Source organism: Gossypium raimondii, chromosome 12 (assembly GCF_025698545.1).
Source record: "Gossypium raimondii isolate GPD5lz chromosome 12, ASM2569854v1, whole genome shotgun sequence".
NCBI lineage: Eukaryota > Viridiplantae > Streptophyta > Magnoliopsida > Malvales > Malvaceae > Gossypium > Gossypium raimondii.
In genome coordinates, this window is record NC_068576.1 from 54,507,064 (window position 1) to 54,648,160 (window position 141,097).

The 141,097-nt window shown below is 32.3% G+C and overlaps 19 protein-coding genes and 1 long non-coding RNA gene across 25 annotated transcripts; 10 read left to right on the plus strand and 10 right to left on the minus strand.

Moving 5' to 3' along the window:
• Positions 1–488: 488 nt before the first annotated feature.
• On the plus strand, positions 489–2,434 carry LOC105765332 (dof zinc finger protein DOF4.6). Its single transcript, XM_012584361.2, has 2 exons — positions 489–752; positions 1,128–2,434. Exons 1-2 carry the CDS (start codon positions 729–731, stop codon positions 1,965–1,967), a joined length of 864 nt encoding a protein of 287 aa, XP_012439815.1. The 5' UTR covers positions 489–728; the 3' UTR covers positions 1,968–2,434.
• A 1,649-nt stretch (positions 2,435–4,083) lies between these two features.
• LOC105765333 (uncharacterized) lies at positions 4,084–7,243 on the minus strand. Its single transcript, XM_012584365.2, has 3 exons — positions 6,825–7,243; positions 5,199–5,347; positions 4,084–4,471 (listed from the first exon to the last, which is right to left on the minus strand). Exons 1-3 carry the CDS (start codon positions 6,999–7,001, stop codon positions 4,333–4,335), a joined length of 465 nt encoding a protein of 154 aa, XP_012439819.1. The 5' UTR covers positions 7,002–7,243; the 3' UTR covers positions 4,084–4,332.
• Positions 7,244–8,240: 997 nt separating this feature from the next.
• Positions 8,241–10,424, minus strand: LOC105765330 (BTB/POZ domain-containing protein At3g05675). Its single transcript, XM_012584355.2, has 2 exons — positions 10,260–10,424; positions 8,241–9,711 (listed from the first exon to the last, which is right to left on the minus strand). The coding sequence occupies exon 2, from the start codon at positions 9,663–9,665 to the stop codon at positions 8,370–8,372; it is 1,296 nt and encodes a 431-aa protein (XP_012439809.1). The 5' UTR covers positions 9,666–9,711; positions 10,260–10,424; the 3' UTR covers positions 8,241–8,369.
• Positions 10,425–11,403: 979 nt separating this feature from the next.
• LOC105765331 (uncharacterized) lies at positions 11,404–13,841 on the plus strand. The gene is made up of 5 exons (XM_012584360.2): positions 11,404–11,676; positions 11,776–11,848; positions 11,983–12,142; positions 12,296–12,337; positions 12,858–13,841. Exons 1-5 carry the CDS (start codon positions 11,597–11,599, stop codon positions 13,715–13,717), a joined length of 1,215 nt encoding a protein of 404 aa, XP_012439814.1. The 5' UTR covers positions 11,404–11,596; the 3' UTR covers positions 13,718–13,841.
• A 568-nt stretch (positions 13,842–14,409) lies between these two features.
• Positions 14,410–17,365, plus strand: LOC105765329 (plant UBX domain-containing protein 10). The gene is made up of 4 exons (XM_012584354.2): positions 14,410–15,387; positions 16,200–16,370; positions 16,604–16,807; positions 16,977–17,365. Exons 1-4 carry the CDS (start codon positions 14,611–14,613, stop codon positions 17,202–17,204), a joined length of 1,380 nt encoding a protein of 459 aa, XP_012439808.1. The 5' UTR covers positions 14,410–14,610; the 3' UTR covers positions 17,205–17,365.
• A 1,362-nt stretch (positions 17,366–18,727) lies between these two features.
• On the plus strand, positions 18,728–19,448 carry LOC128035309 (uncharacterized). The gene is made up of 2 exons (XR_008191674.1): positions 18,728–18,796; positions 19,266–19,448. It is a non-coding gene; the product is annotated as an uncharacterized LOC128035309 (long non-coding RNA).
• A 5,283-nt stretch (positions 19,449–24,731) lies between these two features.
• LOC105765334 (serine/threonine-protein kinase WNK8) lies at positions 24,732–28,658 on the plus strand. 2 transcript variants are annotated; one of them, XM_012584366.2, is made up of 7 exons: positions 24,732–25,576; positions 26,229–26,266; positions 26,367–26,594; positions 26,682–26,902; positions 27,023–27,180; positions 27,264–27,639; positions 27,734–28,658. In XM_012584366.2, exons 1-7 carry the CDS (start codon positions 25,517–25,519, stop codon positions 28,474–28,476), a joined length of 1,824 nt encoding a protein of 607 aa, XP_012439820.1. In that variant the 5' UTR covers positions 24,732–25,516; the 3' UTR covers positions 28,477–28,658. The 2 variants fall into 2 exon arrangements, with proteins under 2 accessions (XP_012439820.1, XP_012439821.1); XM_012584367.2 differs by lacking the exon at positions 26,229–26,266.
• Positions 28,659–29,861: 1,203 nt separating this feature from the next.
• Positions 29,862–31,522, minus strand: LOC105765335 (protein yippee-like At4g27745). 2 transcript variants are annotated; one of them, XM_012584368.2, is made up of 4 exons: positions 31,363–31,522; positions 30,710–30,771; positions 30,484–30,609; positions 29,862–30,281 (listed from the first exon to the last, which is right to left on the minus strand). In XM_012584368.2, exons 3-4 carry the CDS (start codon positions 30,574–30,576, stop codon positions 30,054–30,056), a joined length of 321 nt encoding a protein of 106 aa, XP_012439822.1. In that variant the 5' UTR covers positions 30,577–30,609; positions 30,710–30,771; positions 31,363–31,522; the 3' UTR covers positions 29,862–30,053. The 2 variants fall into 2 exon arrangements, with proteins under 2 accessions (XP_012439822.1, XP_012439823.1); XM_012584369.2 differs by lacking the exon at positions 31,363–31,522 and adding an exon at positions 31,093–31,309.
• A 4,264-nt stretch (positions 31,523–35,786) lies between these two features.
• LOC105765337 (N6-adenosine-methyltransferase MT-A70-like) lies at positions 35,787–39,279 on the plus strand. The gene is made up of 7 exons (XM_012584372.2): positions 35,787–36,864; positions 36,977–37,075; positions 37,362–37,445; positions 37,553–37,881; positions 38,003–38,219; positions 38,451–38,530; positions 38,776–39,279. Exons 1-7 carry the CDS (start codon positions 35,830–35,832, stop codon positions 39,035–39,037), a joined length of 2,106 nt encoding a protein of 701 aa, XP_012439826.1. The 5' UTR covers positions 35,787–35,829; the 3' UTR covers positions 39,038–39,279.
• A 1,198-nt stretch (positions 39,280–40,477) lies between these two features.
• LOC105765341 (uncharacterized) lies at positions 40,478–42,986 on the minus strand. Of its 2 annotated transcripts, XM_012584375.2 has the most exons (7): positions 42,693–42,983; positions 42,256–42,402; positions 41,991–42,089; positions 41,627–41,818; positions 41,346–41,465; positions 40,972–41,043; positions 40,478–40,819 (listed from the first exon to the last, which is right to left on the minus strand). In XM_012584375.2, exons 1-7 carry the CDS (start codon positions 42,951–42,953, stop codon positions 40,595–40,597), a joined length of 1,116 nt encoding a protein of 371 aa, XP_012439829.1. In that variant the 5' UTR covers positions 42,954–42,983; the 3' UTR covers positions 40,478–40,594. The 2 variants fall into 2 exon arrangements, with proteins under 2 accessions (XP_012439829.1, XP_012439830.1); XM_012584376.2 differs by lacking the exon at positions 40,972–41,043 and having other exon boundaries at positions 42,693–42,986.
• A 3,997-nt stretch (positions 42,987–46,983) lies between these two features.
• Positions 46,984–48,552, plus strand: LOC105765343 (uncharacterized). Its single transcript, XM_012584379.2, has 3 exons — positions 46,984–47,465; positions 47,585–47,963; positions 48,093–48,552. The coding sequence occupies exons 1-3, from the start codon at positions 47,085–47,087 to the stop codon at positions 48,293–48,295; spliced, it is 963 nt and encodes a 320-aa protein (XP_012439833.1). The 5' UTR covers positions 46,984–47,084; the 3' UTR covers positions 48,296–48,552.
• A 7-nt stretch (positions 48,553–48,559) lies between these two features.
• Positions 48,560–50,976, minus strand: LOC105765342 (uncharacterized). The gene is made up of 5 exons (XM_012584377.2): positions 50,705–50,976; positions 50,284–50,584; positions 50,036–50,194; positions 49,178–49,473; positions 48,560–48,965 (listed from the first exon to the last, which is right to left on the minus strand). The coding sequence occupies exons 1-5, from the start codon at positions 50,903–50,905 to the stop codon at positions 48,849–48,851; spliced, it is 1,074 nt and encodes a 357-aa protein (XP_012439831.1). The 5' UTR covers positions 50,906–50,976; the 3' UTR covers positions 48,560–48,848.
• Positions 50,977–51,249: 273 nt separating this feature from the next.
• LOC105765336 (serine/threonine-protein kinase BLUS1) lies at positions 51,250–59,170 on the minus strand. 2 transcript variants are annotated; one of them, XM_012584371.2, is made up of 21 exons: positions 58,786–59,169; positions 56,707–56,961; positions 56,497–56,621; positions 56,363–56,407; positions 55,794–55,875; positions 55,598–55,666; positions 55,274–55,444; positions 55,117–55,182; positions 54,890–54,958; positions 54,686–54,757; positions 54,200–54,537; positions 53,664–53,797; positions 53,464–53,558; positions 53,360–53,398; positions 53,209–53,268; positions 52,642–52,743; positions 52,497–52,548; positions 52,349–52,404; positions 52,200–52,264; positions 52,050–52,101; positions 51,250–51,799 (listed from the first exon to the last, which is right to left on the minus strand). In XM_012584371.2, exons 1-21 carry the CDS (start codon positions 58,945–58,947, stop codon positions 51,752–51,754), a joined length of 2,157 nt encoding a protein of 718 aa, XP_012439825.1. In that variant the 5' UTR covers positions 58,948–59,169; the 3' UTR covers positions 51,250–51,751. The 2 variants fall into 2 exon arrangements, 1 of the variants encoding a protein (XP_012439825.1); XR_008191960.1 differs by lacking the exons at positions 51,250–51,799; positions 52,050–52,101; positions 52,200–52,264; positions 52,349–52,404 and having other exon boundaries at positions 52,501–52,548; positions 53,356–53,398; positions 58,786–59,170.
• Positions 59,171–60,047: 877 nt separating this feature from the next.
• On the minus strand, positions 60,048–60,800 carry LOC105765344 (uncharacterized). Its single transcript, XM_012584380.2, has one exon. It carries the CDS (start codon positions 60,798–60,800, stop codon positions 60,048–60,050), a length of 753 nt encoding a protein of 250 aa, XP_012439834.1.
• A 1,034-nt stretch (positions 60,801–61,834) lies between these two features.
• LOC105765338 (rab GTPase-activating protein 22) lies at positions 61,835–66,192 on the minus strand. Its single transcript, XM_012584373.2, has 5 exons — positions 65,367–66,192; positions 64,357–64,492; positions 64,181–64,230; positions 63,555–63,608; positions 61,835–63,412 (listed from the first exon to the last, which is right to left on the minus strand). The coding sequence occupies exons 1-5, from the start codon at positions 65,576–65,578 to the stop codon at positions 62,149–62,151; spliced, it is 1,716 nt and encodes a 571-aa protein (XP_012439827.1). The 5' UTR covers positions 65,579–66,192; the 3' UTR covers positions 61,835–62,148.
• LOC105765346 (NADH dehydrogenase [ubiquinone] flavoprotein 2, mitochondrial) lies at positions 65,638–68,390 on the plus strand. Its single transcript, XM_052625315.1, is given in 6 exon segments — positions 65,638–65,645; positions 65,737–65,934; positions 67,619–67,707; positions 67,823–67,869; positions 67,986–68,084; positions 68,200–68,390. Coding segments are annotated over 6 exon segments (513 nt in total). The 3' UTR covers positions 68,272–68,390.
• A 14,294-nt stretch (positions 68,391–82,684) lies between these two features.
• On the plus strand, positions 82,685–85,149 carry LOC105765340 (methionine gamma-lyase). The gene is made up of 3 exons (XM_012584374.2): positions 82,685–83,163; positions 83,239–83,640; positions 84,484–85,149. The coding sequence occupies exons 1-3, from the start codon at positions 82,785–82,787 to the stop codon at positions 85,059–85,061; spliced, it is 1,359 nt and encodes a 452-aa protein (XP_012439828.1). The 5' UTR covers positions 82,685–82,784; the 3' UTR covers positions 85,062–85,149.
• Positions 85,150–105,876: 20,727 nt separating this feature from the next.
• LOC105765349 (cytochrome P450 78A3) lies at positions 105,877–108,057 on the minus strand. Its single transcript, XM_012584385.2, has 2 exons — positions 107,017–108,057; positions 105,877–106,774 (listed from the first exon to the last, which is right to left on the minus strand). The coding sequence occupies exons 1-2, from the start codon at positions 107,986–107,988 to the stop codon at positions 106,154–106,156; spliced, it is 1,593 nt and encodes a 530-aa protein (XP_012439839.1). The 5' UTR covers positions 107,989–108,057; the 3' UTR covers positions 105,877–106,153.
• Positions 108,058–124,333: 16,276 nt separating this feature from the next.
• LOC105765351 (mediator of RNA polymerase II transcription subunit 10b) lies at positions 124,334–126,558 on the plus strand. 2 transcript variants are annotated; one of them, XM_052625719.1, is made up of 6 exons: positions 124,334–124,431; positions 124,542–124,814; positions 124,920–125,000; positions 125,106–125,208; positions 125,303–125,392; positions 126,310–126,558. In XM_052625719.1, the coding sequence occupies exons 2-6, from the start codon at positions 124,588–124,590 to the stop codon at positions 126,379–126,381; spliced, it is 573 nt and encodes a 190-aa protein (XP_052481679.1). In that variant the 5' UTR covers positions 124,334–124,431; positions 124,542–124,587; the 3' UTR covers positions 126,382–126,558. The 2 variants fall into 2 exon arrangements, with proteins under 2 accessions (XP_052481679.1, XP_012439842.1); XM_012584388.2 differs by having other exon boundaries at positions 124,341–124,814.
• Positions 126,559–126,726: 168 nt separating this feature from the next.
• Positions 126,727–128,152, minus strand: LOC105765350 (homeobox-leucine zipper protein ATHB-12). Its single transcript, XM_012584386.2, has 2 exons — positions 127,298–128,152; positions 126,727–127,207 (listed from the first exon to the last, which is right to left on the minus strand). The coding sequence occupies exons 1-2, from the start codon at positions 127,931–127,933 to the stop codon at positions 126,866–126,868; spliced, it is 978 nt and encodes a 325-aa protein (XP_012439840.1). The 5' UTR covers positions 127,934–128,152; the 3' UTR covers positions 126,727–126,865.
• Between the last annotated feature and the right edge of the window lie 12,945 nt (positions 128,153–141,097).

Here is a 141,097-nt window from a genome sequence, read left to right on the forward strand (position 1 = left end):
CGTGACACGTGCCACATGCATCTTATATGGGGTATAAAAACTAATTTTTAATAGTAAAATAGATAAAATTTTTAATAAAACATCATTCACGTCCATTTTATAATATATTGATTATCTTTTAAATAACATCCAACTCCTCGTCATTTAGTCGGAATTTTCATTTTCCTATTTCTTCGCACAAAATCATTTCATTAAATATAGGCTTTTAAAGCTTTAACCTCAACCAGCAATAAATTCATCAACTTTTCTGTTTGTCATTTGCTTTCATTTTCTTTCTTCCCATTTAGTCAAGCCTAATTCAATGAGAGCAAAAATAAATAAAGAAACATAATAATGTTTTTAAGGATGAAATTATGTATATGATGATATGTAAAACATGCACACATAAGCCACTCGCCTTCTTTTTTTATATATATAAACTAATAATGAATGTATTTGCAGAAACAAATATTCCCACTTAGTATAGTTTATATTTTATATTTTATTATACAGAACGTCCCATCTCTTGTTTCTCTTCTCTCTTATACACGCACAAGCCATAAAGCAAGGTGATATACATTGTACATATACATAGAAACCCCCTCAAAAAACCACCCAACATTTCATTTTCTCTGCTTTTCAAACCAGTTTCGAGACCAAAAACAGAAGCTGTTTCACTATTTCTTTTTCCTCTTATATTGAAGATATAATACTGTTCATTTTTCTTTCCTTCTCTTTCAGTTTCATCCATGGATACTGCTCAATGGCCACAGGTAGAGAAAGATCTATCACCTGGCTAGCTTAGCTGATCTTCTTCTTCTCTTTATCAAACTTTTTGGGCTTTTTTTTTCTTGTTTTCTTTTCCTTTTTGTTTTCAAAGTTGCAAAAGATGGTTTTTCATGGCTATAGATAATCGTTGAAAGTCCCCACTCAAATTGGATTTAGTTTTTATCATTTTTTCTTCAGCAATTTGCACTTTATCTTTCTCTTTTGCTGATATCAATATGTAATAAAAAGTAAAGTACCCTTTTTTTTTTATAAGTTTATCTCTGGCTTTGTTATAATCTTGGAAAGTGTAAATCAGTTAACTCCTTTAGTTTTTTCCATTTGTCTGCTCATCTTCATCTTTGTTTCATTGATGTTTGTAGGAGATAGTGGTGAAACCAATAGAAGAGATAGTCACAAATACATGTCCAAAGCCAACAGGTTTAGAGAGGAAAATAAGACCCCAAAAAGAACAAGCTTTGAACTGTCCAAGGTGCAATTCAACAAACACTAAATTCTGCTATTACAACAATTACAGTCTCACTCAACCTAGGTACTTTTGCAAGACTTGTAGAAGGTATTGGACTGAAGGTGGTTCCCTTAGAAACATCCCTGTTGGTGGTGGTTCAAGGAAGAACAAGAGATCATCTACGTCATCTTCTTCTTCTATTTCTACTTCTTTAACATCATCCAAAAAGCTACCTGGTTTGGTTACACCACCTAGCTTATCCCAGTGTTCTACTCAAAACCCTAAGATCCATGATGGTCAAGATCTCAACCTAGCTTTCCCTACAGCTAGTCAAGGCTATAGGAGTCTCTCTGAATTGGTTCAAGTTCCCTTAGAAAACAATAATAAGAACCAAATCCCTAGCTCTTCTTCTTCATCACCTACTACTTCTCAACTTTCAGCTTTGGAGTTGCTAACTGGAATCACTTCCAGGGGGTTTAATTCTTTTATCCCCATGCCTGTTCCAGATCCAAACACAGTGTATACACCTGGTAATTTTCCCATGCAAGATTTTAAACCAACACTGAATTTCTCCTTGGATGGACTTGGAAATGGATATGGGAGTCTCCATGGTGTTCAAGAGACAACTGGGAGGCTTTTGTTTCCATTTGAAGATCTGAAACAAGTTTCCACCACAACTGATATTGATCAACATAAAGATCAAGGTGATTCAACTGGTTATTGGACTGGTATGTTAGGTGGTGGATCATGGTAATTAAACAAGATGGAAAAAAATTAATATGGCTTTTTCTTTTTCTCTTTTTTACTGTTTTTTTGTTAAGGTGGGGGTGACTTGTTTGGATTTCTTCATTACTAACAGAAGATGATATACATGGTTTTCCTTGATCTCTCTCTCTATATATATGATCCCTTCTTTTTTTTAATTAATTATGGTGGGAAATTTGAAGCTTATTTTAGGTTGGCTTCACTGAGGGCATACTAGAAGAAGATATCAAGCTAAGCCAAGATCCTTTTTTAGGGTAAAAAAAGTGTAATGGTTCAAAAAAGAAAAGCAGAAGGGCAACCTATGAATCCATTGGTTGGCTTGGTACAAGTACAAAAAAAATGTATAATTTTCAAAGTTTGTAAGGGATTCCTGGTTGGAGCAAAAAAAAGACTCTTAATTTGTTCATAAAGTTTTTTCTAATTTTGATTTTAGTAAACAAATTGTTGAGTCTCTCATATTTGATATTTGTTGCTGCAATGGTGATTTTAAATTCTCTCTCTCCCCCCATATCCCTTCTTTTATATCATATGTATGGTGTCGTCACCTAAGAGATTAATATAGGAGAGAAGCTTAGAAAGATGAATTGTATATATATGTATGCCAGGTAAGAAATCTGATCCTCCCCACATGCCATTGTAAATTTTCGTGTTACCCTGTAAAACTATATACATAGAAACTTGCTTCAATCCAAACAAAAGCTTACCTACTGATATTCTCGACGAAAAACCCACAAATTTTAGACCCATTTCCATCGTTGCTTCAATGCCACCCTCTTCCCCTTTCTTTTTCTTTTTTATTTTTTTTTTTGGAATTGAAAGATTGAGAAAGATCTGACAAAGCCTCCTTTCTTTCGGTCATGAAAATGGACCCACAAACATTCCTCTCGACAAGTGTGTCGAAGAATAATACACCCCCCACCTCCCCCACTAAGGTTTTCGATCAATCCAGATCTACACCACCCTTTTATTATTATATATATATGTGTATGTATGTAGGTTCGATTTTGTTGTTTGCTGTAATCCACCTTTAAGTTTGTGTATACTATCTGACAGATAGTGTGTTTTAGTTAAAGCCTGTATCAACCACCCTTTTGACTCTTAATTTTAGTTTCTCTTTGATTTCTCAAGTTAATGGCTTGTTCATCATGGGCTGTTTATGGAAACCATAATAATCATGTAGTCTTTTATTTTAACATTTTAGTCTAAACAACAAGAATGCCTGATGAAAAAACATTTTTGCTTAAACAAGAAATTGGGAGCTTTCAGATTCAAATGGTTTCTTTACACACGGAAGCTATTTGTGGAAAACATCATGTGGCAAAAAAATGTGCAAAAATGGTAAGATTATGAAAAAGGGTTTTGCAATTTAGACAAAACCCAGTTCTTTTTTATGTATTAAAAATGGATATTCGAGTTCATGTAGTATAGCATAAATCAAGTGATTAAAATATCTAAATATTTACGTGTATATTCTAAATCTAATGATCGACTTTAATTAAAGAACCATTAAAATGTTAAAGAGAAGTAGTACGATAATAGTGTTATTAAATTCGTGTATCATGTGTTGAACTTAACTTCATTGATCCATCCATGCTGTCTGAACTAAAAGAACTTTTTATTTTCGATTAAAAAAATGGGAAACTTTTTTTTTTCTGTAAATGTTTGCGTCTGGGAATGGGGAAAATTTAGAACATTAGGTGGGATGCGAACACATGGAAATTAACGTGTCGTGGAATTCGTTAAGTAATGGGGGTGGATTCCTTCAGACATGATCTACCAGAACCAGGAGTTTTTGCCTGTACTTATTTAGCTTGTGATTCAAGTTACTATGTGTTTCACTCAAAGGCCTTGGGTGGACTACGAAGTGACTGACCCACTGCCGACACGCGCATGTCTTTCAACTGTAAGCCTGACTCGAAATCTTTCCCTTTTTAAAAAATTTATTGTGAATGTTATGGTTTAAAGAATAATGAATCCGAAACTGGTATCAACAAAACAAAAGTTCTTTGTCACTCTACCTGTAGTTCACAAAAATGGCCATATCTTGGTTTCCAACAAAGTTGGAGGTTAATAAAAGAGACTTGTGGCTTAAGCTGGGAGCAATATAAGGCAAGAAGATTATCTATATAGCTTGCAAAGAGAGAAAGTAAATAGTATATATGAATGTATTTTTCCCTGGCTTAAAGGAAGGGAGGAAGGTATATTTTCTTAACCTGATTAAAGAGAAATGAGAATGCCCTTTTCAGTTTCATTATCCGTACAGGGATATTACAATTATATTTCGAAATTGGGATCACCCCAGAATAATGAAACTTTGTACTTGAAAAACCAGACATGAATTCCTTGGCAGTTGTTCAATGCTCACCGTTGATTCCGAATATACGGACCTTGTGCATGTTGGGGAACTTTGCAACCACCAGCACAAATACGGCCAACGTATTGAAGAAGAGCATCGGGTTTTGATAATCTGTTGTATGTGAGGCGATAAGGTACCTGGAAAATAAAATGTAGGGTAAATAAGGATGTGTTAACCAAGATAAAAGAAAATATTAGAGTTCTTGTATAATGTCTTGCGATGCATCACTTCGATATTACTCTTATCTAAGGTTTCAGAGTCCTAAAATGTTTCCGTTCAAGAGGCGATTAATAAATATGGCAGTAGGAAACAGCTAGTTTAATATGCAGAAAAGTACTGTCTAGTTTAATGAATTAACTGTTGAATGATATGGAAAAGAATCCATAAGCAATTAGTAACAAACAGAAATTAGTAACCTTTTTCCTTCCATATAAAGGTATGCATGTAGAAAAAGCACATAATGTCTGATCGGGTATAAGTGCGATACCCATGGAGATTCATCTTCTTCGCGGAAGGAAGTCATTGATAACGAGGAGGTGGATGACCAAATTGGAAGGGTAGAATACGGTTTAAATCAATTGCATGTGAGGAAACTATCTTTTATTAACTGATTCTTTGAATAACGTAAATTGACTACATCCATAGGTCGTAACAAGAGGCATTCATGAGCATGGCAAAGGTTGAATGCAACTCACTAAGTATCTAACAGAAGGCATGCACCTTAATCAAATAAAACATAAGGGAGACCCACCACATTGCATCTTATACGCTTTAGTTCAGTAAATCATCTATGAATTAAAAAGCCGCCATATTTTTATTTCCGATATTCAGTATAGGTTTATATAGAAGAAAGTGAATACTTACAGCACAACAGGTACAACAGTCAAAAACTTCCTGTTCCGTGTCAGTTGCTTGCCATTGTCTATTTGCTCCCACCAAGTCAAACCGTTGTAGATACCTTGGTCATCAGCAAACGGTGTTCCCTTCTTCCAGTGAAAGAAGTGATATGTGACCTGAGGCAAGAATATGCAAATCCATGCACAACATACTCATTAAGCATAGAATAAAGAGCTGAAATTTTGAATACTATACCATTTATTAGTGTTATAGTGAAGAGTAAATAATAGTCATTTCTTGACCCTGTCTTATGGTATAACAATAACAAGCAAATCTCTGACTGGATATCATAATTAGTAATCACCTGAAAATGTCTAACAAATTGTTTCACGTTGATAAACAGGAAATTGTTATTTAGACATCTAGTAATTAAACTCAAAGAAACAAACTCTGACCAACTGTATAGGTGAAATCTGAGCCTTTCTTCACTCAAGGAAAAGAAACAAATAGAACTATCAAAGGGGGCATGCCAAACATTAACAAAAGCAGTAACCACAAATATACTAGTTTTAGCTCATTCTATTTGCTACCAAGCAAGTGAGTACATCATTAAGACTTAAAATTTTAGATTTCCATTCATTCACGCGTATCAAACCATCAAGAAAGCTAGAAAAGTATTACAGCAGAATCATGAAAAGTGAAGACAGTTAGCAACAGCACCAGATGTTGTCTAATCAAATCTCGGAGGGATGCCTTACTCTAAATATGTAAAGGTCAATTAGCCCTTTACTACCAGCTAAAAAGGTTGACAAACAACCAATTTAGAATCAAGAATCCTAAGCATTCCAGTTTGAGAAAGTAGGCTATTATTCTCAACATTCTCACAACCACGTGGGTCTAGAATACCAAAGAAAAAACAGACAACAGTCCATCTGTTGTAGACATGCAATTTAGTATATGATATAGCATTTCAAGCCAATTTGATATAGTAGATACACTGAATTCCCAAAAGAAAATTCAGTTTATAAATTGAAAAGTGAGGGAAAAAGGAGCTTTAAAGAGTTCCAGACCAGCTTATTCGCTCATTCAGTTGTGGCTTGTGCTGAAAATTTTCACCTCCTTAACTAGGTTTAAACCTCCAAATCTTCAATAAGCTTAGAGATATAGCCTATATAGGCATCTCAAAGGCCAATAAACTGATGACAACAACGCATAATCAATTCACAAACACAAGAAACAGAAAGAATTAATACTATAAACATATTATTCGAGTAGTTGTAATCAAAGACATAGATTTCGACCAAGCACTAGCACCAACAAACTCATAATTCAAGCTTTCTACAATTCACCTATACAAGAAGCTATTGGGGAACCCGCCAAATCTCTCTAGTCAAGCAATATAGCAAAGCTGGTCCAGAATAATAATCCCCAAAAATTTTAACCAACGCAGGGGAAAAAAAACTAATTTCGTCGTTGCTATAGCTAAAGTCTCAAGAAATCATCAAGCCCTTAATTCAATCCAAAACCCCCCATCAACAAAAAAAAAATCACAAAAGCCGATCAAATTAAAACCCAGATAGGAAACGCAACAAAAACCAAGAAAAATATAACTTTTATGAATCAAAATCAAAAGGGGAAAAAAGGCGAGCTTACAAAGAAATGCGCGAGATGAACAATTGTCCAAGCGGTTCCAGCAGAGGTGCCAAAGAGAGATAAAACGAGGAGCCATGAAATGAAAACCATCAAGATATAAGTGGTCCAAACCCCTGGGTACGTGAACCACTCCGTATTCTTGTTCAGATCTGTCGTTGGCACCGCTCTCACGTACATATTTCACTTTTTTGCTCTTCTCTTCTTCTTCTTCTTGTTTCACAAGTTTTCCTTCTTTCTTAAACAAGCAGAGGTTGATTCAAGGGTATATTGTTACAACTTTGAATTTTCTTTGCTGTTGAACAAAGGAAGGCTTAATTTCAAGGTCAAGGATGATGATCGAGGGAGACGTAGGATGATGATTATGATGATGATGATATTGTCTTTATTGACGGTGCCGGTTTGGGTTTTTTTTTTCTTTTTTAACCTATTTATAAAGCTCCCTCGATCTGAACCATCCTTTGTATTTTCTATGGCCTAGCTTGGTTGCTTGTCGTTGTCGAATTATTTTGCTACATTACATATTTCGGAGGAATTTTCGGCAAATTTTCTTTTTGTAGATAATGTATAAATATACATTGTTGGTTTAATAAAATGTAGGCAAGGAATGTTCCATACATTTTTATTTTTTCCTATGAAAATATTAGTGCTCAGATGCAAGATTTAGTGTTGAAGATTGCGGGTGGTGATTGATGATACATTGTGATGTTGTAAGTTATGTATTTAAGAAGTTGGACAGAGTTTCGATATATATCTCAAAATTTACCGCTTTTTGGTAGTCGAACCGTAATAGAGAGACTTGATACAGGTCCTTTTTGCATAATTATCCACAAAAGTTGGGTTACTTTTAAAATTGAAAAAAAAAAAAAACTTCATCCAAAGTATGGATAAAAGTGACATGATATGACTTAAAAAATCGATTTTGAAATCGTGAGATGTGATATAATATGATTGTATCCATTCGAGGGTCAATCTTGTCCAAGACAAGCTCCTTCGACCGATATTGTAAATCAGTAAAAGAAACCCCCCTATGTTGTAATTTATGACCATAACAAGATGTTATGTGGTATGAAGTTCGATCATTTATGTGTTGAAAATTATTCTCGTTCTTCATACCAGAACGATCTACAATTAATATTAAACAAGTAAATGTCGGAACCACAGGCAAGGAAACACGATGAGTTGGATCATGCAGGTGGACGGTTGGTTGTTGGTGTTTGAACTTAGGAAGAAACAAGTTCTCTAAGCATAAAAAGATGTCATATGTCGGTTCATCTAACCTCAGACAACAAACGAGAACATGGCACTATTTTCTTTGTAGTCTGGTAGTTGCCAAACCAATACCAACCGTCGATGATCTGTTTACTTTGCCCTGCAATGGCGGCGCAAGCACCTCAAAACTACATGGATATGATCATGTGAAGGGGGCAAAAAAATCAGATGAAATTAAGGATCATATAGAGCTTTTGATGGTGTCTGAGTTACATGAAATGGGGATTGTCACCATCTATTCATTTTATAAGTTCAAATCATACAACTTGTAAGAAATCAAAGGCTAATAGTGGTATTGCCAACTCTATCCAAGCCTTCCATTAATCTTCTCTTTGCTGACTTGGTTCTGTAACACCATACCTCGAATGCCTCGCTCAAGTCAGGATACTTAAGCTGCTCGGTTTTTATCCAATCCGACAGAATATCTGCTTGATCGTTAGATGGCAATGCTAGTACTAACGAAACGATCGCCCCCTCGATACTTTGGCACAAGTCTTCATCCATCTTGTAAGGGAAATCTGTATCCTCGTCAGCTTTTGCGTCCAGGAGAGGCTTTATCTTCCTTATATAGGGTAGCCATGTCTTCAGCAATTGGACTCGACACGGTGCAGGGAGAATCACGTTTCCATAGCCGACAGCTTCCAGAACTTTCCCGGTCACTTCTATAAGCTTCACTTTCAAAACCCACATTGCATTATCAAGTTTCTTGTCTTCAACTATCTCCAAAATCTTTCTAGACATCTCACCCCAACTACAAACAAAGTCCTTCATTAAATCCATTTTGGGGAGTATGTTGCACATCCACTCGACATCCGAAAGGCACTGTAAAATTCTAGTCTCGGCGGTCTCGGCTGTGATGTCGGGAACGAGAAGAAGGGAAGACAACTCGTTTTCAAACAATGAACAAACTTGGGAAAGACCTGATTTTACTACTGATTTTACTTCATCATCTGCTGTAACTAATGGGGTGTCTTCATCTCCTCCAAGCATGAACTCCACTTGTTCCTGTGCAGATGTTTTAAGCTCGTCTCCAAAGGGTGGACAAGATCCACCTATTGACGTGGCGAACCGAACTGCAGAAATAAACACACTCTTGGTAGCACTTAAATCCACTGGTTGGATCCTCGCCAATATCGGCATAGCTACCGGCCCCAGTTTCAAGACTTCTTTTACAATTTGTTCCTCTTCCTTATCCTCCCAAGGAACAGCCTCCAAATACTGGATGCAGCAGTTTGTAATGTTTTCACAACGGAATGCAATTGCCAATGGTAGAACACCGAGAGCAGATTGAACCGAGTCCAAGGAATCCAAAAGTGAATTGGTGGGGAGATACAGTAATCTCAAAAGGTTAACATGATGATCATAAGTAGAGTCCGAGCAATGAATCTCGATGCAGGAGCCCGAGCCAGGATTAGAAAGCCGATCGGCAAAGAACCCGCTTTTACTAACGAGAACAGATGAGTGGGAGTAGAACCATTCGGGCCTTCCTTCGCTGTTTCTCAAGCGTAAAACGACATCACTCGTACCTTTGTCACCGAAACTGCAAGGCTTGGCTACTGCAGTTAGGTCCATGTGCAGAGATAATGAAAATGATATTCATGCTTCACAATTCACACACCTGAAAAAAGCATTATTCGAACTTAAGTTCCGGCAGAACCGACACGAATTCCGGAAGTATGAGAATAGATCTATCTTCCTCTATCAAAACATATGCTTCCTTGCCCCAAAACAATACAAAATCATAGTATCCGACAGAGCACAACTAACAATAATCTAAACAGGAAATTATGAAATTGTTCGGTTCTTGAGACGTTGAAGCAAGAATTAATACCATAGCCTAGAAAGGAAACCAGTTCATCATTTTTTTAAAAAGAGAAATATAATAAATTTTAGGCTTTTTAGCTATCACTGAGAAGATGCAAAATTAGAAAGTTAAGCATCATATTTAATGAATATCAGAACACAGAACATAGATTACTCTTTTCTTAATCCCCAAACCAATAAGACATAGAACATAACATTCAAAATCAATTTTTTTCCTAGGAAACCAAGAATAAGACAATAGCAAATCAATAAGCAATTAAAAACATAATTAATATCACATTAATGGGGAAAAAAGCTTCATAAATGATAAAATCTGAATTAAGGGAAATAAAAAAAACTGACCTTTTCAAACACCCATATTGTATTGAGAGCAGACATAAATTTATCTCAACTTCAACATAACAAATCTGGTGTTAAGTAAAGAACATAGAACAGCAGTTCTTTCTCTCCCTTTGGGTCTGGGAAGTGAGTTCTGTTTCAGGTAATAAAATGAAAAAGCATGGACAAACCCAAAGCACCTTTTAAGACAAGTTTCTGAAATGACGCAACTAGCCTCGTGCTTTGCATGTTAGAACTTGACAAGTGGCTGGTGGGTGATGGGGTACCTTACTCTTTTGGGGGCATTGTAGTTTTAACAAACATATAAGGGCAAGAATGTAATATCATGGCACATTTAACTATGGTATGTGACAAATGATGGGTTGAGACTTGAGAGGTGATATTATTTTTGTGGTTTTTAATAGTTTAATATTTATAATGATTAAATATATAAAAATTAATATTTTAAATATTGTATTTAAATTTTGTGAATAAAAAGTTAATATTAAAAAAATTTTGTTTTTATTTATAAATTTAAATTCAATTCGACTTTAAATTTATCCGAATTCAACCTAAATTTAGTGAAGCAATTGTATCAATTTCCCAACATTACAAATTTATTATGATGATGATATTTCAGTTCAGTACCTTTTGGAGATTCGATATATATTTTTCATTAATTTTGTTGGCTCAACTTGTACAAGTTGTAAGTTTATGCACAATTATTTAATGCCGTCGGCCAATTAACCATAAAAAGAAAGAACTGAATAAAAGTAACATGAATAATACAAATTTTTAATGGGATTAGTTAATTTGATGGGTTGAATAAAACATTAATGATTATTTATATCTTTATTAAAAATTATATAATATAATATTTTTTTGAAAGGATATTTGTCTATCTTAGTAATGAATCTGAAATTAAAGATTAGGAGGCCACTTGCGCAAGTTGTAGCTATGATTAACCAATAGCAATCTAGAAAAGGAAAAAAGCTGCCTACATTCCAAAGTGAGTGTGACTGTGATTAAAACAAGAGCTAAAACCAAGTTATGTCTTGTCTTCACTCCTACATGTTGTTTCGCTGCAAATTCCACGAATATAGATGGATATTTTGGTCAATAAATACCACCTCTGCCAGTCAAATAACCATTCAGTAAGGCTTTGGAACACATGATTGCATCACTTACTTTATGGGGCCTTTGAGTGATGGTGGTGACGGGGGAAATGCATTGTGGGCTGGTATTTGAAATAGAGCCCAATCAAAACTTTCTGAATCTTTCTAGGGTTTTCGAGCCTTTTTTTGTTTTATTCAGTTTATGCAAACAAATCAAAAGATGAATCAGTTTGGGTTATTTGAAAGATGGCGGAAACGATACGTACATCAGAAAAACCTTCTAATTCCTCCTCGTTGAATCCTCCTTCCCGTATCATCTGCCATGTGTATGTTCTTCTTCCTTTTCTTCTTCATTTTTTTGTGAATTTCAGATTATTTGTCCAATATTTATTTATTTTTCTCAACTTTCAACTGATTTTGCACAGGTGTCAGAAGCAATTCTCGCAATACACTTGCCCTCGATGTAACTCCCGCTACTGCTCTCTTCCTTGTTACAAGGTAAGGCCTCAATTTCACGCTTTCTTCAATCAGAAATTGGTTTTTTTCTTTTTTTGTTTAGTTTGTTCTGAAATGAAACAAAAAAGTTTTGAAATGAAACAAAAAAGTTTTCTTTGTGTGACTTTTTTTTACAGTCTCATAGCATTCGCTGTACCGAATCATTCATGCGAGAAAATGTAGTCGAGGAGCTGCGCCATCTTCAATCTGACGATCAAACTAAACGGAAAATGCTTGAAATTCTGAAACGTTTCCATTCCGAGGACGAAACCGAACCTTTAGATGAAGATGTTGATGGTATTTTCCTTGATTTTTTTTTTTTTTTGATAATGGGTATTTTCCTTGATTTTGAAGTACCTATATATATATTTGCTTTGTTTGTTTGCCTAATATAAGCCTTGATTGAATTACTGTATCAATGAAAAATGTAATTTGGATTTTTTTATGCAGATTCAATTCTTTCGGATGACACTATTCAGAAGATTTTGTCAGGTAATCTTTGGTTCAAATTCTATGTATTAATTACGGTGAAAGTACTTGTCAAGTCCCTCTATTATAGGGTTGGATCAAATTAGTCCACTTATTATTAAATGGATCAATTTAATCATTATACTATTTAGAAGAATTAAATAAGGCTTATTAGTAACATAGTTATCATTTAATGTTTAAAAAATTGTCATGAAAATTATTTTTCATTTGCAGCTCAACTCCAAATAGTAGATTCCCTTTGTAAAACCATAAGAAGATTTCAAAATCTTAACTCTTTTAAATTATACACGACATTTTTTAAACTTTGAATGTTAACTTTGTTGAAATTTGGTTTTATTTGATTCTTTTTAGTAGTACAGGGACTAAATTGATCTGTTTAATAATAGAGGGATTAATTTGATCAGGTCCCTTTAATAGAGGGACCCGCCAAGTACATTCACCTTTTAATTACATTGATTTGTCTTATGAAGTTTGTGTTAATCTATGCTTGAACATAAATTTCTGTTGTTTCTTTTTTATGTAGGAGGTGAAGTTAATATCAATGATTTATCCCTTGAAGAGAAGAAACGGTTCCAAAGAGTTTTGGCATCTGGAGAATTGAGTAAGATGATTGAGCCGTGGGATCCTTGGTGGTTAAAGCCTGCTGCCAGAACAATCTGTTTAAGCAAGGATGGAGCTCAACTTATACAACCTATGGCCAATCGAGAAGATCTTGAAAGCGACCAACCAAGCGATATTCCTTGTGGCCCCAAAACTCCACTTTCTTCGCTTCGTATGCTCATTTCTACGGAACCATCTCCACTCTTAGCTGTTCATTTGGTTGATATCATATATAGTTACTGCTTCACGCTTCGTGTCTACAATGGAGATTGGCAATCGGATGCTGTAGGATCAGCAATGGTGGTATTGAGTATATCATCTGTATTAGGTCAAGCTGGACAGCCCGAGACTGTGCAGGAAGCTCTGTGTTATTGCTTGGAGCAAACCTGCTCTCCGGCTTACCGGCACATCGGTGGTTTGCAATTTGGATTGGCACTTGTTGATGACATAACAAACCTACTTTCCCTTGGAAGTCCTGCGTTGATCTGTATGCTTTGTGATCTACAAAGGATGATTATGGCTGCGGGAAGGGAGTTGAAATCCGAGAAACAAAGAAAGCTGAGGAAGTCCGAAACGAAAAGCAAGCTGAAACTTGCTGAGAGGAAGGTTTATTTCATAATGTGTTGGGTTCATGAGCAACCGAACAAAGCATTGTCTTCTTTGGCAGCCATTGTGAGTGCAGAAAAGAGTTCATTGATGGAATATGGAGGCAATAAAAGTTTTTCCAGAACAGAGAAGAATGTAGCAGGAAACAAGGACAAAGCCTTGATAGAGGAAATGTAAGGGTGTTAGTTGCTAAAATAACCCCTTTTTTTTAATAATTTTCAATATGGGAATTTTGTTGTACATGTACATGAACATTTCTGATGTATATTTAATTCATATCTTAGAGGGATACTAACTAAAACAGAGTATCAGTGTCCATCCATGTAGGTGTTCCATAATGTGCTTTTAGCTTAGCATTCCCAATATACTCTGTTTTAAAAATGTGATGGTAAATATATTAGAAAGTAATATAGATTGAAAAGGCCTGTTTGTTGCTGGGCAATAAAAGGAAAGCACCGAACGACGTCGTTGCGAAATCTATTAATTTCACAGCGCATTGTTCATTTCAGGCGGTTTTAAAAGGTCTAATTCTGCCACCTAACCTTTTACTCTTCGGGTTTTAGAAATTTAGTCCTTGCCCCAGGTCTTTCAGTCTTTGTACATTTTTCCAACTACCATCTGTTTTTAGCTTGTACCAACCAACCTTCGGACTCTCCCAATACAACAGCATTTCATGCTTCAGTTGACTTGGGTTCTAGCTTCCTTGAAGGTGAAAAAACTCCTTTTAAGTGTGCAAAATAACTAAAATTAAAAAGTCCAAAGAGTACAGGGACTAGACACAGAATTAAACCTTTTAAAAAGAATCAAAAGCCAATGGTAGTTACGTAATTTCGAACAAGTCTGTCGTCCAAATATCTGTTACGATCCCCTAAAGCATTTGAACCGATCTTCTTCAATCCATAAACCCTTCGCTCTCTATTTTCCCCTTAAACCAACCATCCAAATAAATAGAAATTAAAAGAAAAAACCCGAAGAAAATTCCCTTGCCTCGGATTGTTCTTCGTCCTTCCTTTCTCTGTCAGAAAGAAAGGAAAAACCCTAATATTTTTCATTTTGTAAATTCTGGAGAAATGGTTGATGTAGCCGATAAATTGGCATGTTTTCAAGCGGTGACGGGCCTCGAAGATCCCGATTTGTGTACGGAAATCCTCCAGGCTCATGGTTGGGACCTCGAACTGGCTATCTCTTCTTTCACCTCTTCCAATCAATCCTCTGCTTCCACCATTACCTCCGATTCTGACCCTCGCGATTCTCTTGACCCCACCCAATCCGCATCCAGTTCGGGTCTCGCTCCCGCTCCTAACCCCAGCATAGCTTGGAAACTCGTTACATTGCCCTTCTCTGTGATATCCGGTAGCCTAGGGTTAGTCTCTGGAGCTGTCGGGCTTGGATTATGGGCCGCCGGCGGAGTTCTTTCGTATTCCCTTGGGATGATCGGCCTGGGACAGGGGCGGGGCGGGGAATCATCGGCACGATTGGTCTCGGTCTCAGCTGCGGCTTCTGAAGCTATGGAATTCGTGGCGGCATTTGAGAGAGACTACCCGACGACTAGGCCGAATTTCGTCGGTGAGGGTTTCATGGACGCCTTGCAGAGGTCAAGGAACTCCTTTAAGCTGTTGTTTGTGTACTTGCACTCGCCGGACCACCCAGATTCTCCTGTATTCTGTGGAAGGACCTTGTGTTCCGAGGCAGTGGCTGCCTTTGTGAATGAGAATTTTGTGGCGTGGGGCGCCGACATTAGGGCTAGTGAGGGTTTTAAAATGAGTAATAGCTTGAAGGCATCTAGGTTCCCATTTTGTGCCGTGGTTATGCCTACTACGAACCAGAGGATTGCACTCCTTCAACAGGTATCAACATTGTGATTCTCGCTTCTATTTTGAATTGTTAATAATGCAATAAGTTAATGTTTTTGGGAACCCGAAATCAATTAGATATCCTTTTGGCAAAAGCAGAAACTGAAAATGACCTATTATCGTTCATGCTTTAGATATTTTTTCGTAAATTTTTGTGCAGTTAACCACCTGCTAGGGGTTAAATGGGTAAAACTCAGGGATTTCATTCTAATTCTTTGTCATTGTGCTTCTGCTGAGCAGAAAGTTTAGATGTAAGTTCTTGCTAGTTTTGTTTTGCTTGTTGGTAAATGCCTTTGAATACAGATTTTTGGGTGGGCACTGAAGTTTTGACATGGCGAATAGCTAGGCGTATGAGTTCTTTTTTAAAGCCTGAAAATGCTGAATAAGTCATCTTCTTAATGATTTATTAAACTAAAGCTTATCTGATTTTCAATACGCCTACCAGTTCTTTACAGTTTGTTATAAGGCATTTTGTGACTTATATCGTGCTACAATTGGGCTTTGCATTTTTAGTTTCTTTACATTAAAATGCAGCTTTTGCTCGAATTGTGCCTTCATTCCAGACTACTACATATTAAATTCATTTGACTATTGTTTTTAGTGAATTGATTGGACTCTTTAATAGCATTCCTGTTTCTCATATTTTTAACTTTAGGTCAGCATAAAATAATGGAACTAAACCGGCCAGTCACACCAGTTCAACTGTGAACTGGCGGCCTATCTAGTCCAGTACTTTATAACTTTTCTGAACCAGTAAAACCGGTTTAATTGGTGATCTTGCATGGTGATGCTCTCTTTCTTTGCAGGTTGAGGGACCAACATCTCCAGAAGAAATGCTCACGATGCTGCAGAAAGTGCTTGAAGAAAGTTCTCCTGTTCTTGTTGCTGCAAGACTGGATGCAGAAGAGAGAAGAAACAACATGCGTTTGAGGGAGGAGCAAGATGCTGCTTACAGAGCAGCACTTGAAGCTGATCAAGTAGGCTGCTTTTAATTTTAAATTAGCGGCTTTAATACAGTTTACTACATATTTGGCTAGATGGCATACTCTAGTTTCTTTTTCCTCATTACTGCCATTATATTCCAAGAAGACTGAAAAAGGAAAATAATAATCCCTTCTTTGCTTACTAAATGTATTTGTGCTTTAAAAAGCACCATTGGAATGATAAAATAATAGCCTGACTAATCTTTTCATTTTATTCATGACATTAGGCTAGAGAACGCCAGAGGAGAGAGGAGCAAGAACGTCTGGAAAGGGAGGCCGCCGAAGCTGAACAGAAACGGAAGGAAGAAGAAGAAGCTCATGAAAGAGCAGCACGTGAAGCTGCTGAAAAAGAGGCTGCCCGGGCTAGAATGCGAGAACAAAAAGCCTTATCACTTGGTGATGAACCTGAGAAAGGACCAAGTGTTACACAGGTAATTTCATTTTTCTTGCTTTCTTTATGGTTTAGGCACTTTTATCATCTCAGTTCTAATGATCATTCTCCATCATCCTTGCATATTCCACTTTTCTGCATTGGCATGCCTAATACTTCTCCGTTGCCAAATTAAAATTAAACATATGCATGTTGTGTTGGGAAAACAGGTATTGGTACGGTTTCCCACAGGTGAACGCAAAGAAAGGAGGTTTCACAGCACGGCAACAATCCAATTAGTTTATGACTATGTTGATTCATTGGGTTGCTTAGAAGTTGAGGATTACAGCCTTGTGTCCAACTTTCCTAGAGTTACATATGGTCGAGATAAGCAATCCCTGAGCTTGAAAGAAGCAGGATTACATCCTCAGGCCAGCCTTTTTGTGGAGCTAAACTAGTCTGAACTGAAGAAGGCTTGATACTTGTCATGTTGTATGATCTTAAAAGTTTTCTGCAATTACTGAAGTAAATATTTTTAATATGCTTCTTGTTTCTAGTTTCAACATAATCAGCGAACCATAATTTGAGATAAAGATAGCAGGGACTCTGAATTCTATAAGATTCGCTCGATCAACCAAATGGCCAAAATTTTCATTTCAATCAACCACTAGTATGTAGAATTATTAAAAGTTTAAAGAAATGTTCATGTTTTTTTTTTTTTTTTTAGATTTCAATTAAACATGCAGCGTTTTTCCTAATTCCATTTATCAAATAATTATTTTTTTATTATGTCGTTTTATTTATTTTTATGAGATTTCTTTTATACGATTTATTTGTTCTAAAATTACTTTTAACATTTATGTTCTTGTAACAATCTCAGCTATTAAGTTTGTAGCAAGTCAGTTAACTCATCGTGCTTTTTAGAAATATATATATATATATCTTTATTGAGAAGTCACAATTCCTTTAAAGACAAAATGAGAAATATAGAAGGTTTAGAAATCGATCAATAAAATCGTTGCGGGTGTTCCCGCCTGTAATCCAGGTGACCCAGATTCGATCCCCGGCAACGGCGTATTTTGCCGAAATTATGGACCTTTTATCATTTCTAGAAATTTGCACATCCGTTATTACCTAATGAAGCAAATAAAATTATGATGGTCAAAGAAAGTCATTGGGAGAGCAAGCAAATATAATTATGGTTGTTATAATATATATATATATATATATTAAAAAGTAATTACGAGAGCAAATAAAATTAGGATGCATTAGGTTGTTGATATCTCCATAACGTGTATATTTCATTTTCACACTAAAAAAAATTATTTTTAATTTTGTGCTTTGATTCGAATCATTTGGATCTACACTCGAAACAGTTCGTGGTATGCGGATAGCGGAGAAAATCGTTTGGTTGGAAGTTAAAAATGATAAAGATCCGTCTATCCGAAAACACAGGTACGAATTTAGTCTAGGATTTATTGCTATAAATATTACAAATTTGATCGATTTTCAAAATTTTAATTTTCGCTATGCAAGAAAATTATTTTCGAACTAGATTTTTTTTATCGATCAATCAATTTATTTATAATATGTAACAGCCCGATTTTGGGCCTAGTCGGAACAGTGGTTTCGGGACCACAAATCTGACAAGGAAAAAATTTATTTTTCTTATATTTTTATGGTCTACGATTTCACGGAATTATTTTGTAAAAATTTTGTTCGAAAATTTTGACGTTTGGGCACTCAATTTAGTCAAAAGGACTAAATTGTAAAAAGTGCAAAAGTTGAGTTCTACAAGTTAGAGGTGTCTAATTATTATGAAATTTTAAATTGGAGGTCCTTAAATGGTAATTAGACCATTGGTTATTTATGGACAAAAATAGACATGGTTAGTAAGTAAGCTATTTAAGGGTATTTTGGTAAAATGCCTTAATTAATGAATAAAGACAAAATAACATGAAATAAATTATCATCTTCAATTCTTTTCTTCATGGCCGTATGTAGCAAGGGAACACCATGGCTAGGGTTTGTTCATCTTCCAAGCTTCATGGTAAGTCCGTTCTAGCCCCGTTTTTCTTGTTCTTTGTATTTTTCGCATCCCGATAACTTGCTTAAGCTATCTCTACCATTAATTCGAGCTAGAATTTATGTCTGAAAAATTACCCATAGATGAAAAGTGTGAATTTTGATGTTTCATGATAGAATATGAAGCTTAGAATTATGTTAAGCAACTTTTGCTAAGCGATTTTGAGTGAAAACGAGTAAAACGACATAATCGATAAAAATACTAAATGTTCATAAGTAAGTGTTAGAGTTGGAATTTGATGTTTCTATAGAAGGGAAAAATGTTCAACATGTCATAATACATAAGAATAAGGGATGAAGTTTAATTTACGAGCTTTGGGGCAAAAGTGTAAATATGTAAAAGTTTAGGGGCAAAATTATAATTTTACCAAAGTTTGAGTCAAGGACTGTTTTGATAAATGTGAGTACTAAATAAGTCAAATGTGTTATTATAGATCAAGAAAGAAGTGGAATCGACCTTGACCGGAGAAAAGGAAAGATTAAAGACTAAATTGCTAAATTTTTATATTATTGCATCAAAGTAAGTTACGTGTAAATAATAGTTATATTTTTATAAATTGTGAATTATATTTGATATGTGAATTAATATTGAATGTGGAAGGAAAATTGTTCATGAATTATTCAAGTGATAAAGTGTTTAAAATAAAGTGTTAAGTGTAAATTCCCGGTTGAACTTAGGAATAGAAGTGGATACAAGTGACATGTCACTAGAGATCAGTGTTACAGTGTTACAGTGAGTCCCGGGTGCTGGGTGATCTAGCATGTGTTGCGACACCTGACAGCTTGTGTGAGCAAGCCCGTGGACATTTCCGTGTTATTGATCGCTGGTAGCTTCACTACGTATCGATGGTAGCTTGGCTACGTATCGATGGTAGCTTCGCTACGTATCGCTGGTAGCCGGCTACATATCGTGGTAGCCGGCTACGTATCGATGGTAGCTTCGCTACGTGTCGCTGGTAGCTTCGCTACATATCGATTATGGCACTTATGTGCTAATTCTCTACGATCTATGTATATTCCGAGTGTTCAACGGGAAATTGACTAAGTGTAATTTAATAATGAATATAGGTGTGGAACTGAATTGAATATCGACTTAGAAATGGAAAAGTGAATTTTGAATTGAATTGTGATTGAAAGTGAAAAAGTGAAATTATGAAAGAGTACATTTAGCAACAAAACAGTTTAGACAGCAACAGTTGTGTGACTTTGAAAAATCACCAAAAATGGTGGAAATTTAATTAGAGGCTGAATAATATATGAAATTGAAGCTTAATGAGTCTATTTTCACATAAAAGAAATAGAAAAAGCAAAAGAGTTATATATTTTGAGATATTTGAAGTTTAATTAGACAGAGTCAGAATGAGTTTGGAATCCCCTGTTTTGACTTTGGAAAATTGTAAAAAATTGTACAAAAATAATTATGGGATAAAGTTTATATGTTTAGAATTATCAGTGAATCTATTTTTATGAGAAACAAACGGAAACTATATCCGAATTCTGTACAGTGAGATAATTAATTTTTAGTGAAGAGAGGTCAGAACTGTCAAACAGTGAAACAGGAGAAACTTTAAAGAATAAAATGTACTATTTGGCTAAACCAAAAATTATGAAAATTTTATGGTAAGAATATATGTGAATCTAGTTTCGGATAAAATTTACTGATCTTAATTTGGAGTTCTGTAGCTCCGGGTAAAAATAATTTAGTGACTATGACTCGAATAGACAGCTTTGAATATACATGTTAGTGAATAGAGAAATTATAGTTAATGTTGTTTAAATGTGATATACACATAAAGGATGTGGAATGGAGAGGAGGAGGAGGACAATAAAATGTAGGAAATAATTGTGTATAATGGTCATATGCCCGATTATAATCGGTAAATGTTAAATTGAATGGTAAATACGTATTGGTACCGAAGGAACTATTGCGGTTTTGAAAAGCAATTGACCAAATGTATAAGAAATTTAGTCTTGATATATATATATGATAATAATGATATATGGATGATTATATCATTGAGTTGCATTGATTAATTCGGTTTATGTCATGGAAATGTCAAGAACATTTGTCTTTGATATGTGATGATCATGGTTTAAGCTCATATGGGAAAATAAAGTTTCATAGTATGAGAGTGTGGTATTGAAATATATATATTGGATTGAGAAATTAATTTGAATTGTGAACACGAAATATTGTGAATTGAATAAAATGGAAATGGAGCTTTGAATTACATAAGTAAGTATCGGGTCTCGTAGGCCCTATTTGTTATGAATATAATATTTTGAGGATATGTTATAAAGAATTATAAAAGCATGTTAAAAATTTGAAGAGTTTAAATTTGAATGAAATTTTGTAACTCAGTTTAATACGTTTACATGTGTAAGTGTTCTAGTAATGCCTCATACCCTATTCCGGAGTTGAATACGGGTAAGGGGTGTTACATAATATTTCTCCAAATTCTATATTTATAGACATAAAAAGTATAAACAAAATAAATTTCTACTTCTAATGAATTAGAGTCGTAAAATACATCAACCTTATATTGATCTTGATGGATATCCACTTCTCGATAAGATATCTATAACAATGATTTATTTATTTGTGTTTTTCTATTAGTGCTTAATTTTTTTAGGCTTAATCCACAAGTTGGTACATAAACAATACAATTTTTTCCATTTAGTACTTAAACTTTTTTTTTTGTCACAAGTGGTACCTAAACTATCTTTTTTTCCAAAATTGGTACATCCATTAGTCAAACTGTTAAGTCTATTTTAAAAGAGGCTTAACCCACAAATTGGTATCTAAACTATGCATTTCTTTTTCTTTTTTTCCATTTCGGTACCTAAACATTTTTTTGGTCACAAGCAATACCTAAACTATTTTTTTTTCCAAATTGGTACCTTTGTTAGCTTAATTGTTAGTTAAACTGTTAAATTTTAAGAAAAAGATAACCGATTAAAAATTGATGTAGCAAGAAAGATAAAAAAATATATAATTTTCTTTTACATATATATATTCTTTTTTTTTTCAAAATTAGACCAATAGTTAAACCAATCAAGCCACCAAGTCTCGGTTTGATCAGTTCATCTAGTTCAGTTAAATAAATTATTAAATATTTATAAAATAATAAAATAATAAAAATAGAAAAAAATAGTTTAATTGCTTTTATTAGCTTGGTTCAATCGGTTTGTATTGATTCACGAGTCAATTGATTCAATCTCTATCGGTTCTCGATCTAGCTTTTCGACCTCTTCAAGTAGAGCAAGCAAGCAATGAAATTCAAAAATAGAATAAATCGCTAATGCCTCGACTTCAAAAGGAAAATTTTCGAGCATTGTCAAACAATATAAAAGATGAAGAAAGAAAAAAAGAAGAAGAGAGAGAGTGTAAAATAGAAAAAGGAAAATAAAAAAATTTAAAAGTAGTTTTTTAAGTTTATATGATATCACGATTATTTATTGATTGTACTATTTTTAACGGATATAAAATTTGGTATAAAATAAATAAAAAATAATAATTTAAATATTAATTAGTGGGTTAAGCTCTTTTTGAAATCGATTAAATGGTTGACTAATGAATGTATTTTCTTTTTAAAGTGCAGAGAATTTGGTTAAGTTGAAAAATATGGACCCGTGACGGTGATCGACAAAGCGCAGTAAAGCAAAGCAAGAACAATTGATGCCAAAAAAGGTAGAGAAAAAAAAAAAAAAAACTCAGATTTCCAACTGGGCGGAGCGGGGGATCTTTTTTCTACTTTCTTTCAAAAATCCGAACTTTATGGTTTGCCACGCGCGCAATCTCACTCGTTTCACGGGGCTTTCGCTTTTACCTTTTTAACCATATGCACCAGTAACCGCCATAGTCTTTTCTTTTTCTTTGGCCTTTATATAAAAATTATTAAAAAACAATTTATTTAAAATATTAAAAATATAGAAAATTATTTAAAGGTTTTGAGCCTTTAATTTCGGTAACAAGAAAATAATAAGTTTGAAGTATATGAAGGAAATTGATGTTTTATAATATTTACAAGTATTCTATATTTTATAAAATTGTAGAAGTTTTAAAATTTATTTGAGTATTATAAATAATTCTAAAAATTTAAAATATTACTCCTTTTATAATTTTTAAATTTACAAGTTTTTTATCATTTTAATAATTCTTATATAACTTTTAATAATTTTAAATATTTTAAATAAATTTTCTATAATTTTTAAAATAATATATAATATATAATTTTATTTTTCCTATATTTTTATGATTTTCTAAAATTTTATAATGTTTTAATTTTTAACCTTAAATGCTGAAAAATCCTCGTAAAATAATTATAAAATCAATTAAATTAGCACATCATCATTTTTTCATGTCAACGCTATGTTAGTCGTCACATAATTATTTAGCCGTCATATTATCACTTAACGATCATAAGAATTTCAACAGAAAATTATATTTCAAGAACTCAATTGATCGCTAATTTTCGATTAAAATGATAATTTTCAATTAGAATTTCAATTAATTTTAATTATTTGACAATATTTTTAAATATTTAAGCCTTTTAAAAATATATAATCACTTTTAATTATATATTCGTTAAAATGAATTTATTTGATTATTTAATTAAACTGATATTGGACTAAAAGTAGTAAATAAGCCTACTACTTATTAATTAATTCTAGCTCGTTATATAAAATATAGATTAATAGTCTATATATATAAAAGTAAAATAAAAAATAAAAATCACGTAAGTTTAAACAAATTTTTAGATCTATAATTTAAGTCGAATTTAAACAAATATAAAATATATTAATATCATGTTTAAGTCTAATTTAAATCCGACTAAACTTTGACTTATGAATACCCTAACTGTAAGCATTATGTAGTAGTGGTATGACACTACCTGCAGGGCTAATCAAAAGAACAAACCCCTTCGCAGCCTCCTATGCCAAGTTAGCTAGATGATTCGCATGTTTGTTGCCTTCTCTAAGAACATAACGCACTTCTACAACCCAACTCGCATGCTAATCAACAATGAGTCGTGGGATTCCAAGACTCTTGGCCAACCGTAACCTAACAACACCTTCACAACTCCTAAAAATTTAATTTTAAATGTTGTATTTTTTATTAAACCTGAAATTAAAATTTGTATTTATGTTAAATTATTTAATTTTAAATTACATTTTCATCGATAATTCAATAATACAAAACTAATATGCATTAATATTCAACATTTAAATATATTCATTCAATTAAAAATTAAACGGATAAAATCATTTATAGTACATGTAAATTTAAAATTAATAAATATAAAACGAAACTACATTAAAATTTAAATGGTAAAACTTGAACCTAGAACACCAAATTCTCAAAATTTTAATTTTATTATTTCAATCAAAATTTCATTTGTAAATTATATACTTATACATTTTTTCACGCACATCGTGTCAACTTCTCATAATTTAATTTATATGAAAATCTATAGGTAAAAGTATTAGAAAAGCCTATGTACTTAGAGGCGGATTACATTTCGATCCCTCTATTGAAAAATGGGTAAATTAGTCATTATACATATATATCTATATAATTTCTCAAGGTATCTATGGAGCGAGCCCAGTAACTAATGGTAGTAGATGTTGGCCACGAGTTTTAAAATCCCTCCATACCTAGGGCGAGGATCAAACCCTCACAATAACTAAAATATCATTTTGATTTCTTAAAAATTTTCTTCACAATAATTCTAATAAAATAAAATTTATTTTTTAAACAAATCTAGGCAAAAAAAAGTAAAAATAAAAAAGTTACATTTTAAAAATTAATTAACTACAGGGAATTCCTGATGCTTTTACCAAATCTATAATTCTATATATATTTTATTTTAATTTAAAAATTAAGGAAAATATTCCTTGGTAACAAAGACTTCTATGTATCTCCAGCAACTTGGTGCATAGCAATTAAAATCCAAGTAATTGATTCCTTTTAAAAAACTCCAACCTCAGCCACACGCTCCTAAACATGCGCGTGTGATTCTTCTACTTCCTTATCCCCATATGCCGTTGCCGATAATGATACATCCGTTTATGCTTTTTTATTTGCCCTTTTAAATTAAATTACTTCCCTAGGCCCTTTCCTTTTCCTTCTTTTTTCTCTCTTTTTCTCTCTCTTTTTTTGTTTGATAAAACTCATCTCTTTTAATCCTTAGGACTTCAAATTTCCCAGTGATTAGGATTCTTGGTGTCTCAGAAAAATTCAGAAATCTCTTGAAACCTAAAGCAATTAGGGAATAATTACAATGCGGATAGCATTATGCGGGGAGAATTTGGGATTGGTATAAAAATGAAGAGAAAATCGAATCCAGGGAGAAATAGCTTTATGGAATTGGAATATCCGGAGACTGAAGAAGATATGCGTTTGTTCGTTGCCTTCGGATGCCGGTTCCGATTCCGATCGGCATTCGATTCCTACTCTGTGGCTTGTGAAGCGTTCTCTGAAAAACGACAGCAGATTCTCTCCTCTTCTTCTTCTTCGCATCTAATCGGTGTCAGGCTTCATCTCTAATAGCGTTTTCTGCAATTTTTTTTCTTTTGGAGTTTTTCTTGTTTTTCTTTTTTTTCGAGGGTCTTCTTTTTGGCTGTTGTTGTTGGAATTATCGATCGGGTTGCGGCGGCGGTTGGTTCTTTGTACATAGAAAAAATGGAGGTGGCTGATGACTGTGATTTCGCTGAGAAAGATCCGTCGGGTCGGTATGTGAGGGTATGTTTTCTGGCTCCGAATCCTGATATATATATATATATATATATATATATATATATATATATATATATATGTTCGGTTTCTCTTTGTTAGGGTTAGTATCTGTTTGGTTGGCAAGAAACTTGGAAGGGAGCTATTTAACTTATATTTCTCGAATTCTAATGGAAATTGTGGGACTTTTTATATGATAATCAAATACTGCGTGCTGATTTAGTAAAAATATTGTCAAATTGCGGTTCAAGGTGAGGTTGTCATCAATTTCCTAGTAAGCAAACAGCGTCAAGTTTGAGTAATGGAATCAATTGTCTAGAATTTAACCACCTTTGGTTATAGCTTAGCTTCTACTTAGCTAATAATTTGTAAATATTTCTTCTTTAGCTATTTTTACCGCTCTTGTAAGTTACTTTTTCTTGCTCTAGTCATTGTTGAGAAAAAAGGGAATTAATTGCTTGTTATACTCCCATTTTAGTGAACAATATTAAGCATGATACATATGCATGACCAACCAAAATGCCGATGTTATTCAAGATATTCTGAAATTATTTATATTTTCTTAAATAGTTTGTTTCATTAGAACTTAAATTAGTTTGCACTTTTGAACGTAGTATTACAATTTTCATTTTTTTTATTTGCTTTATTTTTATTTCCTCAGTATGATGAGGTCCTAGGGAGGGGAGCATTCAAGACTGTGTATGGTTCCAAGACCTATCTTCTTTGAATTTGAATAACTTTGATAGGACTGTCTGTTTGATTGTTTTTCCTGGTTTGGCTGCTACATTGTTGTTTGTAGTTACAAGGGATTTGATGAGGCTGATGGAATAGAGGTTGCATGGAACCAAATCAATGTTGAAGATGTGTTGCAGAAGCCTGAGCAGCTGGAAAGACTATATTCAGAGGTTCATCTTTTGAAGTCATTGAAGCATGTAAACATTATCAAGTTCTACGATTCCTGGGTGGATGATAAAAACAAGACCATCAACATGATAACTGAGTTGTTCACTTCGGGGAGTTTGAGGCAGTGAGTTTTGTGAATTGTTCTTTTCCCATTCTTTTCTGCTTGGTGTTGTCATTCATCTCTGATATGCTGAGATTTGCTTTCCTTTAGATACCGTAAGAAGCATAAGAATGTTGAGGTGAAGGCTATTAAGAGCTGGGCACGGCAAATCCTTAGAGGGTTACACTATCTGCACAGTCACAATCCTCCAATCATTCATAGAGATTTAAAATGCGATAATATATTTGTTAATGGAAATAATGGAGAAGTGAAGATTGGAGATCTTGGATTGGCAACTGTCTTGCAGCAGCCCACCGCCCGAAGTGTAATTGGTACTTCATTTTCCCAAAAATTAGTAACAGTGACTTCATCTAAAACCATTTTGGCCTTAGCAGGGAGAAAAACTTAAGCCAATTTTGGTTGAAACTTGTAATGCTTTGTTATTTGTGCAGGCACTCCTGAATTCATGGCTCCAGAGCTTTATGATGAGGAGTATAATGAGCTTGTCGACATATATTCTTTTGGTCTGTGCATATTGGAGATGGTTACTTGTGAATATCCATATAATGAATGCAAAAATCCAGCGCAAATATACAAGAAAGTTACCTCTGTAAGACAACCATCTTCAATACTTTACTTCTCCATAATTCTGTCAAGCAATCATTTAACCTCTCTCAACGTCATTCACTGCAGGGTATTAAACCCGCTTCCCTTGGTAAAGTGAATGATCCACAAATTAAGCAGTTTATTGAGAAGTGTCTTCTTCCAGCATCTATGAGATTGCCAGCTGCGGAACTCTTGAAAGATCTGTTCCTTTTGGCTGAAACTCCCAAGGAGCCTGCCAGTGGTCCACCAGTGAACTTGATCCAGACTGAACCTCATCTGATGGAAATAGATCTCAACTGTAAAATGATTATGGTCAAACCTTCTACTGAAAGCATCAAAGAAACTCCTCGGTTCTCAGCTCTGGAGCTACAGTCTTTCACTCAGAATAATGAATTTAGGTTGAAAGGGGAGAAGAATGACGATAATACAATTTCATTGACCTTGCGCATTGCTGATCAATGTGGTAAGTGAATCTGCTATATAAAGTGTCTTACTCTCTTCTTTTTGTTTGGAAAAAATAAAGAAAAAGAATTATGTAACAGTTTGTCTTTGAACAGGTCGAGCAAGGAACATCCATTTTTCATTTTATCTGGATTCAGATACTGCTATTTCAATTGCTGAGGAGATGGTTCAACAACTTGATTTGTCAAATGAAGATGTAACTGCCATTGCAGAGTTGATTGATAGCATGATCATGAAGCTTGTTCCCTGCTGGAAACCTTCAGTTGGAAGCATTTCATGCCTACAAGATTGCTTATGCTACCCGAGTCAGGCCACTATTAAGACAGTTGGTGAACAAGAAGTTTTCCCACGGTTGGCTGTTCTTAACTGTCAAGACACCGAAGAATCTTTCGGTTCAGATATATCAGCTGAATCTAATGGAATGGTGGCCTCAGATGGTAGTAACAACAAACCAATGGGATCTTCTGATCACAGTTACGTTGAGTGCTATAACGGTTTGAACGCATATGATTTTGGTTTAGATATTGGGGCTTATAATCATAAAGATACCAGTGACGAGAAAAACCTCAGGGAATATATAGCGATAAAACATTCCGCAAAGAACTCTGACACTTCCTTAATGGATTCTTGTTCATTTGCTTCACAAGACATGAGCTTGTCAAGCCTCGGCTCTCTATCCCTTGCAGACAAGGACAAGATGGAAGAGCTGAAATTGGAGCTTGATGCGATAGATTCACAGTACCAGCAATGCTTCCAAGAGCTCTTAAGGATGAGAGAAGAAGCAATGGAAAACGCCAGGAAGAGGTGGATATCAAAGAAGAAAGTATCTGTGATGTGATGTACAAAATCTTTTACTTGCTAACCATCAAGTTTTTTCTCCTCTTCCCTTAGCTTATGATAGTTGCTTTTTTTTTTTCGGCTGTTGTTTGCATTGGAAGATCATTTTCTTTGACAAAATTTCATTTATTTGGTTTATTTTCAGATATGGGATTGAATCTATGATTTCAGTTCATTGGTTAACCATATTGGTTCCTCTTTTGATCATTATTGAGACTTTTGACTTTAATTGGCCTTTAAATTTTATGGATAAAGACTAAAATGTGCACACTTTTTTTACTTGATTGAATGATGCTTCCATGTGATATGCAGTTGTCAAATTCCATTCTATTTTTCCTCTAAAAAACAATGAAAAGAGACAGAACGACCGACAGCCATGACTGGGAAAATTTAGGCCCTTTTTGTTACAAGATAAAAACGACAAATCGTGGTGCTCTGGTCCTCATTGAAAGGGAACTACTATTTAAACGTGAAGCAAACCATTGCAGAGTTCATTGATCGTTACTATCCAATAAGTAAATAATTTTGCCTCATAATTATATATGTTCTCATGATGGACAGAATTATTGCCTATTTCCCATTTTCCCTATTTTTTTCTCAATTATTGAGCTTCAATTATGAGATTGTTCTGTACCAAAATAGTGTTCTAATTTCTCAATCTTCCAATATTTTTGCAGATTTTTTAAAGGACATATCGCTATAGTCAATATCCTATCCCACCCTCAAAACCAGAGACAGTAGGGACAAACAACTGATTGACCACACTTTTGGATCTTCCATACAATACAAAATACAAGAACACCAGGGTAAACCACCAGCCACCATATAAACTCTTAAAGATAAAAGAGCAAATACTTATCTTCCGCTTTGTAATCTTTCATCTCAAGATCAATGCTCCATTAAGTGAATCACTTCTTCCACTTGTATTACTAAACTATAGATTTATCATTAACATTCATATTAACAGAAAAGTTCGAACCTCAGATACTTCGAGAATCTATACATACACTTCAAAACATTTAAAGCACCACTGAAAACAAGCAAACATCAATGTTTGAGCAAGTCAATCTTGATGGCAGAGACTTTAATATTCAATTGACAGTGTTCTACAGTAGATGATATCTCACCGGTTACAGTAATCAGCTATATCGGATCAGTTATTTCCCATGCATTCACGTTTCCATGTTTGGCCAAAGAAATATATCCTAGTCCCTAGAGGGTTGTACAAAAATGGTGACAACTGCGAATAGTTTCTGGCAAAATCATATAAGACATCCTGTTGAAAAGCGACTTGCAGATAAATCAGACGAACAAACGGTATGTTGATCCATGATCCAAATATGTTAGAAATGCAGATTCAATGGCATCCCGATATCAAGCACGTAATAAGAGAATCCATTCACAATTTATTAACAAAATGAATAACATCTGGTACGATATCCACGCAAGGAACACAACAAGAATGCACAGGAAGAGCAATACGTGAAATGCGCTCAACCAGGAATAGAAGAAAAACACACAAAGGCATCCATTTACTTGCTAGATCAGGAGAAATTGTTCGGAAATTTTACATTGGTACTACCAGTTCTCTTTGACAATTTTCGACTTCTCAAGAATGAATTTCCCTTCCTTGTACTTCTGAGTTTCCTCATAAGCCCGCTCGTATTTCCAACCCAATACCTCTCGACAATCGCGACAGTAAACATCAGCCACTGTGTGAAGACCAGTCATCAGTTGTCTATCCTCCTTAGGACCCACCATCACGTTCATTGCGTGGGAGAATAAAAAAGCTCGACCGTTTCTCCCCTGAAATTCAGATTGTTAACGAACCTTTTGGAACATATATCTATAGAATGCTTTCAGCAAAACAAATATTAATTGAACCTAAAGCAACATATAGTCGCAACATTGAAATGACAGAAAACACAGTTAAGCAAACATTTAAAAGGTAAATGATATCATAAGCATTTATCAATAAATCCAGCAACAATAGCATCAAAATCCCGACCTGAAAAGACTTGGATATAACATCGTCGTGAAGGGCAACTTGGTTTCTGCAATTGCAGCAACTGTACAACCTTGGCCCAACTATTTCCGTCATCGTGGCAATAACTTATCGAAACTCAACTTGTTGCTGCTCATCACAAATCATAGGAAGAGAATAAAAAAATCAATGTTCAATCTAAAGCCAATAAATATCACAAGAAAGATAGCTAAATTAATCAAAAGCTTACCTTGAGTATACCAATAAACAATATAATATACACTGCCAATCAACTTTTGTTTGAGAAAACAACTGCATCATAGCCAAAACAGAGTACTTGAAATATCAAACGAAGCAATATTCAGAATCCAATAATGAAAACAAGTCAAAAAGCTCATATACTCAAAGAACAAGTAAAAAACTGTTGAACCCTGTAATTGGAAAGAGCTAAAAGAAGAGAAGAAGACCATGAAAAGATCAACTAAACAAAATAATGAAAACCCAGTAATCCGAAGAAAGCTAAATAATTTGTAGACAAAGAAATGATGTAATGCAAGCAGTGAAAGAAGAACAAAGAAAGGGATCAAGAGAAAGGGTAATTAAAAACCAATAATCAAAACAAGTTAAGCTCACCAAAGAAAAGCCCAGATATTCACAAGTAAAAAGAAGATAAACCCTGTAATTGAAAGAACTAAAAGAAGAGAATTGCATAAAAAAGATCAACAAAAACAAAAAATAAAAGAAAACCCAGTTATCAGAAGAAATGAAAAGAAAATCCCGTTACTTTAAGACAACGAATAGTGTAATGCAATCAGTGAAAAAAGCAAGAAACAAGGAGACAGGCGTTGGTATTTCTTTTATTATTATGTTTTTTTTTAATTATAAAGTGTTGGGTTCTCAAACCTGGATAGAGTTCCATGATTTTGTGGATTGATGGTTGTCTCGGAACCAGAGAGTTGAGGGTTTTCCTGAGTTTGGTGGGTTTTTTTGCACTTTTCTCTGAATAGAAGACGACAAATAACAATGGAGGTTTCGGTAATTCGGTTCATCAATTGACATGGGACTGTCCTAAATTACGAATCTGCCATTTCCATCTTCTTGTCTACCTAACACTTAACTATAGTAAATTTACAATGCCAAAGTCATTAGGTCCTAAACTAATATTATGTAGAAGAAAGAAGAAGAAAAATTATATCTTACATTTTATTTTTAATTTTTAAGCATTTTATCTCATTCTAAGCAAAATTCAATTTTTAAATGTAAATTTTTTATAAGATAATATAGTATTAAAATAAATAAAATCAATTAATTGAAAATATTCTATGTTAAAAGTAGTTATTTATCTACTTATCATTTTCTAAATTTTTTATAGAAAAATTATATCGAATTGTTTTTATTTTGCATTATCAAACATGTATAAAATTTTAAATCATTAAAAATATTAATTTTAATTGATTTAATTTTGCTAACCATTTATCAAACAAAGACTAAAATATCTCTTTATTGTCTATGCTAATATTAAATCCTTTGATTGAGTTGTTTTGATGAGTACTGTTTGGAAAAAGATTAAAATACGTCTTTATGTAAAAACAAGTTATCTATACTAATGTTAAGCCCTTGATTAAATTGGTATTAGGGAGTACCAACTCGATCGAGAATAAAACTAAAATATCTCTTCATATACAAAATAAATTATACTATTATGAGAGTGTTTTATCTTTTATATTTTATAAATTAATAAAATTCAATTATAGTAAAATTTAAACTCATGATATTATACCTTTCAAACTTTTAATTTTATCATTTTTTTAAATTGAAGTATTATTTAATATTTATATAAACTTTTAATAAGTATGTCGAAACCATTTTTTTGAGAACAAAAATAAGTTATCGACTTTAAAAACAAAAATTGGAGTCGCCACCGATCCTTGATTGAGGTGTGATCGGCTCACCTTGAAAACGATTTTGGTCTACGAAATTTGAGAAAACAAGTTCGGGAGTCAGTTACGCACGAGGAAGGGTTAGCACCCTTGTAACGCCCAAAATCGGTACCAAATTGATTGTTTAATGTATTGGTGTCGACAAAAAATTTGAAAAAAAAATTTAAAAGAAAACTTTTTACCTTGAATGAATTTAAAAATAAGACATTCTAATTGCAAAGAAATAAAACGTCACACCCCGTAAGTTAGGGCGAACATTTTCTAATCTTCAAAATTAGGCTTGTCTTTTAATTTTTAAAACTCATACATCTAAACCTAAAAATGATATTCGGTTATTTAGGTCAAATGAAAATTATCGATACCCAGTAAGTTAGGGCACAATTTCTCAAAATTCCAAATACCGAATATTACAATTATTTATTTATGTAGAAATTCTTATTTCGAGATGACAAAATGTCGTGACCAGTAAGTTAGGACCCAACATTTTGAATTCCCGAGAATAAGATTTTATTTGAAATATGTACAAATTTTTTGTAAAATAAATATTTGGCCCTCTAAATTCATCGAATAGAATCGAAGGCCAGTAAGTTAGGACACGATCCCTCTCGAAAAACGTAAATGCCAAATATTTAAAAATTTTAAAAATAAAATGATTTTAATACTTTAATAAAACGAACATTTTTGAAAGACAAATATGCAAATATATATATACATAAAAAATGTTTAATATATATATATATATATAAAATGTATATATTTATAACAATTTTTTCTTTTTTTAAACGTATACATATATTACAGGAAATGTATGTATATAAAACATAAAAATGTATTATATATTATAAAATGTATATGTATATATATATCCATGTATACAAGAGTTATGAAAATAAAATAATAATAAAATATATAAATAAAATATGAACATGTATTTACAAAAGTTTAAAATATATATATGCATATTAAAAACATGTGTGCCTATATGTATAATAATAATAATAATAATAATAATAATAATAATAATAATAATAATAATAATAATAATAATGATAATTCAATTGAAATTAAAATATTTAATAGCACTAATGACAAAAAAGACTAATTTAAACTTAAAACAGAAATTCGGGGCAAATTTGAAATAAATAAAATACGAATGGACCAATTAGAACACGCAATCAACAGTGGAGGACCCAAAGAGAAATTTACCCAAACCTCCAAAACACTGCGCAGCAACATGAACCGAATTGAAACAATATTAAAATGTGCAGTAAAATTTAAAAGAATTAAGAAATTTAATTAAAAAAACACTGTAAAAACAAAGGGACCAATTGCGCAAATGGCCCCTTTTAAAGAAGTGCGCGGATCTGGTCGGGTTTTGAATCGGGTCACACGGGCTATTGGGCAGACCTGGCTTATACAGCGCCGTTTTGCTTTTGTTGTTTAAAATAAAGGGTAAACTACACCCATGGTCACTTTTGTATACCTTAGGTTACGTTTTAGTCACTTATGTTTGAAATGTTACGTTTTAGTCATTTACGTATCATGTTGTAACATTTTAGTCATGAGCCATTAATAAATCGTTAATGGTGTAGCAGTAAGCTGACGTGTACGTTAAATCATCATTTCAAAGAAAATTTTAGGTTAAATTATACAATTGATCCCCATATTTTTTCGTTTTAAGTAATTTGATTTTTTCTTTTATGTTCTTTAAACTTTCCTTTTTTTCCATTCTCTTTTGTTTCTCCCTCTGTTTTCATACATTTCCCATTTCTTTTAACATATTAGGAAGTCGAATTGGCAATGAAAAAAGAAGTAGGAAGTCGACTATCATCATTTGCCTATAATCAAAACCCATAAACCCATACCATGCTTCTTTTTTCACTACAAATTCGACTTCCTGGTATATTAAAAGAAATAAAGAAGGTAGAAAAATAGAGGGAGAAGTAGAAGAGAATGAAAAAAAAAAGAAAAAAAAAAGAAAGAAAGTTAAAAGAACATAAAAAAATTAAATTGCTCAAAACGAAAAATTATGGGGACCAATTGTATAATTTAACCTAAAATTTTTGTTTGAAATAATGATTTAACGTTCCACGTCAGCTTACCATTACACCATTAACGACAATTAACGGCTCAGTGACTAAAATGTTACAACACGATAACGTAAGTGATTAAAATGTAACATTTCAAACATAAGTGACTGAAATGTAACCTAAGGTAAACAAAAGTGACAATGGGTGTAGTTTACCCTAAAATAAAAAATTTTCTAAAAAAACATTTCATTTCCCCTTAAAAAACAGAAAATAGGGGGTGCCCCCTTCACGCCGCCGCCGCCGCTGTGGAGCCACCGTGTTCAGCGCTCGAAACCAACGCTCGAAACTAGGTAAACGCCCCTCCACTCTCCCTTTTCTCGTATTTGTTTAAAAAAAAAGAAGAAAAATGAAATCGAAAAAACAGTAAAAAGAAAATGAAAAACGAAACCCAGTGGTCACCTTCAAAAATTGTTTCCTTTGATTCTCCCTTTCCCTTTTTTCAATGACCTTTTTTGATACAATATTCGTAACCCCCCAATCGGTTTTACAATCCCTTTTTTATACCCCCAAAACAATAATAAAAATCATCCGTTGTGCTGTGGTTCGTGGTTTGATTTTGCTGCAGGTGGGTACTGGAAGAGACATGCGCGACGTGGGCAGTTATTGTGCATTCGTGCGTGGAGATAGTTGCTGCGACGTGGGGCAATGGTGGCGCCGATCTGCTACTTAGGGTTAGGCTAGGTTAGATTTGAGTTATTGGGCCAAATGTATTTGGCTGTATTGGGCCAAATGTGAACTGTGTAAGCAGTTTTGGGCCTCGGGCAACAATTGGGTATTACAAAGTATATCTATGAAATGATTTATTTTTGAGTGTGCTATATATAAATAATATGAAATAAATAATAAAAAGAGTAAAAGAACAAAAAAAAATAGGAGAGCAAAAGAGAAGTTCTAAATAAGTTAATTAATTATTCAAGTTTATTATATTAAAGTATTTTTTTTATTTTACTTTAAAAATTTTTTCAAATATGTATAATTTCAAGTTTACGTGCTCTAACATAGAATTAGTTATATTGTAACAAAATCTTAATTTAACACGTTTAATTATTTAATTTAACTCAAATAATTTCATTTCACTTGTCTCAATTCGAAAAAATTTCAAATCAAATTAGAATAATAAAATATGACTCATCAACTCGATTAAACTCGAATTTTTTTTACTTAAATCAATTTCATTAAATCATCTAAACATAATATTTAGTTATAGAGTATATCAAATTAATCCTAATATTAAAAAATTCCAGTGGTAAACCGGTAAACAAGTGCCCAACATCCTAAAATCCCCGGCGCGACCGCTTTACACATTTAAACCCCAACCAGAACTAAAAACACACACAAATATGGAGAGCAACTCAGGCGGCGAAGACACCGTAGCAACCATCAAATCAATTCGGACCCAACTCGAAACCCGAATCCAAGACCAACATGCCACCCACCTCGACCTCCTTGCCTCCCTCCAAACTCTGGATCCTAACATCGTTCCCACCCTCGATCTTTCCCTCCGTTTCGTCTCCGCCTTCAACCGCCGCCCTTTCTCTCCCACTCCTCCACTCCCCACGCCTAAAAAGATCTCCCACCCGCCCCAACACCCGCCCAACCACTCCGTACCCGACCCGAAACAGCTCGCCCTTGTTAAACCTGAAGGAGGCGACAAGTTCGCTGACGAGAGCGGCAACCCATTGTCGGTGATGAGAGCCATGGTGGCTGAGTGTTTACTTCAGAGAGTACCGTTTAAAGCGATCGATTCGTCTACGGTTTTGAGGAAGTTAGAGAACGACGAGAATATAACTACGGCGGAGAAGGCTGCGATGCGTGAACTGGGAGGCGATTCTGGGGCCATTGTCGCGGTGGAAATGGCTTTGAGGTCAATGGCGGAGGATAACGGCGGCCTTGAGATCGAAGAGTTTGTGGTCGGCGGCAAAAGCAGAGTTATGGTACTTAGCATCGACCGAACATGGTTAGTTCGAGAATTACCCGAAGAACCTCAAAATCATCAAAAAAGAGAAAGGATAAACAACGTTAACGAAAGTGAGAACTTGAAAATGAATAGTAACAGCAATAACGAGTGGCTAGCACCGAGACAAATGAGTGAAATTTGGATGGGAGGGGGAGACCCTGGCATGATGTATCCGCCGGGTGGCCCAATGGCAGGCCCTAGAGGTCGGGGAATGGGGATGATGGGAAGGCCACCGATGGCACCAAACAGTGGCCTTTTGCCGTCACAGAGACAGAGTACTGAGGAAGATGATTTGAAGGATTTGGAAGCTTTGTTGAATAAGAAATCGTTTAAGGAAATGCAGAAATCAAAGACGGGTGAGGAGATTTTGAACATCATTAATCGCCCAACTGCTAGGGAAACAGCTGTGGCTGCTAAGGTACATTACATTGAAGTTCGTCAATATATATATATATATATATATACGCTTTTTAAAGTTTTCATTTTCTTCTTGTTTATTTGGTTGATTGTGTTCAAATTACTGGGTATAGTTTAAAAGCAAAGGAGGTTCTCAAGTGAGGGAGTATTGTTCAGCTTTAACCAAGGAGGATTGTCGAAGACAATCTGGCTCATTTCTTGCCTGTAAGAAGGTATTAAAGCAACAATTTAAACTGCATCATACACTTCCATATCGCTTGACAGTTTAGCAATGTCCTTTGATATATTCATTAGCTTGAAAGGTTGCATCATTGACCTTTAACCTATAGTGTTATTGTTGGTTTCATAGAAATGGTTGTTGCTGTATATAGCTATGTTTTATGTGGTGCTATCATTTGAACTTCCACAAATCATTTGTAGCTTTTAGAAGTATCCTTTTAGGATTCCTGATTTGCCTATTTGCAATGTTGTTTTACTGGCTTTTATAACTTTTTTCAGGTGCATTTTAAGCGGATAATTGCTCCTCATACAGACATCAGTTTAGGGGATTGTTCATTTCTAGATACCTGCCGGCATATGAAGGTAATTTTTCTATAGCAAATAGATCAATCTTTTACTACCTTTCTTTCTGTTGTCATCTTATTACAACTAGTACTTGAGAGTAATGCCAATTCAATCATGTTTGATAGACTTGCAAATATGTCCACTACGAGCTTGACCAAACACAAGATGATCTTGGTCCTGAGAAACCTTTGAAGCCTCCACGTGCTGAGTATTGTTCGGAAGTGGAATTAGGTGAACCACAATGGATTAATTGTGATATCAGGAATTTTAGAATGGACATTTTGGGGCAGTTTGGTGTTATCATGGCAGATCCACCATGGGATATTCATATGGAGTTACCTTATGGAACAATGGCTGATGATGAGATGCGCAACCTTAACGTTCCTGCATTGCAGACTGATGGTCTGATATTCCTTTGGGTCACTGGACGTGCAATGGAGCTAGGACGGGAATGGTGCGTGCTTTTTTTTGAATGTTAATTAATTAAAATTATGTAATAACTGAAAGTTATCTTTTTTATGAGAAAACCTCAAGTTTTTTATTCATATATGTTAAAGTAATCATGCTTCTTGCAGTTTGGAACAATGGGGTTACAAACGGTGTGAGGAGATTATTTGGGTGAAAACAAATCAACTTCAGCGAATAATTAGAACAGGAAGAACAGGTCATTGGTTAAATCATAGTAAGGAGCATTGCCTTGTAGGAATCAAGGGAAATCCAGAAATAAATAAGAACATTGATACCGATGTCATTGTTGCTGAGGTTCGAGAGACTAGTCGCAAGCCAGATGAGGTTTGTGGACAATTTGGCTGCCCCATTTTACATTTATCTGTTTACACTTCTTGATGTCAGAAATGTTAGCTTAAGGATGCTGATGGCCATGCATTCTGATTTTGAAATTTTTATGTTGTTACTTCGTACATTATCATTTCAGTACATAAAAGGCCTCTCTTCATTGCTTTATGTTTTTGCAATGTCCCTGTCATGTAGTTATAGAACTTAACTGGAAACTTAACCATGCAGATGTACCCTATGCTGGAGAGGATCAGTCCAAGGACAAGGAAGCTTGAACTATTTGCTCGCATGCATAATACTCATGCAGGGTATGGTATCTTGAACCATTTTTCATACTTCAAAATTGTTCGTATATATTATCGTCTATCAGAGTGTGCCAACAGGGCATGTTTCGAGGATAAATAGATGAAGGACCTTGATGATCTCTAAGCTTAAATAAATTTTACATTTGTTATTGTCAGTACCTAATGTTGAATTCCCTTATTTAATATATTCTTGGGAATCAACAATTTTCTACTGCTAAGCAATCTCCTTTACCCTTATTTTCCATCAGATGGATATCGCTTGGGAATCAGTTAAATGGAGTTAGACTGGTTGATGAAGGCCTAAGAGCAAGGTACAAGGCTGCCTACCCACATGTAGAAGTACAACCTCTCTCTCCTCCCAAAGCGTCTGCCATGGAAATAGACTCTACTTCTGCTAGAAGTCCCTTTGCAACAGAGTCAAGATCACAATTTGCGGATCCAGCTGCTCCCGATGCAGGCCATGCTCCCGAAGAGAGGGCAATGGCTGTAGATACTGATATGACCACCTGAAAACCTGACCTACCTTGGTTAATTCCCAGATACTAGTTCAAGGGCCGATGTACCATTACTTAATAGTTCTTTTGTTTCATTTGTAATGATTTTACTGTATCAGTCCCATTTTACTGTTTTTAGTTAATTTTTGACTCGGGTTCATTTGTAATGATTTTCTGTCAAACATCGAATTATTAGTTTCAGTCTATTGTAATGTTTTTATCTGACTTGATATGATACCTACCCTCGAATAGTTGAAACTCGCGTATGGTTAATCCATGTAAGAGGGGGCTGAAAACAAAATCGAGCTTAACATTCGTCTTAAAAAATGGATTGAAATAGAGGCTGAACCCACTTTCGACATTAGACTTTTGATGTCTGCAAACAAAAGAGGCACCAATAAGGTAAAGCTAAGAAAAAATTACCAAATTTTGTACTTCAAATCAGCCTCATTATCCTCTTCCCCGTTCTCATCAGACCTTGCTATCCAGCTAATCTTGAACTTTCTATTTTCTAACATCCTCCAAAGCTGCATCTCTAAACCCGCTCAATATCAATGTCGCCGGAAACCATCTGATGCCAGTTCCTTCCGTGCTCCTCAGGCATTGTGATACCGACCAAGAAGGCTCCACCACGGTAACGGACTAAAGCACTCATTTATCCACCATTCTTTAACTTCTCCCTAACCTTCTTGTGACCCAAGTCCCACAGGTAGCCCAATTAGCACTTAAATTCAGTGGCTTGAATATAGTTAACCTCATCGATGACAGCGACCTCTTCCAGTTTTTCTTTCCCCATTTTTTAGACCCCATCAATTGTCTCTACTTAGCGCATTACTAACAAATCATTCATGAAATTACCTACATTGCCTTCGTTGATTCTGTAGTCAGAAGTTCTCACCACCATCTGAACATATACACAGATTCCATCAGGAGTGAAATGGCAATAAAACAATGCTACAGAAGATTCAAGAGGTGGATTCCTCCAGGGCCATGTTCCATGCTGATAATTACAAAGTCGTAGCCAGAGTGCAATCTTGGCCAGAGTTGGGGAGGAGAGGAAGAAGATATTTGCGAAGAAGGGATTTGAGAGAGGATGAGGAGGGAAAAGAAGGATTAAGGGAGCATTTGGGAGGGCAGAGGGTGGGGAATTTGGAGGATATGAAAGAAACACGTTTCCAAGGGAAAGATTGGGGGTAGCACTGGCAGCGGAGGCAGCAATGTATGTTACGTTGGCCATGGGCCACAGTGGTGGGGAGCTTCGGGGTTGATGAAAAACGTTATTCTGTTTAACCTTTATAGAAGTTTAAAGTTCGTAGTGGTAAGAAGCATACGAGAGTGGGATTTCCTTTGGCTCACACATTTATAGGAAAATAAAGGAAGAAAAACCTTCAGGTTTCATTACATCCTAAAAGTTTTAACTTCTTTCTAAAGACAAACTAAAAATGCAGTCGTCACATGAATCAAATAGCACTTAATAAAAACAAAAAACTTGGGAAATGATCCAAATCCTGTGTTACAGAATGATGTAAAAGATACAAAGTCAAATGAAAGAAATTGAAGCAATCTCCCTAGATTACATCTTTAGAGCAGTTCTTGCCATCACTAGAGCACCCTCATAAGTTTGATTTCCACCGATAAACCCGCTCATGTGGACAAAGACACAGCCGGAAATTCTTGTCTCCTTTGAGAGCTCATCGTCCCTCAAACCTCGCCACTGTGCTGGGAGGGGCTTCCGGCTCTCAAAACTATCAGGAGATGCTGCTACTGCCTGCACTCGCCATTGTTTGCCCCGTTCATCCTGTGTCATGATTACAATAAGAATGTATCTCAAACTCTGGAAAAGAGGAACAATAACTGCAACATATCCATTTGCCAGACACTAGTATCTAATCTAGGGCTAACACATTAGAAAACTTGTTTGAAAGGAAGATTGGTCTACTGAATGCATACCCCATAAAGAACATATTTAATAAGAGGCTCAACCTTCAGCTCCGCCTCAAGCTCAAATAAGTGAAGCTTCCACTGTTGGATGTGAAATGAAATCAGACTTAGTTGTAAATAAAATGATGTATGATGGTAAGTCAATAATAAGCTGCAGTCATTTGCAACAATATATTCATCTCACATACTAATGGAAGTAGCAAAGGTTATTTGATGAAAGTTCAAACCAATTGAATAACCAAAATGAGTATATTTATAAACAAGCAATTCTTTCCTCTTGAGAAGAGTTGCATAAACAGAACAATCTATAACATACACTTCTGCAGGGCTAGTTGAAGAAGAACATAACAGTAAGAAGAGAGTAAATTAGAAAATCTACTTACAGGGCAAAACCTTTTCAAAACCATAATTTCACCACTAGGATCTATGTCAAATCTCTCCGCAATGCACTCCATTACAATTGACCTTGCTGGTAGCCATGATCTTGCATGAAATCGGACACTCTGAGAATTGAAGAAGGCCATCAGAATATTAAAATAGGAAGAATGATACAGTACATACTTTTATAAATTCGCAAGGAAACGAACAAAAAAACAGAAATCCATATTGAAGACCTTACTAATAATTGTATATTTAGGTATGTTTAATTTTGACAGAGCCTTACTTCTAAGAACTCACTACCAGCTAGAGCCATTGCTCGTTGGAAAGCCTCATTCTCCTTCTCAGGTGATTGATCAGGATCTGTCCAGTCTAGATTTAATCTTCCAACTCTAGAAGATATGTGTGTATTGTTCACATATTTTGGTGGCTTGTCAGTATCAAACTGGTTGATTCCATTGTCAATCGCATCAATTGCCTGGTAAAAGCAAAAAAAAAAAACCAATTGAACATCCAAGTTATAATCCCTTAACTAAAGCATAGGAAAAGGAAAACCAAGAAAATAGCAGTTCCTAATCTACTTCCATGCAAGCTCAGGAAGTCGTGGAACTCGAACCCTTTCAAAACATAAGAACCAAAGTTGTAGGTACCTCCATGAAGCTTTTGTAAATGGCCAGAAATAATCTATGCACATCCGGGTGGTCTTCTCCAAGCTGAAGCTCTTTAGCTATTATCTCCTTGCCAAAATGCTAAATACAGGGAAAATCACTAATAAGGAAGAAATAGAATAACCTACCGAAACACGTCATTGCTCATATTACACCCTACCAACTTGTATCAGGCCACAATACACAAAAGGCAAAAGGAGAGAACTATAAGAAGAATCTTCAATTGCCCTATAGAATAAATGAATACCTTATAAACAAGTCCAGCACTGCTAAGCTTTGTATTAAATCCATGTCCAAAAACCTCCTCAAATCCCTTCTGGTGATGATCATACCGGTCATGATTAGGATCATAGACGCCTCCAACATCAAGCACAGCATCAAGACCCTCCAATACCTGAAAAGTCAGATAAATCTTATAAACAATCTTCAAAGAGGAATCATTAAGACCAAACGAGAACAAATAAACTACACGAATCCCATAATAAACCACCTACATCTCCAACTGGTTCTAGATTTCAAGCTTTCTAATTTATAGCCAACACTTGTAGCAAACAACTATAAAGCTAACTTTATAAAGAAGCACATATTTAGACCCAAAGAAAACCCATTTCATAATTTCCATTTCTTCTAACTTTGCTATAATATTCGGCAATCACACAGAAAAAGGGGGGGGGGGGAACTAACCTTGGGATCTCGGGTACGGATAATCTCGGAGTTGGAGAACTTGTCAGTGAGACGAATCATGAAGCAGCCGAGGGCCTCGTCGCAGTGGAAGCTTCCATTGTGAGTGCCGACGCGCTTAAAAGGAGCGTGGTTAGGGGAGGAAGTGGAGTAAGAAGGAGAAGAAACCCTAATAAGGTTAGAGGTAGCCATGAGAGGGCGAGAGAGGGTTTTGGGCAAGTTGAAAATTTTCTGGTTAAACCCTCCTCTTGTAATTGCCCACATGCCTTTAACTGCCCATTTTTCTCCAATACCTCCTTTAGTTTATAGACTTGACAAAAACGGCACCATTTCCACGTATTCCTATTCCCATTATATATTTTGGATTTTCAGTGCTTTTTTTTCTAATATGATTTGGACTACACTTCAGGGTGGATTTGGATGATTAGTGTAAAAATACTAGTGAACGTATACTTTAGTGTAAGATAAAAATAAGCTAAATGCACTGTACTCAATTAGCCCTCTAAATTCAATTTGAAATTTTACTCAAAGGATAATAATTTTTCTGGGTACAAACGATGATTCAAAATTAAATTAATTTTGAAGAAGATAAAAGGGTTTAGAGACGTCCAACTCTTTTAGTACTCGGTGTGATTTTACAAACTTAAATATCTATTAATTTAACCATATATTATAAATAAAAGGTCAACTATATAAATAGTTCTTGAATTATACTCGTGATCTTATTTTGGTCTCTCAATTTTAAAAATTTTCAATTTAGATACTAACATTTGAATTCGTTCATATTTTGATCACTCATCATTAAATTGGTATCGGAATCTTTTTAACTGGTATAATAACACATTTATTCCTCAATACTTACATATTCTATCAATTTGATCATAACTCTAAATAATTCAATAAATTTAACCATTCACATTTATAAATTCTATTAATTTGATCCTTAAACTTCCTAACAAAGCTTTCAACTTTTAGAAATGCGAAATTTGGTTGTATATATCAATTATTATATATTGTATGATTTTGTATAAATTTTATAATTGGTAGTATAATTAAGTTTAAATCATTTTATATATTTTAATTCAATATCTTATTTGATAAAATTAATATCTTAAATCATTATTATATGTATATGGTATATATAATTTCCTAGATTAACCATATATAAAAAATGTTTATAAAATCTATTAATTTTTATTTATGAAATCTATTTGTAATAAATATTTTATTTTTAAAAGAAAAGTGTTTCTAAAATTTGTTTACTTTTTTTAGAAACAATTTTAGTTTTTTTCTAAGTTTAATTTTTATGAATCTAGTTTGAAAATGTTTTGTTTACATATTTTAAAATTTAAAATTTAAATTCAAGTATGGTACTTAAAAATTAAATTATTTTTGAGAATAATAGTTGGATGGGTATCAACCTAGTTTATCCTAAAAATATATTCAAAATCCACGTCTATAAACTACAAAATAATTATATATTTTTGATTAATGCATGTATCTAGTCCGTGCATTGCATGAGTATATTTTATTACATGAGATATAAAAGGTATCTTTGTTTTTTGGATGTCCTTTGTATTGCTTACAAATCATATACCTTGGGTTAAGTGATAAAAGAAATTTAAGTTCGAGTACGGTAAATTAGTTGGATATGTAATGTCTCTGTTTTAAAATTGAAAGCTTTGGTTAGAAAGTTTAAGGATCAAATTGATAAAATTTGTAAATGTGAAGGGTTAAATTTATTAAATTATTTAGAATTAGGAACAAATTGATAGAATATGTAAGTATTGAGGACTAAATGTGTTATTATGTCAATTAGAAGAATACTTTCTATCATCGATTTAACAGCGGTAACTAAAATAGGGACGAATTCAAACGTTAGTGCCTAAGTTAAAAAATTTTAAAGTTGGACGACTAAAACAAGAATATAGGCATAGTTGGGTAACTATCTATTTATATAATTTACCCTAAATAAAAAAAATTATGAATGAAATATAAAGTTAGACGACCACAACTCATTATGGGTCGGGTTTGAGTTTAAGATTTTTAATCTCGATCCAACTAATTTTATTGTTTTAAAAAATAATTTTATATTAATAATTATATAATTAAACTTAAATAAAAAAAATTTATCATCTTTTAAATAATATAATAAGCCATTTAGGTAAATTAGTCGAGCTCGAATCCAAGTCCAAAAGTTTGTTTGGAATTGAGTATCAACTCGGCCCATAAATATCATCGATAAAAAGTAATCTACAAGTTTTTGTATCATAGTGTGAAATGTATTTAATATTTATATTTTTAAAATGAGAAAAAGATCCTTGAAGAGGAACAAAATTATTATTTTATAATAGTATAAAATATTAATTTTATGAAATAGATTAAATGGTGTGATATTAATTTTAAAATATAACGTGATATTTTTAAGTAACGTGGTATGTTCATTTAATTTATTGTACTTTAAAATATTTGTTGTATTTAATCAATGCATAATAATAACAGTAGTTTTTAATGTTTACATTTTGTTAAATTAGTTCATATTTTTGGTTAAATTTGGTCCTCAACTTTTATAGAATAGTCAAATTATTTTTTAATAAAGATATTGATTAAAACATTAAATTTTTAAATATGACATCCCGCATGGCAATCGACATGTATTCCATACTAATATTTTTAATTAATTTTTTGAATATTTTTATAATTTTAAAATTATTTATTGACGTAATATATCAAATAGTGCCATGTTGCAGGAAATACATGTGAACTACTACACAGGTTGCCATACCAAAATCACTAAAACGTTAGTGTTTTAATCAACTTTTCATATAAAATAATAATTTAATTCTTTTGAAAGGTTAGTGACCAAATTTAGTAAAAAAAAGAGAATAAAAGTCAAATTGATAAAAGATGTGAATCGATGATAATGTATGAAATTGGGCTGAATTAAATGCAATGGTACAAACTTTTTAATCAATAATGGGTAGGGTGAACATTACATGTCTTATAAAAATATCATATCACTTTTTAAATTAATGTCTCGTCATATAATTTTTCATTTTAAATTACGTCGCATAAGGTCCGAGTATTATTTATCAATTAAATTAATAATTTTAAAAATGAAAAAATTTGATCTATGTAATCTCGACAGTTTAAAAGTGCAATTATAATATTTTAAAGTTTGGAGATTAATTTTGAACGAGAATCATAATTGGAGGATGCTCAATACAATTAAGTTTAGGCATAATGAAAAAATTACTCTTAATGTTTACATCCTTTGTCAATTTGACCATTATTATTTTTTGAGCTAAATTTGGCCCTCAACCCTTTAAAAGAGTCAAATTTAACCATCAACTTTTAAAAAAGTCAATTTGCTATTAAAAATACTGATTAAAACATTAAATTTTCAAACATGAAAACTCGCATGACAATTCATGTATACTTCATATATATATTTTAATTTTTATGAACTTATTATACTTTATATTTTATATTTTTGAATTTTAAAATTAAAGTATTTTAAATTTTTAAATTATCTGTTGGTGACATATAAAACAAATAATATCATGTCAACATGAAATATATATGGACTACCACACGGGTTTCCACACTAACATCGTTAAGAAAATAATGTTTTAGTTTGTATTTTTGTTAAAAACGATTTAACTCTTTTGAAAGGTTAATGGTCAAATTTAGCTCCAAAAGAATAAAGGTCAAATTGATAAAAGATGAATATATTGAGAGCTAAATTAATCAATTCTAAATGCTTGGGTTTGCAATTGCTTTGCTTGGATAAATAATTGTGTTAGAAAAAACTAGTTAATGAAATTTTAAAAAGTAAAAAGTAATTACCAAAGAAGAATAATTATATTAAAATAAATAATATAAAAACAATATGGATATCATTATATCTGTAAAATAATATAAAAATTTTAATAAAATAAATTTTCTAAAATATATATTACACTTAAATAAAAATAATTTGAAGTTTAAGTTTTTATCGGTGGAATCATATGCATTAAATAAAATAAAATTAGATTGGTTTTGAAAAAAAAAATTAAACTATTAAAATTCCCTCTTAAAATTACTCATAAATATTAAAAAATTCAATATATTTACTTAAACAAATAAATTATTTTCTTAAAATTTGAAAACCTTTTCCAAGTTTTTCACTCACACACACCCTAAAAGCACAGCTACCCCCCCCCCAAAAGGATCATAATGCAATCTGCATTAGAATATAGGGACCTGTAAAGTATTCTTACCGAAAATAAGTGATTAAAACATCAATAAGAACCGCAAAAAAAATCAGGGGCCAGAACTGGAGGCCCGAAGGGTGAGAGGGAAAGGATAACAATCGCATTTGCACAGAATCCAGGCGCTGCAATCCCTGCATCAATGCCCTCAGCAATCACCTCCACTTTGCTTCTCTCTTCAAAACCCATATTCCTATTCAAAGATCCCTTCTACTTAGCACCTTCGACATGTCCAAAAGGCCCCATTTCTCCTCAGCTAAAGCCTCTCACCTTGAAATGCAGCGGTAACTCGGAGGAGCAAGAAACAAGCAATGGCTTGAAGGATGCCCTTTCTGGTATCCTTGGCAAGCAGGTTGAGGAACTCTTGAACCGAGAAGAGAACAAGGGTTTGCTTGATGGATTGGAGAAGGCTTCAGAGAGAGTAGAGATTGCTAAGAGACAACTTGCAGAGATTGAAAAACAAGAACTTGAAGCTCGGTTATTGAGAAATTACATTGACCAATTAGAATCCAGGGCCTCCGAGGTGAGCTTCTTCTCTAATTATGGGAAACTTTTCATATGATTATCTAATTAACTCATAGGGATATTTTCCATGATGGGACTATTTAACTATTGATGAGTAAATTTTGGTGAAAATTCAAGATTGCAGAAACTCAGCAGGAGATTTCACAAGCACGGGCCATGATTGAAGAAGCAGAACGCTCACTTGGACCTAATGAAGCTAATTATGGAGATGGAAACGCTTTCAGCAGCCAAGAAGATGGTGAAGAAGGAATTGATACTGATAAAGAGAGAGTAGAGTCATTAAAAGCAGCTTTGATATCTGCAATTGTTGGCACCCTTGCTGGATTCCCCATCTCCCTAACCCAAGTTTCCAGCACCACTCAGCTGCTGCTCCCTTTATCACTCAATTTCATCAGCTGCGCATTGTTTGGGGTCACTTTTCGCTATGCAGTTAGGAGGGACTTGGACAATTTTCAGCTCAAGACCGGCACATCTGCAGCTTTCGGTTTTGTGAAAGGTATATATAACTGCAATCATGTGCTGCTAGACACAAATCTTTATGCGTATAGTCCGTAGAATAGGATATATGCAAACATAGAGCACATGGTTCCAGGTTTGATATGTAAAGTAATAATTGAAAATGTAGGTCTTGGTACATTGGGAGGAGGGGCTCCTCTGGAACTGGATCCTGGAAGCTTCTTGTCTCATGCTGTCGATGGTGCAGTTTATGTATCCCAGAATCTTCTCGTTTTTTTATTTGCTGCTGTTGGCTTGGATTTTTGCATTAAGATGAGGATTTTAAGTCCTTTTCCCATGAAAAGATCAGCTCCGAGGACGGATACAAGGTGATCAGAAATTTCAAATGGATGAGAATCAGTATATGTGGCTCATTTTGACTGCATTCTGTATCATACTTGGATTACAATACCCCCCCCCCCCCAAATGGGAACATGAGATGGTTCATTATTAGCTATATTTGTAATAAACTTAACATAGTGGCTGCCGAAGTGTATGGTAAACCTAATCGATTGTTTACATAAAGAGTTTAAAGATGCTGGTTAATTCAAAAACCATTCAATTCAGGGGGCTTTGCTCCCATGGTGACATCTTCAATTCCATTTAAGATCTCATGCTTTTATATAAAATGTATTCTTCTGTTAAATTCCAAATATGGCTACAGTGGAACACTCCTCCACACCCACAAATATTTCAGAACAATGAATCCAAGTCAAGTATAAAGTTTATAAGCCTAGTACATTTCTGAATTTTCTATTTGAATAACACTATAACTTAAACATCGAGGAGCCGCTTAGGCTCTTACTCAAAGTTAGTATTCAAGAATATCAAAATTTGCATGTGCTCCATCACAACTCAATCCAGTAACCAATTGACTGCATTCAACTTATGTTGATGAACAAGAGCTATACCCATTATGCTCATCAACACCGATGCTTGTTTTCATGGAAGCAGCTAAAGCTTTCTCAAAGTCCAACTGCGACAATGGTCTTGGTGCCTGTAACTACACACCAAAAACACCAGCAAGTTAAGACAGATTGCTATTGCACAAGTCGCAATGAAACATGAAAGAGCATACTGCTAATCTTTTAAAGTAAAGATCTTATGTGAATTTAACAAGCAACTGTCACCAAAAGAAACCCAATAATTTGGTGATTAACTGATAAAGATTCTCATATCGATAAAGAGTAAAACGAGTGATTTATCTGTACTTACTTGACGTGTCTTTTTAGCCTTCTCTTCATTTAAGAGATCCCTGAGAGGATTATATGCTGCTTGTTTGCAGAGCTCAAATAAATCAGAACCGGTATAACCTTCACATAATCTAGCTATGTGGTACAAATCAATAGTGTCCTCCACTCTCTCATTCTTCAATATCACCTTCAATATCTTTTCTCGATCATCACAGTCAGGCTTTCCAATTTCAAAAACCTGGGAGAAACGCCTAAGAATTGCCTCATCAAGCTCTGCCGGACGATTAGTTGCACCAAGTACCAGAACTCGAGCATTCTCTGAATGCAAGTTAATAGAAAATTCAACTTCATAGCTATATGCAAAAGTTAGAACGCTGAATATCAACATACACTAATTATTTAAAGCTATATTACTACATGCCCATATCTTTTCCAAACTGATCACTTCTGTATGAAGAACACAAGAAACATCACTATATAACAGTGTTAAACAGTTTTAAAATATAAATCTGACAAAACACCCCACTTGATGTGACACACATGCTTTTCTAATACCTAAGAAATTGACTTAAATACATAATGACTCTAAAAATCAAGGTATGAAGCAAAAGGAAAAACATCTTGAATTAAAATGTAAAAACCATTCTTCTAATATTGTAGTTTTGACAGTACAATTTATATGTTAATTCAATGGTTAGCTACACAGTACGAAAGTGTATATAACACCTGACCATTGGATTAACAAATTTTGTATCCTTAACCCTTCTAATTCAATCATGTTTTATACCGATAATGTAAGTTAGAAAAGGACATTTAATTTTTCGTACATTCACAGATTAAAAGTTAGTTCATAATTAAGGTAATAACAAAGAATACTCACGATCGGTGGTAAAACCATCCCACAAGGCCATGAACTCAGTTTTCATAATAGCCATTGCCTCATGGTCCGTGGCTCGTCGTTGCCCCAGAAAACTATCCACTTCGTCAATAAATATAATAGCCGGTTGCAGCTTATAAGCCAAACTAAAGACAGCAGCCACTGCAATAATATAACATAATGGCATTAATATAATCTTAGAAGTTAGAAATGTGTGTAACAAGGATTAAACGAAATCCCACTGTTCATACCTAGTTTTTGGGCGTCACCGAACCATTTACTCATCAAATTAGAAACTCTGACATTGATAAAAACAGCCCCAGATTCTTTTGCAATGGCTTTGGCAAGCATGGTTTTCCCGGTCCCTGGTGGTCCGTACAAAAGCACCCCTTTTTGGGGACCCAAAAGTTTGCCATAAGCAAAAAGCTCAGGCCTCTTAAGAGGAAGAATAACCAACTCATACAGTGCTTTTTTTATTCTGTCAAGCCCACCAACAGAGTCGAATTCTACGTCTATGTGATCTGGGTTCACCACATCACCCACTATCACATCCTGCATTTTATGGGGAAAAAACAATGACTTCGAGAATACAAAAGGGATTTTGCCCGATCTATATGTAATTATAAACGATGATTTTGTTTTTCTTTTTTCTTTTTTTTCTTTTTGAAGTACCTCGTAAGGGTCAGTGTGGATGAGGGGGCGACCAAGGCGTTTGGAGATGGCATTTTTGTTCGCAATCGATTTCTTAGAGGCATCACGATTTGGGTTTAGTTGTTTGAGGCCGGCGAGGACCAGGCAACTGAAAGCGATGCTGGCTGCATATAAGAGTAGGTCTTGTAACAAGCTTCTATCCGAACGACGGCCGGGGGCCATGGTTGTTGCTTGCCCCTCTGTAGGCCACCGCCAAAATTGTTGGAAATTGTGAAGAGAAATGTAGAGGAAGGAAGAAGCGTTGCCGTTATGTCCGTTTGCAGTGCACAACAACGCCGATGGTGAAATGGGTTAATGAATGTTGGAACTGTTTGGCGCGCTACTATAGGGCACAGGGACCAATTCTCTCATTGGGCTGAGGCCCTACAACTTTCTGTAGTCATTAAAATCTGGGTCAATGTTCGGCTCTTTTATATAGGCTGATGAAAATTTCCCTTTAAAAGAGACACGTTTCAAGGATCAAAATAGCCCCGGCCCTAAAATAACACTGACTGAATAAATAAATCTTTAAAAAATGTTAGCAATGGCATTCATAGTCCTAAAAATTACAATGTCGAAATATATAATAAATATAAAAAAAGATATACTATACTGGTTCAACATCCCATGATAGCTTCGAAAAAACACCAACTTGGTTGTTAAATAACTTAATATGATACTCAGCTTTTTCTGGACACAACCAAAACTCATAAATCTAACCTTTCTATGCTAATTCCATGATTCTGGCTCTGGAACTGGAACATCATTTTTTTTACATGAAATATTCAAGTACAAGCATCCTCATGCACCCATAATATTTGCTTATTTGTCATTGAAGAAGCTGAAATCTGCAAAGGGATGTATCAGATCAAAGCCTTCTACTGTTCTAACGTTGTCGATGGCTCATAGGCATTAGGCAAACAATGGCGGAATACAACTTCACCTGCCTACTTTACATCTTTTGCCCAATTATACATTGGGAGTTTACTGTACAGTGGTTGTCACAGCTTTCTTGCATAACCTTCCCTTCTAATCCCACTCTTCCCCACCAGACATCAACCTAAGTTGTTGTTGCAACTGCATAATGACAATGAAATTATCAGAGCTGATGGATAACTTTTCCTTCTTCGCATTTTAGATTATTAAGGAAAATATCGAGAAAGAACAGATGAATCAAGTTTCGAGCAATGGAAGGGGGTGGCACGCTTAAACTAGGTCCAGAATCAACATCAGATCTTGAGTGTATCGTACTTGCACACGACCATGAAATAAAGTAGAGGCAACATAAAGCCTGAAAATGTATTTAGATAACCATCATGCAACTCACTTGATCATATTTTAACTTTTCAGCAATCAATTCATCAGTCAAACTCATCATTCTGCAACAAGTGTTCAAGGAAGAGAGTATCAGAAGAAACTTGTATACATAGGTGGGAAAGAATGGCTTCCACTTGGTAACAGATTCCCAACAACTAACCTCGACTGTAGCTCTGAGATCTTGCCAAGCAGTAAACGCTCCCTCTCAGAGGCTGCTGTTTTCACCTATTGACAAAGAAGACCAGATAAGGAAGGAAGAATAACCTGCTAGATATTAGTCATAATTAAGAATAGATAAAAGGTTCTTACATTTCCATTGCTCTCAGAACAACGAGGTAGAGGAGGCAACTTTCCATTTTGAGCGGCTGGGAAAACAAAAAGAGAAACATATTAACACTACAAGCAGTGTACTTCCTAATTTAAACATGTAACTGTGATAGACCAATCTTTCACTGACCATCTACAAACTCAGCTGGCTGCAATGTATTCAACAAATTCACAATAAGATCCTAGCATTCCAGAACAACTTCTAGTGAGAACATTGTCTTTAAGGCAAGAAAGTATGGATCAGCGAAATGATTGTCCCAACTCCAAATCTTTACCTGTTGAGCAGAGGTTTGCTGGAAAAGATTCTGAAGGTGACTCATAACAATTGAGGTGGGCATGTTACCATTGGTCAAATCCTTGGGGGAATGATTGTTAGGCTGAAAAACAGGGAGGGGTGGGGTAACTGTAAGCAGACAAATTAATGACATAGTGCAGCAGCATAATAAGCAGCTAAACATGTTCCACCACCGGAATGTTGGAGCCACGTAAAAGATTAAATGAATTTACACTGAAGTGTGGTTATTAACCCCTATTAATGTGAAACAACATATATTCTTCTTGTTGCTACCATATACCTCATTATAATATAAATCGTAGAAAACAAAATCAGTTGAGTGAGGCTAGTATTTTGTGAGCCTTTCAGAAGGCATGCGCCTCAATAAAGGTGTATCCCATGGAAGGCACTTTCTCTAATTTGTGCCAACCTTGTTACCTAGGCACATGCCTTAACAATGGCTCCTCCATTTATAACACATCCTTAAGCTTCAAGATGGAAGATGTTAAAATAAAACAGTGCATAATTCACATTAAACCATGTTGAGGAGAAGATCTAGTGCACGAACCGCTTGTTTGTATTCAAGTATCCAATCACCTACACTAGCAGACTTTCTGAGAGGCGAAGTCTGAAACCCAAGAAGAGAGAGAGCAACCAGTAAGAACTGGACAATTAATATTGTTAATAGAAGGATATTTAAGCAAAGACCACTAACCAACCTGTGACGACCGGCGCGAAACTGAACTTAGAGGAATATCCTATGGAACATTATTTGATTAGTGAAGTTGCAAAAGAGAACTAATATAGCAAAATTGAACCTTACCTTTACAAGATCTAAATTTTCAGATGTTACTGAAAATCGACCTTTTATTTGCACCAGATTAGCCTTTGACTTGTCATCCAGAGAATCCCTAAACCCTGTCAAAGGAGGAAAATAATGATACTATATATATTTAAAGTAGCACCGGTGGTGAAGCCGGTGACACAAAAAAACAATATTTCTAAATGCCATGAATTTATTACCTCCAGATGATTTAATTGGAGCTGATAAACTGTTTGCAGATGCTCGAGTAGGAAGCATCAACGGACCACTAAAGCTTGGTGCTTTACGAACTAGGCAAACTCTCTCATTCACTTGTGAAATTTCATTTTCAAACCTAATCATCAACAAGCATTAACTCCGCATCCTACAGTTTCTCTTCTATTTTAAAAGATTTATAAATTATTTTCTTAAATTAAATTAGACAAGACTTTGTCACACATGTAAACGCAGTTGCTGTAACCTTAAATTAGACAAGACCAAAGCACTAATACCAGCAACTATATTAAAATTTACGCTTATGCAAGTATGCAATCAATGCTATGCTGAATCAACTCAAAACCCTAATATGCTATAAGCAAACTAAAATTAGAACCAAATGTGCTACATGTTAATGCATAAACATCATCAGATAACAATTAATTGGAGAAAAGGAAAAGGTTGAGATCACTTCTTAAATAATAATAATAATAAGATAAATCAAATGGCTAAGCAAGCCTAAATATGAACTATCACCAACCTTTCTGAGTTATGAACCCGCTCAGAAGATGAATGATTAAGAATAGCACCAGGTGTGAGTGGCCCACTTTGGGTTTGCCTAGGTTTCACTGATTTAGCCCCGGTCATGACCACATCCTTTTCTGAAGTTGATGCCATAATATCAATGCCTGAACCATTTTTCCTCAAACCCTTCTCGTGCAGGCCAGCCTCAACTATATCACATTCTGGGTTCTTTCCCTTTCCATTCAAGCAATCAGACTGTAATAAGTCAATGGTCATTGGTTCTCCAAATTCAGACTGAGATACTTCCCTACTTAAATTCAATGTTCCCAAACCAGATCCACAGTAAGCTTCAGCCTGTCAGCAACACCAGGAACCCATTAACATAGTTTACAATAAGGGACAAATAAGGAAAAAAAAACAATTTCAAGCTGCATAAGTAAAAAAAGAAATACCACTTTAATCATTTATCACAAATCACCGAGGGGGGGAACTACACAACTACCTTATGACCAAAGCTTGATTTCATGCTTTCATCATCATCTTTGCACTCATGAATATCATCATCATCACGCACCTTAGCATGTTAAAGTAGAAAAATTATTATAAATTGAATAACTGATGTAACTGACAGAGAAATTACTTCTCACATTATATGTCTGAATTAAAATCTTTAGTATTAAAGATTAAAACTAAATATGTGGCCTACCAGAGATGCTTGCGCTTTCAAATCCTCAATATCGAAATTCCAGGCACTAACTCCTCTTTGGTACTCGCTCTGACAAGCAGAAGAAAAGGTAACACCCCAAGCAGTAAAAAAGCACAAATGTCCCCAAGTGGACAACCCAATAGTTAAAAATTTCACGGATATGTTATGAGAAGAAAAGAATCTGATTTATCTAAGACAATAATGACTTCTGATTGATGACTGCTAACCTGTGATATAGCTTCTTGTTCTGCTGAAGGCATTTTCTTTAGAGCTAGTTGTGCAGCATCTTTAAGCTGTAAAATTTCAGACAAAAAAGAAAAGCATTAAACAAATATGATGGCAAAAGAAGCAAAATACCTGCATTGTGGCAGTGTGATCACTAACCTGAAGGGATTTCACACGATTCCAAAGTGGTGGCAGACCAGCAAATAATTTCTTCACAGAGAGCTCAGGAGGCTTTGCATGCTTGAAAAAGGAGTGTTTTAATAATTTCTCTGCAGTCGGCCTCTTTGTTTGATCTTTCACCAGGCACATTGCAACCATTTCTTTGAAAGACTGATCACAGCTGGAAGTCCTTTAATTAGAAATTTGCTATGACAAGTAAGCAATTGCAAAACACCACTGAAGGCACCAACCAGTGTTTTACATACATAATGACAAATAACATGTCTATCATTATTCTTGTGTAGCCGGAAAGAACAGCAGTACCTTAGAGAACTTCTTATCACGATCATAATCAAGTCCTGGAGGAGCATTTTGTATTGTCATCAAGAGAACCTGTTAATGTTGGAAAAAAAAAAGGTTGTGAACATATATAAAAGTTGATTAAAAACTCATGATAGCAAACCCTCACTGTGCAGCACTCAAATAAATTCTTGTTATATTTTCAATGGAGTTTTAATACCTTCATTGGGGGATATTTTGAGAAAGGTGCATGACCATGAGCCAACTCCAATGCTGTTATACCAAAAGACCATATATCAGCCCTGTGCCAGGAAAAAAAAAAGCAATTAACGAATTACAGAATTAACGTGGAATAAAAATGTACCATTTCCTTAAAGGTACCAAGAAATGCATCAACATAGCATGCAACTGAGCCAAATTCAATGCAACCCAAGCATACTAGCCAGTAGCTATATAAACTTTAGCCAGACTCCCACAATACCATTTGAAGATTCAGAATACAGATTACAATTTACATGCAAAAGTGGTAACTTTGAGGCACATAAGTGCTTTCATAGAAAGCCCAGATGTGTGGATAAAGTGAAGTTTTGTGTTTCAGAACAAATGTCGCTCAGACCAAATTCATGAGTCCTTGTAGGTTCAAACTCATGAGTCATGACCACCCCTTGCCACACTGAAGCAGAAAATACTTGTGTACACTAAGATGTCGTGCTTATGCAACATTGTAAGGTGACAATGGATTTAAGTGAAATTCTAAGACCTTAACTTTAGTGAAGACTGAACACTCACTTGGAGTTATATCCACTTCCAGGCTGCAAGACCTCTGGTGCCATCCTGAAAGAAAGGATAAATAGGAATATCAGAGTACATGAGGAGCTGAAGAGAAGGGTAATAGTTAGACAGATTTGACAAAGATAGCTCACCAGCAAGGAGTCCCAACAAAGGTATTTCTAGAACGTTGTCTATCTCCTGCATCAAACATGCAAGCTGAAACACCAAAGTCAGCAAGCTTTACTGTGCCATTGTTATCAAGCAGTATATTTCCAGCCTGTAATGCCAATTAAATAGAACTTAAATAAAATAATGGTGAATCCAATCAGATAACATAATGCCAACTTCCGTAAGGCACTGACCTTAACATCCCGATGAATATGTCCTTGTCGATGAAGATAATCCAGAGCTTTGAGAGTTTCTTTCAGAACAGAACCAATAGCAGGCTCTTCGAAACCGTCTGGATATGCTGACTTCATGAGGTGCAAACAGGAACCCTCTGACATGAAAGGCATGACTACCCAAAGATTATGGTCAACCACAAAAGAACAATATGCCCAAATAACATTTGGGTGATCAATCAAACTCATTGTTTGAGCTTCCCGGCGTATATCATCCTGCAAAACAGCATTAAGAAAGCCTGTTAAGAGCCAATAGATCACATGAAGAGCAGAAAATATGGATCTAAATATACCACTCATGATACTACCAATTATTAAAGCCTCTAAACAATATCACAAAAGATCCCAATAGCCAAAAAAGATTTTTGGTACACATACTTGAGTGATTGTATTACTACCAAAAGTAGAAAATTCCCATAGAACGATCAATAGTAATGAAACAAGCAAGCATACAAGATGTTTGGTACACATGAACTGGATCTAAGGCCTGGCCTGGATTGAGAGGAAACTAGGGAAAGGAAAAGGAAGGTTTCTAGTGTGGTACTGTGTCCCTTATTTAGATAACATTTTAACATGATAAAATCCCAACACAAGCAAGTCCAAACTTTTAAACTCTTATTATACTTGGAATGGAATCCTCCTGATCTCTCAATACTTCCTCAAGTTGAGAAGCAAAAATTCTATGAAAACAAGATCATATCTCTTTTTTTTTTTAAAGTAAGATTATATCCTTGAATATCAAGTAGACAATAATTCTATTCCTCTATGCAAGTATTCCAGATTTATACAATTTAAAAACAAAAGAAAGAAAATATCAGGGACCCAGGATGACACGTTTCGAAGTAATCTCAGCTTTAAGTAACCATATAATGTTGATAGACTACTTTAAGAGCACACAGTAGCAAAAGCAGTTCAGCACTAAAATGCCTAATCTAAATCAATGGCGTAGATGCTAAAAGAAAGATAACTCTAATTTGAATGAAATATTTCGGATAACACTATTAAATATTATTTCTTTGCTTCCTCAGAAATAATTAATGATAGACGATAAAAAGAACAAGTTTCAACTTTACACAAGTTCAAAAGGAACAAAAACCAAGCACCATATGGAGTGATAGAAACAAGCACATACAAAGTGTTAGAGAACTAATGAAAAAAGGAATATTGATTATCGATCCAGTTCGTCTGTCGGTAAAAAATGATGGACAATTTATTCTATATCAAACTATAAGTATTTTGTTGGTTCATAAAAATAAACACCAAATTAATCAAAGATACCAAGAAAAAAACTATATTGATAAAAATCATTTTTATGAATTTATTGCAAGACATCAAAAAATGACTGAAAATAAAGACAAAAATCATTATGATTTGTTTGTTCCTGAAAATATTTTATCCCCTAACCACCGGCGAGAATTGCGAATTCGAATTTCTTTCAATTCAAGGGATAAAAATTATGTGACCCAAATCCCGTTTGATCCGACCTGAAAAGTTCGAGATGCAACTCTCTTATTAAAGAAATAAAATTAGAGATCTGTGGCGGGCTACGGCCTCGGGCCGAACCCCATCCACCACTAAACTCGACTAGGAATGCGACCGGAGGTGCGCCCCCATGGTATGGACCATGTCCCACAAGTTGAATCTGTATATCACTATACTTTTTTCTATTAGACATTGATTATATCAGGGATGTTTAACTTCCAAGTAAAATCTTCCCGTTCTTATTTTTCTTTCTTACTGCTTTGGGGTCATTACTATTGCCATTATTGACATATAGTATAATACAAAGCTTCAATTTGATCATGTTCAAGGTATAACAAACTCCGAAAAAATCCAAAGAAACGAGCTTCAATAATAAAAAGTAAGAATATCAGAATTCCATTCAACTCGACCAAAAACAATCACTGAAATCCACAATCAAATCAAATTCAATCAAACGAGATCTCTATCCAAAACTAACTAAAATGAAATCAAGTAAGCTCATTTATTTGACTAGAGACAGTTAAACTAAAAGAAAAATTCGAAAAAAAAAACACAAACCAGATTACTGTTGCAACGATCGAGATCCAAGCATTTCACAGCTATGATGTCGTTAGTAGGAAGGAAGATCGCTCTATAAACAGTAGCACTGGCGCCATAACCAACCTCTTCTAGAAGCTTGTAATCGCTAGGATTCGCTGAGTAACTCCGACTTCCTCCCATTCTCCGCAAAACCTGAAGCCTTAAACCGCCCTTTGGAAAAAATAACCAAATCACTAGCAGTCGAGTAATCGACGTTGAACGCCGGCGGCGGAGTAATTAAAGTAAAACAACCGAAGTGAAAATTAAAAAGGCGGCTTCTTCTTTTTTAATTATTGATTGGTGAAGTGGTTATTTGATCGGTTGACCGCCATGAGTAGCGATATTGGGGGGGGGGGGGACTGATTTGAGGGAGAAGAGAGATAACCGGGGTGGGTGCTGACGTGGCTTTTATGTTAGGTGATTAGGATTTTGACACGTGGCCTTGATGCTTTCATCACTTCCGTGAACTGTTTGATCATTTTAATATTTTTCTCTCTTTTTTCTTTTTCTTTTAATTTTCTATCCGGATAAGGAAAAATATAATTTTTTGATTAGGTGATATTCATGAATAAATTATAAATCATAGTTATGTAAACTGTATTGATTTTAATGTATATAACATTATATAAAAACTATTAAATTGGATGATGTCAATCAATAGAAGACGAAAGATAGAAAACTACAACAAAGCAAATAAAACCCGATTATAGAAGTGAAGGGTTATGGATGGTCATATCAAAGATAAGTTCAAGCATCATCTTGTACATGCACCTAAATGAACATTCTCAATCATCTAAAGCCTCATATCTGCACCAGAGACGATTGGATTCAGAATCCATGGCCATCGGCATCTGAAAGTTTCATGTTCTTGATCCAAAGTCCTAATCAAATCACCATTTAATATTCTCAACCATAAATAGGAAAAGTTTTCCGTGATTCTCTCTCGATAAATTTCATTCAAATCTTACTAAACCCTGTAAGTTAATGCCAAATTTGGTAAGCATTTCAGTTTTATTGGGTTGATTTGTTGCCAATTGCAGCTTAGCCAGGCCTCATTTATGTCATTAAAAAAAGCAAATATTTTGGCAAGTATTTTTCCCCAATAATTCGTTTGTTACAATAAATCACTCGAATTGGAGTTTCACAAAATTCCCAAATTTGGGTAACTAATAAAAGATTAACACAACCTTGGAATATAAATTCCCCAAGGTAAATGTTTTTTTTTTTTGTTTTTAACAGTGTCAAAGTAATCGCATGCGCCTCAAGCTTTTGGCAGTGGCTTTAGAAACAAAATATCCAACCCCGAAGCACATGATCCAAATGCCCACATCAAAGGCCCAGCTTACACCCGCCGCTTCTATATCCACCTCTTCTCCCCCACCGTCCGCTTCTCCACAACTGCAACAGAATCCACCGTCCCTTTCACTTTCTCCTTCTCTCTCCTCTGGAATATCCTCCAGCTGATCGAACCCCACCCTCCTGTTTTTTCTACACTTCCTCACTACCATCTCCACCCTCTCCCCCATCGCCAGGTCTCCCTCCACCGCCACGCAAACGTCCGCAACCGCCGCTTTACCGCCTATCATTTCGGTATTGCCACTCTCCAGCGCGCACTTGCATTCCATTTTCCACTTTTCTTCTTCTCTCCTTAAAACCCCGTTCAACACCTTTTCCTCTCTCGAGTAAACCTCGAACCGGACCCTATCCCCGGCCCGAACCCGCTCCCTGCTCCCATATATCGCCTCTCCGTCCCTCGTCTTCAATTTCACCAATCGATGGAGTGTCACGAACGCGGGAGAACCGGATCGGATAATGGAGCCGGAAATTTCTAGCCGCGCCGTGTCATTGATTCTTGGTGGGAAGAGTAGAGTGAGCGAATCGGATAACGGGTCGGCACATGAATCGAAACCCGAAAATCGAACGAAGAAAGCTTTGATCTTCAGAAGACTTTGATCGCCGGAGCGAAAGTCGTAATAATCCGCAGATCTGCACATAATTTTGTAGTTCCTTTTGGAATGAAGATGACTTTTAATGGATTCATATTCATATATGAATATAGAAATGGGATTTAGTCGGCGCCGCCGGCAGAGTAGACGTCGGTTTTGGAGAGTGAAACGAGTGGAAAGCACACGGTATTTGGTGGTGACGTGGAGAAGAAGACAAAAATATCTGCGGCTTGTCGGATTAGACTGGAGTTGCAGACCTGACTTTTGGTGGAGTTAATTATCTAGTACTTTGCGCAGTAGAGAAAGAAAATGGTTCTTTGGTTTGATGAGAATGGACGGTCGATGATCTCGTTCTGTTAATTAGGTTGGGCTTTTTTTATTATCAAATAATAATCATTTTCATTCCACAAGTGAAGTGATCACACGGTCAAACGAGGACAAATTTCTCGTAATAACAAAGTTTAATAAAGTCATAGACTTCAATTCAATACAAGATAAAACGTGAAAGGTAAGTAAAACTGTAAAACCCGAAGAGAAAAAATAAATTAAATTATTAGTCATTTAATTTTAAAAATTATAAAATAATTATTTAATTATTTAAAATTTAAAATTTTCATTTAAATCATTGAACTATTCAAAAGTTCTTATTTAAATTATTGAGCTATTAAGTTTTAAACGATTTTAGTATGCATATTTATGATGTTTAAAGTTATTCTATAAAAAAATTTAAAACTAAATAAGAAGAAAAATTTTCCAATTGATATAGACAGTGTAAATAGAGATGATATAACAGCGATTTTAATAGTTCAATAACTTATATAAAAAAATTTTAATTAATTCAAGTCTCCTCCCAATATTATTCAAAATAATAAAAAAATTTCTCTCCACTGATAGTGGAGGCAAAGACTCCATACGTTTTCAGCCGTGGAATTTAGTTCGACTGAATGGAGTCCAATGTGATTTAAGAAAATTTTCACATCACAAAAAAGTTATTAAAAAATCGAAATTTTATTCTTTAATTAACATACTAGTGATTATTTTTGCAAATAAACTGAACAATGGGAAAGAACTGACACATAAAGAACAGTAGAAGTTGGCAAGTTTCTGTCATTTCAATAATTGCAAGCAAACAAAGCTAAAAACATTTTAAATAGCTGATTTCTCAGCGTTTGCCACCATCACCCAGATGAAGTATCGAGTGCGGGCAATATAACATAGTAGATGTAAATCCCATAATTTACTTGGTTCAGGGTATTCGCCTATCAAAACACTTTGTTTCAGGCTGAAATGTCAAATAACTTGGATCCCTTCTTTAATTTAGGGTTCCATAAATGTAGCAAGGAGTTGAGTTGGGGAAAAATCAGTGAAAAAAAAGGGCAGGCAGAGTGGTTTGGTCTTAAATCTTGTCATGTAGGTTGACCACTAAATCATGGGCATCGTCGAGAAGTTTCCAGACATCCAGATGTCCGGCCATACTATTGCATTCTCTCATTATCTCATCCATGCTGCTATACTTTTCTATGATTAACTTCCTCCTTTGCAAAACACATGCTGCTATTGCATAAAGCAGGAGATCATCAGTAGGGGGAGCACGAAGTCTCATCCTCCCCCAAGCAGACCTTGCAATGCCGGCACGGATAGCTGCTTGGTCTGCCCACATCACTTCCCAGAGGCAAAGTGTCTGCTCAAAGTTCAATTCCCTCCTGAAAAGTACTACAACCATCCTATACACAAAAAAGCAGTCTTCAGCTTGAAGCTTCTCGAGGTGTCTATATAGATGGTTATCCTTACACTTGATAATCTTGGAGACAATGTTTAACTGTCTTCTAATCCCCACCTCATCAAGTCGGAAATTGTGACGAGCTCTTTTCATGAAACCTGCAAAGCACCAGAAGGCCTCAGAGTCATCCTCTACCACTGAGATGATTGGAGAGAGCAGATCACTCATCCCTTGGCAGTAACCTATCTCGGGATCGTAAAGGGCATAAGCCTCGAGAATAGAAACCAGGCGAGCTGCATGAAAAATCCTGCATGGCTCTAAATCATCATAATCTTTCAACCCAACACTCTCAGCTAACCTTTGTGCTTTCATTGTGGATACTGAAGCCTGAGATGGAGAGTAAATGATCCAGTCATCATTTGCCCTCACTGCATCAAGGAGGATAATTCTCCGCCATGTGGCAAAATCTTCATCAGTGGGGGTTGCAGACCTGCCTTCTATCTGGGAGGGAGAGGAACTACCATTATCATCTTTATGAATATCATTTTCCTCGATTATTTCAGAGGAAAGGAGAGGTGTGTTTTCATCTTCTTCAGAGGAGTCAGAATCAGATGATTCTGTCTCACCAGTACAGGCATCTTGACTAATGACTACTCTCTTACCAACCTCTCCCTCCAGAAATGAATCAGAAGATAAAGAGGTTGGATGACTATGATCACAGACGCGGTGATCAGAATCATCAAACACAGGGCTTCCTCCCTCGGTGGAGTGGGACCTCCTACCACTAACCATATCCTCCAAGCCTGGAGAATCAAAAACTTGACTGAAACACTCATTGTCTTCATTGCAGACGTTTCCAGCAGTTCCCTTCAACTTAACACTCTTCTCAGTACGTTTAAGGATTTGGTGGCACCGCTTACGCAATCTTTCATACTCTTTTCTGCATCAGAAATACGTAAACAAACAGACCTTCAATGAAAGAAAAAAGATGGGGAGAAGGGGAAAACAAATATGGTAAAGTAACAAAGCATTGGCAATTAATCTGTGTGTAAAAGAAGCACAAGAAAGAAAATAAATGATACCGTTTCTGACTTCTCAAGGAATCTCTTTCTTCCTTTGAACTGTTGAAGTCGTATCTGTTAAGCATGCAGATATCACAGTTAGGTGGTGTAACAGGTCATTTATGATCCACTTCTCAAATGCATAAGAAAACATCTCCCAAAAAATTGTGTTTTCCAGATAAATAAGTAATACAAAAAACGATTACAAATGAAGAAAAACTCAAGCAGCAAGGAAAAGAACTTAAAATGGATGCTTGAAGAATATATAATGCAAATGAATACAATAAATACTCCATTTCCCCTAAAATGGATGCTTGAAAAACTCGAGCAGCAAGGAAAAGAGCTTAAAATGGATGCTTGCAGAATATATAATGCAAATAGCAACTAGCAAGATAAAATTCTTTTAACTCAGGCTTTCTATCCACTAAAGAATCATTGAGACATAAACAGTCAGAAAAGCACCAAGATATGGTAAAAAGATGATACAATGATGTATTAGAAAAAGGAACCAGGCCACCAGACAGTGATTTGAAAGGAGTAAGCTCATAGAGAGGTCAAAGAAGTAAGAACTAAATAGTTCAAAGAAAGGGAGGTTTACTTGAATCAGAGTATAAAATGGTACATAAAAAAAAGTATAAGAATCTTACATTCCGAGGAGGAATGGCCACACCTCTGCTCTAATACTTGGATCAACACCCTGCATTAAAGGTGCAAAGAATGAATTCTCGAGAAGCAACAAATATCCACTAAAAAAAAACAATACAATGTCTAAGAAAACAAGATGAAGGTAAAGTTTTAAGTCTAAAGCAAGTTTAAAACATACTCCACTTCGAATTTTTTTCAGAAACTTGACACCACCATCAATGAGTTTCCCATCAGCAGTGAACAAATTCCTCCATTGTTTAGGTAGAAGGGCATGTTTTCTTCTCCTGTGGGACCAAGGTGATTTTAGGCTACCCCTGCAGCAAAAGAAACAAATTAATGAATCTTCTATCAAGATATAGGCTTATGAATAATAGTTCCTATAAGTTTGAATTAAGTTGACAAAACAAAAGCATAGCTTTTTTGGGTTTATGCGTGGTTCGTGAAAGATACAGTATATGAGCTTAAACACTTCTAAAATTGCAATGCATCATATGTGGAAACAAAGCTTTTGGAACACTAAACTACTAATGCTAAAAGCTAATCAGATACATGGAAGAGTCAAGACAAGTGTGGGAAAAAAATTAGCTAGTTCTGCAAATATAAACCCATTGCAAGAGTAATTACGATCACTAAGAGAGACCTTAATGAAGATGGAAACAAAGAAAAACAACTCCACAGCAACAACTAAAGAATCCAAATTTATAGTAAACATCTATCATGAAGTACTACAAAATCGAGATTCAATGGCTTTTAATCATGTCTCGGCTAATGAATTAGATTCCGAAAGTGACTACTTCTCCTCCCCAGAAGTTAGAGGAATCACAACACCTTGACTAGTTTGACCAACATAAGTGTTGAAACAGTTGAGGCTTTCAAAGATAGTTTGAAACTAAGTTGAAAAACGAACCGAATAATAATCAGATTCAGAACCTTCGGAGAGACGAAGAAACAGATAGATTGGAATCGAACTCTTATTAACAACCTAAGGAACATGATGTTGATGGAATTGATTCGACTACTTTCAGATCGGGGATTCAAGTAAGGAATAAGGATTTTTAATTTCTACAAAAATAGAAAATTGGGAATCTAACATATCCAGGCAAAAATAAGTAGAAATCTTTACTTAAAATAAATAGGGGGAAATAAGGAAAGTAGTAGTTTAAGTGGAAGAGGAAAAAGGAAACTCACCGATCAGTCGGAATTTGTTGGGAAGAAGATGAGGAAGATGACGAGGAAGAGGAAGAAGCAACGACTAATAAAACCGATCGCAAATGAATCCACGACGACGATGAAGAAGATGAAGTATTTGACGACGATGAGGAGGACGATGACGTTGATTGCGATGAAGATGTGTGAATTCGCCGCAAAGCTCGCATTAACGGTTTCTGTTCCGTAAGCATATCGATTTCTATGTGTCTTACTTTACCTAATTAATATCCAAAATCAATCTAAGCTCCCTATGCTGCGGTAATGATGGAAGTGATTTTGAATGAGAATGAACCTTTTTTTTTGTAGAATTGTTTTTTTCTTTCTTTTCCTTTTTTTTTTTATCTACAAGAGTAGACGACGGTTGCGGCGACGGCGATGCCAGCTACGGCAGTGACGGCGATCGCTATACCGAAGTTGAAACCACCGAGTTAGAAGACCAGAAACCGCCGCCACCGGTGCCAGTGCTAGCTCGCCCAAATAAGATCCATTTACCGAAATCAGCAGTAACGCCGTCACCGGATGAGAAAAAGAGCATCAAAACGGCGACGTAAGCTAAAATGACGGGTAAACCCAAGCCCAAATCCCGATTTGACTTCCGGTTTGGCTTCAGTTTCTGCTACTTCTTCTTCTGGTAGGTAAGAAAGAAGAAAGCACAAACCATCAACAAACGGAGGATCTGCTTTGGGTTTTCATTATTATTTTGATTTTTTATTTCTTTTTTTCCAATTCAAAGCTTTAAGCTCTCTTTTGATGGAAGGCAGTAACTATGAACTCTCTCTCTACCAATTATAATACTTTAACTAATATTTTATTCCCCTTCATATAACTAACTATAATATACAATTATATATTTAAATTAGTGAAAGAGAGTGATGAGAGTGACCGAGTGTTATGTAAAAAAAGTAAAAGACGTTTATCGATGAATCTGTTTTCTTGAAAAATATATTTAACAAAATGCTTCTTTTTTACGATTTATTGGAAAATAAACTCTCTTTTTGGCACAACATGAGTAACACGAAATTTTAAATAAAAATATCTTGAACCAAGGATTACTGTATTAAAATCGTTAATGTAATTTATTACTTTGATAAATTTATTTAATATTAAAATTTTATTTCAATAAAAATTTAACATTAGTAATGATTTAACTTTTAAATACTGTTACTATTTTATTTAATATGAATATTTTAATTATATAAATATAAATATTTATTTAAATATCGATTAATTTCATTTATCTTTTCTAATCGGAGGGTGTTATTATTTACTCTCGTAAATGTAAATTTTAGTTAGGCGTTGGTTGTTATTTAATTTATATAAGGTAAATTTTGTTTTGTCTTTCATAATATTTGTAATAAATATAATTTATGTTATATTTGCTTCAAATTTTAGTCAGACTTGTCTAGCAACAAAAAATGTTTTACCCAATCATTGAAATTTTCCTAAAAAAAATTATTTTCCAAAAATTGATTTTTCAAAAGTTGTTTTAGTGAAATAAACACATGTTTAATTACATATCATGTATTAAAACTATGGTCAAAATTTTAAATTGGTCTCAAACTTTAGAACGTTGTAACTTATTCTTAGAGCATGTTTGGTTGGGTGTAATGGCATAGCCATTACATCCTTATTACGTGGGCCCCACCTATTCATATGTTTGGTTGCCCGTAATTCTATTACGGCCATATTCGGTTACGGATCTATTACCTCCCTTGGCTGTAATAGCCATTTCCTGCCTCAAACCCTGATTAGGGATTCCTTCCCTATTCTTTTTTTCTATTCCATTCTCTGCCCTCGTCAATTTCTACTTCTTCCATCAATTTTTGCCTCAAACGCTGATTAGGTAATTTCCCTTTCCCTTCCATTGATTTCTGCTTCTTCTTCTCGTTTTATGGAGTTGGTTTAGATGAGGGTGCAATACGTTTGAAGCATCTTCTTCTTTTTTTCATTCTTCTTCCCATTTCCTTCCAAACTTCTCCCTATTTTTTCATGCCCAGGTCTCTCCCTCACTGGAAGTGCTATTGCTCACATTGATATTGGTTTCTTAGGGTTTTTGTTTATTTTTGAAGGATAAACCAGTGAAGTTAATCTCATGTTGAAGATCTTCAAGAAGAAAACATCTCCCAAAGGTATTTTAGATTTGATTCCATCGTTGCTTTCTTGCTCTCTTTTTTCTTTTTCCTGCATTTTGCGGTCATTCTCTAATTGCTCACTTCCTCTGTTATGTGATCATTGGTTTGTGGCACAACACCATGTATGATATGTGGTTCAGGAGAAATTGAAGGAGCCTTATTGAAATCCTTGGGGGTTGAGCGCAATGGTAAGTGTTGTAAACATATTGCTTGCAGTTATACACATATCATGTAAAACTCATGTCAGAGTTTGAAGTTTTAGATTGTATTGAATATGAAGTATCTATTGTTTTTATCATTTAGAGGTAACAAATGACGGTTTATTCTCTGTTGGAGAAATGGAATGTATGGTAAGTCTTTCCCTTTACATGTTTACTTCTTTTTTTCTCTATAATGCCAAATTTTATTAGAAAATCTATTTATGCTAACCTTTTTTTTTCCTTAATCACTCTCACAAATTTAACAGCTTTGTAAATGTTTTCTCTGAGGATGTTGTGTAAATGTTCCTATGATTGCAGTTGCTGATTACACCAATGGATCTGAAGGTTATACGTATAATTACTATGTGGGTTTCTGTAGAGTTCTTTTCGACTTGCCTGATTAACCATAACTAGGCAGTGTGCTCAATTGATAACCTACTGGAATTTTAATATGTGCATTGCCATATTTAAACAATGCAGGAAGATGTTACTACTCAACAAGTTGTTGAGATAGTTGAGATAGTTGCAGTGGGATTTTGCCAAGAGAACTGATGCCTCAAAGTGTTACTGCAAGGCTTCCAACCTCAGAGGAGCTCGATGCCTATGCACATGAGCAATGGGAGGTGTGACTTTCACCTATTTTTTTCATCGATTCATTGGCATAATTTATGTTCTTAATGGTAGTGTATGTGAAGCGGAATTATGCAATTAGTTTTGAATTTGCTCAACTGTTTAGTTTTAATGTTTGAGTCTTCTTACTTGACTTTGTTAAGCGGTGTTTCTTCTTTAACTTATAAGTTCAGATAAGTGAAAATCAACGAAGCTTGACTCTTCCACGATGAAAATTTTTCAGCGTGGTCTTTTGCATCAGAGGTGCTATATCCTGCCATGAACTTTAGCTTCATTTCTTTTATGCAATAGATATTGAGGGTTCTATATCTCACGATTGGTGTCATGATGTATTTATGTCTGTTTTTACAGAGATTAAAGAAGCTCCAAGATTAACTGATAGTGGTTTCCAATTCTTGGCGTGCATCATGAAACTCATGGCCCTTTTGCCTCTTTTCTGTGTAATTATAAGGAAATCTACAAGAACTTCAGTCATTGTTAGGCAAGCTGAGCGAGATGCGATACGTGCTGCTCTGCAGGCAACAATGAAGGCAATTTTTCTGTTTATTATTTTCTTCTTTTATAGGAAAATATTTCTAGTAGACATTGTTATATCAAAAATGGGAAAATAAAATGGATCATGGTTTATCTTTAGTTCCGGTTTATCTTTAGTTCTCAATTTGGGAGAATGTCCTACACTTCATAAGCACCATGTGCTGATTGAGTTTGTATGATCTGATTGAGACAATTCCTTTTGGCTTTTGGAACATATTTTTACCTTCAAATAACTTTTTGTTTCACTTCCTAGAATTTTATTTAGGAGAAATTGATAATGCTATCACTCGTAGCCCCTAACATAGCTAGTAATTTTAAGATATGAACCGCTAGAATGCTCAAGTTTTTAGCTTGCTGATCTTAGATGTGAGTCTGTTGTTGGAGTCTTTGAGAATCCTCAAATTAATGTTGCACTTTCTTGAAGTTCATATTGTCAATGATAAATTTTGTTCATCACATTTTGACAGGTCCGATGGAAAAGAGGTTATGGTGGACAACCAATATTTTAAAACTAACAATCCACTGCTGGTAATGGATCATTTTCTTGCTCGATCTTTTCCTTCATTAAGTTGACTTAAAGAGTGACAATTCTTGCTCGTTTGTTTTTTTATTCCATTGCGCTTAATCGACTTCTATGAGCAACATCTTAAGTATAGCCTCCATCTTGATCACCTAGGCGTATTTAGTGTATTGATGAAGTCAAGGCATATACCGATTTTGTTTGTGTATGCATTGTTGTAACTCTATTACATTAGTCGCAGAAGATAGAGCAGGATAAGCAAGAGCTCTCATTTTCAAGTGCCAAACTGACTGATATAACGATAGCTCTCTCTTATAACTACCATTAGTGTGCCTTAATTGGACATTTAGCGTGGTTATGATTACCATTAGTGTTGTTTAATTGGACATTTAACGTTGTTATAACTACCATCAAACTTTCCTCATATAAAGTGTGATGAAGCTCACTTGAAATACCATTTTTTTTTTTGTCTTTTTTCTCCATGTAGACCACACAATGAGCTTGGCCTGGTGAAGAAACCTATTTTTTGTGCTGAATTTTACTATGAGCCTATTTGCCTGCAATGGTAGGGTCGTTCCCTTGGTATCCTATACCTAGCAATATTGCATTGTATAGAGTCCTATGCTGTATTAGTTTGTTTTTAATGAATATATAGTTTTCCCATTTGCAATCAGAAGTTACATTTCTAGTAGATTTAAGAATATATGTTCTTTTTTTTTGCAATTTATCATAGGGTTAATGCACTATTTGCCTTTCAAAGTAGCATCCAATTATCATTTTGGTATCTAAAGAATTTTTTGTATCAGTTTGGTATTTGAAGTTTTTAATTAGGTATCACTTTATTCACAAGTTAACTTCGTTTAAAAACAAGATTTATTAGTAAGTTAATTATGTTTATGCATAATATAATTCTCAAGTTATATTATGCTTTTAGTAAATTCATATAAGAATATTTATTGTTAAGAATTTTATGAAATTATATATCATTATTAAATTATATTTAATATAAATTATTTTAAATTATACAAATTCATATAAGAAAATTTATTATCAAGAATTTTATGAAATTATATATTATTATATTATATTTAATAATAATTATTTTAAATTATACAAATTCATGTAACAAAATTTATTAGTAATAATTATTTTAAATTTTATTAAATCATATATTTTAATTAAAATATATTTAATAATAATTATTTCAAATTATATTTTATAGTATCATATATTATGATTTTAGTAAATTCATATAAGAATATTTATTATTAAGAATTTTATTAAATTATATATTTTAATTAAAATATATTTAATAATAATTATTTCAAATTATATTTTATAGTATCATATGTTATGATTTTAGTAAATTCATATAAGAATATTGATTATTAAGAATTTTATTGAATTATATATTTTAATTAAAATATATTTAATAATAATTATTTCAAATTATATTTTATAATATCATATATTATGATTTTAGGAAATTCATATAAGAATATTGATTATTAAGAATTTTATTAAATTATATATTTTAATTAAAATATATTTAATAATAATTATGTTAAAATATGATTAAATTATTTATTATTGATATTAATAATCTTATTAAAATTTAATAACAATAACAATAATCATTTACCTAAACAAATTTCTGCTAAGGGTATTCTAGTCATTTTAGTTTTTTCCCTTATGCTATTACACCTCCATCCCATTCAACCAAACACAAGAATACTATTACGCCACTATTCCATTACATTTAACTAAACAATTGAATTGCTATTACGCCTCTACTCCATTACGCATCTATTCCATTGTGCCTCTATTCAATTACAGCGAACCAAACGTGCCCTTAAATTATCATTATCATATAAATCTAGTTATTCTATCAGCTTAGCCTTTAATTTTGATATTAAATGTTAATTAAAAATGGCGTGAATTATATTCAAATACATGAAATAAATTGTAACTAAATGTGGATCTATTACATGAACCGTTTAGATATGACGTATTAATAACAATAATCCTCCTAACATTTCATTGGCAATCTCTTTTTTTCTTTAAATGTCATATCCATGTCGTAAATACTAATATATTTACAATTTAGTCTATTATTTTAAATATACGCTACATTATATCCAAACTAACATGTAATGACTAAATTGATTGTTGGGCTGTCAGATCTTATTAGTCCAATTCTAATACATTTAGGATTTATTATAATGTTTTGAAGTTTAAAGATCAATTTAGAATTTATTTAATAATTTAGGGACGTTACACAAAATTAACCAAAGGACGTCTCCCATTGTGGACAATAGTTGGTTGGGTCTATTAGCTCCGCCCAGTTTTCGGTTTTCCTTAATTTAACGGAAATTCATTTTGTCAGGACAATAAATCGACCTTGATTTGTTTTCTTTGTTTCCTTTAATTTATACTACATCGATTAATATGTTTATAGAGTTCTTAATTTTTGTTTGTTTATCAGTACAATAATAAATTTAGCCCCTAATATTTATATTTTTATAAAATTAAATTTTAATTTTCTTAAGTTAAATATGTTCTTCAACCTTTTAAAACAAACTAAATTTTACCATTGAGTCAAAATTGACCATCTACATTTCAAAAAGAGTTGGTTTTTTGTTTGTAATGAAAATATTGATTAAAACGTTAAAATTTTAAACATGACAGCTTATATGGCAATCTATGTATACTTCATGCTATTTTTTAATTTTATTTTTGAATATTCTTATAAATTTAAATTATTTGTTGATGTGGATAAATAATGTCATGTCAGCATGAAGTGCATGTGGACTAGAGGTGATCATGGGTTGGGTTACTCGGCCCGGCCCGACGGCTCGCCCGAAAAATTGAAGGGTTCGAGTAAAAATATAGGCCCAAAATATGGGTTTGGGCAAAAAACGAGGCCCGTTTAGAAAACGGGCCGGGCCTCGGGTAAAACTTTTTTAGCCCAGGCTTGGCCTAGCCCGAATTATATATTAAATATATATTTTTTTATTTTTAATCAAATATATATTTTTTTTAATCAAATATTTATTTAATATGGGTCGGGCCGGGTTGGGCTTGGACTTAGCAATTTTCTTTTGGGCCGGGCTTGAGCAAATTTTTAGGCCCATATTTCTACCTGGGACTGGCCCGAGTCTAAAAAATGGGCCTAAAATTTTGTTTGGGCCCGGCCCATGATCACCTCTAATGTAGACTACACAGGTCGTCACGCCAACATGGTTAAAAAAATAATATATTAGTTAGCATTTTAATTAAAATAAAAAATAATTTGACTTTTTTCAATATTTTTAGAGTAGGACCAGTGGTTATATTGGTTAAGTCACCGTTCACTGTTCCAATTGATTTGATAAAAAATAAAAAATCTGGTTCAATCAATTCAAAGTTTTTGCTTGAAATGATGCTCGATCCAATTCATCTTATCATTTAGTTCGATCCGATTTGAAATAATTTACATTTTTTTAAAAGATTAATGACCAAGATATATGTTGAGGGCTAAAATTATTATTATGCAGTTGTAAAATGTTATTTTTTTTTCAATTTAGCAGTTATAATAAATAATAAATATTTCATTTTTATAATTATTTTCCAATTTCATAAAAAATCCAAAAACTACCGTTCGTGCAAATGAATGTGGAAACACGTAAAAACGCTTCACTTAAAGACATGCGACAAAGCCATGTCTTAAATATATCAGGCATTCACTTGAGTGTTTCAACAAACATTCATCAACCTCCACTTTCACCCTTCAAAACCCACCAATAAAAAAATACGCAACAAACGACGGTTAAAATTAAAACAAAACCAAAAAAAAAAAAAAGATTTAAAACAATTTATGTATTCATATACTTTGCTTGTTGCGGTTGTATTTAGGATATTTTATAAAATCGAAACGATAAAATTAAAATAAATTTAAAAGTTAATTCTATCAAATAATCACCTTAATTCATAAATTTTAGAATATTTTAATTACATCCTTAAATTATTGATGTTTTATAGATAAAATCATCATTACTAGAATCGTTAATTTCAACATTAAATGAAACCTTAGATCTTAAGCGACATGATTTAAAATAAATACTTTAAAGAAAAAAAATGTTGTAAAAATCTCGATTGTAAAAATTATCATTCACTCTCTTTATTTTCGATTTTACTTTATATTTAAGTTTTAATTTTAAAATTATGTGAAAGCATCTTAATTTTCTTTAAAAATTTATTTTAAATTATATCACAAAAGATATTACATATCATTTAATAGTTAAATTGACGATTTCAACAATAAAAAACTCAATTGATATAACATTGATAATTTACAATGTAATTAAAATATTTTAAAATTTAGATACCAAACTAAAATAAAAACCATAATTTGGAGATGTATGATATAATTAATTTTAAATTTAAATTTACTATTAAAACAACATGTCATTGATATTTTTCATGTGTGTTGATGAGTGAGCATGGGTGTGAAAGTGATGTTTATTCCATGTACAATAAATATGGTTGCAGATTTTATGACAACATTAGGAAGAAATGTTTCTCTTAGTTTGAGAATTTACGATATTTTCCAATATGATTGAGATAAAAATTCTATAAAATAATGTTGGTATCAGATATAATTCTTGTTATGACTAAATATATTTAGCTTTTTTTTATCTAAAAAGACCAGAAATAATGAAGGTAGGTTAAAGAGAAATAAGTTGGTAGGGGAAGGACTTCTGATCACATGGCTATATGTAAGACGTGGAGGAAGGGTTAGGAAATAGCATGGGCCATGGGAGACAAAGGCCACATTTATGCCGCATCACATGCCATTTGCTTCGCCTTCCACTACTATCTAAAACTTGTAATATAAAAAAAAAAAAAACACTCTAATCAAGTTACATAAGAATTAATAAATATATTATAAAAAATCAGTGTTTTTTGAATTAGATTTATGGTCGAATTAATTAGGGCATTGTTTCTCGATTTAACTGGTTTAAAATAAATAAATTATGTAATTTTTTTAAAAATATTGAGGAGTTGTAAAATATGATTCAATCAATTTGTACCAATTCATGAATTCTTTAATTTTTTTGCTCTGTTTTGGATCGATATATTAACAGTTAGTCTGGTTCGAAAACGTGAAATTATAGAAAAGTATTAAAATTTAAAAATTTTTTAATCCCATTTAATAGTTTATGTGATATTCTTGGAGTTTTTTTTTTCCTCCAAGAAAGCAATTTTTTTTTCTCCAAGAAAGCAACTTTTAGTGTTTAAATTTCGGTATTTGCAATTTATTTTCCTATTCTCTTGTAGTAATCTTTTTTATACTCAAAGTATTGGTTTTTTTTTTTTTATCTGCACGAGTCCCTTCTATTTCCAAACATTTAAAAATTGAATGGTGGAAAAGAAAGGAGGGGAAGGGCTGGTTTGGTATAGATGTGATTTCAGTGTTTTTTTTTAGACGAAAAACATTGAAGAAAATGAGTTTAGTTGAATTTTGAAAAAAATATCTAAAAATTAAATAATAACAAAAAAAGTTTCATATTTTTAAATCTGAAAAAAAGTTGAAATAAATGTTCTTTACCTTCAATTTATTTGATTCTAGTTTAAACTCTATAAACACACAAAAACAAATTATAAACATTAAAATATTAACTCGTTCCAATTAAAATAAATATCAAGCATACTGTCATGTTTTCAATTATGAAATTTCTAATTTTAAAAATAAAAAAATTAAAAATCAAATAAAAAATTCTGTAATCGAATATAGCTTACATTTTGACGATAAATACTAATATTACTAAATTGAACTATGACTTTTAGATAATAATAATAAAATAAACAAGAGAGTGATTAGGTTTTAGTTTAATTGTCATTGTTGTTATTACAACGTGACTTAGGCTTAAGCATGCAATATCTTCCATTTAAGAATAAGGGATTATGAATATTTTAATTATTGTATTAAAACATTTTGGCACAACGATATATTTAGTCTTCAATATTTATAATTTTTATTAATTTGGTTATTATTCTTTTTTAATTAATTTTGGTCCTCAACCTTTTAAAAGAGTTAAACTTGATCATCAATCTTTCAAAAGAGTTGAATTTTTGTTTTTGACGAGAATACTGATTAAGACGTTAAAATTCTAAACATGGTAACCCGCATTTCAATCTATACGTACTTTATGTTAAATTTTGAATGTTTTATAATTTTAAATGATTTCTTAATGTGGCATATGAGAAAATTAATGTTATGTTAACATGAAGTACATATAAACTGCTATGCAGATTACCATGCCAACATTGTTGAAAAATAATGTTTTAATCAGTATTTCTATTAAAAAAACGATTTAACTCTTTATAAAAGATTAATAGTAAAAATTGAATAAAATAAATAAAATTTAAATTGACAAAAAAAATAAAAATTAAAAGATAAATTTATGAATTCCGTATCAAAATTTTATCAAACTACTTGGATTAGCAATGCATTTTGAGAATAATATTAATTCCTCTGAGTTTCTCAAAGGTGGAATGACGAGGAATAGGGCATTATTTCCCGTAAAAGGAGCGGATGCCATGATTAGGCAAAGGGTCCATCGATAAGATGTGGGCTAGGCCTTCAATGGAATCACGATGCTGTTGGTAGCGATATTAGATCCAGTGATCACTTAACCAACAAAAATCATGGAACTCTGTCACTTGTTCATTTGACACTCCAAACCCTCTGGACCCCAAAAGAGAATCCTAAAATAATCTAGCCTTAAAAAGCAATTATGCATTTTCCAACAACCCATTTTACATCATATATTAATTTAATTTTAAATATATATATTTTTGTATTGATTGATTTCCAAACTCTTTCATAAACAAGCCCATGAAGTGTCTAATATAAGCTTTCGGAGATGAGTTTTGGTTCAGCAATTTACAATGTACATAATTTGTCCTTTCAGACTTTCAACGATGTGTTCTCACTCTATTTTCATGCACACAGAAATTTCAATAGAATAGGGACAACACTAAGCTTACTGATAAATTTATTGACTAAATGAACAACACTTTACAAACTTTCATAAGTGAAAATCTCTCAACAATTAGATTTAATAACATAGTGTTAATAACAATTTTTTAATTTTTTAAGGTTTTAATTTTAAAATAAAATTAAAAATACATAAGTAATTTTATGGTAAAATTTATTGTTTTAAAATTATTTTTCCTAAACAAATTGGTATTTTAATTAACTAATCACACAAACTCGATTAAAAAATTAAAAAAAACGTCATTACAAAGGAATAAAAGTCCGTAGTTTATGTTGAATCAAGCGTAAAATTGATATAAATTTCGGTTAAAAATTTGAACAACACTCCATTTTCGGTTAAACTCTATTATCAAATCAATTTGATTAATTTTAAATTTATATGGTTAAATTTAACTATTAGTTTTATATTATGCATAAATTATAGATTTAATCCATATTTTTCGATCGTATTATTCTTAGTCTTTATGTTTTTTCAAATTAGAATTTCGGTATTGACACAAACGACAACCAATTAAATCAATTAATCGACTTTTTTTGAATAATATGAGGAAATGGTATAGTTTGTACAGGTTTTAAAATAACATAACTTAACAAATTTAATAACTAAATTTGGTCATTTTTTAAATTTTAAAATTTGAAAGGTACAAGAACTAAAAATAATCAAATTAAAATATGAGGACTAAATCTATAACTTTCACATAGTAGAACTACTGATAGAAGAATTTAACCCTCCATTTTATCTTTTTTTTTTAAAAGGAGGTAAATTTATAGTGAGACAACATGTGAAGGGCAAAGGAGTTAGCACTCGGTTTTGGAGTCACGTCGAAAGGGGGAAAAGCAAAGGGTGGAAGTATTGTGGTTTTGAGTGGGCGACGTTGTGGTCATAATTCATATGTAGCCCACTTACCATTCCCAAGGTAATAATTTTTTGCTGCTTTGCAATTAGAACAGTTTTGGGAAATCGGGTTTTCTTATAATTGTTTTAAGAAAAAGGAGCTGCTATTGATTTGATTATTACAATGGCACTGGCATATAATCAGTTTTGTTGAGTGGAACATGTTGGGGAGCAGCTATTTTGAAAGCTGTTGGTTGGTCACTTGGTGCAAATATTCCCCATTTGATATCTTGGTCAGGTGAGATTGCAACAGAAATGTCCACATCTGTTCATTTTTGTTTCAAGCTGGGCTTTCCTGACCCGTTTGTTTGGGTTGGGCTCTTGTGCTTCACCATTTTAGTTGTCTATATGATTTGTTTTCAAGAATGGAAGAAAAGGGTTCGGACCAGTCGGCCTTGAAGTGGTTTTAATGTATGATGTACTTGATTAGGTAAGTCTAAAATCATTTAGAATTTGGATTTGTTCCTAATGTGAACTTGTGGCTTAAGATTTTGTCTTTGTTAATAAGGTTAAAAGATTCTATAGGAAAAGTGGAGAAGGCGAAATTTGATTTGACTTGGGCCCTTTTGTCAAAATCATGTTCAACTTGATGTTTAGAATGAACTTGGATGGGTTTCCAATCTAATATTCAATCTAAACCAGAAACTAATGTGTAAAACTGTTGGTTTAAGAACCATGACTACAGCCAGGCGCTAAAGCTGGGATTATAGATTTCACAACCATTTTAGAGGCAAAGTGATTGAACCATGATGTGTGTTTGGTTTGGGTCATATGGGATAATGGAGAATCTTTGGGGTCCCCCAAGATATTAAGCTAATTTATAAAAATAAAAATAAAAAAGCCTTAAAAGAACGCAATGGATAAAGATGGATGATGGAAGATGGGAGATTGGCAGGGCTTACTGATCATATTCACGTGCCTGATGTCAGTGCCACGTCCTTCCTCCTGCATAATCCATATTTAGTAACACGTAATAATTAAATGATTAATATGTACCATTTTGTTTTTCTTTTTAAAAAGAAAAATAAATTCGAATATATACGAACAAAAGAAGCATAATAATTTTTTTGGTCTTTTAATTTTATCGAATTATTTTAAAATAGATGAAAAAATATTAATTTTAACTAATATAATATATATATATATATATCACGACAAAAACACGATAAAAGAAGCAACACACGTGATTGTAATGTATAATCGGTTTATTTGCTTTGTTTTCTGAAGAGGTATGTACCAACCACGTGGCCTTAGCTTTCACCGTATTAACTTTTGCTTTCATTCTTGAAACTTCCGAGTCATTTTCACTGAATAGTAATCTACCACCAAAAAAGATAGGATGAAAGAGAACAATGTCAAATGGTCAAAGCTTTTTCTTTTCTTATATTTTTATTATTTCATTTTGGGTAAACTTGCATTTCTTTTTTGAATTTGGTTACTTATATTTAAATTTATATATTTTCTTTTAACACTAGTAGGCTGGCAATAATACGATCACGACTAGTTTCAAAATATGATGAATATAACAAGGATAGGCATTGGTCCAAACTCCAAACCATCGTGAGCTACGAGACTAAGTCTACCTAATCTTCAATGTACTACATAGGGGGTCGTCACATAAGACAAAGAGTAATGGGCGCGTGTCTTCTTTGTGGACATGGTTGGTTTCTGAACACCAAAGTGGTGGGTCTTTGCGTTGCTGCATCCATTTCCTTATTGTTTGGAATTATGTATTTGTTTGGTTTCTTTTCTCCCAAATTCTTCCATATCAACAGACCCACTTTTGTTTTTTGTTCTGTATATAATCTCATTCCACCACTCTTTACTGCAGTTCCCTCATGTTTGGAGGTCACAATCAATACTAATACCTTTTTATACTTTGGGGGTTAAAAAAACACCCTTGTATTCCTCATTTCTTTAATATATCATCTTTAGGTTAAAGCCTTCTTTCTCATAGTATATTATATCTGCCCAATGTCCAAACATACAAAAACAGGTAGATTAGGAAAATATTATATAATAATATCTGTCCACTACCAATAGCTAAAATTATTAAACTTCAAAAGCTATCTAAAACATGACATGTATTATTTAACCATATACATTTTATTTTTCTGTTATAAGTTCAAATATTGGAATCCATATTGTTAGAAAGATTTTAGTTGAATACTATTTTGACTCCAACTAAACTAAACTTAAATAGTAAAACAAATGAGTCCATCTATAAAAACCTTATAAAATCCTCTGAAATTCAAGCACTGCAATTCCTTTCCAAGAAACTTATGGAGCTAACCGGAACTAAAGAATTCCATTGGTCTATCTGTATGTGTGTATAGATATGACCGAGGATCCAGACATGCGTAATGATATGGAGGAGGAGGAGGAGGGAAAGGACAAAGGCATGAGATGTTGGAGTGTTGGGTGATAGGATAAGATTTGAGTTATGAGCAAAGTTTAAGTGCTCACGGCTTTTAGTTGTCCATATTGTGGCCGACGTGGCGGAAAAAACATTTACTTCAATGGATCCACTTGCGTTTGATGTGTCTACATTTTGACGAGGAAGAGGATGCCAGGTCATGCCCCATGCATCAAGACAAAACCAGAACCAGAAACAGAAACGAAAGGAAAACAAAATCATATTGGCTTCATACAATACAAGTTGGAAATGGATATTTGATTGAGAATTTCGATTTTAACAAACTTAATAACTGATTTAATTATTTTTCCTTTATTAATATATTTTAACTTTTGAACTTTTGATTTTTAAAATTTACATATATTTTTAAATATTAATGTATTGCATTTTTTATAGAGGGAAAAGAATTTAATCTCGAATTTCTCAAAACGAATCGATGATGTTATTTGGATAGATCAAGTTGATTTCGAGTTAGATTCATTTGAATCGGATTAATTTAGCTTTTAAATCTTTTAGATTATTCGGGTTTAAATTTTTTTAGGGGTATTCCTCATCTGTTTTACCGTCTTTGTTCAGGGTACATATTTGCTCCTCCACAAAATATTGTATTCAAGGTTTGAGCTTGTGTCTCCCATTAAAAATGTAATGTGTCTTACCATTATACTTAACACATGTTGGTCCATTTAACACATTTTTATTTTTTGAATCAAATGATTTTATATCCAAGTTATTTGTATTTTATGCACAATAATTTAATTTACTAAGTTAAATAAATGATTTAATTGATTAGAAAATTAATAATTATAAAAATAAGTTTGGAAAATAAGATTTAATAACTTATTCTAAATTTAGATGAATTAATCTATAATATACCAAAGTCTTTCGAACAAACGAAAATAACTATATGATTCAACTTATATTTAAAATATCATTATAAATATTTTATCGTTAACAACATTTATTTAATTAAAATATTGATATTTTAATAACATTTACCTATTCTAAATTGTTTGAATGAGCATAAATTAATGAGTTTTCATCTATCATCTTTATTTTGATAATCAATGAAAATCAAAATTTGATCCTATCATTATTATTATGGGAGATTCAAGAAAAGGAATCAACCTTTGATTTATAAAAATAAAAATTAAAATCAATATTTAATCTTTTCTTTTATATGTTTAACATTTATCTAATGAGCAAAACCAGTGATATGTTTAAATTAAACAAATATTTAATTTAAGTTTGGCTTAAACCTTCTTATTCAAGTTATTTTGAATCAATTATTTTATATTTGAATTGAATTAATTTCGAGTTTAAATCAAATTGAGTTTAAGTTATGTATAAATATTAATTTACTCAAAGATGATTTTTAATTTGAAAAACAAAACCTGAATCATCCCTACTTCAAATAAAAATATATTCAAATCATATATAGTACGTTAATTATTTAAATTGGGTCTCGACTTTTTAAGTGTTGCTCACATAAAGGTCAAACCTTTTTTAAAATGCTTAAATAAAACCCAACCTATTCGAAATTGTTCAAATAAAGGCTTCTCAAGTTTTGATTGTCAAGTTTCAAATTATGTATCAATTATTTTCGTTGACTAGTTAAGAAGTTCAAATAAAGGGCATGAATGTTACTAGTTAATAAGTTTATTTTTCGTTGACTCCCAAAAATTCAATAAAAAAGTTCAAGAACAAAAGGTCTTAGATGTACATTATATTGGCCTTTTGGGACCAATGCACGAATCCACCCTCTTGACTTGGTTCTTACTAGTTCATTGGACTACAATGGCTTATAAAAAATGGGTCTTAGGGTCTTTCTTTTAGTAACCCCTAGTTTAAGTGTTGTTTGATAAGTTGAAAAATGAAGTATTGAAAATTTAACTACTGAATTTAAGTTATAAATTTGTTTGATGTATTACTTAAATTAATTACGGAATACACTTAGATTGTTTGATAAATATAAATTTTAAATTATAAAAATAAATTCTACATTTATCCTTAATTTTAAACATTTCACCTTATTCTAAATAAAAGTCAAAATTTAAACGTAAAGTTTTTTATAAAATGATATAATATTAAAATAAATAAAATAAAATAGAATTAATTAATTAAAATATTCTCGTAGCTCTTATCTACTTATTAATTTCCATAATTTTTATGAAAAATTCTATCATATTGTTTTTATTTTAGATTATCATACATGTGGAAAAAATAAATCATTAAAACTATTTTTTAATCTCTACAAAATCAATGTAAATAAATGAATGATATTATGAGTGTAAATTATAAATGGTAAATGCACATATTTGAAGTTAATTGGGACTACACATTAACAATTCGGGGGGTCAAAGAGGGTCAAACATAAAGTTAGGTTACTATTTTTAGGTTAAATTAAAAAAAATGTAAGATAATGTCGTGAGACATGCTTTCCTTACTTTGTGATTTTGGCTTTGAAATTTAAAGTCTGGAGAGAATAACATCATATTCTTTAAATAATTATATATATTACAAAGTTATATCTAAAATACGAAACTTTTAGGAATGTTAACATTATAAAATTTTTACGTTTGGCGTTAAATTAAATTGACAAATGTTCATATCTTTTTGGCTTATTTGTTTTATAAATTTTAAATGGTATATATTGAAAGATTTTATCCAAAAAGAGAGAGCTATAATCACCTTATACATTTTTATATTTGGTATTAAACTAAATTGTGACATGTTTATAATTTTAGGAAATAATAAATATATTACCTTTCAAGAAATTATTTGAAAAAGGAAAGTTTTAGTCATGTTCACATTTAATTTAGGTAACGCTTCTTTTATCTGCCATTAATACTTTGTTTTGCAAAATTAATTAAATTGTAACGAACCGCACCTTATTTGTTCAATTCCCTGCTTTATATATACCTTCAAATCCCCTCCCCATCTCCTGGCAAGCCCATTATTAGTTTTCCAGTAACCAACAAAGGTCCCCCACATAAAAAATAGAAGAAGAAGAAGAAGGGGAGATTTAACTATGGCAGAAACCCAGAGCCGTGGCCTTGTTTTCGCCGGTAAGAAGCGAGGAACAGGAACCGATGACTTTGACGGGGATGATATTTTCGTGGCCAAGAAATCAATGTTGCCCACGATGGCAACGGAAAGCGACCCTGCCGCTGCATTAGCCAACGCTCGCCATGAATTCGGTGAACATGGTGGTGTTAACATGTCCATTGAAGCCTCCGCCACCTTCACCGTCATGGAACCTGAGACCATGCGCCGTATGTTCGCCGGTGAACTCGGTCCTGATCGTGATTTCTTCATCTATAGCCGTCATTTTAACCCCACCGTCTTAAATCTTGGCCGTCTCATGGCAGCCCTGGAAGGAACCGAAGCTGCTTATTGCACCGCTAGCGGTAATTAAAATTTTGTCACATAAAAAAAACGTAATTTTTTTGTGGTTAATAATTAATTTGATTTCGTGATGACAGGTATGTCTGCTATATCATCCGTGCTGTTGCAACTCTGCAGCAGCGGCGGACACGTAGTGGCATCGAGGACCTTATACGGCGGCACCCATGCACTCTTAACACATTTCTTTCCCAGAGCCTGTAATATCACGACCACGTTTGTGGACATCGGCGATCTCGAAGCTGTGAAAAATGCCATCGTCGAAGGAAAGACCAAAGTGTTATACTTCGAGTCCATGTCGAATCCCACGCTCACCGTAGCCAACATTCCGGCACTAAGCAGAATCGGGCACGAGAAAGGAACGACGGTGGTCGTGGACAACACGTTCGCCCCCATGGTTCTTTCTCCGGCAAGGCTGGGTGCTGATGTGGTTCTCCATAGTATCTCTAAGTTCATCAGCGGTGGGGCCGATGTTATTGCAGGTTCGTTTGTCGTATGTTTCTCTTATCCGTACACGTGTTAGGGAGTCGTGTCATCAATCACGTGGGATCCTGTGATTGATTGAGTTAATAAGGGCAATTCAGTTAGCCTCGTCAAAACCAGTCAAGGCGAAATATATTATGCAAAACAGGTCAAATTTATTTTAGATTTAATCTATAAATTAATTTAGTAGCTATTTCATTTAAAATACTGATTTAACATGCAATTATTTATCTTACATTATAAGTGGAAGAGATTATTTGAAGAAATTAAGGGAATAATAGTGGCGGATTTTAGACTAATTTTTGGGAGACTATTAAAATTTTAGATTTTTTAATAAAAACTTAGGGATCTAATTAAAATTTTTAAAATCTTTGTGAGATTAGTGAGAATTTACAAATGTTTCAAGAGTGCTTGATTCAGAAAAAAATAAAAAGGTATAATGATATTTTGAAAAAAAAAATTAAAGAAATTTTCTCAAAATTTTGGCCCCCAAGGCCATTGGCACCATTAGAATCCGTACTCAGAATTAGAAAACTGGATTACTATTTATTTTTCTCTCGTGTAAATATGGAAAAGTGTGGTTTTCAGGCTAGCTTTTCATCAACATGCATGTGAGTGAGGTGTGCGTTTCGATCTTCCCTTTCTTGTCGTTATCATGGATAAGCTTTCATGTGATGGTTTTTGTCTTTTGTTTCTGTTCTGAGAACTTGTTTTGTTCTTTTAAAGACCTTTTATTTGACATTTTTAGTTGAAAAGTACACAAGTCTTTTGTTCTTCTAATTGTCATCTTTAGTTTAGTTTATTAATTAATTACTACAAGATGTACTTGCGGTAAAATTCAGGTGCTGTTTGTGGCCCTGCAAGCCTGGTGAACTCAATGATGGATCTTCATCAAGGTGCGTTGATGCTTCTGGGCCCAACCATGAACGCCAAAGTTGCCTTCGAACTCTCCGAGAGGATTCCTCACTTGGGCCTGAGAATGAAGGAGCATTGCCGAAGAGCCATGGAATATGCCATTAGAATGAAGAAATTGGGGCTCAAGGTCATATACCCAGGCCTCGAGGATCACCCCCAGCATGAGCTATTGAAGTCCATGGCCAACAAGGAATATGGGTATGGTGGGCTTCTTTGTGTTGACATGGAAACCGAAGAAAGAGCCAATAGGCTGATGCACCACTTGCAAAACTATACTCAGTTTGGGTTCATGGCGGTTAGCTTGGGTTACTACGAGACTCTCATGTCTTGTTCCGGCAGTAGCACCAGCAGTGAAATGAATGCCGAAGAGAAGGAACTTGCCGGCATTTCGCCGGGGCTGGTGAGGATGTCCATCGGATACATCGGAACACTAGAGCAGAAGTGGAGCCAATTAGAAAAGGCACTGTCTAGGATGCAAGATGGCACCTTGTTGAATAAAAACTAATGTTTGCCTTGGGTGTATAAAGTCTTGTTTATGTTGTTTCAGTAGAACTGGAGCGTTTGCATAAATATAATGCTTTTTTCTTTTAAAATCTTTATCCTTTAACGTTGGCAAACATAAGCTTTATTCCAACAACAGAAAAATATCGTAAGATTTATACACACACAATAGTTATGGCCCTTACAATGTTTTGGGTTTGGGCTTGGGCTTGAAACAAAAAGAAATTAAGCTAATGGAATGCTTCGTACAAACATACACATTGTATGCTTGAAATGACACAGTAAAACAGAGTTCATTTCTTCCAAATGATATTTCTGGTATCCCATATAATTTTGATTCAATTATTTATTACATTAAAATTCAAATACCAACAATTCGGTTTTATAAAAAAACCATTTTAGTTATTTATTATTTTTTAACTTTTAAATTTATATTTTTGTCGACTCACCTTAAAATAACTTTGTTGACGTTACATAAGTGTGAATAACACATCCACACTTAATTTATTAAAATTTCAAATTCAAAAAAATGTAAAAGTTATTTAAAAATAAAATTATTAAAATTCTAAAATTATTTTGTTAATATTTTAAAAATTAACTAAATCTTGACATGTCATCTACTTGTCAATCCACATATATGTCATGTCATCAAATATTAATTTTTCCATCCATTTTGAGGTAATTTGATAAAAAAATGTAAGTTTAAATACCAAAAAAGATGAAAAATTACCAAAAAATCATTTTACCTATATAGAACAGTCTCACTGTATACGTTATATCTGGACACGAACAAATTTCTGCATACACATGTTACGATATATCTTTTAGGAATATCTAAATATATTATATATCTCTCTTCTTCCTACGTGACTATTGATGTATAAATATTATGTATACTTTTGAGGTCTATCGATAAAATTGAAAGGGATTACCCTATTCTTGTCATGGTATCAAGAGCTTAGGTCCCCCTTTTATTTATTTATTTTTCTTCTCCAAGCCATTTGCTTCTTATGTTTTGCCCGGTGGCGCGACGGTCTCAATCTCCAGGCTGGCTATCTCTCGCCTTTTAACAAAAAAAATTTTCATCGTTCTAAATGGTTGGTGGCAATTCTACTTCTCTACTACCACCTAAAATTGAACCTAACTCTCCGTTTTTCTTGGGTCATCAAGATCGACCCGGTGATTTTATTACTCCTATTTGATTAAAGCTCGACAACTTCGATGATTGGGCTTATGATATTTGTGTCCCACTATCTTCGTGGCTTTTGAATGCATTAGATGATGAATTTGTTAGTATGTATTATCCACGGACTGCTGAAAAAGTGACAGCTGCAGGAAGGGTAAAGGATGCAATAAGGAACCAGTGTGTGCTTCAAATTACCCTTTGATTTGGTCATTTATTTTTATTATTTTCATGCCTCATTTGAGTAAAGGGGTTGAGGTGGTAGATATGTTTTCTCGGTCTTCTGCTGAGGTTGAGTATAAGTATATGGCTTCCATCACTTGTAAGCTCAAGTGGCAGAAGGCCTTGCAATTGAGCTTACACTACACCAAAACAGGTTTTTAGCGGCGTTTTTTATGTCTTTAGCGGCGTTTTTGAAAGCGCCGCAAAAAACGCCGCTGTTGTAGACGCCGCAAATGTTTGCGGCGTTTTTAGGAATAAACGCCGCTATAGATCATGACCTTTAGCGACGCTTTTCCCACAAACGCCGCTATAGATCAAGAGCTTTAACGGCGCTTTTTGCACAAACGCCGCTAGAGATCAAGACCTTTAGCGGCGCTTCTCCCAAAAACGCCGCTATAGATCAAGAGCTTTAGCGGCGCTTTTTGCACAAACGCCTCTATAGATCAAGACCTTTAGCGGCGCTTTCCCCAAAAACGCCGCTATAGCTCAAGGCCTTTAGCGGCGCTTTTCCCACAAACGCCGCTATAGCTCGAGGCCTTTAGCGACGCTTTTCCCACAAACGCCGCTATAGCTCGAGACCTTTAGCGACGCTTCTTGTAAAAACGCCACTAAAAACATAACATTTAAAAATTTATTTTAATCAAAAAAATATTTATTTTTATGATAAATATTATATTATGTTTTATTTTTAAAATTTGAACTTTATATATACTTTTAAGAATAAATAAAAAATATTATTTAAATTAAATTTTCTATGAAAATTTTAACTTTAAAACTAAATATAAAAATTAATGAATTTAGTTTTAGAATTTAAAATAATAAATTAATAACACAATTAAGAGATCAGTTAGCACATTAGAAAGGGAGAGAAGTATATTGTGAGAGAATAACTTGAGTGCCCACATGACTCTCGCAAAGTAAAATATATTAAGTGATTACAATTAGGATTTTCAACCTATTACTGTCCTTAAACCTTTAGAAAGTATGATTACAGAACATACTTTAGCATTTTCCTCAATAGATAATTTTGCCAGTCTCTCTTTCTCAGCAAGCTGGAATGCAGGTGGATCTAATCCTCTATCGATTGGAAAGCCTAGTAGGTACATGGGTGCTCACCTCTTCATAACATTCATTACAAAGTCCATAGGCAAAAGGTTTTCTCTCCTTGTGCCTACATAGCACTTCATCTAAGCCGGTTTCTTTTGACCCAATATTTGGTTGTTTTCTAGTTAGTGAACTAGTTCGAAGCTCCCTCTCCTTTTCCGTAAACTCCTCCATCTGGTCATAAGTTTAAAACAATGGAGGTATTTTCAAGAAATGAAATCAATATTAAGAAAATAAATGCAACAGAGGAAAAGTTAACTACATGCTGAATACAACAAATTCAACATAACACTTGTTGTAATGATAAAAAATTGGCATCAAATTTTTCATAAAATTATTTAGATACTCCTTAGAGTGGACATAATCAATAAGAGTAATAGCAGTAAAGATTCACTAATCAAATTCTACCATACAAAAAAATAATAGCAATGACACGTGATACAATTACGACAACAACATAGCTTTTCTCCCATAAGATGTTGCAATCCATATAGAACAGATTATGCCAGCATGCTCTACTTAGTACCAAATGTAGATAGGAAGTCACATCAATATCAAAAGTGAAAAAAGTCCCAAACTATTGTAAACATCAGTTATGGTTCTTCATTTCATGGTTACTAATTTCAATCTTATTCCATTATCAGTTTCCTGGAGCAAAGTAGTTCTGCATTACCATGCACAAGTAAAGAGATACAAACCGTTAAGGCTCCAGCGCTAGTATTCTCAAATTCAATCAACCGCTTTGACAATGTTGCTTCACAAATGTAAACATGCTTTATCTGATAAACAGAGAGCTTAGTTAACCCAACAACTTGAGAGAGAGAGAGAGAGAGAGAGAGAGAGAGAGAGAGAGAGAGAGGGGGGGGGAAATAAGAATCAACGCAAATATAAGTAAAGAAGAAATTGGAACTTGGAAAAATGATGAAGATCTCATCTAAGAATATAGTACCAAAAGCTGTACACGAGGACAAAAAATAAATATAATAAAATCAATTAAACTAAAAGCAAAAAAAAAAACACAATGAATTTAGTTTTAGAATTTAAAATAATAAAATAATAAATTAATAACACAAATAATAAATTAATAACACGTACTTGCAAAATTGTTTCTACATTTATGTATTAATATTAACAAAACTATAAGCATAGAACATAATAAATTAACAAAATGCTTTTAGTCAAATTAATATCGTAATAATTTCAAAGTGGAAAAATAAATATATAATCTTTCAGTTAATATCTACTTGCTTACCTGCCGAAAAATGGTCATGTTAAGGTTCCAACTCTTGTCCCCATTGTCCAATGCTTGACAAGCATTTTCTATCACTTAGAATTAATATTTTAGAAGTGTACCTAAAACATTAAATTCTATCAGTTAGAATTAATATTTGGTCAATTTTTTTTTTTCAAATTCAATAGTATACTCTACTGGTTTATTGTTTCAATTTCTGTCATTAATTCCCACCATTATGCTCCTCACTATTTTGTTCCAACCTCCTTTTCTACAATAAAACAACCACAGCAACACCAATTCTTTGGTTCATTAGTTTATGCCATATATTTGCCACTTGGCAATTTCATGTAAGAGACATATTCTATAGTAAACATTATCCTAGCACTGGCAATCATTGAATTTATACCAAAGGCCTATCCATCATAACATGTCAGAATTTATACCATAGGCCCATGCATCATAATTGTCATACCTATTGAACTCTCAGTTGCTATTTTCTTGGCAGGTGGTTGTCACGCATCAAGCGTTCGTGCTTGCTTTTCGCTTATCTTGATTTATCGAAAAAGGAAAATCGTAAAGGGGGAGAAGAGACTTGTGGATTAAGTGTAAATATGATGGTTCGAAGAAATCATACTTGTCGCAACTTTGTTGTTGCTTTTGCATACGAGACGAGTTGGGGTGCTAGCAAACTGGGAACATTTTAAGCCGACCATACATGCACAAATCCAACCAAGACGCCGTTAGTGGAAAGTTTAGGCGGTGTTGTTAGATCTACAAACAAATAAATGAAATGATGCTCGTAAACTGGTACCAAATTTGATGTTAAACTTACCAGCAGTTCCCCATGAACACACCAGGCCTCATGTCTTTTTATTTCAGGTTCAAGAAGCTGCAAATACGCTTCAAGATTTGGTAGTGTAAGTAAACGAACCTACATATGGAAGAAGAAGCGTTAGCCAAACATAGGAAAGACATACTTTACAGATGCCATAATAAAGATACCTATAGAGAAACCGCATATTTACACTTTTGGACTATAGATTTCCAATTTCTTTCTTTCTTCGGATCTTGCAGAAAAGAGTGACAAAACAGTTTTCTGAAAGAAATGGGCTTAAAAAGATAGCTACCATTGCAATATCTTTGACCAATTGATCCCACAAACAAGTATCTTATTGTCTTGTCTAATATGCTCACAAAACCTCAAGTTATTTGATAAATAAAATATTCTATCTTTCTTGCCAATAAAATAAAAAACAAAAATCAAATTAGTTCAACTCCAAGTCCTTAGTCAAATTTAATTAAACCTCAAGTTCTTTATCAAAAGAAAAGAACATATATATAAAAACCAAGAAAACACATACCTAGTTTGATTGGTGCCAACTTTTCTAGCACCTCCTGAAATGTATAAGGCAAAGGTTGAAACTTGTAAGAATTTAAATCCCAAAAGTAATCGGTCATACAACAAGTTTACAACCTCTTCAAGTATTGCAAGAGCGAACAAGCGACCCCTTGTACCACTTGTTAGTATCCGATATTCTTTGCGGAAAGCCGTAAGAACCATGTCAAATTGCTCATAGCCTTTTTATTACCACTATCCCGAATGGATGAAACATGAGAATTCTCAACATAAAATCCAATGCCAAAGAAACCGAAAAAGAAGTTTATCGGTATGTACCAAGAACAATAAATGATTGGTATATGATGCAAACACATAAACTATATTGTCAGTCAAAGGGGTTATTAATCATTCATTACTAAATTAGAAAAAGGTATTGACAACCACACAGCATTTAAAGGGAGGCTAATTTTCATTCATACCTGAACAATGTATTTGCTGAATTGAGAGAGTGTCCAACAAGAAGTACTCCTTATGAGAGTAAACTTATGATCTAAATGGGGAATTAGAGATGCCACAATCTGCACACATAAACATATTTAACAACAATGATCAATTTAGGAGCATAACATGATTTAACAAATTTAAAATTTTACCAAATAGTATCTAAAAGTTATAAAGCAAAATTCTATTTTGTCAATAACCCAAAACCTAAATAGAAAAAGCAAAAAGCAAATCAAAGTGAATTATTATGAATAACCTGGCAGAGTTCTCAAAAAACAGAGTCAGCGTTGGCTTCAGTCAAGGACTGCAGCAAGAACCGAACGTGGCTTGAGAGTGTGGAGGAAAGCTCGAGCATGGAGAGTGAAGATAGATCGAGAGTGTTTTTCGATGGTAAACGCTAGTAAGAAGATAAAAGGGGAATGGATTGGCGATATGATAGGCTTTGAAGATTAGGAATGTTGAGAGAACCGTCGAGAGAAAAAAAGTGAGCATTGAACGTCTGAGAGAGAGTGTGTGTGTCTGGGTGAACGTCTAAACTTACAGAAGCCAATTTTAGGGGGGAAAATTTAGGGGTTTTGGGGGGAATTTTGGGATAAAACCGCGTAAAACGAATTTTGGGATAACGCCGCTATTGCTTATCTATTGCGGCATTTTTCATAAAAACGCCGCAAAAAAATTATTTCATTTTGAGCAAAATGACGCCGTTTCACTATGCTAAAAAATTTTTATTATGTTTTTTTATAAATTAATTTTTTTGCGGCGTTTTTTAAAAAAAACGCCACTATTGCTTATCTATTGCGGCGTTTTTCATAAAAACACCAGAAAAAAATTATTTCATTTTGAACAAAATGACGCCGTTTCACTATGCTAATTTTTTTTTGTTTTTTATAAATTAATTTATTTTTTTGCGGCGTTTTTAAAAAAAACGCCACTATTGCTTCTCTATTGCGGCGTTTTTATGAAAAACGCCGCAAAAAAATTATTTCATTTTGAACAAAATGACGCCGTTTCACTATGCTAAATTTTTTTTGTTTTTTTATAAATTAATTTATTTTTTGCAGCGCTTTTAAAAAACGCGCTATTGCTTATCTATTGCGTTTTTCATAAAACGCCATAAAAAATTATTTCATTTTGAACAAAATGACGCCGTTTCACTATGCTAATTTTTTTTTATAAATTAATTGATTTTTTGCGGCTTTTTTAAAAAAAATGCCACTATTGCTTATCTATTGCGGCGTTTTTCATAAAAACGCCACAAAAGATTATTTCATTTTGAACAAAATGACGCCGTTTTGCTATGCTAAAAATTTTTTTAATTTGTTTTTTATAAATTGGTTTTTTATAAATTAAAAAAAAACAAGTACTCTCAAAATAAATATTATGTATTTTAATAAGAAAACAAATGATAAAATGGTTGTAATTAATTATTAAGTTAGAATTATCCAAATTAAATAAGTACCTATATATCCATATCATTATATATCTATTAACAAATCTCAAGTAAACCTTAACCTTAAACCCTAAATTAACCATTCAATACATATAAAGTCTATCTATTATATATCTCTTAAATAATTTAAACTATGCTCATAATTTCAATATATTTGATTTATTATTATCTATTTTACAATTATATAAGAACATATTTAAAATATAAATTAAAAAAATAATTAATCTAAACTCAAAACCTTAACCCGGCCCCTGAATCCCTAAACCTTAAATCCCTAACTCTTAACCCCTAAACCCTTAACCACTAAACCTTAAATCCCAACCCTTAAACCATAATCCCTTATCCATAATCCCTAAATCCATACTCCCTAATCCTTAAAATATGAGCTCCTAAATCGGCCTTAAATCTTAAATTAATCATATACCCTAAACTAAAAACCCTAAACAAATTTATTATTATCTCTTTTACAATCATATAAGAACATATTTAAAATATAAATGAAAAAATAATTAATCTAAACCCAAAACCCTAACCCGACCCCTGAATCCCTAACTTTTAACCCCTAACGTGTCTAACCCCTAAACCCCTAACCATCTAACCGCTAAACCTTAAATCCCAACCCTTAAATCATAATCCCTAATCCATAATCCCTAAATCCATACTCTCTAAACCTTAAAATATGAACTCTTAAACCGGCCTTAAATCTTAAATAAATCATATACCCTAAACCAAAAACCCTAAACAAATTTATTATTATCTCTTTTACAATTATATAAGAACATATTTAAAATATAAATTTAAAAAGTTAATCTAAACGCCCAAAATCCTAACTCGACCTTTGAATTCCTAAACCCTAAATCCCTAACTTTCTTAACCCCTAACATCTAAACCCTAAACCGCTAACCTTCTAACCCTTAAACCCTTAATCCTCTAACCTTTAAACCTTAAATCTCAATCCTTAAACCATAATCCCTCATCTATAATCCCTAAACCCATACTCCCTAAACCTTAAAATAGTAACTCCTAAACTGGCCTTAAATCTTAAATAAATCATATACCCTAAACCAAAAACCCTAAACTATAGTGATAATTAATTCAATATTTTAAAATTAATACTATCTCTTTTACGATTATATAAGAAAATTTTTAATATATAAATTAAAAAACAATCAGTAATCATGTACCCAAAAAACTTTAAAATTATTTTAAATAATAGTATTTTAATTTTTCCATGTGCTTTATTTCAAATTATTTCTACCTGTCATTATTTTTTTATGAAGATTTAAAATATTCAATTAGAAATAAATTGAATTTTATTTAATTAATATAAATAAACCAATTAAGATAAAATGTTTTTAGCGGCGCTTTTCCAAAAACGCCGCTAAAGCCCCTAGTATTAGCGGTGCTTCTTTAAAAACACCGCTAAAGGCCCGAGCATTAGCGGCGCTTCTTCAAAAACGCCGCTAAAGGCCCGAGCATTAGCGGCGCTTCTTCAAAAACTCCGCTAAAGGCAATAGCATTAGCGGCACTTTTTCAAAAACGCCGCTAAAGGCCCGAGCATTAGCGGCGCTTCTTGAAAAACGCCGCTAAAGGCCATAGCATTAGCGGCGTTTTTGAAAAAGCGCCGCTAAAGGCCCCAAAAACTCAGAAAACGATGTCGTTTGGCTTAGGCTTTTTGCGGCGCTTTTCAAAAAACGCCGCTAATGTTTATTTTTAGCGGCGTTTTCCCAAAAGCGCAGCTAATGCTTGATTTTTAGTGGCGTTTTTTGTCCAAACGCCGCTAAAAACGCCGCTAAAAGCCTGTTTTGGTGTAGTGTTAGGTGTTCATCATCCTAAAGTTATTTCCTTTTTTTAAAATTTTTTTTATGATAGTCAATCTGTGTTGTATATTGCAATTGAAGTGGATTGCCATTTTGTTAGGGATGCAATCCAAGATGCGTTTATTGCATATTCTTTTGTTTCGACCTCCATTCAGTTGGCTGATATTTTTACAAACGTGCTTGGTAAACCGCAATTTAAATACTTTCTTAGTAAGTTGGGTATTTATAATTTGCATGCTCCAACTTGAGGGGGTGTTAGGATATTATTATGGGATATTATCTTTTAGAAATATTTAAATATATTATATATCATTCCTATTTAGGAATATATTATATATCTTTCCTATTCCTACGTGATTATCGCTGTATAAATATTATGTATACTCTTGAAATGTATCAATAAAATTGAAAGGGATTACCCTATTCTTATCAACACGAGACTTCCCATTATATATGCATTGGAATTTTCTCATCTCTTTCCACTCTATATCCATCTATGATTATCAGAGTAAATTAAATTTATCACCTCTTTCCGTGCACATATCGCATGCACTTTTTGTGATAATCCTAATCTATTTTAGGTTTCCTATGAATTTGTATACCCAGATTTTTAGACAGAAATAGTTTGTTTTCAGTTGAAAAACTAGGCAAAGCTACCTAATCATTTTCAGCTACGAATATTAGCAAACTCCTTTTGAAACATGATTCGCAAGTTTTGATCAGTTGCACAATATTCAACATTTCTTGTCCAATTTCCTTTCATTAGGTTTGTATGGTTTAATAAAATTGTAAAAATATATAAAAACGAAAAAAATTGGAAAATTCGAAGTTGTCGTCAAAGAATTTAAAATAATCATTTTAACCCAGACTTCATAATATTGGTTATTTAATCCTTCAACAACAACAGTCAAATAATTGGAAAATTTATGAAACACATCTATGATAATCCTAAATCCTTAAAATTGCAAAATCCAAAATAAAACGAAGGACTATTATATAGAAAAAAATCATAGATGCACTTCAAAATAAATAATAATAATAAATTCATAAATAACCCAAAATTCATAAGATTAGATGTTTAATCTTTCAACAACGGCAATCAAATTATTGGAAATTTCGGAACACATTTATGATAATCCTAAATCCTTAAAATTGCAAAATCCAAAACAAAAGAAACACTCCAAATCACATATAATTATTTGATAAAAAGTAGATTAGCAGATTTCAACCCAACTCATCATTAACCAGTCTTTAGTAAATCAATAGGATGTAAAGAAATGCTTCAATTCATTGGATGAGCTATTGACTCACTTCTCAAAATCGCGATGATTACGAGATTTTGAGTATATAAATTTGAGTCTTATCATATATAAATTATGTGTGGATTCATTCTAAATTTATTTTTAATTCGATTTTCTCTAGAGTTATTTTAATTTAACTTCAAATAGATTTTAATATTTAATTCTAATGCCTTATTCTAATTATATTTGGCGCAAATTTAATTTCTTCTAAAAGCTTATTCATTATTTTAATAATAATGATGTGTCAATCGATGAGCATGTCCACTTGTTGCAATTTTAAGCTTTCATATAAGATTGTTTCCTAGAATGCTTGTGTGCCTTACTAACATTATATATTAAAGATTTAAAATCAAAATCATACATAAACTTTGTCTTAATGTAAACTTTGATATATGAACTTTAATTTTGGTTCAAATATATACACAACTTTGTTTTTGATTCAATTATATACATTTAAAGAAATAAATATATCAATTTATTTTTATATTGGAAAAGTATAATTATCGTGATGTAATATGCAAATGCAAAATGGTGTCATATCAATAACGATATCTGCTTTTTACAAAATTGAATTAAATCAAAATTTTATGTATAAAATTGTACAAAATCAAAATTTATTTATATCCTTGCACATTACACCTAATTCATGTAAAGTTTTAGGATTTATCTTTATATTAAATGAGATAACTGCATAAACAAATGGGTTAAAACCCAAGTTTATTTCTAAGACTTTAATTTTCCTCCAATAAAAAATTAATTACAATAATCATTTTTAGATTGTGATTCAATTTTGAATTGATTTGTAAACTTCAAAATGTTTAATTGAATTATTAAAACATTAATATCGTATCAACCATTTCCATTCATAAGCTTAATATTAGTTTGAGTGTTAAGTGTTAGCTTAAATCGACACGAATATATTTAAATTTTAAATATGCATGTTTCTATCATATACATATCTTGGACTTGACATATTAAGAAAATAAAATGGTGTTTATAAAATTTAAGAGGACCGTTTCTTCTTTTTTCTCCTTTTAACAAGATACTTTTAAAATATGATAACACATATTTTAAATATACTACATGTTAAATCTGAACTTAATATTTAATGCTCAAACTAATGACTAAATTAAGAACAATGATATTGTTACTTTGAAAATTAGCATTAATAAAATCATATCGTATAAATTTATACTTACGTATATAAAGTGTTTCTCCATCATGATTTAAGGATAATAATTTCTAAAGTGATCACCATTAACAATCCTCCATCTTTCAAATGCTAATTGCCTGTAAAATTGACTACAAATTTACCCACACAAAACACTTTCCACACTCTAATTATAGACCTAAAAAGTTTGTTGAGTAGGTAGCTAATTAGGGCTTATATATAATGTTGGAACCTATAACATCATAAACCCTACTTATATCCCAACAAATAGCCCTGCCGGCTATAGCACCAACACCGATATTTTTTGGTTAATTAAGAAATAATCATTAGAATTAAGGTTGAAAGCGACGTCCAGCAAATTTTCTACTAATAAAGTGCATCACTATTCCCAGGATTTTACATCATTAATCATTATTCAGCAAAAAAGCTTGTGTTGAATGCTCCATTTAAACCTTAGTCGGTTGGCTATGGCTTTTTCAGTGCGCATGATTACCCACAAACCCTGAAAATTTTCTAGGTTAATGCTCTTTATTGCACTGTTTGTATAATTTATTTAATCATCGTTTCATTCTTATGGACGTCGTGCCTTTCAACTTGAGTATCACCATGTTCTTCATGGGTAAATCCTAATATAATATTTTTATGGATGTCTGGCTCAAACAGGATTTGGAGTTGATTAATACCGATAATGGTAAAATTAGAACGATTGTAAAGTAAAAGGAAAAGAAAAATAAAACATACAAATTTTACGTGAAAACTCTTTCGAGAAAAAATCACTAGTAGAGGAAGAGAAATTCACTAATATTGAAAACTGAATGATACAAGAGGAATTTCGACTACATCTATTTAAATGTTGAAAATATTATTCTAATTAATATCAAATAAAAGAAGTGTAGTTCTAATATAAGAGGAGTTTCGACACTCGGGCTTAAACCCTACAAAGATCCATTGTTTTACCATTGTATTTATTTAACAAGAATTCAAGTTACACAACTCTAATAAAAAATGTTTAATATTTATATATTGAATGAATAGTTTAAAATATAAGGTATATGCATAAAAAATCGCATTCAATTAATCACTTATTGATCAACGAACAAACAATATATATATATATATGATGGTGATAATCAAATGGCAGACCATAGCTTTAAATTCTTCCAAAATAGGTAGTAAAAATAATAATTAGTTTGCGAAACAAGGACGCGAGCATCTAGGCTTTTATAACAACATACTCTCTTTTCATCATCATTCATAATAATATCCAATTGGACGGTATGACATAATTCAAACAAATGGAGACTTAAAAAAAAAAAAACTCATAATAATAGTAATTATATTTCATAAACAAAGTTTTGTTATGGTTTAATACAGAGTTAATATAATTATTTTAAGAAAAATATTATCGAATGAACACGGTGTGAGCCAAAAAAAATAAAAATAAAACAAGAGGACGAATGATGGGACTTATTAAGAAGGACAATCCGTGTGAAAAAAGACAGCAAAGTATGAGCCATACATATGGAAGCATTCGACATTATTCAGCTCAATAGTGTTCATTTTGTCACTATGTTTTTTTTCTTCTTTTAAATGGGTATCTCTCTTTAGGTACATTAACAATAAGTTTTACATGTGTATATATATTTGTACGTACGACTACAACCCTACCCCACATAAATCATGGTTGGATACATGTGTACTACGGTCTCATTTTACAGCCACAACCAAGCTTAGGTCTAGTGGAATAACGACGAATCAAATCAATCAAAAGATTTTCATGCATGGGAATGGCCCTTATGGTAGAGACACCAGCATGTGTCCATTATAAATGAGTGTGTGTCCCGTAAGAATTTGCTCAATAGATTTGTTGTATGTAATTGTGAGAACAAACGTTGAGAATAAATTCAAAAATAAAGATAATTGTTTGGGCATGCATGCACTTCGATATCAAATTTACATTTGGGGGCTTGCTCATATAATAATTCAAATGTTTTTGTATTAAACTTAATGTTAATGTTAATTATCATCCCTTTCTTAATTTGTAGTATGTAAAAAAAACAAAAACAATAATCACTCAACTTGATATCTACGTACATTGAAGAAATGAAGTTCACTCCAGTCAGAGTTTATCTTTATATTTAACCATTATCATCCCCTATATGTAGCTTGGATCTTCCCTTCATAGAAGCCTTTTGACCACATGACAACCTCAGACAAACTATTGTTAAAAAATTGTTAAAACACTTTTTTTCACCTTCATTCTATTTCACAACTGATTCATCTTTATTGTATATTATTTATCTCGATTTTATATTCGATTCATAATTATTTAAAATTTTGGACTCATAAAGTCGAATAAAAAATAAAATTAGATTTTAATGTGGAAAATATCTTATAAGAATATATATATATATAAATGAAAAACTGGCATATCATACATACATAAATAAATGAATATTAATAAGTTTTGAATGAAAAATGAATATTGGTAGTTTAATAACTCAAGAGCATTGTTTGTAACATTGGGTATTAGGACCTTCCAAAATAAGTATTTATACTTTCGGTTAAAATGAAAGGCTAGCATACAATTTAGCTCTTGAGCTATACTTCATCCCACACTGGTAAAAAGAAAACTCAGGTATTTATAGTTTCATGCCCCATTCAACACTTTATCCTACACCATTACAAAAGCTGACGTGGCACTGCTTGGCTAGTCGAAATAAGACATATGGCACATTATTTTGGAAGATGAAATTGAAAAATATCATAAATTTGTGAAGTTCCAAAGACCCATAGCTCACCTTTCTTTCCTTCTTTATTCTTTTTAAGTTTTTCCCTTTTACTTTTCCGACTAAGCCCATAAATTTTTCCTTCTCTTCAAGACTAAAACCCTGCCATTGCCAAAGCTATTGAAGCCATCACTGTTTGGTCCTTTTTCTTTGGATTTGTGCTCCTAGTGCTATCATTTCGTAAATCTATATGTAATTTTTGAATTAATTTAAAAAATAAATTTTTATATGATTATTTAATTATATCTTTTTATGTTTGTCTTCAATGGGATTTGCATAAAAAGCAAAATGTGTAAGCGAATATTAACTCTTTGATTACTTAAGGTGTACACATAAATTATGAGTCTAACATTGACTTGAAAAATTGGAGTCAATTTATGTTCATAACTTTGAAAAGAGTCAACTCTCTAGATTTCTTGATTACAAAGAAAATTGTATTGATTCTTCTCTTTGAGTGAGCTTTGAACCAAAGGTCGTCTAGACTTTGATCTTGGAAAGATATGTTTTGCTTCAAGTGTCGTTGTGACTTGCTCTTGAATCAATAATGTATACTTCAAGGGTCAAGGCTTGAACTTGAAAACGAGTTTGGATCTCTTTTCTTCAGTTGTATTGGATTGAAATGAGGCTTTCTTTAGAAATGGCTTTTGGCTTCCTCTTCTTGGTTAAACTAAATTGGAAGGTGGCTTTTCTTCAAAATGGGTATGACATTTGTTAGAATTTCTTTGGAGTTTTTTGAACTTCATAATGTTTAAGTAATGCTAAGTTGCATTATAAGAACAAATTATAATGCAAGAAAGACAACTTATATTAGTAAGTAATCTAAATAGCCCATAGTCCTTAAGAATCAAATTGAGCTATTGATTCAAAATAGATAGGGGACTATTATGTTGTTTATAAGTCCAATTGTGAATATGGCTTGTCATTGCTATCGGAGTAGTTGACTCCTAGAAATAAAGAAACAAATATGGTTGTCAAGACTAATAATACATTGGACTAGACCCAAGTTGAATTTATTCTAGTTATGTATGGATTTATTCACTTGTGACGTTTATGGTGTGATTTATATCAATCCAAAAGCAAATGTCTGACCATGTGTACAAAACTAATGTACTTTGATACGTTGAAAACCTAAGCTTTCATGGTAATGAGACGAAAGCTGGTATATTGGGTACATGACTTATATATAGCATGGTTTCACTCATAATAGTGGAATTCATAACTCGAGCAAATAGTAAATGATTTCCTTTTAATGGCAGTATATGATTGTGAAAATGAAATGTGGTCACGAGTCTTTTGTCTAGTACAAATCACTAATCATTACTGTTTGTAAGTAATAATAATTTTCATCACGAAACATATAATCGTAACCATGAGATAAAATGGATTGTATTAGGTGACAAATTTAACCTAAAGATGCGAATGATATCCTACGAGGGCAACAAACATATGATAAGGTTATTGGACAAAAGCATATATAACGCATTTCATAATGGTATATAATACGGAGATCAACCATTGTCCTTTTAGTGGATTGACTTCATAATTAAATAATTTGTAATTAATAGGGAAGAGTTGGAACTTAGTTACAAATTATGTAAGCCCTATTTATATATGTTTTATTGGTCCCTCCGCTAGCTCAACACAACTCTATATGGATTGTGTAATAAGAATTGATTGAATGAATGTATCACAACACTGAATGAGAAATAGATTGCATCAATTACTATTTGCAATAAATGCATTTTCTTGAGATGACTTGGAAACAAATTTAATTTATTCGAGGTTTATTTAATTGTATGGAATTAAATAATTGAATTCAAAGTGAGAATTAAATTAATTAGTCATCATAATTATACTTTAATAGGATAATTAAATTCGTTTACGCATAAATTCTAATACTTTAAAGTCATCATTATTTTAATGCATAAGTTCTTATCAAAGGGATATAGACTTTCGACTCGGCATCGCACATGTACGATAAAACAATGAATTTATAAAACAAATTTTAAAGCCTGGTTTTATTGCAAGCGTACAGATCAGTTGTAATATTTATAGTGTTACAATGAAACACTAGAGTATTCTAAGGATCTAACCTAAGGGAGATGACAGTTGAGCGATAGCTAGCATACACTATAGAGGCTAAGCGGCTACTAATACGATCTTATAGTACGGCAATTCATATCAAGAAAAGATTGCAAGAAAATTAAATATGCTAGTCTAATAACTAAATTGCAAAGAATATAAAACTAAAAGAATATTCAATAAATAACTAATGGTGGTTGGTTGATTTCGATATGGTTCATCGATCCTCGAACAATGGACTTACAAAGTGACTCGATTTTATCTTCCAATCTCAATTTTACCTACTTAGACGAATAAGCTCCAATTTATCTTTCGATCTCGCCGGTTAATCCGGAACTAATGGACGGATACGCGACAATATTACCTTTCAGTCTCACTTGCCTTGATATTCCCTTAGGGGTGTCACTTCCTAAGTTTTTAGGTCTATTTGATTTAGTCATTTGTCAAAATATTTCAGTCCATCTACCAACCCTCTTTGAGGTTTAGCTACTCATGCTAAAACTAAAACAAATGAATATGGAGATGCAAAATAATACATCCATGAAAGTAAAACTTAAGAAAAATATGAAAGTTGAGATTTTTATACAAGAAAACTTAAATAACATGAAACTAACAACATTTAATAAGAAAATCTAAAGCAATAAAGCTTTAATAGATTTAAAGTAAAAAAAATCGAAATACATTAAACTAAAGCTTAAAGTGTCTTGAAACCAAGGTATATGAACTAAAAGTGTAAATAAACCTTAGTTACAGTGATAATTAACTTAACTAACACTAAGAACATCAAGAAGTAAATGCAGAAAAATAAACTCTAAACTAAGGAAGAAGAAGAAAAAAATGAAAACCCTAGAAAAAGTGTCGAAAACTAAGTGAAAATTAAACCTAAAACTAAGCTAAAGTGTGCCTCTCTCCTCCTCATCCAATTTTGGCTATTTTAAGCTGTCATCTGATGCTTTTTTGTTGCCAAAAATGCCTCTACACGGGCCTTAGGTGATTGATGGATCGACTGGACAAAGACCATCCTTTTTGTCCAAGTTTGTCCCCTGACGAAGGCGGTGTCGTGATACCCAGAAGTGGATATTGCAACACCTCGGGCAGTGTCGAGCCTTGGTGTCGCCTTTGAAAGGTGGATATTGCGATACTCAAAGAGGATATTGCAATACCACTAAAGGGAGCCTTCTCTTTTCCATACTATTGGAGATATCACGATTCTAAGGTGTGGATATCGCGATACCCTTTCCCTTGGTGCCGTTCTCACTCTTTTTTTTACTTCCAACATGTCCTTACACCACTCAATCACACATTAGGCCTCCCAATGACACTATTGGCCAAATTGGGTCACAAAATGAGCAAAAACGAGACGTTTTCACTTATTAACTAAAAATCTAAAAATAACAAAAAAAACTATATAAAAGACGCTATTCTGCTTGAGAAAAAGCTCCTTAAGTACATCAGAAGAGCCTAATTTGACACATTAATTTGTGACAGATTAACATTACAACTTGAAGACTAATAAGATGATCACTAGTCAAGATGTTTGATTTGATGAGAAGGCAACCGATTTATTCTACACCAAATTCTCCATCTTTAGCAAGTTATTCGTCTCCACCAAGTTTTAACTCTTCATCATCTAGCCCTATTCCAAGAAAAATGAGGAGTTTAAGTGATGTTTATGCTAGATGAAATTATTGTATATAGTAGAATTATAAAGATTTGAAAACAACAAGACATGGGTGTTGGATAAAAAGCCGAATGAAAAAGAAGCTATTAACTTGAAATGGGTGTACATGGTAAAGCACAATCCAAATGGTTCGATCCAAAAAAAAGTTTGATTAATGGTAAAACGCTATACAAAATAGGATGGTATTGACTATCATGAGACTTTTGCTCTAGTTGCTTGCCTGAACAGAATTAGAGCAAATATCACATTGGCAACATCAAAAGGTTGGAATGTATACCAACTTATTGTGGAATCAACATTTTTAACTGAAGGATTAAAAGAAATGGTATAAGAGCAACAACTTCAAAGTTCTGTGATTAAAGGCCAAGAAGATAAGGTGTACAAATGGAAGAAAGCTCTATATCAAGAGCATGGTACATTGAGATTGACAACTATTTCATTGAGCAAGGATTCCAAAGAAGCAAAAGTGAGCCTAGTTTTTATGTTAAGTATCAAGGAATAGTTTATATTCTTCTTGTTGCACTTTATGTTGAAAGTTGGTTTATTTTGGTAATAATGAATGCATGAGCTTTAGCGATGACAAAAAATATTTGATGAGTGATTTTAGATTGTTACACCATCTTCTTGGTTTTTAAATTTATCAAGATAATCATGGTGTTTTTACATATTAAAATAAATATGTTGAAAATATCTTGAAGAAGTTCTATATATGCTTGGTTGCAAATAAGTTGATACTTCATTGGTGGTGAATGATTAGAAGAAAAAGGATGATGGAAAAATGGTAGATGCAAACATATATAGAAGCTTGATTGGATATTTTTTTCTAACAATTACAAAGTCAATTTGATGTTTGTAGCTAGTTTACTTTCAATATTGAAAATGGTAGATGCAAACATGTATAAAAGCTTGATTGAAAGTTTGTTTTATCTAACAACTAGAAGGCTTGATATGATATTTGCAACTAGTTCACTTTCAAGATTCATTAGTAAACTTATTTATTTCCATCTTAGAGTAGCAAAAATAGTGTTAAGGTATTTGATGGGCACCATAAAGTACAAGATCCTATTTGACAAATATTCAACATTAAAATTAAAAGGATATTGTGATAGTGATTGAATCGTATGTAATCATGATATGAGGAGCACTTTAGGTTATGTGTCTTCTCTTGAAATTAATATGATTTCTTAGTGTTCAATGAAGCAACACATAATGCCCCAATCATTTGCAAAAACAGAGTAACTAGCAGTTAGATTAGCGACACAAGTAGTTGAGAAGAATTACAGAAGACACTGAAAAGAAGTAAAAGGAATATTTTCAACTTCATTTGACAATAAGCCAACCATTGCTATGTCAAAGAATTCAATTTATCATATCCAAACCAGATACATCAACATTAAACATCATGTCATTCGAGAAATAATAGAAGCAAGAGAGATCCAACTAGTGCTATGTCCTTCACAGGAGCAACTAATAGATATTTTCACCAAAACACTTTCAAAAACAAGACTCCAACTGTTCAAAAAAGATTTGAGAGTCAAAGAATATTACTTTAAGGGGAGTATGTCAAATAATGTGTGGTTATTAAGTTTGTATTTAATTGATATGACTAGAATGGGTGAAATTAGAAAATATTTAATAGTCATTTGACAAGAATGCGTGAATATAGCAGATCAAAGAGTTACATATTTATTACTTGATTATAATTAATGAATGTATTGAACCTAAATGTCACTTGGGTTGTAAATTATAAATCCATTAAAGCCAATGTAAATCAATAATTTCATCTTTCATACTCTTCTCTTTCTCGTCTTTAGATTATTTTCAATATCATGATGTATAATTTAAAGGTTGAATCGTATATTAACTTTCGATTTTTATGAATTAAAAAAAGTATAATGGTTTACTTGAACAAAGCATGTTAATATATAAGTTTTTTTTTTAATATATTAGCCATAACTATATGTATTTTTAATATGATTTTAACCCACTCAATCCAACCTACTTCTTCTTGCAAGACAGGACTCTTATGCATCGAAGTTTCCTTTTTTTATCACATAGGGAAAATGCCGGAGAAAGACCCCAACTGAAGCTTACCCCTTAATCGAGGTAGGTTTAGGGTTTGAAACAAGTGGATTAGGACTTGACAAGAAATGGGTGTTAACGTAACAGACAGGGAAGATCACAATCAATGTCTGGGGGCGGACAGTAGACAAAAGATGTTTAATGTGAAACTACTTTTTCTGGCAAAGTACCAATAGTGCCTTTCGATCCATGTGCATTTCACGTTCCATCCACTAGTTGGCTCATATGAAACCTTATTCAAGGGGTAGAGAGCATCGGCAATGTTCCCCAACCCCATGTTTAGATGATGAAAGAACCCTCTCAGACAAAAAGGCAATGTCGTTTCTCATTTAAAATGATAGCAATTGTTCGGTAGTTGCATAAAAGACCCTGCCCCTTTTTTCCCCAAAGTGAAAAGGAAATTCTCTAGCTTCTTCTCGACTCTTGCCATTTCTTTTTATTTTTTTTTATGAAAAATTCTTCGTAACAGACACATTTTCGATAATTATTCGCAATCAATTGCAATGAATATCATCGTTGTGATTGAGCTGGAAAAGCTTAAAAACTTTTTTAGTTATGAAGTGATAATTTTCTTTATAATTGGCAGCCTACAGTACAGAAGTACAAATTAAAAAAAAATAATGTCCGTTTTTTACATTGATTTGTTGCCATATATTATTATACTTGCATCTTGAAATGCACATATTGTCCACTTTCTCTTCTACTTGGAGTTCCCATAGACGGTTTAAAATGAAAGTGTTCTGTACAGAAATTGAATTGCAACAAGAAAACCATACAGTGAAATCGTGATGTCTGCATCAAAATTCATTGCCCACTGCTATACATATATATATTATTTCATCTAATGAAATTTTATAAGCTGGCAAAAATATCAAAACCATATTGCAGTCAAATAGTTACAATTTACAAACTGCTAGCACTAGCTAGCTTATTGCTACAATAGTTATCTACATAAGGAGCGAGCAATACTGTAGGTTAAGAGATCAAAACACGGGGGAGGCATTGGGATTTGTAGAGACAAAACACTGCTATTTTTACATATATTTTTAAAGTCCAGCATAACTAACAGGTGGGTAATTTAGGATAATGGCGTTTGCTGAGATTTTGAGGTGATTTGACTCCATTTTCTTGATTATTTTATCTGCGCCTAGGTTGCACTTTGACCTTGAGTGGGTTAGCCATTTCACAGGAGAGCTTAAGGACTTCACTGAGATCAACTGGATTATCATCTGATGCCTCCCACTTGAACTCATGCAATAAGGTGCCGACCCAAAAGGTAACAGTGGCTAAACCCAGTGTCTTTCCAGGGCAGCTCCTACGGCCAGACCCGAATGGGGATAGCCTGAGGTCAGACCCCAACACCGAGAACTCCACATCAGCACTCTCCTTGGACACGAATCTCTCTGGCTTGAACTTAAGTGGGTCCACCCAAAAATCTGGGTCCCTAGTGATGGCCCACATGTTAACCATGGCTGTTGTCCCAGCAGGCACGTGATATCCATCGACAGTAGTGTCTGTGATTGCTAAACGGGCCCACGATAGAAGTGGACCAGGAGGGTGTAGCCTGAGGACCTCCTTCACCACCGCCGGCAGGTAAACCATCGATTGAATGTCTGATTCCAGCAACGCCCATGATTTCCCAACGACTTGATCAAGTTCGGCCTGGACCCTTGATTGGATTTCAGGGTGAAGCACCATTCTCGCTAGTATCCACTCTATTAAAACCGCCACAGTATCGGTTCCTCTAAATATCATCTCCTATAGCATGATTAGAAAAAGGAAAAGCAATCAACTTTTTGTAATTAATCAAAGGGAACATTGGTACGTTTGGTTGTGCTAACAAGTCCTTGCAAAAGCTAAGAAATTTTATAGTATATTTTAGGAATCTAATCAACAAATTGATCCTCCAAATCATTATCAAGATTCCACCTTTGATTCTTTACTTCATGCAAGAGAAAACAATAACATGCATATTAAAATGAAAAGATTTGCTTGCTTACCCAAAGAACAGCAATCATATCGTTGTCAGAGAGTCTATCAGGTCCATTGAGAGAAAGTAAAACGTCGACAAAATCTGGGGTTCTTGTTCCTGTATTGAGTTTATGTTCCTGAATGATTTTGTTCACGAACTTGTTCACTCTGGGGACAAGTTCCGAGCATCGAAGCCGGATATTTTGAATGTCTAAACAAGCAAGCCATGGAAGATGATCGGACCAATTGAGATTTCCGAGTAGGTCGTAACCTTCTTCGACGAGTTGGCCGAGCTCTTCGGTTTCAGTATTTGACGATCCCAGTTGATATTTAGTGCCGAAGACCGAGCACATCATGTTGTTAAGAGAAGCTTTCTTGAGCATATTGCGTATGGTGAACTCCCCACGACGACATGCAATTATAGACACCATTTGAGAAGCGATATCCAACCTCTGTGCCCCGGTGGAGCTAATTTGTTTAGGGCAGAACAGATGCGTAGCAGCGATTCTTCTCAGTGTTCGCCAGTAAACCCCATAAGGAGCGAAACCAATCGCTCTATTGAACATTAAACTATAAGCAGACTCTTTCACTGGACGATCAGCGAAAACAGAACTGTTAAGGATCTCTTTGGCTACATCAGGGTTGCATGTAATGATAACCCGAGTATCACCCAAGCTTAACGCCATGAGCCGCCTAGCACCAAAACAGTTAGCTGCAGTTGAAAGCTTACGGTGAGCCAGGTTAACCATGAGATTCATGCTTCCAACAATTGGAAACCCTCGTGGTCCTGGAATGGTGTTTTTGGGTTTTGAGGCAGCTCGCTTGGTCAGCCAATTATACTTACCCCAAGCAGGGCCTCCAGGGTAAAACCAGAAGCACAAGGTGATGGCAAACCAAGCCATGCACAGAAAAAGAAGAAGCAAAATCGAATTTTGGGTGGAAAAAGATTTGCATTTGGATGCAAGAAACAAAACCCAGAAGCAATCAGAGTGTGTTTCCATGGAGAAGGAAAATATTGTTGGATGTTTGTTTCTAATCAGTAATGGTTTCCGTTTTTGGGTTAAACCAAGAAATGGGATGTTTGGCTTATATAGAGATTTGAAGTATTATGAAATGTTTATACGTACATAAATAATTGATTCTTTTAATATAATAAAATAATTCATTTTATTTCCCAAAATAATTTTATAAATTTTTTATCATCGGATTTATTTATTTATAATTAATTCATCTAAAAAGTAATTACGTATCGTTATAGTTGTACGTAGCATTCACATAAAAGTAACGGTTAAAGAGGGCGTTATATTATAAGCATTTATAACGGAATTAAACAAAATCAAAAGTTAAAATCAGGATGCGCCGCCACTACCATAAAGGAAATTAAGATTCGAGGAGTTCATGCCCACGCTCATTGAACAATATAGGCCAATAGGGCCATAGCCATTAACCAAGTTGCACTGATTTAAAATTTTTATAAAATACCAAATACCAATCATACCACTACTTCACTGCTCAATTTCAAATAATTTCTCTTTCTTTTTTCTTTTATTAAAATTTTAAAAATTTTCAATTTATATATTAACGTTTGAATTCGTTTTTTTTGTCATCTCCGTTAAATTGATAATTCTAACTGGTATATTAACACATTTAGTCCTCAACACTTACATATTCTATCAATTTGATCCTAATTCTAAATAATTCAATAAATTTAACCATTCACATTTACGAATTATATCAATTTGATTCTCAAACTTCTTAACAAAAGCTTTTAGCTTTTCAAATAGAAGCATTACGTATCTATAAATTTGTAAAACCCAAAAAGAAAAAATTTCTCTCAACTAATAAGCGGTTTCGAGCCAATTCTTGATACCAATGAGTTTATTTTGAAACTTTATTTCCTTTTTTTCATTAATTTTCTTATAAATATAATATTTTATAACCTTTTGGTTGATAAATTTTGGCTAAATAAAATGGAAAAACGTTTAAAAAATACTTTAGATTTACTCTTATTGTTAACAATATGATATTTCCTTCAAGGTACATAGAAATAGTACTCGGACTTGAAAAGTAAATCCAAAGTTAAAATAAGGCTTTGAAAAATCCAATTGTTCGATAAATAATTATATAAGAAAAAATTATGAACATTTAAATTTTCCATAAAAAATGTGAAATAATTAATTGAATTTCCTTTTTTACATTGATAATGATTTTTTAATTTTATAAATTGATTAAGAGATTATTATGTGTTCTATTAATTTTAATTATTTTTTAATTTTAAATCCACAATAAGCAATACGTATCATTAATAATCTGATTTAGTGTCAAATTATTTACAAAATTAATTAAAAACTAAAATTATGCTAGTCAATATGAATTTTTTACAAATATTAAAATATTTATATAATTTTATTATATATTACATTTTAAGATTTGTATTTTCTATTATTTTAATGACGTTTAGTTAATTTCTAACACTAACTTGTTAAAAATATAAACAATTAATAGATGTGGAATGCCTTTATTTTAAAAGTTGAAAGCTTTGGTTAGGAAATTTGAGGATCAAATTGATAGAATTTGTAAATGTGAAGGGTTAAATTTATTAAATTATTTAGAATTAAGATCAAAATGATAGAACATGTTTGTATTAAGGACTAAATGTGTTATTATACCGTTAAAAAAGGATTTCTGTAATGACCATTGGCATAAATATTTACAAAGCTATTTGTGTAGTTAATTAGGTTTTGGTTAGGTGAAATTGCATGAATTAAGAGTAATTAGGTAAAAGAACTAAATTGTATAAAGGGTGAAAATTGAATTATAGATTAAAGAAAATTAAAGGGACCAAAGGAACAATTATGCCAATGGTCATAATTGAGGCGGGATAAGTGTATATATATTATAAATATTTAAAGTTAAAATATATATTATAATATTATAATATTATAATTTATATTATTATATTATTATAATTAAATAAAAGAAAAAGAATAGAAAAAGAAAGACCATAGAAACGAAACAGAAGAGAAAAAGGAAAGAAAAGGTGAAAAAGGATAATTAGGGTTTCAAGGGTTCAAAGCTCAAATTGGTTAGTCAATTTAGCCCCTTTACTTGTAATTTTTATGTTTTTGGAATCCTGGTATTAAATACTACCTGAACCATGTCAAAATTTTAGAAATTATTAAGTTTTTTAAGTGATGTTTATGTTGAATAATTTTAGTATTAGGGATTAAATTGATAGATTTTTAAGTTAGAAATGAAAAATGATTGAATTGTAGAATAAATTGTAAATTTTGTGTAATAGGGACTAAATTATAAAAAAAATTCAAATTTTAGGGATTTAAGTGAAATTAGGGAGTTAATTTTAGTTTAAAGTAGAATTTGAAGGAAAATATAGAATCAAATGTAAAAAAATCTCGATTTAGGGACTAAATTGAAATTTAGACAAATATGGAATAAAAATTGAATTATTAATTATGAGGTTGAATTGTGTTGTATTGATGATTTTTTTAATTGTTTTAATTCCGTAACTAACGTCGTACCGGAACCCTTGTCTAAAAAGGGATAAGATAAAGTCGACAAGGAATAGCTCGAAATTTCTGGTTTGTATTTTTATAATCCGAACTTAGTTTTTAATTATTATAATTTAATTTAATGTATGTAGTAAGTGTTGGTTGGAGAATTACTATGGATTGATTTAGTATGTGATGAATTTATTGAATTTATATTGATTGAATTGGTATATATATATTGAACATATTGATTATTTGTATTGAAATGAATATTGGTTGTATTTGAAAAGTGAATTGGAACCCTATTAACTGTATGGAGTTGAGTTGGATATAAATGGCATGCCATAGGATTGGAAGAGTTCAAGGATTTCTTCGACTTTGAGTCGATGAGACATTGGGTGTCAAATTATTACTTCGAATTATCCGGTGAGGCACTAGGTGCCAAACTGGTATGTTTTGGTTAGATCCGTGTATCCGTCCGAGTCCGAGTCATGTTAATAGGGGTAAATGAATAATAAAGTCTTATAATTGATATTGAAATAATGATATGAGAAATGAAGTGGAATAGTGAATTGAATATGGTATGGATAAAACAATTGCATAAATGAAATGTGATTAAAATTGTGAAAAGCTATTTCTATAGCAAGTGATGAAAAATTTAGTATTGTATGGTTTTAAATGTTCAATTGTGCTTAACATTTTATTATACATATTATATTTTTTTTATTTTTAAATATTCGGATTATAGAAATACCACTGAGTTTTACTCAGCGTACAATTTGTTTTTCGTGCGCAGGTTAGGTACTTAATTTTGATCGTTGAATCAACGTCCAACAACAATCCCGATCTCAAATGTGGTGATGTTTATCCTTTTGAAATGTGTTGGCATGTACCTAGGGTGTCTAACTATTAATCATTTTGTGGAATGATTGTAAATAAGATTATAAGTTAATATTGGTTGTTTATATACATATAAATATGTGTTTATGTTAAGGTCATATTATGGCATGTTAAGTTAATGTTTAAATGAACATGAAATTGGCAAAATAGTTTGAATTTGGCATGTTTACAAATTAGACTTGAATATTATATAATATGAAATGTTTGAAATTATGCCTGTTTGATCGGTAATGCTCTGAAACCCTATTTCGACGACGGATGTGGGTTAAGGGTGTTACACTTTCCGTTTTATTTTAGCATAGTAACCTGTTAAGTGGCATTAAACAGGGGAAGCAATACATTTCTTTCTTGTTTTTTTCGCATGTCAAAACATTCCTGTTTTGAAAAAATATGTTACACGATCAACAATAAAATACTTTTTACGTATCAAATCTTATATAAAAGTTTTCAAAATACATTAATTATCACTCAACTCTTTAGCTAAAAAATAGCAAATTACATTATATTAATAAATACTAATGTAATCTGAGATTTACTCTTTAATAATAATTTTAATACGATCTTCATCCGTTCTTCACAATCCAATATTTAAAGAAAGATGCTTTGAATGGATTGGACTTCAAAATTGAGCCTGCATATATCCAAAATGTTAATATTATTCAATGCTCAAAAAGTTTCAAGTTATCGTAAGGATAATAAAGATGACTACTTTCGATTGACACTTAGTTGATCACTTCAAAAATTTGTTTTAATAAATATGATTCGTAATTATTGTAGAGTGGATGTGATTTCTTTCCGTGACTTAAAAGGATGAAAGGAAATTAAGCGTTGAACTTCAAATCTTGTTGAATGAGAATATAAAAATTTAGAATGAAAACTTGGAGCTGAAAAAACATACGAACTGAAAAGACTTTTTACTAATTTAGGTGTTGTTTGGTAAACTGAAAACATATGTGTTGAAAAATTAAATATTGAATACAAGTTACAAAATTTGTTTGATAAATTAGTTTGTTTAGTAAATATATATTTTAAATTATAAAATATATATATATTCTACATTTATCCTTAATTTTAAACATTTCACTTTTTTAAGCAAAAGTTAAATTTTTAAACGTAATTTTTATAGAATAATATAATATTAAAATAAATAAAATAAAATTGAAGTAATTGAAAATATTCTACTTTCTAATAGAAAATATTCTACTTAATTGTTTTTGTCTTGGCTTGGTAAAAATTAAATCATTGAAAATATTAAATTTCAATGGATTTAATTTTTTAACACCAAACAAGGCCTTAGTGTAGAAGTCATTAATATATTATATATTTTAATTTAAATTTAAAAAATTAAATATGATCTAAATCTCAAATGTTGTTCTAGGAGTATAACAACCACCTCCCTATAACATTCAAAATTTTATTAGACAAACGAGGCTATTATAGAGAGAGTTGACTATATTACTTTTAATAATAATAATAAACTTCAAGGCTAGTCTAAAATTGAAGTATAATTCAAGGGCCAATTTACTAATAAAGCGGAAAAAAGAAGAAGATCAAAGTTCTAGTTCAATATGACATTGAACATATTTAAAATATGTGATCAAAATTTAAACATATTTATAATTGTTGCGTTGACAGCTTGTATCTAACATGTAAAATAACCAATGACATGGTAATGTTGTTTTTATTTATTTATCAGGTTTAGATTCAAACTGTTGGAAAAATTGGTTTACAAAACAATGTACAACATTTCACAACGGAAGTTTATTTTTTTTTTGTCTTAAAATTGAGTCTTATGGTATTTATGGTAATAAATCATTAAACAAATTGTTACTTGTGCTTTGACTGAGGCAATCTAAGTCAGTTCCCAGCTTTCAACCAAACGATCTTATCTGCTATCCTCAAACAACGAATTGCTTTGAGTGTAGGTTCAAACAACACGAACCAAATGCGCAAAATGAAAAACTTTAATTAAATTCAAGTGAGAAAGTTGATTTCTCTCTATGAGAACCAAAAAACTTTGAACTTTACAAAAAAAAAAAAGAATTTATTCCTGTAAATAAGTTACCATTATTTTTTGGCAAAGTAACAACACTCAATAATGTGCAAGGTCTTCTTTTTAGGTCATCCCATTGTTCCCACCCCTCATGTAATGAGACGGGCTCCAGGCCAGTCACATGTATTGAGTACATGTATATGTGTTATCTGGACTTTTAATCAACACTTATAATTTATCCAACACAATAGCTATTTTTCTATTTTCTAAAATATTATTTATTTATTTAAATTAATTAATTTATCCAATTAAATTTATTTTCTCAACCTAATTCTAATTTTATTAACGTCATAGCAACTTTATCGCATTATCTATGAGGAAATATATTTAATTGCCCCATTTAATAAATCCATAATGACTAATTAATTTAATTCTCACTTCAAACTTCAACTATTTAATTACAATCAATTAAATAATAATCCAAATAAATTATTTTAATTTCTAAGTCATTCCCTCACAGATAATGATACATGCGATTAAACATCCCTAATACTCCTTAGTCAAGAATAGTGCTAATATGTGATGATGTGTTAAAATTTTCGAAGGAAATAAAATAGGAATTATTAGTGTTAGTAGAGAAGAAAGTTGCATGTCAAAAGAAATTGAAAAGCTCGTGTATTGAGAGAAATAAATCCGATGTATTGAGTAAATTGTAAAGATGTGAAAAGTGATGGGGCCAAAATAATATTAAGTAAAAGTCCAGTGGTTAAAGTTTAAATTCAAATAATTTGAAGGACCAAACATGAAAATATTTTAAAGGTGTAAAGGACCAAAGTGTAAAATAAACTAGTAAGCATTGACTAAGTTGAATAAATGGAGAAATATGATGACTAAACCACAATTTTACCAAATTAAGTGAGAATTCAATAAAGAAATTGTAGAGAATGTTGAGGGTAAAATATTATTTTCCCAGTTAGGATAATTATGAATATTGGTGTTAGATTTTGATTGGTTAAGATTATTTTAAGATTACTTTGTTTTAGATGTTTTACTATTTAATTAAATGTTAAGAAATAAAAAGAAAAGGTTATGGAAACTTCTCCATCTTTCTTAGCCTTGTTGTCTACTATTTTTTATGAACAGAATGTTTTGTTTTCTTTGCAATTTGGTTTTTTCCATCAAAATTCATCATTTTCACCTATAAATAAAAAGAATTTCCACATCCACCAAGAGGGAAAAATGATAAGAATACTATGGTGAACATGAATATCAAATTGGAGAAGAGAGAAAATCAAGCTAAGGCTTGATATCAAGCGAACAATGTAAGAAATTAAAGTATTTCTCATAGAATTCATGGTGACATGAGAAAGTGATTTTAGTGTGAGTTTTGGTGATGAATTTGATGTGCTCATGAAGTAGAAAAAGAGAAGAAATGATGAAGGTGATGTCAAAAGTGAAGAAGGGATAGAATTAAAGTAAAAATAGTGAAATTCTAGTAAAAGGTAAGTACACAAAGAATCTTACCATACCAAATTAGAATTTATGTGTGAATTATATTCTAATTGTTATATTAGTGTTCTACACATATGTATAGGAAATGGTAATATTTATTATGAAATTCTTGTAGAAAGAAGTGAATTTGTGAAATTAACTTCAACAACAAAGTGAATGAACTAAGTGTAGAGAAATTATAGTAAAAAGACTAAATTGAAAAGTGTACAAAAGTTTAACTGTGAAATAAAATATTATGATAAAAACTTATGTGAATGTTAAGAGTTACTGAATTCATTACAAATTGATATTTAAGTGAATTTCTAGTGATGCTTGAATTTCATATTGAAAAGGACCAAATTGTAAAACATAGAAAAGTGGATAAGTGTACTAAGATTTTGAAATAACATATTCAAGTGTAGTGATATATATAAGTGAAGTGAATACTAAGTGAGAGGAAGATAATTAATGAAAATATATGCTAGCAGGGGACTAAATCGAAAAGATTGTAAAGTAAATGAAGTGAAATTTATGCAAAGAATACTAAATAGCAAAGTGACCAAAATTTGATATGTGTAATAAATTATTAATGGAGAATTTTAATGAAGTGTTTATGGTAGTAAGTTTTAAGGCTATGTAAGATTAAAATGACATGTCGTTGAATATTAAATTTTATGAAATTAAGGACTAAATTGCAAATGTGTAAAAGTGACAGGTGAAATGTAACAATACTTTGATAGTAGATATGAAATATTATGACTTAGTGTGTTATATATTTTATGTGCCAAAGGAATATCACTATAATGTTTATTGATTTTTTATAGCAATGACTAAATTGAAAAGAATTCAAAAGTATGTAAGTTTTGTTTTGAATTGTAAAAGTGGAGTCGATTATATTATATTGGCCCATGTAGATAAGACATGAACTAGTAGGATATAGATGGCATGCCATTATGAAACATTTAGAGCGCTCTTTGTCTTTGTTAATGCACTTGATTGCCACTGCTTTTGTTAAAGCACTTGATGTCATTACATTACGATATTGCACTTGATTGCCACTGTTCTATCATTGCACTTTGGTGCATCTCTTTATTATTTCTTTATATCCTGCATGTTTAAGGCTTCACTAATAAGATAATTAGGGATAAAAGAAAAATGCAATGATTAATATGAATATGGTTTATAATTTATAGAAAGATAAGTAAGTAATAGCTCTGAAAACTCTATTGAAAATTTATCTAACTTTAATTATTATATTATTGATTAGTGGATTTAACTATTGTCATTTGCATTAAATTTTAAAATTAAAAAAGCTGTAGGGACTAAGAACATGAAGTAAATCTACAACATTACTCATAGTGCAAGATTAATAACAAAATTTAATCAACCGATTTGATTGTTATTGTTTGAGTTAGGACTAAAATTTCAAAATTCAAAAAGTATAAGAACTAAAATTGACCAATTCAAAAGTATTATGACTAAATTTGATCAAATTAAAGTATGATGATTAAAGTTACAACTTATGCATAGTACAATGACTAATAGCAGGTTTTGACCAAGATTTTTTTAATCGATGCTATTGGTAGAGCTGAGCAAGAAAAATAAAAAAAAAATGAAAACTAACCCAAACCAACGTGTTTGAACAATTTATGGAATGTAAGTTGAAAAATTATGGTTACTCAAAGCAAATATATTTCTTTAATTTATAAATAATTTTAAATTTTATGATGTAAAAATAAATCATTTATATTCAAAATAGTGAAAATAACTTAAAAGTTATGTATAAAAATATTTTTTAAAAATACCATATAAAAGTAATTAATTATTTTTATTTACTCAGAATATTACTATTTTAAAAATATTTATGGATTTTTATATTTTATTAAATAATTTTTAAAAATTATAAAACAAATATTAATTTACTAAAATAAATATAAAGATTCAAAATAAAAGATTAATATGAATAATTGAGAATCAAAGCCAAACCAAATTATAATACATAGCTGGAAAAATCTAAAATACTCGACCGAATCTAATTGATATTACCCGTAGCTATCGTGTCTATTCAGTTCAGCTAGTTGCAAATGCCCAGTTGGACCCACCTTGTCCGAACGCTATGTGTCCCATGCATTCTCGATTTTCCTTCCTGTGCTTTGCCTTTTTCCCCTATACAAAGCTTCTTTTCATCACTCCACGCGTCTAAGGACTAAGGTCCCCTATAGGGTTTGGAGTTAGTGGGAGCCTTTTTTCTCTTTTAAAATATTTGGCTTTTAGGTGAAAAAAAAAACACCATTAAGAGAAAATGAAAAAAAAAAACTAATTAAGCAATTTTCGTTAATAAAATTTAATTAAGTTCTTATAGTTAATTAAAAAAATATTAACTTCCTCTATTAATGCTTTTATATTTACCGTTAAAATTAATTCACAAATCAAACACATGACAACATTTGACAGACTTATAATTAATCTTATATTTTTAATAAGAATTATTAGAAATAATAAAAATGAAAAATATAAATTAAAATCAGCTTACTTAATTTTTTATTAACAGCAATTGTTTAATTAAATTTTCTTTTTAAGGGCTTTTTGTACTTTAGAGTCTACTTTTTTATTTAATACTTACATCAATTTTCTGTTTTTTTCCACTTAGTTAAATTTAAAATAAAGTCAAATTAAAAATTTAAATAAAAATAAAAATCTGTCGATGTTAATATTTTAATTTATAAAATTCAAATCTAAAATTTTTATTTAAAAAAGATGAAACTAATAACAAGCGATATGGAACATAGGACGGGTTTAGGAAATAGGACAGCCCCGCCCTCCCACCCAAACAGCAAGGGACATTGTTGTCATATTGGAACATAGGACAACATAAAAGACAAATACATCCACGGATTCGTCCTAGTCAAATTTGAAGCCGATTATTGTGAGTTTTAACACAAAAACATGTTTAATATTTATATTATTTTAATGGTCCAATCCCTAGACAGACAAAATCCCTACGATGGAGAGCCAATTATCCCCATTAATGTTCTTTTATTATTATTTTCAAGGAAATGCTTGTACATATTCTGGTCTTGTCAAAATGCTTTTTCTTTTCTTTTTACTTAAGTACGATTTAAATATTTGCTCTTTTAATGCTTTTACTTTGTTGCTTAGATTCTTAAAGACTATCAAATTCTTCTTTCTTAAATTTCACAAACTTTATTTTGCATATATATAAAAACTAGATTAAGGTTGAATTTAGATGGACGGTGCGATATGATGCGGTATATTTAATTTATTTTTTGTCTTACGTTATAATATCTAATCTTACTGCCATCGCTATTTTTACACTAACTACAAATAAATGCACCACTCATCCAAACTTGCGTTAAACCTATAACCAACACTACATGGTAGGTAAATAACGATCTTTCTTTATTTACAATTGCATATCTTTTCCTTTTTCTTCTATCTCAATCCACATAACTATGCTCTCTTTCCATTGTTTGGTTCATATTCAAAATCTATTCCATGGTTTAGATTGTTTGTTAGGCTTATAAATATAATTGCTTGTAATTTATTGTGAAATTGGATGTTTGTTCACATATTTTAATTAATTTTTTTATTTTATTTATTACAATTTCTTATTTAATTGGATTGGATCGTGTTAAATATTAATAAGGAAGAAAACTATTTGAAAAGTTTAAAGTCTAATAGATTTATCTTGTTTAAAAAGATCCGATTTCTATAGAATTTTAATTGAGGAGGAAAAACCCTAGTCTCTCAGATTTTTCAAGCCAAATCTTAGCTTGCGTTGGCCCTTGAACTGGTTGTTAGTCACGACTTCTTAAAAGATATTTTATAATTTTTATTTTGTTTTTAATTTCAATCAACATTATCATAGTTTTTGTTTGTATTATTGTGGTTTTTGTTTTGTCCCCCATATTTCCCCTAAAAGTAGTGATGGTTTTAGTTTTTCATTTCAAGTTATGTTCTTGGAAAGCCTTATCATGATAGAGCAGAGTGATGATGTTCATGAAATTGGAATCCAAGATGATGAGGAGGAGGATAGGTCATCTGAGACTTCATCTTTAATGCAACATTGATGCAATGCGATTATTAACAGTGGTTTTTTAGTTGACCAAAGTTCATCATCTAGTGGGTTTGATGATGGCGGGGTTAGGATGCAAATTTTTGTGGTTTGATCAATATGGTGCATTTTTAATTTGTTTCTGAATTTTTATAATGTTGAGAGTATGAGTTTTTCATCATTCTCCTCTTTCTTATGCATTATTTTTATACTATTTTATTTATTAGTTATATTTTTATATCGATTTCTATTAAGATTAGTATTTTATTAAAAAAATAAAGTGGAATTTTGGGTGTATAATCGGATTCCAAGTAAAAAAAAACATTTATATATCGGAGACTTTATTATTTTCTTTTTGTATGAATTAAGAGCACGTACTAAGAAAAATTTATTTTGAATGAAGCGTATTTGTAAACAACAAATTGTTTTATATACAGTTCGTAGGTAACTTTTGAGAGATTCATCTTAATTGATGTATAAAAATGATGTTAATAACTCGTAATATTGGATTGTTCTCCCGTCGATGAATGGATATATCCCCTCCTTTTCGGAAAATAAAAATGATGTCATATCAAGCTCTTGTCTACGTGTCTTGCACTTAAGCATTCGATCCCACGGGCAAAGCCAAAGGTGGTGATGGTTCGTAGGCCAACATTAATATTTTTGCTGGTAGTGCGCCAAGATCACGCCTTCTAAGCTTTAGAGGTTTAGTTAAACAAGAAATAAATTGCCATTTATATATTTATCTTAATTGCCAATGATTTTTAACCCTCAAAGCTTGTTGCAGTACCCACCTTGCAGGCAGCTATCAAAAGCTTGTAAATGGCTATATCATGGAAGAAATTAAAAAAAAAAATCAATTTCTTTGGTGATGTATGCAGCACAATTGGAACATATTTAAGTGCTTCATTCAAAAGAATCAAAATATCCTGGTTCTTAATCTGTTGACGAGTATAGATTTGTAGAGCTGTTTAGGTGGAATGGCCACAAACTCTTTTTATTAGCATTTATAAACATGAGAGTGGCTCCAGAGAATCGAATACATGACATATTTGCTCAATGGTTCTTGTGGTTTAAGGGCTGCTTTCATCAACATCCATGGATTCTTTTATCTTTCAAGCCCTGGGATTTATCATCATCATCATCATCATCATCATCATCATCATATTTACATTTTTATAGATATTAAGGTTAAGTGATATGCAGTCAATCTTCTCTAAATTAGTAGGCTACATTAATCTTTCCCACTTGAGAAACAAAAAGGGTTTTGGGAGAAGACTGATTGGATTCCATTCGAAAATAGATGAAAAAAAATCAATGGAAGGTTTAAATTAATTCAACCATGAATCTTTTATATATGTTGTATCATAGTTCACTTCACTGTCCTTTAAGATGCTCTAAGAGGCTCTTCCATTTTGCTTGAAACTGCTGATGCATCATCAACAACAGCAACTTTTTCATATTATTCTTTTTGAGTTAAGAAGATTGTTTTTAATCTAGGATTAGATAATAATTAGCAACTAACGATGTTGGGTGCCACACGTACGGTGTAAAATCTAAATCTAGGACCATGATTGAGTGAACAACTGGTGTGGAGGTTTCTATATTATCATATCAAACCAGCACTATCAGTAGTGAAAAGGATATCTAATTTAAAGAAGGGTAAATTACACCCAAGGTAACTAAATTATTATTAAGTTGACGTTTTAGTCACTCAACTTCAAAAAATTACAAAATGATTATTGAACTATTTAAAAGTTTTCATTTAAATCACTGAGCTTTTAAATTTTTTAAATCCAACTAGTGAGCTCCTAGCGATGATTTGACGATTGGTATCAATGGATTAATATCCATTGATGAGTAGAAAAACATTCCTTAGATCCAAGTCGATCTGACGGTCAATATATTGAAGATCGGAGGAGAAAGTTGTTTGGATTTTGTTTCACAGATTTGTGCTGAGTTTTTTATTGATGCAGGCAGTGTGAATAGAGAACGTCATGCAACAACGAATTTAGCAGTTTAGTGACTTAAAAAATTTTTTTAATTAGTCTTTGATCATTTTCTAACTTTTTGAAATTGAGTCTGATTAATGAAATATAGGAATGGAAGCTGAAGGAAAAAAGAATTAAGGCTTTAATTTATTCTTTTCCCCGTGGGAAGATTTGATACCCCCAGATTAAAGATTAGTGCTTTAATTTTGTTCAACTTGAAAGCTCAAAAGGGTTACAATCCTCAACAGAACACCCCAATCTCCAGTATTTCGCTATCATCTGATATTAATATTTTAATTGTTTAGTGACAAACAAGTTGCTGTTGTTCAGCAAATAAGGTAGTATATCACTAATTTGAAGGACCATTAAAATTTCCCACAATTCTAAAATCCCCGAAATTAATGATTATTAGCCAAGTTGATTTAGGTTTTGTGAATCATATCAGATTTGTTTCTCTTTTTTTCTTGATTTGGATTTGGAATTCCATCAACTTTTTACCTTGGTATTCATACTTGATTGATAGTATTATATAAAAATTGAATATACTCTTGTTAGACATAACCGCACCGCTTAAGCATCGGCTGTGGGATCGATTCCAGGTCCTAGGGGCTCCATCAATACTACTACCACCAACTAAAGCTTAAATGAGAGATGATTTTTTACTTGCAAGGGAGGGTATGTAGATAAATTGTGAAACACCCCAGTTTTGTTTATTAATTTCTAATATATATATAGATACGTACGATGTTTGTTTGTATGATTAGCTTAGTTAGCTGAGATTTTATCCACTGCATAAATATTTCGCATGTTTGGGGATTAGGTACTGATAATGACATCTTCGACTGTCATTCGATGAAGAGAAAAGAAAGGAATTGAGCTGTACACATTAAAAAAAATAAAATAAAACCCAAGGAGGGAGGGACCTCTCATAGTATTATTTGATGGATCGATTCCTTCTCAGCTTTATTGTGCTTTGCATATGTATAATACGTTGGCAAAATCCATTTCTAACCAATCTCACATCTTCTAAAGCAAACACAGCTGGTCCTTTCATCAAGATTTGTTTTATCTTTGCACCAGAATTTATATATATACACATACAAATCTTGCATCAAAAGCTCGCACTCTGCTTTATATCATTTTATGTAATATATATATATACTACAAGTTGATTAAGACCTAAGCAAAAAGAAAAACATAATTTGCAAGTGGGATAAAGGCTTGACAATGAGATCAGCTAATAGAAATGGTTTTGAATAAATGAATCTAATAAAGTGCACGTGATGAAGCATATGTTCCTTGAATGAAACAGAATATTAGAACCCATTTCTTTGTTAATCTAGTGGCCCAGATCATCATCAACAACCAGCTTTATTAGGGGGGGGGGGGGGGACTTATATTTATCAGCAAGGAACTGTACAGCTGGTGAAAAAAATATTAAAGATGCTTTATTCAGACATAGCTTTTAACAGGCAACTTTTTTTGTTTTGCTAAATTGACATTTGAACCAATTGATGAGTAGGTTCGCTATAGGTTTCACATCATCACCTTATTCTTCTTCCTATCTGATCTTAAGGTTGATTGAAAGTGTTACAACTTTTATGATACCATCATGTTAACAACGCTTTCCTTTCCTCTCCGTTGATGCAAGGATTGTTGGCTCGTGTCTGCAGTCAAGTATTTGTCTATTCCTGGAATCACCATCATTCGTACAATTTTGTCCACGAACTTCCAACTTTCGACAACGCAAAATTAGTCTTACTTTCTTTTTATGATGTGCCTCTAAAATGATCTATATGGTTGAATATCAACACCAACTAGTTCGAAAATATTTGTTTTTAGTATTTATTATTGTACAAAATTTAGCTTTTGTCTTTAGTTGGTAGGTAGTAAATTTAGTTTAAGTATTTTGTTAATAATTTCACATCACTTAAGTGGGGATTATGAATTTTTATAGATGTTTAAAGAAATAAGGGTAATGGGACCATGAATTTATATAAGAACTTATGTTATAAGTATTATTAACACTAAACCAAAGACTAAATTGTCTATTTGTTTTTTCTAAATGATAGTTTTGTTGTGTCATGGGTATAAATATTCTACAAATATCTCGACAATTTTTATATTAACCCATTGAAATTTATTTTAATTTTTTATTTATGTGAATTTGATTACCCTAGATGGTAATATTTTAAAATTTCTAGAAAAAATAGATGTGAGGAGAAATGGGAATAGCCTGAATTGGGACTGTACTTCGATTCATTTCAGTCATTTTCCATCTCCATTAAAGGCAGGAGGATAGGTTCTCTCTATATTTGGTGATTCATTTACATAAAGTGAAATAGCGCATCTTTGTGCTTGCAAGATTTTATCAGGTATAGCCTATATATGCTCTGCAGAGTTAGACTTGTTCGATAAGGAAAAGACTAAAAGATCACGTTACTCTCTTGTCATTAGATTCATTTTTGTATATATATGATAACATGCAAGAAAATAATTAGCAGACAATTTGGAAAAGATAAAACAATCACCAAACATTATGTGTTACTGCGCCAATGATGAGGTATTGTTCACTTTGGAGATAATAATCAATATCTGAAAGTGTTGTTTTTCGAAAAGATACTTTATAAGGAAAAATAAATCAATTATTAGTAAATTCAAGGTGAGTTTTTTTTAATGATAAAATGTTGAAAAATAAATTAATTGAAAATTAATTTATTTTTTAAAATGTGTTTTATAACTATAAAAGAAAGGTATTAGGTAAGATTTTTCTACAAACAAGTGTAGAAAATAAATAGATAGGGATCTATTTAGCATTCAACTATTTTATTTTATTCTTTATCAAACAATCTAAATATACCTGGTATTTCAGTTTAAGTAATATATTAAAAGATTTTATAAACAATTAAATTTTTAATTAATCAAATAGGCCCCATGTTACTTGAGATTGAATTTATGCTTTCATTAAATACAATAATATTTTACTAAGTTGGTGGTAAATTCCATTCTGTTTTATATTAGGATAGGGATGGAGGTTATACGGTTTAAACTCGTATCAGATGGGTGTTTGACAAAAACTTTAACCACCGTTATGTACAGATAATATAGGTAAAAAATATAAAATTAATGATGAATTAATACTGATACCAATCGAGTTAAAGCTCAAGCCGCATTATCATGAATTCACATTGTTGTGGTTGTAAATAGTGATTTATTCTGTTGTCAAATGGCGAGCTGAGTTCTTTATAAGGCTCCATGGACTGAAATTGGGCATTCTATGGATATTTTCCTGACCCAAACAATTCGAGCCCAAATTTCATTCAATTTAGGCTTGGGCCTTTATATTGGGCATATATGACATTAATTAAGAATTCCAGATAATAAAAATCGAAATCAAACCCAAAGCAAAATTCCCAAAACACACTAGAAAATCCGAGTCAACATTTTGTTCCCCAAATTCATTGGCCTTTGCGCAGATTTCTAGGGTTTGTGGCGGATTTCAATTCCCACTTCTCTGTTTCTGTTTCTTTAGGGTTTTAACTACCGGTCAGTTTTATTTAATTATTACTCTCGCTTCTCTTAATTTTAATCCCAGTGAATCAATCATAGGAGAGGAGGAAGAAATTACGAGTCTATAGAAAATGGATTCGTCGCAAGCTTCAACGTTAGGGACGAGTGGGAGCGGTGGAAACGGGTTGGTAAGCACTCAAACTACTGAGACGGCAAACGCAACCCCTAATGATGATCCTAAGCAGAATCTGAATCAAGTAATCAACTCCATCCAGAAAACTTTAGGCCTTCTTCATCAACTATATCTCACCGTCTCTTCTTTCAATGCCGCTTCCCAGCTCCCTCTCCTTCAGCGCCTGTAAATTTTTTTATTCATATCCCTATCTATTTATTTTACAAGATTTTCGTCAGCTTTTTTCCCGCATTGCTGATCTCGTCAGTTTTTTTTTTTCATTTTTTGCAGTAATTCATTAGTTACGGAGCTCGATAACATGGCAAAGTTATCTGAAAAGTGTAATATTCAAGTGCCGATGGAAGTTCTTAAGTGGGTTGGGTTTCCTTTTATTGTTATTAATATTATCTTTGTTTTATGCCTAATATTGCTTGTTTTGTTTAGCTCTTAGTAGTAATTTGTTCCTTTTTGGGTTAGTTTGATTGATGATGGGAAGAACCCTGATGAATTTACGAGAGATGTTTTAAACGGTTGTATTGCAAAAAATCAGGTTACTAAAGGCAAAACCGATGCTTTCAAGGTAATTCTCAATTCCTTTTGTAGGGTATTTTGTTATAATTGCATTTTATTGAGCACAAATTGATCTGTATTTACTCTACTGTTTTATTTTATAGGGCTTACGGAAACATCTTCTCGAAGAGCTTGAACAGGCATTTCCTGATGAAGTTGAATCCTACAGGGAGATACGCGCGAGTGCTGCTGCTGTGAGTTAATTTAATAGTTATGTTTTTCTAAATGTTATGAATATGTGTTCATTTTTGTGTTATCCATGAGAAGTAGTAATCAGTTCTCCTAATTGCCTTGACTGATGATATGATATGTTATCTGAAATGTTTAATCATTGGATTTTGGTTCTTATGTGGAAAATCTACTTATTGATTGCCTCTTCACCTAGCCTTTTTCTTTTCCATCAACGCTAGTCCACTCTCATTGTAACCTCTTGTTACCCTCCTCTTTGATTTTGTACTTGGATGGATGTTGTCTCGCCTGCATTTTGAAAATGTTGTCTCGCCTGCATTTTGAAAATGATGTCTCGCCTGCATTTTGAAAATGTCTGGGCTTATTTTCTCCTTACCTGGTGCGGTCTTTTTGCTTCTGTCATCATGTTATTCTCATAAAGACAGCGCAGTTTTTCAGACTAGATAATGAGTGAAATGAAGTCATTCTAAAAAATTGTTTTTCTGTCCAAGACTTTCTTTGCATCCATTTCATATGTTATATTTTCCTCATTTTCATACAAAACTCCACTTGGTGCTTGATAAAATGGAAAATACATTCAACTATTCCTTACTGAATTAGTAAGAGCTGAAGAAGCATTGAGTATATATGTTTTTATGATATCTGAACTGCACATCTTATAATTATTGCATTAAGAGCATGCTTTAATCACAAAAGCTTAGATTCATGTGAATAAGTTACTTTAAAGCCGAAATGTTGAATCCAGTATTTCAAATGTGTGCATGTTGAATCAATAGTAGACTAAATAATTGAAATTGCGTCTGTTAAGCTTATGCCTACGATTCTGCAGTTCCCTTGAAAATCAAATCTAATTTGTCATTCTCTAATCTCTGTTTTTTTTTTTGTTATCACTGATTATGTAAAAGCTGTTTTAACAATGCAGGAATACAAGCGGCTCGCACAATCACAAAGTATTTTACAAAATGGAGATGTAAAAGTCAAAACTGAGCTTTAGATAATTGTATTTGGTGTTCTTTTTTCCGCCCTTTTTCATCTATATAGGTTTCTGTATGTACGAGATTTGCTCAATACATTCTGATGTAACGACATTTCTGGCTTGTATTAAGAATTTGACAATTTAGTGCGCACTCTTTCTAATATTAATGGTGGGAACATTTGAGCATTCTCTGTATACTTTGGCTGATGCAGTGAAAATTATTGTGCTGGTTCTCATTTTCCCCTCATCTATAGCCAACTTTGTGAAATGACTTAATATAAATCCCATTACCATAGCTTATGATTTTCTGTATTTTGAATTCAGTCTTAGCTCTCAGAACTGGGAATGTCCGAATAGGAAATGGAAAGAGAACACGAAGTGCATGCATCATTGGTTTATAGGCACACGATGATATATATATGTATGTATGTGTAGATGTATATGTAGAGGATCAAAATTTCAGATGCAATTCGGTTGGTGGGCTTTTGAATCTCATTCAACATCACCAGTACTCCCACCAGTTTGAACTACAACTTGACTCGTCTAGGAAACAATTGGACTCGAAGCGGCACCATTTTTCTGATGAAGTCAAGGAACCATTGGTTGCTTCTATCATGTCCAGAGCCACCCTATCTCCGTCCTTGCTCTCGACATTTCTGCTATTGTCATCGCATGGAAGCAAACGGTCATATCCTTCGAATAGGATGGTAACCTTCTCGTTTGTGTCGAGTATAGTACTCCCATTCTCGGGTTTGGCATTACCACTGTTTTCATCTGCTCTGTTTGGTCCACAGTGTTGTTGGTTTTCATGTTCCATTTCAAGCTGACCCTTCAGTTTTTGCAGCTGTTGGGACACACTAACTAGTATTAGAACTCACAATTTAAGGCCTTCCAAACTCAATTCTACATAGTGAATGATAGTGGAAATTAATACCTGGATACGTAAGGCTTGATTTTCTCGTTTCAAGGATTCATAGCTAGAAGAAAGAGCATCATAACTCTCTTTCAAAACGTTGTAATCTCGCTCAATTTGCTTAGCTTTTGATCTAGCTCTCCTATTCTGGAACCAGATGGCAATCTGTCGAGGCTGTAGTCCAAGCTCATTAGCTAGCTGCTGTTTTATCAGTGACTCTGGTCTCGAGTCCGACTCGAACATGACTTCAAGTGACCTGATTTGTTCATCACTGAATCTTCTCTTGTTCCTATTGCTGGATTTAATATTTGTAATAGGGTGGTGGCGCATATCCAGGTGATCTAAACCTGATAAACCAAGTTCCATCTTCACCGCCGCAGTGTGGAGCTGCTCTTTATTTGCCAACATGGTATGGTATATTATTACAGGGCAGAGAGTGTGAAGCAAACTAAGATGGAGGAGAGCTAGGGTGTATATAAACATAATATATGATTCGGAAACGATGTGCCTATAAGTGGTGGAGAGGGTATCCGAGGGGTGGGCCTGAACTTGATCTGAAGCCGGTTTTGATGGGGAAAATACCTCTTGTTGATGCTTTATCGGGAACCGGTTGGACACCCTTGTGGATTTCTCTCTCAAATGACATGGATTGGCCATTTGTCTCGAGAAGTGACATGTCGTAACGTGATTGGCTATGGGGGACTTGCATGGGGTCTCTCCATTTCATGATATGGGATCTAGGTTCCTAAAACATAAAAAAGTTTCTGTAAAATTTGTTTCTGCTATTAAAGAAAAAAGAAGAACAAATAAACAAACAAAAAAAAATAGTTATTTTCACACCCAAATATGGATTATGATAATGATGATTAGAACACGTATTGTCCTGCCATTAGACATGACATAAATTAGTAAATTTAATAACAAATGAATCTCATGCTTGTCTAAAAAAATTGAAGAATATGAATATCTAAGTAGTCCCCATCTTTAATTTATTGAAAGGTTGTTCCCAGTTCGAAAGTCTTTTCGTTTGGGAACAACTTCATATCGTCGTACAATGCGGGGAAGCCACGTTTTGGGTCTTAAAGTAAATGTTTGACAATGCCAACTTTGGATCGTAGCGTTAGGACAAAGCCAGGGTTAAAGCGGGCTTCAGAGTAGAGCCAATGAGTTGACGCCACACTCTTGTTTGATTTTGAGTAAAAAAAAATGGAGTCCCTTAGTCTATCTGAATTTCATGGGTATTTCGCATCTGAACGTGTCCACTGTCTGGTGGTTCTTTGGGACACGTAAAGTTAAATTTTAATGGCATTTTCGAAAAGAGGTTTAGGTTGACAAGTGTCCGGTAACATTTTCTATTTTAATGTGAAGCGGGCACAAACATTTGATTCTTGAAGATTCGATGTTCATACTTCTGGGTAAGACTGTCACTCTCAGTTACTGTTTGAGCATTGTCTCTTGGCTGCATATTCAGCTTCCTATAGTCTCTGGGAAACTGATAAAAGTTTATTGAGGACGGTGGTGGGCTTAGGGTAAGATGTGACATGATTTTTATTTAGGTAGAACATTAGAACCTCCTGAAATTATCCCAAACTTCTAAGTTCTCACTAGGGACATGAACAAATGGTTTTGTTAGGATATGTTGTGTGTTGTTGCTGGATTTGTACCAATGTTGCTAGACAAATTCTCAAGAAGCTTAGGATAACTGAAAATCTAGATGAAGTTTTCACTACTGTTAAAGAAATAGTAAAATATGCATAGTAAAAAATTTTAGGGTTGAAAGGTGAATGCGGAAGACAATAGATTTTATTATAAAAGTAGAAGTGAATGAAAAGTTTTTATAAGGAGAGGATAGTGAATGAAAAGAAAAAGAAAGATGTCTAAACTATTTTTTCATGCCTTCTTTAGGTTTCTTCCTTTTCTATTACAAGAGAATTCTAAAATTCTATTTAATTTTCTTTGAATCCCGCACAGTTTTTTAATAAAGATTCTGTCTCATTATTAACATGGTTACTTTCACGTTGCATTGTCTTGTCACATCATTAATTTGATGGTTGATTCCACGTTACAATCTTTTTTGTTTACATCTGGATGTCATTTCTTCAAGTTGCCTTCTTTTGTCCATACTTGAGTATTTGTTTTTCTTAGACTTTATTTTTTCACGTGGCTGCCTGTTTTGGCTTTATCCTTTTTGAATGTTATCTAGATTTATTTGATATTCTCTCTCATCTAGATGTACTGAATTTAGTGAAAGTCTTGATGAACTCCAATTCTCCCATGTGTTTTTTATTTCTTCTATTATATGATATGGAAAATCTTCAATCTCCATTTCAACTATCTTTTTTAATAGTTGCATAGATTCTTCATCTCTATCATTCTGGATGTTTCTAGTTTCATATACCAATATTCGTCTTCCATCAATTCACAGTCTATAAATTTCTTGCTGAAGTAAATATTCGGCTTTTGTCATCAAATCTATCCCTGTTTGGGTTTGATAATAACTTGAATTTTTGTAATACTTGTCAATGTTTTTTGTCAAGTGTTCTTTGTCTTATTTGAGAGCTGATAATTTGGGGCTTCCAATCATTCTTTGAATAATCCAAATTTGATATGGCTGATAAAATTTTTTTTTCAGCAATCCCAATAAGGCTGCTTATTTCAATATGAAAATAATAGTTAAAGTCATCTTTATTTATTATGTTTAATAATATAGACTTAATAGATGCAGGAAAATCTTTTAATAAATGAAAAGAAAAATTTTGAACTACTATTTCTTTAACAAAACCCCATTCAATACTACTTATAACAAATGGTTCATGATCCAGTCTAAATTTTAAAGTAGGAAATTTTCATCTAAATCATTAGTAAAAACATAAGCTTGTAGAAAATATTCTAAAAAGCCTTTTGAAATTGAGCTTGTTGTTTGCAAATAACTCCATTTATTTTTGTAAAAATTTCAACTGGTAAAATTTTTCTAGCTTTATTATATAAACATAGTCTAAACATTTTATTCATAATAGGACTATTTATTCCTTTATTAATAAAATACTTAAATATATTAAGAATATTGTTTATCTCTTTAATATCTACATATTCTATTTCAAGCTCTTCCTAATCTCTATATAAAATAGATTTTAGTAATAAATCATGAGCTTCATTTTCTTTAATTGCTTTTTCAACTAAAAATTGTGAAAACTTAGTAAGAGCTCTTCTAAAATTGGCTCTTTGTTCAGAAATATGAGTTTTCCATATTTCATTAATAAAATTATATAGTTCTATTGGTAAGCTTGGATTGTAGAAATCTTTTATTTCCTGAATTTGTTGTTGTTTCAACAAATTTTTTTGATCCTTTAATCATTTTAGCATAACTGGCTTGGAATGCTGAATTTGGATCTTGGGACAAAGAGAAATTGACTTACTGTTTTTGGTGTTAATGATAAATGAGTTCCAACTGGTTGTCTTACTATTGGATATGGCACATAATATCCTTGATTAGGATAAAAAGGTGCTTGTGCAGATATAGTCACAAATCCTTGATTAGAATTTGTTGTTTTCCCTTTGTTGGGTCTTTTATGGACAGTTGTCCATTCACCAACTTTTTCTAGAGGTTTTTTTACCTCTATCTATAAGGCCTGCTAAGATAATCAACAATAATATTATCAGTTTCTTTTACATATAAAACTTCAAAATTAAAAGTACATAATTCATTGTACCATCTAATTCTTCTAGGTACAGTTTCCAAACTTTTGTTAGTGAAGAATTGTTTAACTGCTGATTATCGCTTTTATAATAAATTTTTTAGGTGCTAGATATATAAGAAAGTTTTTATTTCATTTTTATTGCTAATAATTCTTTTTCATGTATAACATAATTAATTTCATTTGGTTTAAATTTTCTGAACTATATCCACATACTAGTTCTTCATCATTTATTGTTTTAGCTTTTAAAATACATTCCCAATAAATTTGTGAGGCATCTGTTTCTAAAATTAATTTATCACCTTGTTTAGGTAAATAAACTTTTGGACTATGATTTATTTCAGATTTTAGGTTTTGTATAATTTCTGAGCTCCGGTGTAACGACACTTGGAAATAATATCGTAGTATTCATTGTAAGTTTTTATCTTTTATTTATAATTCCGTTTATTTCATGGTTATTTATCTTAAAATCCATATATCTGCTATTTTGCCTTACTATTGCCTGTTTATGTCTGAGTGAGACTTTAAGCCCTTGAGAGTAGACATAAAAAGATAACGGAATGTTTTAGGTACCAAAGATAAATTTCATGGAAGAAATAGATTGTTTGTATAAAGAAAAAAATTGCAATCATACTATGCATATTGACTTATCCTAAGCTTCTTGAGAATTTCAGGGTTGAAGGGGGAATGCGGAAGACAGTAGATTTTATTACAAAAGTAGAAGTAACGGAAAAGTTTTTACAAGAGAGGATGGTGAATGAAAAGAAAAAGAAATATTTCTAAATTATTTTTCGATGCCTTCTTTAGGCTTCTTTCTTTTCTATTTATAAGAGAATTCTAAAACTCTATTTAATTTTCTTTGAATACTGCACAATTTTTTGATAAGAATCTTGTCTCATTATTAACATGGTTGCTTTCAGTTTGCATTGGCTTGTCACATCATTGATTTGATGGTTGCTTCCACGTTGCAATCTCTTTTGTTTGCATCCGGATGCCCTTTTCTTCAAGCTGCATTCTTTTGTCCATACTTGAGTATTTGTTTTTCTTGGACATACAAAGAAAATTAAAAGTACATAATTCATTGTACCATCTAATTCTCCTAGGTACAGTTTCCAAACTTTTGTTAGTAAGGAATTGTTTAACTGCTCGATTATCGCTTTTATAATAAAATTTTCAGGTGCTAGATATATAAGAAAGTTTTTATTCCTTTTTATTGCTAATAATTCTTTTCATATATAACATAATTAATTTCATCTGGTTTAAATTTTCCGAACTATATCCACATATTAGTTCTTCATCATTTATTGTTTTAGCTTTTAAAATACATCCCCAATAATTTTATGAGGCATCTATTTCTAAAATTAAATTATCACCTTGTTTAGGTAAATAAAATTTTGGATTATGATTTATTTGATTTTAGGTTTTGTATAATTTACGAGTCTTTTTAGACTAGATAAAAGGTTTATCATTTTTTAATATTACATATAACTTACCTATTTTTTCAGATAAGTTAGGAAATAAGTTTCTTCCATAATTAATAATTTCTAAAAATTGTTGAAGCTATTTTTATCTTCAATGTTTTCGGAAAGTCTTTTATTTTTACTATAATATGGTTATGTAGTTTAAGACCATCTGTAGATAATTTCAATCCTAAAAATTCTATTTCTTTTTTTTCTAACTCTATTTTCTTAGGGCTTAATATGATTCCATGTTTTATGAATTCTTGAGAAATAATATTTAAATGTTTTCTATGTTTTTCTAATGTAAGTTAAAATATTAAAATATCATCTATATAGACTACACAAATTTTTTTATATTTATTGAATATAGAATTCATCCATCTTTGGAAGATTTGTGGTGCATAACATAATCCAAATGGCATTACTCTTCATTGATAATGTCCGTTAGGAGCACTAAAAGCTGTTAAAGGTTTAGATTTTTCAGTTAGTGTGATTTGCCAAAATCCCTATTTACAATCAAATTTACTAAAATATTTTACTTGTTTAGCTTAATTAATTAAAACATCCTTTCTTGGAATAAAATATCCATCAAAAATAATATTTTGATTTAATCTTTTATAATTAATAACCATTCTAGCTTTTCCTCTTTTATTTCAGCATGATTTCGACCATAAAAGCTTGACTAGAATGTAATAGATAAAAGATTTAGAAATATGTTCGAGAGGAAATAAATCCTGATGAAATATTATATGAATTAATATCGAAATGCAGTTATGATATAGATGAAGAAGAATATATATTTATGTTTAATATAGGAAGTAGTTCTAATAATCAATAAGAAGAAATTCCTAAAATGAACAACAAAATATAAAATTAGGAAATCTAATCGACAGAAAAAGATTTTCTAATGAAATGATAGAAAAATAAATAAAATCATATTTCTTAAGAAGAAATATATAAAATATCTAAATTTAAAATATGGAGTAAAAACATATAGAAAAAATAAGTGGTAATACAAGAGCAAAAGATACTAAAGGAGGATTAACATAAATCTCATTATTTACTAAAGATAAAATTAAGAGGATTAAAAGAAAGAAATATCCTCAAGTTAGATATATAAATAATAATGATAACTATTAGAGCTTTATTTAGAAAATGTCATGATATACCTATAATAGCACTTATTGGAGGAATTCAATCAAACTTACATACATGTGTAATAGGATTTAAAGTTAAACCAAATTACTTTATATCAATTACAGATCCTCTAATGGAAGAGAATTTATGTCTAAGAATTGGACAAAAACTCTAAAATTAATGATTTAGCGAAGATCTAGCAATAAGTTGGACTTCTATTAATGAATATACAAATACAATGAAGTAGAAATCAAAGAGATTAATAATAAAATTATTGAGCTCTTTGAACCTAATAAATTACTACAAAAATACAACCAAAATTATTACATTTAAGAGATCTATCAATACTAAAAGACTGGATTATAGAAAAATAAGTAGTGCAAGTACTTCTAAACCTGTAAGTACTATAGAATATATGTCTTCGGAAATAAATTATATTTTAAAATACTACTATAACAAATATAAATGACAATTTAATTTTACCTCAAATACTCCAATAGAGGAAGAAGAAGATAATATAAGTACAATTTCTACATCAATAGGAATGGAAACAATTCATATTCTTATTTTTCCTACAGAACCAAGTAGAAATTCTAGAAACACTAAAATGGAAGAAATACAAACTTCAACAATTATTCAACAAATGAAAATTGGAACAAGTGATGTAATTACATGTTTAAATTTTCAATCCAGGAAATATTACACATATATTGAAATTACATTTCAATTTAGAGAATATAAAACATATTCCTTGCATGCTTTTATATGTAAAATGAACTGATCATATTATTGTTGATTATCTTAGCAAGCCTTATGGATAGAGGTAAAAAAACCTCGATAGAGGTAAAAAAACCTCTAGAAAGAGTTGGTGAATGGACAACTATCCATAAAAAACCCAACAAAAGGAAAACAACAAATTCTAATCAAGGATGTGTGACTATACCTACACAAGCACCTTTTTATCCTAATCAAGGATATTATGTGCCATATCCAATAGTAAGACAACCAATTGGAACTCATTTATCATTAACACAAAAATCAATAAGTCAATTTTCTTGGTCCCAAGATCCAAATTCAGCATTCCAAGCCAGTTATGCTAAAATGATAAAAGGAGCAGAAAATTTGTTGAAACAACAACAAATTCAGGAAATAAAAAATTTTACAATACAGGCTTACCAATAGAACTATATAATTTTATGAATGAAGTATGGAAAACCCATATTTCTGATCAAAGAGCCAATTTTAGAAGAGCTCTTACTAAGTTTTCACAATTTTTAATTGAAAAAACAATTAAAGAAAATAAAGCTCATGATTTATTACTAAAATCTATTTTATATAGAGATTGGGAAGAGCTTGAAATAGAATATATAGATATTAAGGAGATAAATAATCTTCTTGATATATTTCAGATTTTATTAATAAAGGAACAAACAGTCCTATTATGAAAAAATGTTTAGACTATGTTTATATAATAAAGCTAGAAAAATTTTACCAATAGAAAGTCTTACACAAATAAATGGAGCTATTTGCAAATAGTATGCTCAATTTCAAAAGGCTTTTTCAGAATATTTTCTATAAGCTTATGTTTTTACTAATGATTTAGATAAAAAATTTCCTACTATAAAATTTAGACTGGATCATGAACCATTTGATACATAATCAATCTAAAAAGAGAGTAGTACCAATTCGTCGTAATTGTGTTGTTGAGCTTATGCGACCTAGGTGCCACAAAATGTTGAGAGATTTAAGAAAGATTGGATATAGTCCACCCAAAATGCTCATAAAATCTGTCACAACACAACAAGTTCACAGATTCATATAAAGATAAAAAGAGATGTTTTATTATTGCTCACATTGTCACATTGCAATAAAGTCATATACAAATGCATTATGATTATTTGAAACACATGAAAGTTTCCCTAACCTTAAAAATATGTTGCTTGTACAGGATGTGACCAAGGCCTTCATGTAAAATTTAATAAGGATAGTTGCGATGCCTTTGATGAAGAAAATGTTGTTATTATAAGAGAGCTTTTGTACAAGACCTAGAGGTTTGGCAGCAAAAGTTTGGCCATGTAAATTTTTAGAATTTGCAAAAGATTATTCAATAGGATGTTTATCGAGGGAAAGCTTGGTAGTGCAATGACCACAATATGAAGAAATTGTGTGTTGGGAAAACAACATAAAGTATCTCATTACTTGTTACTACATATTGTGACAACATCTATCTGAACTATTGCACATTTAATAAAACAACAAAGTTTTATAAATAGACTAAGTTAAAGATTATTTTTCCTCTCATATATTACACTGAAAGTAGATTAAATTTTCTTTAAAAATAAACAAATGTTTTAAATTGATTGCTTTATAAACTCCGATAAACATACTAGGTCACTTCGGTAGCTAATGTAATCTCCTGAATTCGGGTTTAACGTCTAGGCTGGGTTGAGGAGGTTACAAAGAATAAAAGTTTTTGTAAAATTTATCTTCATCTAATTTGCTTGCAATTTATTTAGAAAAAAAAGTAGTAAATTTTTTGGTTTTCACTTTTTTCTAATTTGAATATTAGATTTTTTTTATTTTTGTAATATTTTTTATTTTTTTATATAGATATATTTTTATAATTTATAATTTCTTCTATATTTTTAAATATTTTATATAATTTTTAAATATTTTTATAAAAAATAGATTATGGCATCATAAGTTCCACATGTCACAACCTAAGAGTGTCATGTGCCCTATGTTTCGCACCGTTACAAAAAAGTACTAAAACACCTTGATGAAATGAAAATTTAGGTATCAACTTGGGAGGATGTGCCAAGTTCAGGGGGAATAATTTTATATTTTGTACTTTTCATAAAATATAATTTATATTTAATTATCTGTGTTTGAAGATTAAATTGATAGAATTTATAAATGTGGATGATTAAATTATTTAGAATTAAGATCAAATTGATATAATGTGAAAGCATTGATGACCAAATGTGTTATTATACTAGTTAGAAAAATGTCACATCATCACTTCCAATAACTATTTAATAGAGAGTAACTAAAATAGAAAAGATCTAAAACATTAGTGTCTAAATTGAAAATTTTCATAATAGAGTGACCAAAATAGAAATACACTAATAGTTGGGTGACTAATTCTATAGTTTGCCCTTAAATCGTAGGATATTAGGAGGTTTGCTTGATCGTCTCTCAAGGCTTAGTTTAACTAATCAGGTAAGTGATCAATATTTCTTGGGCTTTTAGTTCTCGAAAAATCAACCTCGAATGCTTTACATTATGTATGATATATATGATTTTGTTTGTGCTTTATGAAAGTTGGGTTAAACATGCAAGAATGATTCTTGGATGGCAACAATTATGCTTTTGTTATTGAAATTTATGCTTAATTTCATACTAAAATTTATTTACACCATCTATTTTTTGAGAAATATACTATTGAATCGTGTTTTTTTTTTTTTTGGTACATGCAATATTGAATTGTGTTTTTGGTACATAGAATATGTTTTGAGAAAATTATTGTTGGATTATGTTTTAATATATTACATATATTTTGTCATGGGTATCTAATTTATTTATATATTTTTTTTTTGATACGTTATGTTTCAATCCTGCTAATGAGGGTTGAACGTTAGTCATGCTGACATGTTTTCTGTTATTAAAAATTGATTTTCGTTCAGACCCATGATAATATCTATCGGTGAGTAAAAGAACTTACTTTAGATCTAAGTTGATTTGACAATCAATGTTAAAGATCGGAGAAGAAAACCATTCGAATTTTCGTTCGCAGGCTCATGACGTTTAAAGTTGTTTTATGAAAAAAAACTAAACTAAAGAATATAAGGGAACTGATAGCTTTCGATTGATGTCATTGGTTTGAACGGGAAAAACCATATAATAGTGGTTTTAACAGCCTACTGACTTAAAATGAAAACTTTCGAATAGTTTAAGGATCATTTTATAACTTTTTGAAGTTGAGTGACCAAACCGTAAACTTACTAAATGTTTAGATATGGTTTACCCTAAAAATATAGTTTTAATATTTTTTTTCCTTCCAAGTTTTTTATCCTTTCCTAAATAAAGCCTAAGACCAATGAAACTACTTGAATCTATCAGTGAACCTTGCTGAGCCTGAATTGGATACTACTATGGACCGGGCCTTGGAATATTCAAATTCCAGACAGGTGTTTTGTGGTACGACTCTTTCCTCCTATGCCAAAACTTGGGCCATGTACTAAATTTGGGAATTCTGTGTTTAAAGGCTTTGCCTTGTCTTGAATTGGAAACTCATTTTTATTCAGGTACTAAAATTAAAATAGTTTTATATTTTTCATAATTCTTTTACGATTTATATTTTTGAAAACTTAACCGCTGAATTTATTAATATAATTATATTTTTCGTACATCCATCTAATAGTTCCATCATATCGATGTAAAATATAGATATAATAGTTAAAAAAATTACATAAAAACTCCAAACTTAACCTACATAATTTATCAAAACAGAATATAAAATATGAGGAATGGATTAAAGTACTAATCATATAACTTCAAATTTTACGCTCATATAAATGATGTTATTTTTCTTTTTATTATTATTATAATGAAAAACCACCCTTTATTGAGTGTATTTAAATTTACTATGTAGAATATTATCATATTTTATTAACTTTAACAGTATTTTAAAAAGAAACGAATATTAACAATAAACAGAAGTTTTGAAAAAATAAATTATTGGGTCAATTTTGTGAGGCTTAAAAGGCGGCCAATAAAAGGAACTGAATCATCTCACACGGTTCGTATCGCTTTCACCTTTTGGATTGGCATGGAGATTTTTTTTTTTGTTATAACATGATATCGTACTTTCTTTTTTCTAATTTAAAAATCCTAGTTTAATCCTCATCATCATTTGTGATTCCTGTAAAAAGAATTTACTTTTAACATGTTTATTTTCTATCAATCATATATTACATAATATGAAGTGAATCTAATTCAAGTGCCACGTTCATAAATTTTGACAAGAAATACTAAAAATGTTAATGATTAGACTGTGATTTTTTAAATTAAAAAAGAAAATGATTTAATTTTTAGTTTTTAAATTAGAAATTAAATCTCTAATTTTATTAAAGTATAGATATTGATAACATTTTTTCACAACTTGTACATCATAAACAGAAACAAATAACGACCGCACATACACCATTAACAGACAATTCTTGCAGTTTGAACACAAAACACGAGTGTGGAAATAAACTTATTGATATTGAATTTCTCTTTGGATGTTCCTTTTCAAGTCATCTTCTCTTTTCTTGTCTACCGACCAAAAAGTAAACATAAAAATTGTGGGAGATATCTCCATTTTTACCTCTATCTATTTCTCTTCTTTCAAGCTCAAATGATACAATTTGAATTTAGCTTTTTTTTTTTTAATTTTAATTTTAAGAATTTAATCTATCTACTCTTTTGTTTAATAATCAAAACCAGCTGTTAACTTTATTAAATAAAATTCTATATGACTTTCAAAGATTCCTCACATGACTAATATTATAGGTATAGAAAATCAAATAACAAAAATAAAGATGTTGAATATAGGGTGATAGGGAGAGTGGTAGGGTTTCGGATTATAAATTTGAGATTTAATTCTCCGACAACATTTCAAAGGAAAGTGAAAGTTGAATTTATCTTTTATGTTTACATTGCTTTGACATGACATTAAACCGACTATATGAGCAATTATTTGATTAAGAAATACCATATAATTCAATTTAACGTAATTTTATTGACACTTTTATCAATTAAATTTTAATTATTAATAAAAACATAGTTAGTTATTCTATACAAAAGTGATAAAAAATAAATAGTAATAGTTGATCAGCAAAATATGAACGTATCAATAATGATCAACTAAAGGCTTTGATTCAATTTGTAATATAAATCTTAAAATAAATAATAATATTAACCATGAAGAGCAAAACTCATAAGACTATAATTTCAACCGAACGAAGGTGGTCGTTTGATGGTAGAATATGTGGAGTTGATACAATTATAACTTTAATGTCGTTGGCTTGACATGATTCATTGTTTGATTGAAATCAAAATTTTAATTCGTATTTTCTTCAACTCTTGAATTTGTGTCCTTGGACATTCTCCTTTGCCTAAACAGAGATAATCAAAATATGGTCATAGATCCGACGGTGGTAGTCGCATAATAGATGATCAAAGTTTCAAAAAATTTCATTAATTTTAAAATAAGATTGATGTGAGATATACATCAATATCGTAGCGCATCAATAAAATCATCTAGATGTAGTGCCCATGTTGATAAAATGATTAATGAGCCCACATCAGTCAACTGCCATGTTATCAAGATTTAATGGTGTCAACGGTCAACAAAGAAAACCATTCAAATAGTTTATCGGATTAAATGCAATAAAATGATAGGACTATTCGTTGACCGTGAACACCATTAATTCTTGAACGTCTAATTTATATTTATTTATATGTTCTGAAAATTGATTGAACTTCTAGTTGCGTTGCATTTCAAGTGTTTTAGCAGCTGATGTTTTGTCTGTTAGTTTCGAAAAGGGAAGGGGGATGAGGTAGTAGTGATGTCAGGAATTTTGAATTATTGGGTCAAATTTTATAAAAGTAAAATGTTTAAAAAAGATCATGTATAATATCATTATCATATTTACTCTTTTTGATACAATGTCTAGAATTATTCATAGCCCTTCCCTAACTCTTAAATAGGAAGATAATGCGCTTCAACGCACTCGAACCCCTGCCCTCCTGCATTGGCAACAATAATTAAAAGAAAGGTAAAAGTACCATGGTAGGCTTTGCTTACGAATTAGATTGCATTTTGCTCCCTTCATTCAAGAAATGGCCAAATTAGTCCTTATAAGTTAGATCAAAGATTAAATTTCTATTAAAAATTTCATCCATTTGTACTATTAAAAATTAGTGTGGTTGATGGAATAACTAAACAGTGACACGTGGCATGCAAAGTGTACCTCAACTGACGTACATGGACCAACTTTTAACAGTAGAAATGGATAATTTTTTTAACAGAAGGACAAGTTGCTCTTTGATCTAACATGCAGGGACTAATTTGCCTATCTTTTTAGTAGAGGGAGCAAAAAGCAATCCAACTCCTAATACCATGCCTGTATAGTACTTTTACCCTAAAATAAAAGGTAGATCAATTAAATGTCCATAGCTTGTACATTTTTCACAATTGTTCACAATGTTTTCTCGTTTGTTAAAACCATTGAATTATCTTCCCTTGTCAATGTTGTAAAAACTTTAGATTACCTATGAGAGAAAATTGATTAATAGTTAAAGAAAAAATTATGAATTTTTTAGTTTTAGTGATTAGAGAGAGACTAATTTATTTTTTATATAAATTAATTTGTTTTAAAAGTATTTTTTAAAATTTTTTGGGCCATTTTTTGCAAATTTTTTGTAGGTTCAATTTCCTATTTCTTTAATTAAAATTTATTTTCATAGACTAAATTTTAGTC

Bases quoted from the DNA above. Each gene is read 5' to 3' on its own strand.
- LOC105765332 (XM_012584361.2), top strand. From the start codon at position 729: ATGGATACTGCTCAATGGCCACAG. The intron at 753-1,127 runs GTAGAGAAAGAT...TGATGTTTGTAG, and splicing joins ATACTGCTCAATGGCCACAG to GAGATAGTGGTGAAACCAAT.
- LOC105765333 (XM_012584365.2), bottom strand. From the start codon at position 7,001: ATGTACGTGAGAGCGGTGCCAACGACAGATCTGAACAAGAATACGGAG. The intron at 5,348-6,824 runs GTAAGCTCGCCT...TTCTTGCCTCAG, and splicing joins TTCATCTCGCGCATTTCTTT to GTCACATATCACTTCTTTCA. The intron at 4,472-5,198 runs GTAAGTATTCAC...TTTATTTTCCAG, and splicing joins ACTGTTGTACCTGTTGTGCT to GTACCTTATCGCCTCACATA.
- LOC105765330 (XM_012584355.2), bottom strand. From the start codon at position 9,665: ATGGACCTAACTGCAGTAGCCAAGCCTTGCAGTTTCGGTGACAAAGGT.
- LOC105765331 (XM_012584360.2), top strand. From the start codon at position 11,597: ATGGCGGAAACGATACGTACATCAGAAAAACCTTCTAATTCCTCCTCG. The intron at 12,143-12,295 runs GTATTTTCCTTG...TTTTTTATGCAG, and splicing joins TTTAGATGAAGATGTTGATG to ATTCAATTCTTTCGGATGAC. The intron at 12,338-12,857 runs GTAATCTTTGGT...TTTTTTATGTAG, and splicing joins TATTCAGAAGATTTTGTCAG to GAGGTGAAGTTAATATCAAT.
- LOC105765329 (XM_012584354.2), top strand. From the start codon at position 14,611: ATGGTTGATGTAGCCGATAAATTGGCATGTTTTCAAGCGGTGACGGGC. The intron at 16,371-16,603 runs GTAGGCTGCTTT...TCATGACATTAG, and splicing joins CAGCACTTGAAGCTGATCAA to GCTAGAGAACGCCAGAGGAG. The intron at 16,808-16,976 runs GTAATTTCATTT...TTGGGAAAACAG, and splicing joins AAGGACCAAGTGTTACACAG to GTATTGGTACGGTTTCCCAC.
- LOC105765334 (XM_012584366.2), top strand. From the start codon at position 25,517: ATGGAGGTGGCTGATGACTGTGATTTCGCTGAGAAAGATCCGTCGGGT. The intron at 26,267-26,366 runs GTATGGTTCCAA...TGTTGTTTGTAG, and splicing joins AGGGGAGCATTCAAGACTGT to TTACAAGGGATTTGATGAGG. The intron at 26,595-26,681 runs GTGAGTTTTGTG...GCTTTCCTTTAG, and splicing joins ACTTCGGGGAGTTTGAGGCA to ATACCGTAAGAAGCATAAGA.
- LOC105765335 (XM_012584368.2), bottom strand. From the start codon at position 30,576: ATGACGGAAATAGTTGGGCCAAGGTTGTACAGTTGCTGCAATTGCAGA. The intron at 30,282-30,483 runs GTCGGGATTTTG...TCTGAATTTCAG, and splicing joins TTATATCCAAGTCTTTTCAG to GGGAGAAACGGTCGAGCTTT.
- LOC105765337 (XM_012584372.2), top strand. From the start codon at position 35,830: ATGGAGAGCAACTCAGGCGGCGAAGACACCGTAGCAACCATCAAATCA. The intron at 36,865-36,976 runs GTACATTACATT...TACTGGGTATAG, and splicing joins AAACAGCTGTGGCTGCTAAG to TTTAAAAGCAAAGGAGGTTC. The intron at 37,076-37,361 runs GTATTAAAGCAA...AACTTTTTTCAG, and splicing joins CATTTCTTGCCTGTAAGAAG to GTGCATTTTAAGCGGATAAT.
- LOC105765341 (XM_012584375.2), bottom strand. From the start codon at position 42,953: ATGTGGGCAATTACAAGAGGAGGGTTTAACCAGAAAATTTTCAACTTG. The intron at 42,090-42,255 runs GTATTCATTTAT...CCCTGTATTTAG, and splicing joins GTGCTGGACTTGTTTATAAG to CATTTTGGCAAGGAGATAAT. The intron at 41,466-41,626 runs GTAAGGCTCTGT...TTCAATTCTCAG, and splicing joins CTGGTAGTGAGTTCTTAGAA to AGTGTCCGATTTCATGCAAG.
- LOC105765343 (XM_012584379.2), top strand. From the start codon at position 47,085: ATGCCCTCAGCAATCACCTCCACTTTGCTTCTCTCTTCAAAACCCATA. The intron at 47,466-47,584 runs GTGAGCTTCTTC...TGAAAATTCAAG, and splicing joins TAGAATCCAGGGCCTCCGAG to ATTGCAGAAACTCAGCAGGA. The intron at 47,964-48,092 runs GTATATATAACT...TTGAAAATGTAG, and splicing joins AGCTTTCGGTTTTGTGAAAG to GTCTTGGTACATTGGGAGGA.
- LOC105765342 (XM_012584377.2), bottom strand. From the start codon at position 50,905: ATGGCCCCCGGCCGTCGTTCGGATAGAAGCTTGTTACAAGACCTACTC. The intron at 50,585-50,704 runs GTACTTCAAAAA...CATAAAATGCAG, and splicing joins TCCACACTGACCCTTACGAG to GATGTGATAGTGGGTGATGT. The intron at 48,966-49,177 runs GTAAGTACAGAT...TTTGGTGTGTAG, and splicing joins AGGCTAAAAAGACACGTCAA to TTACAGGCACCAAGACCATT.
- LOC105765336 (XM_012584371.2), bottom strand. From the start codon at position 58,947: ATGGGAGGAAGTCGGAGTTACTCAGCGAATCCTAGCGATTACAAGCTT. The intron at 56,408-56,496 runs GTGAGCTATCTT...CCTTTCTTTCAG, and splicing joins TTTGTTGGGACTCCTTGCTG to GATGGCACCAGAGGTCTTGC. The intron at 54,538-54,685 runs GTAGTTGTGTAG...TGTTGCTGACAG, and splicing joins AATCAAGCTTTGGTCATAAG to GCTGAAGCTTACTGTGGATC.
- LOC105765344 (XM_012584380.2), bottom strand. From the start codon at position 60,800: ATGTGCAGATCTGCGGATTATTACGACTTTCGCTCCGGCGATCAAAGT.
- LOC105765338 (XM_012584373.2), bottom strand. From the start codon at position 65,578: ATGCTTACGGAACAGAAACCGTTAATGCGAGCTTTGCGGCGAATTCAC. The intron at 63,609-64,180 runs GTAAGATTCTTA...CATGCTTAACAG, and splicing joins TGGCCATTCCTCCTCGGAAT to ATACGACTTCAACAGTTCAA. The intron at 63,413-63,554 runs GTATCATTTATT...TTTCTGATGCAG, and splicing joins TCCTTGAGAAGTCAGAAACG to AAAAGAGTATGAAAGATTGC.
- LOC105765340 (XM_012584374.2), top strand. From the start codon at position 82,785: ATGGCAGAAACCCAGAGCCGTGGCCTTGTTTTCGCCGGTAAGAAGCGA. The intron at 83,164-83,238 runs GTAATTAAAATT...TCGTGATGACAG, and splicing joins TGCTTATTGCACCGCTAGCG to GTATGTCTGCTATATCATCC. The intron at 83,641-84,483 runs GTTCGTTTGTCG...GGTAAAATTCAG, and splicing joins TGGGGCCGATGTTATTGCAG to GTGCTGTTTGTGGCCCTGCA.
- LOC105765349 (XM_012584385.2), bottom strand. From the start codon at position 107,988: ATGGAAACACACTCTGATTGCTTCTGGGTTTTGTTTCTTGCATCCAAA. The intron at 106,775-107,016 runs GTAAGCAAGCAA...ATCATGCTATAG, and splicing joins ATATGATTGCTGTTCTTTGG to GAGATGATATTTAGAGGAAC.
- LOC105765351 (XM_052625719.1), top strand. From the start codon at position 124,588: ATGGATTCGTCGCAAGCTTCAACGTTAGGGACGAGTGGGAGCGGTGGA. The intron at 124,815-124,919 runs GTAAATTTTTTT...CATTTTTTGCAG, and splicing joins CTCCCTCTCCTTCAGCGCCT to TAATTCATTAGTTACGGAGC. The intron at 125,209-125,302 runs GTAATTCTCAAT...TTTATTTTATAG, and splicing joins GCAAAACCGATGCTTTCAAG to GGCTTACGGAAACATCTTCT.
- LOC105765350 (XM_012584386.2), bottom strand. From the start codon at position 127,933: ATGGCCAATCCATGTCATTTGAGAGAGAAATCCACAAGGGTGTCCAAC. The intron at 127,208-127,297 runs GTATTAATTTCC...GTGTCCCAACAG, and splicing joins ATCAAGCCTTACGTATCCAG to CTGCAAAAACTGAAGGGTCA.